Source organism: Calypte anna, chromosome 5A (assembly GCF_003957555.1).
Source record: "Calypte anna isolate BGI_N300 chromosome 5A, bCalAnn1_v1.p, whole genome shotgun sequence".
Classification (NCBI taxonomy): domain Eukaryota; kingdom Metazoa; phylum Chordata; class Aves; order Apodiformes; family Trochilidae; genus Calypte; species Calypte anna.
Window position 1 is genome coordinate 32788730 of NC_044251.1, and position 105978 is coordinate 32894707.

Genomic DNA, 105978 nt, shown 5'->3' on the forward strand with positions numbered 1-105978 from the left:
CTTTCCATCTTCCCTGCATGTTACAGCCTCCATGTTTTTCTGCTGCTCCAGGTTTCTCTTGTGATCACCTTGTCATTTTCTCCTCCTTTTTAACCCATCCTTTTCCCTGACAGTACCATTTTCCTCCTTGCAGGTCTGTGCAAGCTGCCGTCGTAACCATAAATAAGAGGAAGGCTCTGGTCGAGCAATAACAACTCCCAGTACCCTGAGGAGCACCAGGGGAAGGAGGGTGATATGTGAACTCTCTCCTCCACAACTGGTGATCTCTCAAGGTCTCTTGCATCCCCATTAACTACAACAGACCCTCCAGAATGATCCGTGCTCCAGCAATGGGCCCCATTGATGTTTCTCCACTCTTGACCATTTATCCACTTGACCTAATGCAGCTAGGGAACCTCTTTTTCCTGCTGTCTGCCATTGCATTACAGGGTCTACAGCTCTTTTATGCAGCTCTAGGAAGCACAGGGTTCATCCCAGCTTTTGGTGTGGGACTGGGACGGTAGCTGTAGTGTCAGTACCAGGGCCCGTGTGGCACAGACACTAAAGGTGGAAGAACTGAGTTACAGCTACTTCTCCCTGCACTCTGTCATCCCTTTGCACTGTGCAGTGCACTTCCTCAAGGGCTGTTATCTCCTATTATACATTTTTAATTGATTAATTTTTCATCCTTATCCTAAGGTCGCACGTTCGTGGCAGTAACTGTCAGCACCCCGTGTTCATTTCATGTAAAGCTATATTTAGACATTTCCCGGATGACATATCCCTAATGTCCAATATCCTTTTACAGCTCATGTTAAGTCAGACTTCAGACCTTTAGACTGGGGTTTGGTTGGTCCTTGTCTGGACCATAAACCATGCTGCTGAGGAAAAGCCTGTCAGTCCCACCAGTGTGGCTGCAGTTACAGAGCTACATGAGGTTTCCTGGGTTTATTTTCCCACTTTTTTTTGTCATTGCATTTAGCCTGCCCTTCTCCCTTTACTCCCTGACCTTAGTGTGCTCCTGTATGTGGCCTTTACCAAAACAGCAGCGCTTCCCCTTTCTTTTCCCTTACAACATTCCTCCCCTCCCTGAGTATTTTTAAGCCAAATGATATTCTAGAAATTGGGTGACAGGAACAAAATCATCTGAGGTCAGCTTGGGAAGGTCCAAAACATGTTCTCTTCTTCCTGACCACTGTTTTTTATAAATCCCGTAAGAATCTTAAAAAGCCTGAAGAACTTTATTTTCTGTATTAAGTTCTGCTGAGATTGGCTAATGGGGGAAAGAAGATTGGGGAAGGAATCAGCATTGCCCAGCTGATCTCATAAGCCTTAATAAACTGGGATAAAAGCCAATGGGAAAAGGAATAAGGAGTGTTAAAAATAACACCCTCACTTGATATTTTGCATATCCAATGCTTTTATACTTTCTCTCTTCTTCGATACATCAAGGAGGATACACAGGGTAGAGATGCTTTGTCTGAAGCCTGGGACTTCATTTACCAAGTTGAAGTTGAGTTAGCACCTCCAAGCCTCTGGGACTGTGTCTTGCATCAGAAACAACACAGCTTGTTATCATCCCTGACCTCTGCTCCTGTCAGTTGCTGTGCCAGGTGATTCTAGGTGACATGTGGAAGAAAACAGGATCTCCTCCAGAATATGTGAAAAGGTAGGTTTGACATAAGATCAAATCAATAAGAGGAAGATGGATGAGCACTCATTACCTGTATTTATGGATGAGACTGTTTTAAGAGAAGGGAAAGTTTACCTTAGGACATTTGTTCCCCTCTGTTTAGTGGTACAGCAGCTTGTCAGTCAGCTCTTTGGCTGCCACAGTTGAGAATGTGTGTTTCAAGGTGAACTGTTGCTTATTTCAGTTTGCCTTAAAATGTTGCTTGGCAAACGGAGGTAGCTCAGGAGATGATTGATGAGCAATGAGCCAAGCACGCAGCAGGGACAGGCTGGACAGCTGGGATGACTTCAGCCACAGTCCAGAGCTGATCCTATAATTTAAAGGGCAGGATTGGGTCGAAAGGAAAAGGGATGCTAAGGGAGAAAGGGTGAATAAAGGAGAGAGAGAGAGATGGTTTCAAAGGCTGGGAGACAGGCTGTGATACAGTAGTCACCATAGTGATGATGAGGGAGGGAGGCAGGAGACTGGGCAAAACCCAAGCCAGTCGATAGTAAAAACATTCAAGGTTCAAAAGGCAGCCTGCCTGGTCTGGGGTTCCTGAAGACTGGGCAGGCACCGGCTGCTTTCTCTGTGCCTTACTGCTGCTATTGGTTTTAATTTGCTAAAAGTACATTTAAAGTTATTGTTTGGGCCATCATGTAACAGTGACAGCCCTGTTTAAGCTAATGGGTATATTCTTTCGGTACAAGTGACTCTTGGCTATGCTTGACTAACTCTGTGGTAATATTGATATGGGAAAAAATTCCTTGTGGCCTCCTTCATGTCTTTTACTAGTGCCTTTGAATTGTTAGTGCATTTATTGGCTGTGAAAGGGGGATTGCCCTACTGGTACTGTACTCAGAACACAGCTACACACCAGCCACAGCACGATCTGCAGATCTGTGGAATCTTTGGGACCTTTGGTCCCACAGTGAGGGTAACATCAGAAATGGGATCCCCCAAATCCTCTATGCTGAAATGTGCTGAAAAGAGGAGACATCCTTGAATATATACTATCACTTTAGAAGAGTCTGCAGCAATTTAAGAAATGATTGTCCCTGAATCAGCTGTTTGAGTTTGTCACCTCTCTGCCCGAGGTTACCATTGTCACAGCAGAATGGGTCACCTGAGTGCTCCTCCTTTGCCCCAGTGCAATGTCTGACCAGTTAGTTCTTGCACTGAGCAGATGAGTTATGTCACAAGCAACTCTGCCAGTCCTGCTAAGGGAAAGCAACAATTTTCAGCCCAGGACTTGTAGCTGAAGGACAAGGAGCTAATACCTTATGCTGCCATGTTTACGTTTGCAAGAGGCCATCTGACCAAAGCTTTACATCCATCCCTCTCCATGGCATAGACATCTTACTGCACACCACCAGGCAGTGCCTTTCTCCTTTCAAAATTCAAACTGGTGCTGGATGTCTGAAACTTTGCCTTATTGTGTTATTCTGTTTGTTGTTGTTTGTTTCTGTATCAGCTGCTGGAGATGACACAAGAGGCAGGGGTTAGAGCACTAGACAAAGAGATCCATTCACCTCCTGTCTGTCAGTGGACCATCCAGGCGTAGCTGAAACTATGCTAGAAGAGAAGACCCTGCAGACCTTTTGAAGCTTTTCACTGCTGCATGAAAATAATTAAGAGATTCTTGAGGAAGGAGAAAGAGGGAGAAAAACTCTGTCTCAGATATGATAGCACCCGTCTCTAAGTCTCATCATCCCAGGCACTCCCTAATAATTTAGGTAGTCATGCCTAGTCTTGTTCTGTCCTTGTCCCCTCAAAACTTCATTTCAGACAGCAAGGTTTCTCTGGATTGTAGGAAAAGAGACATACAAACTTAGAGAGAAAAATCAGACTTATTCCAGTTATTACTGGAATACACCAAGGACTTAAAAACCTCACACTGGTATATTGTGTTAATGCTATCGCTTTGAAGGTTTCAGGATATGCTGTATCTGACTCTCTTACTTGCAAGTGTGTCCCTTAATGTTTGATGGTGAAATAATATGTGGGTTTTTTCTTTCTTTAGAAATTAGGAGAATTTTCTATTTTGAAACCTGTTTTGTTTGACCTTCTTCAGCGAGGAAATGCCTGCGACTATGTCATGAGAAGCTTAGAGATTTTGTGGGTTTTGCCTAATTATTTTAAAGGTGTAGGATGGGCTGAGTCTCTGGATTTATTTTACATTCTATAAATACCTTCACTAGCTTACTCCTCCCAGTCCATTTGGATTGTAAAACCAAGTCTAGCCTTGCAGGAAAGAGAGTGTCAAGCCTAAGTTGCCCCCTTCCTTTTATCTCTCAAGCAGACTGGAACATGTGTTAAAGTTCTTGACTCTTGGACCCTGTAGTTACAGACAGCTTTCAGGTTTCTTGGGCCCTACTGTAGCTATTCTAAAAATGAGCATATTCTGTGCAGTGTACTGTGTGATGGACTCCTGAAACCATGAGCCTGAATTACAGGCAAATATCCTGGCACTTACCTCTGGATGTATTTTTATGGTATTTCAACACTTGGTGTTTTATGGCCCTTGCAGTGTTCAGGCACTAATGAGAGATTGTACCATGGGATTCTTCGGTGAGCTGCCTTTGGGGTTTTTCCAAGTTTCACAGTGGTACTCTGATGGGGGGCACAGGCCTAGGGGTGAGAGGAAGAGAAAGGGAAAGGGAGATTTTATAACCAATAGGGAGGAGAAACAGCAATTAATATTATTTAAAAATTGCTGGTCCTTGGTGTGAAAGCACTGACAGTGTAGGAATAGAACAGTACTTGGATGGCAAATCCAGAGATAGAGGTTATAGTGAGGCCATCAGAGAGACTAGAATGAGGATGAGATCCCTGAGCAATGGAAAGTGAAGTTAAAACAATGGGAAAAGTGAACAGCATGAGAGAAAGGAGGGATGTGGAAAAGACTGAGATGCAGACAGGTCCACTTTAGGGGAATGCCCGCTGGGATATGTGGTACCCCCACCAGTGCATGGAAAAGGCATTTGGGCTGCTGAGCTCTTGTGCCCTCAGTAAGTAGCAGTGAAGCTGTGATGGGAGGGGAGGTGCTCTCTCTTCCAGAGGATGTGGCTTTGTAGCACCATGAGCAGATACTCCATTAGGTCAAGTGGCAGAAATCTGTGGAGTAGATCTAAGGAGACTTCTTTCTAAGCATGAGATTATGAATGATTCCACATGATGCATTTAAAAAAAGTCTTCACTTCCCTTTTGCTTACCCTAAACTAGAAATCTCCGTGTCCAAGTGACAATGAGGTTGAAATTCATGTGATTCAGAAATTCAGATGACTCAGAAAAATGACAGAATAAAGGCTGCATTATGATGCAGTCCTTAGTAGGATACTATTCTTTCCAAAGGACTTCATTACATGAGATGCATCCCTTAGTCATTTTGTTTTATCTGCAGTATTCAATGTGTGGTCCCCTACATATTTTATTATGTGTTATTCAGGCTTGTTTTAAAAGCCATCTGCTTCTTCCTAAGTAAGAATGCCATATATTTGCTTTTCTCTGGTATATCCTTCTTTTCTGTCCTTTGAATCCCATCTGGATGATTCTTTAAGGCAGTAAGCAGGATTTTAAAAGAGAGTTTGAGGGATATGTGCTCTTGCTTTGGAGGACTTGAGAGTTACCATGAAAGACTTCTACTCCTCTTACTTTTTGTAGATACAGTAGTTCAAGTCCTAAAAGTTTCTATAGTGCCCATCACTGCTGCTCTTGAGGGCTTCACAAACTGCAACTTATCTTCATATAAGCCTGGCGAGGGTTTAATTTTGCTCAGATTTTTTTTTTTTTTTTAATTAGGTAATTTTTTAAAATTTAATTTTAATTTAGAACTGAATTTCATTACCTGTCTTTCAACTTTGATTACAGGATACATCTGTCCAGGCAAAGATCTTGCCAGCAGCATGCTATTAGCACAATGCATAACACCCCCTGGGCAGAAGACTGCAAGTGTGACTCCTGAATCTTTGCAGGCCACATGCTTTTACCTTCTTATTAAGGGTGTCTGAAGCACAGCACGGTAAACTCTCTTTGCAGTCTTGGATTCTTTATCAGCTGAGTGCATGCATATCCCATTTTCATCTACTTTCTACAGGACCTGGTTTGTGTAGCTCCAAGTAACTCTTTAAGGTTAAAGTGAAATAGAGATCTGGAAGGCAGGAGCCTCTCTTGCTGCATGTTTCACATCTAAACCCCAACGCAGTGATCTTTTACTTGGAGAGGTAGTGGATCCTGTGGAAAATGTGATCATATCATTAAAGGCTTCAGAATTAATATTCATAAGCAGGGCAGAAAGGATATCAGTCAAACTGAATTTGCACACACAGGTTTAAATTTAGTACCTCCTCCATTCCCTCGTCACGTTGTTCTTACTAGATTTTTATATAAATCCTGGAACTAGAAATGGAATGACAAATACACTTAGTAGAACTGATATCGGTTCACTGCAAAATACATTAGTTGTGACCAATAAAGTCAGATTATTTCACTGGACTTAGTCTGGATTTACTCCAGGGTAACTCTGGGTTTACTGTAGTGTAACCCAGAACAGACTGTGGTCCAATGGATATGGGAAAAGTTAAATTTTAAGTAAATAAAACTCATCTATTTCAGGTTTTATTAGCTTCTGTTTCTTTTGTGCCTTTCAGTTTTTATATTTGTCATATACCAGAGCTTGGCTGGATGAAAGCTTTAGTCTTCATTGTGTTACAGTTTTTTTAAAGAGTGTAGATCATGTTTTTAAAGAGCCAAGGATAGACAATACTTGTAATCATATATAGTGAATTTACTCTTGGCTCAATTTAGCTGTTAGCGTGACAAAGAATTTTATCCAAGAGCATAGTGAATCTATATGGTATTGCCAAATTGAATAATTTAAAAATTATGAGTCAGATTTTTAAAATAAAATATTATGACATGGACTTCTAATTATAATGTTTAAGAGCAAACGTATGTTCAACTCATCTTCTGTTGCCTTCTGATTCCTAAGCCTTTACAGTGTGCTCAGGTTATGTTTTAAAGCTTTCCATCTACAACTGTGAGAGTAAGAAAATTACTGCCTTTTTGTTTAAATGAAAGAAAAATGAGAGTTTCTGACATAACCATATCACTCCAAGAGCTGGTACTTTGAGGAAAAAGCCTCAAATATCGCAAACCATATGATAAAATTGTGAGAATGGGCAATTTGTAGCTCTTCAGAGTTGTCCAAGTTTTAGCAATGCCATTCTTACAAATAAAGAACTTCCCGAAGTGTATAAAAGATGCAAACCTATACTTTACTGTCAATACCATAAGAAATAATTTCTCCTTCTCCAGGAAAGTTGCAGATTGCCACCTTCTCTTCAGAACTGATGAAATGGGAGGTCCAGCTAAAGAAAAAAATTTCTGATCTCAGCTGAGTTGACAGTCTGTTACCACAGCATGGATTGGGAGTAACTCCAGGAAAGTTAGAAAATACCACAGCTCTCTCCTTTGGATCTAAGAAGAGAATATTTCCTGATATGTCAGAGAAACTGGAGGAGGGATGGAAATGGATTTTTGGTCTTTTGATTGTGTGTTATGTAGAACAGCCAAGGAGAGGTTTGGGGCCCCCTTCTTCTCTAGAATATGATGGTTTAATTCTGCAGTGACTGCTCAAGGACAAATTAGCATACTTCAGATAAGACTGAGACCAAAGAAGAATTTAGCTTTTTGCAAATGTTAATTCAATATAATGATGACGTTAGGTTTTGTGCATTTTAACTCCCATCTGTCTGCAACAGGGGAGCATTTAATTCAGGACGTGGAAGCAATTTTGCAGTGGCTGGAGCAGACACTAAAGACTGAACTCAGGAAAGTGGTGCAGGATCAGATACGGGCTCTTGTCTCTCTGGGATAGAATTTGGGAAGAATGAAAAAGTGAAGAACCTGGGAACTGCTGTGGTGTGATCTAGTGAATAGTGAAGCACCTTTGTTAAATCTCCATAGGGATCCTGATAATTCAGCTATTCCATTTGAGGCTGGACATGGCAGTCCCTTGTCCTCAAATGCAGTGGTGACATTTGCCTGCTATTATTAAAGTGAGAGGGTTGCACTCAAACATTCTGGGACAGCTTTGGCTACATCTGCTAAAATTACAGGAATGTCTGGGCCTGCCTGCAGTTTGACAACAAGTTCGGTTCTATTATTATGTGTTTTTATGAACAAATACAGGCACATCTCTATTTGCTTTGCAAAGAGCCCTTGTTTCCCACCCTGGCAGCAGAGCACTAGCTGTGTCCTGTAAGCTGAGAAGATGATCCCTGTCCCTTGAAGAGCAGGAGGTGCTTTTTCTCCAGTGGACATGGCTTGTACATGGTGCCCACAAAACTTGTCTGTTATTCCCCTAATACCAAAGTAGCAGCTTCCACAGAAGAATAGTTTCAGACTATATCCAACAGCTGAAGACCCATTGCCCAGCAGGCCTGTTTGGCTTCCTTTTACTGCTCAGGCCTTGGTGTGGGTCTCTACCATAAATCCAGATAATCCTGCATGATCAATAAACTCAAGGTAGTTATCCTACCAGGGTAGGTCTCCTCTAGATGCCATACCTGAAAGATCCACAGATCATTAAGTCTATTGGCAGCTGATTGGCACCAGACTTCCTCAGATGGGGAAGCTTCCTCCTTCCTGATCCCTGCACCAGCAGTTCTGTCATCCCTACATCTCTCAGGTTCATTGACAACCTTACCCTTGATAGCCACTTGCCTTTCTCCTCAGCTTTTCTCCCCAGTCTATGTGCTCTTGTGTCATTACTCCTTCATGCCAGTCACTGGAACTGGGTTCTTTCTAGCACTCCTTAATTACTGTCTCGCTTATATACAACCCCCTCATACTGTAATCATAGAGACAGCAGAGATTATGCAAATGCTGATTAGGGTGTCATGTGGCTTGCAGAGCATTCATAATAACTGGTGTGATGGGAGAAGAAAGGAAGATGGGTTCTTATGAGCTAAACTGAGAGCATTTAGATTTTACTTTTGTAATTTGAAATGCGAACATATTTAATACAGAGAACAGTGAAACTAAGCAATGATTTTTTTTTTTTAAATATAATCAGGCTTCCCTGAAGATATATTTGAATTAGATATCTGCTCTTGGGTCTTACCTATGCAATATGTGGGTTGCTAAGACAGTCAGCTGTTTGCATCCCAAGACAGACACTCTCATCCTGATACTACTTGGAGTATGTTTTGTCACCTTCTTCACATGCACATGGCAGAAACCTCTGTAGCAAGACGAACCTCTTTTAGGGAACAGCGCTTCAAGGTCCAACCAGGTGTTCCAGCAGAGACTCACAAGTAATGCTCTAAGCCTATGGCTCTCAGAGTTGACTAGCCCAGATCGGTGCTGTTGCTCCAAGAGCAACTGACCTCTCTGCGGCCATGCTCAGGACTGAGCTACGCCTGTGTCTCAGGCTTCACCTTTTATTGGCCCCCTGGTCCTGCTCATACGCAGTGGGGGCCCACCCTAATCAGGCACAGGTGGGCTTGACACAAGCTCACGCCCACTACCTGGCAATTAGTGGCATCTGGTTGCCTCATTTCACTACAAATCTCCCCAAACCTCGTGATAAAAAACCATAGGTGAAAGTGAAATTATCCTAAATAACAGCCAGTGAATATTCTGATCTTCTGTCTTCTCCTAACTCTGAACACTCAGGAAGATAAGTAGTTTCCAGCTAAGACATCACTTCAGACAAACACCTGGCTGATTATTTTTTCTCTAGAGTTACTATGTCTTATGCACAGCATATTATCATGAGGAAAAATGAAAGGTACCTGGGAAGCACTAAATCTCAATCACCATTTACTGTTCAAGGTGAAAGAATTGCTAAGAATAATGAAAAAAAGTGTTGTTTAACAAGAGGCAGACCAAAAAGGAGCTACAAGCTTAATGGTAAAAGCCAGAGAGGCAGAAGGATACGATACTGTCATGTAGGTGTGCATATCCCTTAAATCCAACATTTGTGGCTCAAAGAGAGGGCTGGATATATGCTAAGACAAAGGCTGACAGGAAATTGTTAATACCATGATGGGAGGCCCAAAAGTCCGTAGGAAGCAGATCTGTAATGGAACACCCCTTAGTAGCACAACAGTATTTCTGTCATACACACAGGGCTAGATCCATGCAATTTAACAAAGGGAATCAGGGACAGTTTCATCAGCTATAGCTCCCAAGGGAGCAGTGTTGACAAGAGAAGTGTTGTTTTCTTCTAGAACAACTATTCTTTGGATGATGATTGCTCCTGACTGGATTATTTCCAGGAATCTGCTGGCATTACTGCAGAGCAAACACAAGCAGTTCCATCTCATGGTCATCTCTTCGGTAATGAAGCCGGGTAGACCTGCCTGGGTCATGCTGTGTGTGAAGTCAGGACAGAGTATTTCAGGGTTTGGAAACAGATCTTTTGCAGACAGTTTCTACTTACAAGAAAAGAACACCCAGAGACTCAAATGCTCTGAAATCTCCCTTTAGGACTTGCTAGAGCGGTGTCAATAAAAGTGAGAAAAATAGCCTCTCAGCTGGTGCAACTGGAAACAAATCTGTTCTGATGCTCTGATGGCACTGGAGGTAAAGCACACAGCTGAGCTGGAAGCCAGGAAAGTGCTGAGACACAAGGACCACCTCCCAGTCACCTCAAATGCTGAAATTGTTCCTGAGCCTGATTTGCACAGGTTGGTTTATGTTCCCATGACTACCTGCAGAAAAGGTGAAAGTAAAAATAGTTACCTAATTCTGAAGAAACAGCTATTATTGATTACTTTGAAGTTCCAGTAACAATATCTGAAATTATGACCAATTCTCAGCACTGAAAGTATACTCATTTGGTCCTTCTGCCAATATTAGGTGAGGTTTTTTCCTCTTGTAGGATTAGATGCTGAGATTCTTGATGGAGCAAAGATCCTAAGGATTTTTCAGAGATAGATGCAGCATTGAGAAAATGAGGGCATCTGGATAAATCAATACAGATGTAATATTCATGTCAGCCTTTTACTTTGCCAGGTATTCAACAGAAGACTTGTGGTGGTTAGTTACAATCTAGTATAATGATTGATGTTTTATGTGTAGGGAAAAATTCTGGACCAAATTCTTGTTCCTGTTAAAGCTGCTTCATGCTCCTCAAAAGGCACAAAGCAGCCTTTAAGATGTTGTATCAGTTATGTTCAGATTCAGCTGCCACAGGGAACTCTCCATATGGTGGTGAGTTGGTCTTGCTGAGCCTGCACTCTTCCCATGTCAGCTCTAGATTTTGGAGCCATACTGAGAGACAGACATACAGATGAAGTATTGCTGTGCTCTGGTAATCCCCTGCAGTGGAACCGTATCTTCTGGTTTTCCAGGCCAGTTTACAGTTCACATGAACCTCTTTACAGGCCTCTTTAGAAATCCACTGATACACACTCAAAAACTTTGACTCTGAAGTCAGTGTGGCACAGGTACAATGGCAGGGGATGGAAGGGGAGCCTGGGGACCTCAATATATTTTAATAGTTTCAACAAGAGAGTAAGAAGGCCCTAAAATTACTAAGATGCATTTATGATACACTAATATTTCTTGCCAGTTGCGAAGCAGGTCTATAAGCTGGTTTGAGAATAACAATTCGATTGAAAGAAAGGAAAAAATGTTGCAAAGCATATTCCTAAGGGCATATATAACTAACTTCTGGAAGACAGGGAATAGTTCACCTAAAATGTCATTTAGACAGACATCACTTTCTAGGAATTTCAAGTAGAAAATCACCACTTGGGCAGGGGATTTTTTTCTTTTCTTTAAGCAAGTGGGCTATCATGTCAGACATTATTACTTAGCAGCAGCTGAAATAAACCCTGGGGAATCTTTATCTCATGTAGTGGATGCAATAAATGAATGTGTATTCCCATGACACAGGTCTTCTTGCGCTGTGCTCCAGCAATAAAAATGAATACAGATTTAATGATTTTATTATTATGTTAATAAGCATCTTTAGTCCACAGCATAGGACGAGGAAGCTGTGAATCAAGATGCTGCCTCAATGCCAGAAATGCAGAAACTGGGTCCTACTACATCTTTCTCGGATCCACAATAGGAATCGATTGGTAAGGAAACATAACCACCTTCTGCAGAAAGTGTGGAGAGGGCATGCGCAATGCAACACAAATCACAACACTCAGCATTAGCATTATGTACAGAAGCAGTGCCAAACTGCACCTGTAACAGCATGGCTACTGAGGCTGTACTGAATTACCAACTACAGTCGGTCCACTGAATGACTGTTAATTGCAATAAACCAATTTACACAGGAAACAATGGTTTGCTGCCCTCCCTCCCCCTCTCGCAGGTTTACTTCCACCATTCAAAATAACCTGTTGATCCCACTTATGGGAAGATAGGACTGGAAATGATCCCTCTCTAAAACTATACAATGGCTGCTTTGTTTAGGAGGTCTCACAGAACACCTTTCCTGCAGCCCTCACTCAGTGAGGTTAACAAAACACTTTGCAGTATCAGGGAATAAACTTAAAGAGTTGCAGTAAAAGACCAGATCTCTCAAGCACACCATCACAGAAGGCTAACATCAGTACCTTTGCAACAAGATATTTACTAGGGAGATCTACAAGAAGAGTTGGAGAAAGTGGCAGGGCAGGACAAGGCAAAAGTGTTTTGCCAGGCAGTTTCCTGAAGGAAAAGGTTTCATTTTTACCCAGCTCTGGCAATCAGTTCAATCAGAAGCCTGAGAGCAAGATGCACCACAAACCACCTGTTGATTTAATGTCATCAGGGCCCTTTCTACATCCTGTCCCTGACTGATTTCCAGTGCTTCACAGGCAAATGATAAAAGCCTTTTAATCCAAATGCAGATGGGGTAGAGGACCAGAAGTGCTGAAGCTTGGGAATGGTCAAACTACGATGCCAAAGGTCAGCAGTTCAGTCTCCTTTAAATCCTTCTTGGACAGAATAAAGTGTCACTGATTAAAAATAATTTATCACTTCTTTGAAAAAACTGCTTTAAATCACTGATTTAAAATAATCTACATGTTTGTGCCTAGAGTACTGTTTGCTCACTCTTGAAATGGTTAGAAAACTTTCTAGTCTAAGTGTCCTCATGACCAATTTATAACCATACATTCTCAAGCTAGTATAATTTTGTAACTGAAATTCTTCTTCTTCCTTGATATTTACTGTTTGAATGTATTTACAGTGAATCATTACTCTGTTTTGGCTTTGTTTGGCTAGCTAAGGAAGCCAAGCTTGCTTCTTTGCAGCAGATTCTCTGCTGACCCAGCATTTCTCTTCTGCACCTGTGGTGACCTGAGTCAGTCTTTTCTGATCATAAGTCGCCTGAAATGGACATTAATTTTCAAAATGATGGTCCTTAGCCGTGCTGTGTGAAGCCATATTAATACTTCCCTACCTCTACTAAAAAAAAAACACCACTTTATGGATCATACACTCACATAAGCCTTTTTCCACAGCTATTCCCATCGGCAGCTCAGAATAATTTTCTCATGGAGGAATTCACCTGCATAGTAAGGTGAGACGAGTAGGCCTAAGGCTACAAGCATCATCACCTTTCTCTTATCACTATGGAGTGTTTTAGGCACAGGGTATGGCTTTTAACCCTGAACAAATCTTTGCTTTGGAAATTTCTTTTGCTAGCTTCCTTCAATATTTGTGGGTAAAAATCATCTTTGTGTTCCTCTGTCAACCTCATGAGTTTTCTCCAAGTTTGCTGTTCTGTGATCCCAAACAAAGACCTACACTTCTCTATCTTACAGTTTAAGATAAGCTGTGAGTTCATGATCACTCAGCTCAAGATTAGTTTCAATACTACAGCCTTCTACAAGGTTCTTCCCTTCTACTAACACTAGGCCTAAAAAAATGTACTCTTCCATGGTCTCTCACATGGTTTGCTTGAGAAATTGAGTTTCTACAACAATATAGATCATATAAGCCCTACCATTCCTCAGTGTTTTTTTCTGATCTGTATCCAAGAAATTAACATTTCCCATAATCACAAGAAATTCACTCTTCCCCATAATTTTTGAAGACAACTATCCCTGTCCAAGTTTGTGATGAAACTTCGTCTTAGTGGATTATTTTTTGTAATTTTTCAATCTAATGTAATTTTCCAACATCATGACCTATTATGTTACTTCTTCAAACTAAAATACGGTGTTACTCCATGATCTTTTTCATTTTTTCTGTACTAAAGAGCTACCCCTCCAAAAACTATGTTCTAAACACTACTGCTATGCCGGATTGTGCAGCATGTATCAGCAGCATTGAGGCACAGAATTTCAGTCCCCAGAGAAAACACTGCTTATAATGTTAAATTCCAGACCAGTCAAAGGCAAGACATTGGTGACACATCTCACTGTAATAATTGTATTAGAAATCTTTAAAGTCTTGTAGTCATGATATGGAAAAAGAAAAAAACCACCAAAGCACTTAAAACAATAGATGTTGCATTTGATCAACACTTCATCTCTTTGGCTACAGACGTTTTTAAATGTGGAAAAGCTTTTGGCATCTTTTAGATGGTGTAAAAAATGTTTTCTCTTTTTGAGGAAGACTACATTAATACAGCTGCTAGAGCTACAGGAACTGGAATCCAATTATGGCTTTGTTGTTGTTGTTTTTTGTTTGTTTGTTGGCAGAACAGGAGGATACATATCTAACAGCAAAGAGTGGCAAATAAGGAAATTGCAGGGTTGTGCCTGATAAAAACTTATTTGCAGCCTCATTGCTGGATAAAGCCAGACTGTGTGCACAGTCCTATCGGTCAGTCCAGAACAGCTGAGCAATCTTGAGCAAGTGATGGGAACATTTTAAGACATTGCTTTCGGATTGTCTTTCTGATCTTTGGTTCATGGCATCATTTCAAAAGGTGCAGTAGTCTTGACAGCTAAGCAAGCCTCTTGCTGGGGACAGCAGCAAAAGGCGGGAGAGACAGAGGAGAGGAGAAACGGAAGCACAGAAGCGGGATGAGGGAAAAAACAGCACTCAAGGAAGGAATTAGGCAGTGCGAGCCAAGCTTCATATTTTAGGGTCTTGAGAGGAGAGAGGGCGAGCTTGGTTTTTCAGGGCAAGTTGGTGTGGGCGTTACAGAGATCCGGGGGATGAGGACCGAAGCGGGTCAGCATGGTTTTCGGGACGCGGGGAGATGCTGTAAGCGGCAACTATGACGCAAAGCCTGTCCGTTCAGGATCGCGCATCCAACTGTTCCTCCCTAGTGATCCCTCGATAAACAACGTCCAAAAAGGATGGTGACCTCATCTCACTGAAATTAGCCAAACACCACATTTCTCCGTGTTCAGCTCCGCACATTCCTTTCGGCCCCGGCTCCCTGACCTACCAGCCTCATCGCTGCACCCGAAGCTCCGAACCCCCCCCTGTGAGGCAGCTCCTCCAACCCACCCCTGCCCCCGCTGGCGCCTGCTCCGGCTCAGCCCTAGCCCCGGCGCTGGCTGAGACCCCCGCTCTCCCGGCTCCGGTTGAGCCCCCCCTCCCCCTTGCTCCTGCGCCAAAGCCTCCTCTCCCCCTCCCCTCCCGACACAGCTCGGGGAGGCGGTGGGGATACCGCAAACCGCTGCTCCGCTCACAGCGAAGTCGCAGGTACCGGCCGGGCATCTGCCCTGGTCAGGACACCGCAGTACAAGCGCAGCCCGATACAGGCATTTATTAAGCCTGGCCGCCTGGAGCGACAGGTTGTGTTGGGTGTCAGCATCGCCCGCCTTCCCCCGCTGCCGGGAGGGCCACCTGAGGATGGAGGACGGGTGCCTCTCGCACCTCCGGGACGCCGGGGAAGGGAACCCCTTGCCCGCCGGCCGGAGACTCGGGGTTGCCACCGACGGCCGGCAGCTCTCGGCCTGCAGCCAACCCGGGCTCCTCTGAGGCGCTCGGCCTCTCCGGGGGGCGAGTGGCTCTGGTTCTCTTTTTTTCTGATCTTTTCCAGACTCTTCTCCCCTTTCCCTCCCGCGGTTTCTTTCTCCCTCCCCTTTTCCCCACTGGCATTTTTCTTTTTGTTTGTTTGTTTTAAATAAAGGCTATTGTTCGATGCGACCCTTTAAGTGGGGTTGCTCGCACCTCCCTCGGGGCGGAGAGGGAAAGGCAAGCTGCCCTCCGCCTCGCCGACCCCTCTCGGAGCTCCGTGTCCCGGCGCCATCCCTTCCCCAGCGCTCCCGCCCTTCCCCCAGCGCTCTGACGGTTGGGCCGCCCTCAGGCCGAGCCCCCGCAGCGGCGGGACGAGCCTGGGCACAGCTCCTCCAGCACCATCCCCCCGCCCTAAGCGCTGGAGCGCTGCCTTCTCACAGCCCACCCCGCGGCCCCTGCTCCGCTTGCGGAGGGCCGGCAGGCACCGTGCAGGATGGGCTTTCTCGCCTAAGCGGGGAGCGCGGGGCCCCTTCACCCCGGCTTGAGCCCGCGGCGGGGGAGGTTACGGCAGCATCAGGTGCAGCCCAGGGGCCGGGCCTGCCTCGCCCGCCTGCCCCGGCTCCCGCCTGCGCGCTGAGCGGCTCGGCTGGACCCGCCCCTCGGTGTGTGTGAGGAGGAGCCGTGAGAGCAGCGGGCTTCGCCGGGGATTTCCAGCCTGAGCGGGCGGGAGAGGAAGTGTGGGGCGGGGGGAGACGGCGCAGAGCGGCAGGGACTTTCCGTCGGGCTGGCGGTCGCTTTCGCCGGGCTCCAGCTGCGTCCCGCCGCCCCTCTCCCCTCACACGCTCGCAGGTAGGGCGTCCGCGGGGCTCGGCGCGCCCCGGGGAAGCTGCGCGGTGCGATGCGGCGGCGAAACGGGAGGGGGGAGAGCGCTTCACTGCCGCCGTGGCGGCGGCTCCGGCTTCGGGCTCCGTCACCGGTTGGGCTCGCCTGCCCGCATTGAGGTTCCCGAGGCAGAGGGACAGGGCTGGGCGGGCGGCCAGAGCTGGGGGGTGCTGCCGCCGAGCAGACGGGGGGCAAAGCGGCGGCGTGGAGCTGATACGAGGCATCTGCTACCAGGCAGGGGCCGAGCGCGCTTCACCCGCAGCCTGTTGCCGGGACCTTGGCGGCGGCTGGTGCCCGGGGATAGATCAGCCTTCGGCGGGGGCTGCGTGGACGCACTGCCCGGACGCACTCGCACTCCAGGGCTCTGCAGGTGCCCCCTTTTCACTTATTTCTGCCTCTCCTCTTTCTCACCCCACGCCCAGACCTCCCCTCTCCGCCCCGCCGTGTGTGTGTGTGTGTGTGAGTGTATGTCGGGGAGGGATGGGGAGGCCGGCCGGAGCGGAGCCGGGCGGGCGGCGCGGCGGCGCTTGCGGCGTTTGATGTGTCGTTTGAATGCAGAAGCATCGCTCCGCTGCTGGCTCCCTCCGTATGCAGTGCTGGGGGCGGGACGACAGCCTTTAAAGGGGCACTGCCGGCAGCCAGCTGCCGCGCTGGGTGCCGAGCGCCGGGGCCCCCCGCAACTTTGCACCTCCCGAGGCTGCCCTCTGCGGCGGTTCCGGCTCCTTGGGCTCCGGTGGCCCCTCGGCTCCCCTGCCATGGGGCCGGCGGCGGTGGGCACCGGGGAGAATCCTTCGCCGTTGTTACGGAGCTGCCCCTGGTCGGTGCGGAAGGAGTTATATTTTCATAAAGTCTGTCTGCCTAGAACAGCCCTGCGCTATAAGCCTGTCTGCCTGCCGTGAGCGGAGAGAAAAAGTGTTTTGTTTTCACGCCATTCATTTTACGCGCTGGTTCCAGCTTTCGCGTTTTAGTGCGTTAAACTAATTACCGTCTTGTAGGTTAGAAAAAATAACGAGTGTTTAAAAGTTTATACTGAGTCATTCCTCTGCAGATGAACCTATGACTGACTCATAATCTCAGAACTGCAGCGCCCGGTGAAATAGGAAGGTAAGGCATTTACATCTTGGTTTATATATCTCTTTAAGCGTCTGGGATCTGAATTACCTGAGGAAAAGCAAGATAAACGGTATTAGTGCTAAGAGGTGTAGTGTCATGTTCTGCCTATCTGAGCTTGTGTGTTGCAAGAAAGACTGCACCTCTGCTTCTCTACCATGCGTTAGGACATTTTTTGTCTTTTTCTGTTTCTGTATGAGTACAATGTGGGAAGTACCAACGATACAATTACAAATTTGCAGTTTCCTAGGGTCAGTGACTTTTCTGGCTCGTCAAGATATAACTAAGCCTTGTGTATTGTAATTCATTAATTTTTATTTTTTCCACAGAACCATGTTTTTTCCTTGCCAGCTTTGTCCTGTACAATGCATGGTAGCATTATTATGCATGAATCAGGACTTGCATTTGTAAACCAAAAAGGAGTTTAAGTGTATGACGTGAAGGCGTATTAGTGGTGTTTGCCTTAGGCAAGTGAAATAGTATAATTTGAAATAGCTGGTAAAAATCCTTATTTAAAATAAAGATTGACCTGCACAGAAGCTTGGTTGATAGATCTTCAACTAGGAGATCATAACTTACAGCATATGTTGCTGTTTAAAACGAGCCATTTGGCTAAAAGTGTCTATAAATGTATTAATGTAGACCTAAATGTGATTTATTGTGATTAGGGAGGCGTTTTTTGTTTTAAGAAGAGAAATATTTTACATTTGGACTGAATTGGAGTTTTTTATGGCTGGACTGGGAAACCCCTTGCCATAAAGCTTGATAACGGAAACATTGATGTATCATGAGTTTGGGCACTGCAAGCAGCCAGCACTATGAGGTTATAAAAGTTGCTTTGTTCCAGTGTGAAAATGGTAGGTGTTTTACTGAAATATGGCTTGATAAAAAGCTTCCAATAGTAACTGGACCTAGCATATAGCAAGGTAAAGTGCATTCAGTTGCAAAGCAAATCGATTCTAATCAAAAGAGGGTGCTAGATGACTCAGTCTTTATGCTTTCCTGAAGTCCTTCTGCAATTAAGTTTGATGGTACTAATTTTGAGAAGCCATTCTTATATGGATTCAGAGAATTAGATCATTGTGTAAGCATATTTACTGCTCCTACCTTGGAAAACTGTGTAAGATGGCAGTAGTTAGCATCAGTGACAAAAAATTCTTCAGTCTTGGTCCATGCTAATACAGCTTGCCTTCTAAATGTTTTTAAGATATTGTTATATACTGCTGTATTTTAGATCTCAATGTTGTTCTTGTCCATAATGAAAAGTTTAAGTGAGACATGAGGAAAATGTTCTATTAGTAGGTATGGCAATGCTGAAAATAAGAAAAACCAGATATCTTAATTTTTAACTTCTGTTGCTAAACCACTGGAACATAAATACATTGATAAGTAGATTATCATAGTTCTGCAGATGAAAAGGCAGTTTAAAAATAGCCATGACTTAAATCTACTCCAGTATCCTAAACTGACTTTGTATGAAAAGATATTGCAAGAATAATACATTTGATCTCTGATATCTTAGATGATGCAATAACTGGATTTCAGTAGGGTTTATTATTATTATAGTGTTTCTTCATTGAAGGTGCTGACTCTTATGATGTCTGAAGACTGCTCATTACACCTTGGTTTTAGATGTCTGTGTTCTTGTGCACAGTTCCTTTAAAGAATTGCCAGGGCTTTTTTTTTTTTTTTTTTTTTTTATGCCTGTGGGTGGGTACTTTCTGAATATGATGCTTGTATTTGAAACCTCTTGGCATTTTTGGCTTATGGCTCAGGCCCACCAAAAGCGGTGGGAGAGAGTGAAATTGGAGATTTCGAGATGTGGTATGGGGAAAAGAGGCCAAGGGAGGGCGAGTTGTGTATTTCTGTGCAGCAGAATAAACGTGTGATTGTCACATGGGACATAGTGCTACAGTCATGCTAAGTTTTACCTTTACTTTTTAATCTGTGGTGATGAAGTGGTGACATGAAGCTAGAGCCGCGTAGAGCTGACAAAGATACAACTGGTCCCAGCTTTCCCTTCTTTTGTAAATGAATAGTTTAAAGTCATATATTTTTGTTTTTACAAAGCACAATTACATTTCATTTTTTCTATGGCTTCTTTTAAGGTAGAAGAGAAATTACTAGACAATTGGGAGTAAAAGGGGAGCAACTTATAATGAAAGATCATTAGGTATCTGCAAAGTAGGAAGAGGTACTATCTAGCCTCTTTTTCCAGGGGCAGATAAACCAAAAGGAAATAAAACCAAAAAGCCATTAGACAGTATACAGAAGAAAGATCTGAGAACTTGAAGAGAAAATAAGTCAAAAGATTATTTGGTATTGGGAACTGTTTATATCTGTAAAGACTATGTATGTGTAGTCTTTGAAGATGGGTTTTTTTTTTCATCCTGGAAATCTTTCCTGCTTGAGCACTGACAGCACAATATTGTTGCTGCTGTGAGTTCAGTTCCTTCTGACTATTGGCTTTGTAACTAGGTTAACAGGGCGAGTGCCTCTAAAATTATATACAACAGTAGGTCACTAATCCTCTCCACCCCCCAAAAATGTTAAGCCTTTGATTTCCACACTGTTGTTGTTCCCTGCTGCTTTACTCTACATATGTGTGATTTTCAGTGTCATTCCAAGTTCTCTGGTTTGTCTTGTCAAGAGCAGCATGGGAAACAAAGTCTCAGCGTGTCTGGATGTGGAAGTTCAGAACTGGTCATGTATGGTGGCAGCCATCCCTGGCTCCCTCCTTCTGCTGAAATTGGGGTTTTGTATTCTTTAACATCAAGACTGAATTTTTTTCAAACTGCAGACATCAGAAATGGGCATAGTGAGAATGTTTTAAGTTGGACTTAGTTGTTTCATGGTTTCAATATTATTTTATGCAGTGTCATATAATGAACATTTATGGAATAGATTTCTCTGATGTGAAAAGGAAATATTGTGTAGATTATTCATGATGATAGAAATGCTAATAATTCTGTAGTTTAAATGCTTCAAAGCTAATATTTTATTTCACATACTGCATATGTCACTGATGCTTCAGTCAAGAACATCATCGAAAGAAGTAATGAAACTTCTATTTTATATACTTTACTAATGACTGTATGGAAGTTCATCAGAAAAATTTAACCTGGAGTAATACTGAACTTTTGTCTGATTTTGTGATTTCTGCAATAATATGAAAAACATCTTTTTATAAACAAAGATATGTCCACTCAAGACAAGCTCAGAATGCTACAAGTCATTACAGCTTTCTTGGGCATCTAGCAAAAAGATATTTTGGTTTAGTCTGTCTTGAAAAGTATGTTGTGGATGCTAATATGATAAGAAGTGCTTTCCTGGCTGCCACTTTGTTCCTGCAAGCTTTGACATCTGTTCAAGAAAGAGAAGATGGTCCATTGAAGATACCAGTGTAAAACTAGGAGACCTGAAGGCTATTTTTTTTTGTTTTGTTTTTTCATTCCTCTTGGTGTATGTATGTACTTTAGGTCATCCAGTTAGGGCAAAACCTTCAAAGGGCTGCTTTGCAGTGCTGAGTGATGTGACATCATGCTCAAGTCCCAGGGGCAGAAGGGGGATTCCAGTCCAAGTTTCCTACTTCCCTGGGGAGTATTCTCATCATCAGCCACAGGCTATTTAAGAGTAGTGTCACTTCCTTCTCTTGAAACTCTTCTGCTATGCTAGGAATAATGAAAACTCAGTGTCCCTGAGAAACAGAGCAGGAAGAGGCATGATGTCTCAATCAGGTGGTTAGGACAGTTACCAGGATGGGGAAAAACCTTGAGTCTGCTGATGCTTCTTCCACTCCTGTTCTGTTCATTGTTTTCTGGTGCACTGTAACTTGATGTTGAGATGTTTCCTTGAGCATAGATGATGTGCTGGGGAAGTGTTCTGACACTTGGATGATGCTAGAGTTAGGTGGTAGCTGACTAAGAATTCTGAGAATAACTTTGATGCAGCTAGTGCCATTTGTGAGTCTGGCTCTGTATACAGACTCTTTCCCTGATCTCCCGTAAAATGGTAATTGTGGTGGTTTCCTACACTCTGAGGACATAAAAATGATGAGGTGCTGAGACCCAGCAGGACAGTTTAAATGTCACCTGTTGATAAGTGAAATGAACTGCAAGTGCTGTGTAGAGGCATCCTGCTCTGTCTCTAGTACAATCTTCACCATCAGCACTGTGGGGCAGGAAACAGTGTTTGCTTCATACTCTTCCAGTGTTGCATACAGCTCATGAACAGTGTGCTATGTGAAGCTGAGTGTGCATGATGGAATTTGTCAGTGGTGGCTGTACCTGTACTTGTTCCCAACTTTCTACTCTGGGTGTTTTGAAAAGCAGCAAGTTTTTCTTATTCTGTGGAACCAGCTTACATGGTAAATGTGCCTAAAATAACTTCATAACAGCAAAGCCCAGCTTATAAACCAAATTTTGGCAGTGTGAGTTGATGTAATTTTGTATGCTTACCTATGTACTTGAGAGAGGGAAATAAGTAGAACAGTTACTGGAGTTTTTTTAATGGAAATGGTGTGTACTGTACCTGTTTGACTATGTCTGTCTTTCTGCAGAGAGGAGTCTTCTGAGTATAGGCTTCCTTGAGTGTTGTAGCTTCTATTTATTTAATGGCTTTCAGATATGTCTTTATTTTGTATGAGAAGTGTGCCCTTACAATTTTTGTTCAACTGGTTTTAGTCTCCTTTAAACCACCCCCAATGACTCCTCTTGCTGTGTTTCATGCTCTTCACGTACTAATGGAACGCTCTTGTCCATGCTGTGCTTCTCTTCCATCTTAAGTTGTTTGGCCAGTATACGTGCTCTTAATTTCTCAAGCTGGTTCTTTTGATTCTTAGAAGTGGGTTATTTTGATTTAGGTCAGATCTATCGTAATTTTAATTTGTTAAGGGATGACATTTCAAGGTGGTTTCATCCTTGCATTGGAGCCAAGTGACTGCATTTCCCCCCCTTCACTTCCATTTACATCATTTTTCTCTTGAAATACTTGTTTCTAGGCTTGTACTTAGTTTCTTGCTTCTGGCTAATATTTTTTTTTTTTTTTGCAAATCCACTTTTCTTTGACCTCTCTGTAGCTATCTACTTCTTTGGTTCCCTACTCACCCCACTTTCCTCTCTAGGTGAATTAACAGGCTCTTCTTTTCCAGGTCACTAAAGACAGTCCACAACGTCCCCTACTATTGTCTGAAGTACATGTCTTTAAATTTTCACTTGCTCTCTTCATTCCATCCTTTTCACTGTCCTTTTTTCTATTCAACACAACATCCATTGAGAGAGGAGCATTGTGCTTTTTGCCTGGGAATGTTTTTATTGTAACAACTGTTGTGGTTGAACCTGATTAGGATACCAGTTCTACATTCAGATAGAGCCAAAGGTAAAGTGCTTGTGACTGTAAAATGACACATTCTTAGAATGCTTCCATTTGGCTGACAGTTTGAATAGAAGGAAGTTGGATACCTAAATAAAGGAAGGCTGCTGGGTTGTGTATGCTCATCTCTAGCAGTTTTGGAAGCCTTTAATGCAGTAGTATTTTCATTACTTTCCAAAACTCAGCATTTTAGGGAGGACAGGGAAAAGGATTAGAGCAAACATAATTTGAAGTTAATAATATGTATTATTACTTCAAGTCAGCAATATATTCTCTACTTTCCATGAGGAGCTGAATCATGTTTCTGTCTACTTAACCTGAGCACACTGTATTTCAGATTAGTAAGTATGTCTTGCTACTCACCTGTGGCATTGATATGTAGTGGAAATACCAATGGATCCTGTGCTATAGTCAGCTCATAGATACTGCTTTAGAGTTGCTTATTTGGTAGTTCATTTGTTTGGGGTTTTATTGTAGTTATTGTTTTTTATCTGTCTTGTAGCAAGGTACTTTGACACTTCTTTTGAGCATGTGCTGAAGAATGCTTTTGGCAGTCTTTGGGAAGATTGAACAAGTTTATTATCTTGTGTACTATACTTCATCAACCATCCGTTTTTTCAATACTTGTGCCTATAAATTTCCCTTATTCCTCTTTCATTCTTACAAATTCCTAAAATCTTCACTTTCATTTTGAAAATGCAACTTTCTATATTTTGGCTGGTAAGGCTTTGGAGGAGTTTTGGGGGATTTACTCTCATTTTTGTGTCTTTTTTTTGGTGGTGGCTTTTTTTTTTATTGTTGGGTTAAAAAAAAAAGACTTAGGACAAACAAACAAATATTCACTCACTATGATCTGTATATTTTTGCTGAGGAGATTCTCTCAAAATAGATGAGGAAGAAGCTTGGAATTGTCCTGCTTGTATAAAAATAAAGCTGTTACTACATATAGCTAAAGTATGAGGCTATAATTTCACACAATTTCTTACTAAGCCTCTCTTTTATATGAGCTCCCAATGTATTAGTTGACTGTTCTGGGATGAGATAGGGCAGATAGACTTTGAACTATACATAAAAAGGCTGTTATTCCAGAACAAGAGTGTCCATATGTTGGGTTAATTGGAAAGGTTCATAGTTGAACCCTTGCTTGCGATGTTGTGGTTTATATAAAGAACAAGGAGAACAGAATGCAGTGAGAAAGGAAAAGATATTACTACTTCTGGATCCGTTTCATACATAATTTGTCAGGTTTTTTACATGAGAAAATGATGAGAAATAGTGGAAGCTGGTGTTTATGATGATTTGCTTCTCATCTCTCATAGTATATTTTGTAGCAGAAGTGCAACCTGAAGATGTCTTGGAATGTTTAACTGCATCTTAAGCAGGTTTAAGCAGTGACTTTTGTTGCTATGGTTAAGGTCCAGGTTTGTCAACATTCCTGATGCTTCAGAGGTACTGACATCTCTGTTTTGCTTTCAGAGGGAAAATTTAAATGTGCTTAAGGTAGCTTTAGTTTTAAGCTGGCATTGCTTTATAGTTACCATTAAAACAATAAAACAAAAAAAAAGGAAGTATTTCTAATTAAAATCTTATCTCCTGGTTAAAAAACCCCTCTAATGTTATACTTAATAAATCTGTGTGGGAATGTAATGTCTATGGTGAGAAGAGGAGTGTCTGATAGTTGTCTATGGAAAAATTATTTGGCTTCTCTTGTGGCTAATCAGTTTTTATAGAGTATTAAATAGGCCATGTGTCAAAGTATCTGTTGTTAACACCTCCAAAATAAGATGTTTGTCTTGTTAAAGAAGGAGAAAAATTGCTGAGCTCTCCATTAGATGGTGCTGCTGGGACTGAAATATTTATATACTTAATGGAAGCAGGCTTCTGCCTAAAACTGTTTTCATGGCTGTATTTTAAATTTTTTTATTTTAAAAGGAATTATCTTTATTAAAATATTTTCCAAAGGTGGCGATACTTGCTAAGATAGGTTGGGAGGTTTTTGGGTTTTTTTTTTAATTTCCTTCAGTAAGTAGAGAGGCTGTTTCTATGGAAAGGAGGCATAGAATAAGTAATCATATGCTTTTTGCATGTGTGATTTAGATTTTAGCAGCTGTCTCTGTTGTAGCTCTCATCTGTTTTAAGTGTTGACTGTGTTATGTTCATGCCATACTGTTATGTAGATGAGGACACTGCATTATTACATAAATTCACTGTCAAGAAATACTTGATTCAAGAGTCCAGAAATTATGTAGACTGACCATTGCAGCATGAATTTAGTATTTGAGTTCCTGTCTTCTGGTTGACCCCTCTCCAGTAGCATTTCCTTTCGAAGAGCAGTGTTTTATCTTAATGTTAGCATTCTTTTGCCTGAGACCTGACTGACAAGTGGTTTAAAAACAACAACTTAAGGGAACAAAGATGGTGCCTACACACAGGGGCACTGAGTACCACCTTAGAAGATGTGGGTCATCCCAGGTGGTCTGAACTTGTTGCTCCAGAATTGTGCAGTCTTCCATATGACCAAAACTCTTACCTGCTAGTCCTGCAGTTGACTTTCTAAGCTTGGCCAGGGTAAAAATGCATTATTGCCACTTGCTATTAGTTCTCCAAAATCTAGCAGGTTGAAGTAAGAGGCAGAGGGAGGTTTCTCTTTAATCTTAATAATTTGTTTTTGAATAACTCAAATTGGGAAAGTTATGAGCTATGTAATAACTGGAGAAATGGACAAGATGTTGTGCAAGAGAACTTGGCCAGGGATGTTTTATCAGTTTGTTAATAATAACTTAAAACTTCCTAATAATAGCCCTTAAAGCGGCAATTTGCTGATAGTGGTTTTGTTGTCATCCAACTGTATGACTTTGTATCAAATATGAACTTGGTCTTTCTCAGTTATATGATCAGCTTGCTAAGGGAGGACAAAACCAAAGGTGGAAATGAACCAGACCAAAAGCAATTCATTCTGGGTCACCTTGAATAGAGTGTCTTGGTTCCAGCATTGTGATAGGACAGTTTATAGGCAGGAGAGTGACAGCATTCTGGGATACTTAAAGATTAGCAAAATTTATCTTTTGCTTTTTGCCTCCTACCTTGACTTTAAGCTGGCTAGGAGACCAGCTTTGTGTTTATAAGCTAAGGCTTGGTAATTAACAGGATTTGTCATTTTACTTTGCTGTGCTTAGATTCTTGATTGAAGAATAGCTATTGTTCTCCCGGCCAAAATGACATCAACAGCATATCCCATTGGACTGTTGATCAGAGAGGGCATAGTAATGATGATAAGGGGAGAAGTGACAATGTATTGTGGTATATTAAGGATGTATATGTTGGGTTTTTATTGTGAAGGAGAGGAGGTTTAGGGAGTGGTAAGAACAATATTGTGATAGTCCCATAAAAATGAATGGGATAGTGGAACTTCTGTTTTATAAAAAACTAAATTAACAAATGATCAAGCATGAGATTTGGTGTAAATGACGGATTTTATTTCCACAGGTGTCTTTTGAGAAATGTCTATGGTACATGGACTCCCATGCAAGAATTTATTGATGTATGGGAAAGCTCTTGATAATATGGATGCTTGTCTTGATTTAATGTTGAACAAGAGAGGAAGGAGCTGGGGTTTTTTGTCTTTTAATACCACAAGCATAGCAAATTCCAAGCATGTACAAATACCTTGACTGCAGTTAGTCACCAGGGCTCAAGCGTCAGAGCCTGTGGCCAAGTATTACCTACAGTCAGTAAAACAGGAACAGGAGTGCTTAGTGACTGTTTTAATAATACACATTTTATATGGCACTATTCCCTGCTAGAACTCTCTGAGCCCGTATGATACTCCCCTTAAACTGCTGTTGTCTGTTCTTCTGGCCTCTGTGCATTTTCCTGTAAATGGAAATGTTTTTAAGGAACCTTTAATGTCTTTATACAAGGAACCACCCTGCATATCCAGGTGTTTGTTGCAAGAGGGAAGATTCAGGAGTAAAATGGCTGTGAATTGGTAGAGAAGGGTTCAGCTTCCATTGTTCTAAGCTAATGTAAAGTGTTAATCTGTTTTCAATAGGAAACTATTGGAACTATGTGGAGACTGGCAGATTCCCAAAGTGGTCAGTCCTCTGTATTGTGGAACTAATTAGCTAGTCCAAATCAGCTAACCTGGGAGAAGCAGGATGAGAAGTGGTGTCAGGCTGGTGACTTTTCAGGATTGCTTTAAGTGGTAAAAATGACTTGCTACCAATATGGAATGAGACAGAAGTGCAGAGGGGAAGTAGAACTTGGAATGTTACACATTTCATATCAGTTACACCATTGCCTGCAGTTTGCCCAAATGTACTTGTTTCTGCTGGTTGTCTAAACACAGAAGGCTTCAGGGTTGTCTCCAGTCCATACTCAGACTTATGGATTGTGGACTAGAGATACAAAGTCTAAGTCAATGTGTTGGTTGAGAACTCTTAAGTGTTCTTAGACAGTGATACAGGGGGCTTTATCTACTTACATCCACAGGTAGAGGACAGAAGTCTCCATTACAGAAAAAAAAAAAGTCTTTCATGCTTGTAGTGATACTCTGTCTGCCTTCATCCTTTCTTTTTTCCATTCAGCAGAGGACCAAATCAGGGGTTGGACTATAGAACACAGCTGTCTGTGTCTGTGTAAGGATTTGTTTTTAATCCATCCTTTGCCTCTGGATTTTTTGCTAGTGTTATGGGGTTTTTTTTGTATGTTTTGTTTTTTAATAATAAAAAAAATTGTGCTTTTTGTGTTTTGGATTACTGTACTGAGGTCCTTCCCTGAACTACATGGAGACAACCTTAGACGAGAACTACTGAAGCCTCTAAAGCAGTATTTTCCTATATGGATTGAGGAAATTGTTTTCATGGTGTGACCTTAGCTTATGGCAGTAGCTCCATGGGTTCTGATCTCTTCAGGGCCATCTTTCAAAATAGCAGGTTAAGCTTGCTCCAGCATGATTTCCAGATGTCTAATGCTGTAGTAGAAGCTGTGCTTACCCTTGTGATTCGAAGTGCAGTAATTGCCTCAGGTGGAAGACCTAAGGCAGACCACAAAACCAATGTTATTGTGGCTGTAGTTTTTTGATAAGGCAGTTTTTGAGTGCAGACTGCCAGTTCATGAAGAGTGAGGACTGGTATTCAGCATGCAGATAAAGGTGATGAAGTTTATGTAAGTCCAGCACTGTTAAGACTGACAATAAAATAGATGTCTAGTTGTAGGTGAGGAGAAGTGTTCAGCTCTCCTGGGGAATTAGAAAGCTGTGTTAGTGTCTGCTCTCTGTGTCAGCTGGTGGACACTTTAGGGTTCTCGGGATGTTCCCAGAGATGACTTTGGTCATTCAAACATGGAGATGTTGATTTTTGTCAGGGCAGCATAGCTGTACTGCTGGTCTTCATCCAGTGGTAAAATTTAGGCCTTCAAATGAATGTGCATCACCAGATAACAGAAAGAATCGTGCTTCTTGTTTTCTGTTTTACATATGGTGTGTCTTTTCTTTCTCCATAATTACAAGTTGGTTCTACTGTATGGTAGAAACAGCCCCCTTAACTAGGTTTCAGTTTAAAAAGGAGCAGTACAGTTATTGGAGTCAGCCGGCCTTTTTAATTAATTCTGTTAAACATCAACTGCAATAAAACTTGCATAATCAGAAATGTGGCTTTCACTGGCAAATACATGGGTAAAGTAAATCATCTGTGAGAAGACAGATGAGATGTGTGGCCCTCATGTACAATGAGATGGAAAAAAAATGTGTTGGACTGCACCACCAAAAGTAAAATAAAAAAATCAGGACCACAAAACCAGTGCATTATGGAGCCTTAACACCAGGAGTTGGCAAAAGAAGATGAATTTAACTCTTGGAATTTAGACTTCTAAGCATTTTTTTTTCTTCTTTTATTTGTTCTTACTTTTATCCTCGCATGCTTTGTGACCTGTTAGAAAAGTTGTATTACACTGTCATAGTAACAGAGTTGTATTTTTCGTACCAAAACAAAGGTGGTTTCAGTTTCCAGCTTTCAAAAAGGTGTGCAACTAAGTATCATTAAAATATTTTAAAAAGCAGCAACTAGAAGTTGTAATCCGAGCAGTCTATATTTGTAAATCAGTTGTATTTTTACCAGAATAAAGGGGAATAATATTCAAGCAGTAAAATGTTTTGAATTTACTTTCTTTTCGAGCTGCCCAATTGTAATTATAATCTTTAAACTGTTGATATCATTCCTCTGAAATGAAGGTAAGGTTCTTTTGTTCAAGGTACTTTACTTTGTGTAAACTGGACTTTATAATATAGCTGCATCGCAGAATATTTTCTGCAATGAAATATTTGATTAAAGAGGAGAGGAACACCTCTTAGTTCATTACTGACTGTAGGGATTCTTGTCTCTTGTTAGCTTTTGTTTCACAGGGAAGTGAAAATGGAAGAATTAAGATGGTATCATGTTTTCTTGTAGAACCATTCCAGCTCTTTCACTAGTACTAATTTTTTTTACAATAATCAAGATAGTAGCTTAGACTACTAAAGTTCTCATTATCACAGTTCGGAAGTGGCAATGATGTGCTAGCTTGCCAGTGTGTGTTTAATACCATCTGGTGGTAGTATTGAAGCTACCCCAGTTTTCAGTGGTCATGTTTCCTTCCCTTTGTATCAGAGTATAAATCTTTTTCCTGTGCTGAATCAGTTGAAGCACAGTAGCCAGTAAAATTAGAGCTGTGTTGTGGAATGGAGCATACATCTCGGATAGTTTCTTGTCTTGCTTTTGGTTTCAGGTAACATAACTATCTTTACATCTACAGTTTCTGGAAATTTAAGAGCATTGTGAACTTCTGGCCAATAAAAATTTTCCTATAATATAAAACATTCTTGCAGTTTAGCTTGACTGAAGAAGTAGTGGCAGTGGTGACTTCCTCCATGAACTAAGTAGTCTTTTGCAATGAATCTTGTAGCGAGCTAATAAATCTCAGCACAGCTTTTGGATTTGATGTAGTTTGGTTTGGTTTCATGCAACCCTAACTTACTGTTTCTCCTTTTTGCCTTCAGGCTTGTGAGAATTGTTTCTGTGTATTAATAGGAGATGCTTGAAACCACCTTTACTTGTTTGTTTCCCAGCAGGAAAGCTTGAGTGCTTAGGCTTTAACTGAATCAAGACCAGTTCTCAGCAGTGGGAGGCAATATATTAATCCATTGGAGGTACAGACTGCAGTCTTGAGTATCACTGTGGTTTGTGTAGAGAATTTTTTTCATATAAACAGGTAGGTAGCAACAGTTCTGCTGTTGTATGTATTTTTTGTAATATGTGCATTTAGAAACCTTGTGATAGTTATGTGAGCTGGGGTTTTTTTGTGGGTTTTCCTTTTTTGGTAGATGTAATATTTGTGTCATTGCATGAAACTGTAAAGTACCTTGTTCTCCTTGTGTTTTCACATTTTTAAGTTGATAGTATTATTTTGACAAATCTTCAGTGCTTGGACTGAATGAGGGTGATACCTGGGAAGTCAAATGAGTTTCATTCTTATTTAAGGAAACCCTTTTATACCTTTGCTCTTTCTTTGTTCTGTGTCTTCCACAAAATCAATGGATTATTTATCAAGTTCTGCATTCTTTGCCTGATGGAATTAAGTTGCCTGGTAGTATATGGAGGCTTGTTTATTTATGAATTTTTGGTTTGTTTTATCAGTTCTGTCGTATTTGCAAGGAAGATTAGCAAATTATTATCTCCATTTCATTAAACGTATTTAGGATTTTTATTTGTTTATTTTTCATCTCAAATAGGTTAAAAATATGATTAGAACTCCTAGACAGCATCCAGCTTTCTCAGTCATCCCCAGTCTAATTTGGGAAACTACATTATACCTTAATTGCCAGATGAGAAAACATCCTGAATCTCTTAGAACATTGCATTAAATATGTTTGAGGGTGTGCTTTCCTTCCTTGTTCCACTCTACTTTTTCTGGAGTTTGAAAAGAAACAATGCTTTTACAAAAAAGCTAGTTGTCCTATTTTCCTTTAATTTAAGCTGCAAATTAGGAATGGATAAAAAACCTGCTCCTTTCAACTTCTTGACACGAACATAGGAAATTCCTCTCTTCTTCAGGTAAGCAATTGTAGGGGTAGTGTATTTCTGGAGCAGCAGTCGATGATGTGCTGGGACTACTCTGTGGCCTGCTCCTCAGAGCAAGGGCAGCTTTATAAAGCTGGGAGTTAGAGGCCCTTGCAAAATTTTGGGTGAAAAGTGAGTAAAAGTAATCTTTTTGCTACAGTAACACTAGACAATATAAAGCAGTATGACTAAGAACTTCTTGTAAATAATGAATTACATGAATTAATGATGCTCTTTGTACAAAACAGTTCATGTTCTTGTCACAAACAGTTCTTTTTGTGGGTTTGTTTGCTCCAAGTGCTTTCTAGGTTGTGATCTGGATGTAGGACCTGGAGGGCGCAGGAGGAGGATATAGTCTGCTTGAATGATTGGATACAATCTTGGCCTTTTCTTTCTGCCCTCCCACCAAGAATGCATTGGACCTTTAACAATTTATGAAGCAGATTTGCTATCTTCGTCTGACTTTCTTCTTTGGCCCTATCATCTAACTTAGTGCTAGATGTTTGTTTTTTTCAAAGAAATGCTGCGTGCATCCTTGATAATTTGTGAATCCCAACCAGAAAGCAGCTAGGCTGCGTGTAGCTTTCTCCAAGTCATTATCTGTGTCCTGAAGGTCAAAAAGTGTCACTAAGGTGCAAGTTTCAACTGGAAACTGAAAAATATTTAAAGATTTTATTTTACCAAATATGCTCTCCTCCCAACTTTCTCAAGATGCAATTAAGTTTTTGTGTGCCTTGTTTCTAGTTATTTTTTCACTTTTGGCAGTTCCCAGCTTAAGACTGAAGTCTTAAGGTAATATGTATACAAGTAGGTGAAGAGATTGGAACTTGGTAGGTGTCAGGTAAGATCAGAGAAAGGAAGCATTATATCTGTTTGTCTATGATGTAGAATAGAAGTGTACAGAAGTGCTCTAAGTCATGCAGGGAGTCTCTGATTGCCTTTCTTACATTTTTTCTGTTTCAAAGCCAACAGACCTTTCTCCTTTTCAAATCTATTATCATACTTTTTAAATGTGGTGTATGTGATGTCTGGTTTACAAACCACAGAAGAGATTTGAAACTGAAGATGATCTTTTGTGCTGAATAAATTATTATTAGTAGAGACAAGCTTAAAATGATCTAAAGCTTTGTTTGGGGGGAGCAGAAACTGAGTATGTCTTCTCCATTACAGGAATTTCAGTTTTAACTAAGCCATAGAATCATAGAATTGTAGAATAATTTGGGTTGGAAGGGACCTCTAAAGGTCATCTAGTCCAACTTCTCCGTCAGTAAGCAGGGACATCCGCTACTAGATCAGGTTGCTCAGAGCCTTGCCAGGCCTCATCTTGAATATCTCCTCAACCACCTCCCTGAGCAACCTGTTCCATTTTTCCTCTACGCTCATGTTAGGAAAGTACAAAATTCCTATGTGGATGTTTTAGCGTGTGAAAACTGGGAAAAGTAAGCAAAGGACTTGTGCACAGCTGGGAAAAATTAATCTTTCTCCCATCTGTGGGTGGGGGATTGGGTAGTAGAAATGTTTGTCTGTACCTTTATTGCCCATTATGTTTTTTTCAACCTTGTTGAAATACACTACTGAAAACCACCAGCCTTTTCAATGCTGTGAGCCAAAGCCCCAAAGGGTCCATCCACCTCCAAACTCTACCATTTCCTTTCTGCTTACCCCATGCAGCATGCTCTGTGTGCTTGCCTCTGCCCCATCTCCTGGAGGGCTACAGCAGAAGGTAGAGAGGTGCTGAAGAGAACTTGGAGGTTTCTGAGCTTTCCAGGTCATTGCCAGCAGATATTCAGCACTGCCTGATGCTTCAGTGGGACCAAACCAGAGAAGACTGGGCTGGATCCTCTTCCAAGGAGGACAGGGATCTCAAAGAATAATAGGTTGCTGATGATAGGCATCTGGGCTGCTGTGGGCTAAAAGATCTGGCCTTGAGCCTGGCTCTGCAGGATGCAGAGGGAAGTAGGGGTGGGAAGCAGTGATGAGCCTATTGTTGCAGATGAGGCAACAAGTGGCTGATTGGCACTGAGCACTCATTGTTGCTCCCTTTGCTCCTCATTGTGCTTAAATGCAGCTGTGGGGAATGAAGAAGTGAGTGGGGGATGGAGGGGAAAAAAAAAAGAAACCTAAACCAAGTACACATTTCTTGTGTCCAAAGAGGAAATGCGGTTAAATTAAAAAAACATAAAATTCAATCTGAACAAAACTTTTTTTTTTCATTAAGGATGCTTATACACTTCAACAGGTTGCCCAGGGTGGTTGTAGCATTGCTCTCTGGACTCTCTGGAGCTACTCAAAAGGCTATGGTTTGCCATGTCTCTAGCTGACCCTGCTTGAGCAGGGGACTTGGACTAGATGATCTCCAGATACCCCTTTTAACTTCAACTGTTCTGTGAAAGCTTCTTTAGTATTTGAGCTTATTCTCTAGGTTCTGTTGTGGAACACTTGGGAAGTAATTACAAATGCCCCTGCTGGGTATTTTTCTCACAAATGCTGCTGCTGTGTAATCATGGCTGTTCTCATTGTATGGGGAAAGCATCCAAGTGTTAAAATAGTTAATTGACTAAACCTCCTGAATAAGGCAGCAAAACCAAAATAACCCACCAGCACCACCCATCCCAAGCCCCTGTGAAAACCCCAAACCACCCCAAGCTTTGTCTTTTTTTGTGTGTGTTACTTTTAGACCCCTTGAAATATTAATATGAGAATATTAAGTTGATTTAATGTAACTTATAAATAGTGAAGTAACTACACATATAAGAAAAAAATTTAAAAATGAAAAAAACCCAATTCCCACCATGCCCTCTAGTTTTTCCAAAAAGTAAAATCAAAAAAATGTCCTACGAAAAATGCAGGAAAAGAAATGCAGGTACATAAGAGGAACAAGAGAAAGTATGTTAGATCCCACCAATTGCTGTAGCTTATTCCTTTAAGTTGACATCTAGTAAGACCAGAGGATTCAGCCAAACTGCTGCAGCTGTGTTTCATTCCTGGGCTCTTTTAGTCCTCCTCTGTCCATTCTGGAGAGCCCTCAGAAAGACTGCAGTGCAGTATTGGCAAGGAGGGAATTACTTAAGAGGGAAAATCAAGCTATGGTGGCTCCTCTTGTGGTGTTTTCTTGCTGAGATCTGCATTTTGGAACAGGAGGTAGTGACTGGCTGCATTCAGGTTGTAAAGTCAGGGATCTGACTGCTTGCAAAAAAAGGTTGTGGATAAGGTTTTAAGTGTCTCTGGTGCGTGCATGGTATGCTGGACAGCCATTATGTTTATTGGTTTGTCTTTTCTTTGATACTAAGCACTCACTGTTTCTACCTAATGCTTTATTTTTAATTGTCTTTGCTCAGACAGTGGAGAATAAGGTAAGGTGCTTTTTGCTGCCTGTCATATGAAAGGTAATAGAGGTAATTTCTGCATGTTGTAGCATGTGATGAAAACTGCATTCTACTGAAAGTAAAAGTTTTCATTACTTTTTTTTATTGCTTGAAAAATCATTGAAATTTATTATAATAAATTCCCTGCATTATCTGGTATATTAAAGTTGAATGGTTATTTGTACTTCATATGTATTAAAATATTTTTGGAGACAATTTTCCCTTTGATTATCCAATATAATAAGGAATTGTTTTCTAAAGCAGTGTTCTGGGAATGTTCCTCTTTTTATGTTCACCATGAGAGCTAAATATCCAATCTTTCCAATGCCTTATTTGTGTCTTTGGATGTTTTTTTAATGCCAGAATTTTAAGGGTATAGCACTGTCATAATGCTGCTGTTTAGCTGTGGAGCACACTCGTTTGGTAAGAAAAACTTCTGAGGAACCTCAAGGGGTTGGTTGGTGTGCTGGGAGAGAAGGGAGAGGCTGGAAGTGTGAACTCCCTGTGCTGAAGAATATGAATGGACAATGGCAAAGGCAGTCATAGTTGGTGTCTAAACTCAGGATGGGAACTTGAAAGAGCTTTAGAACTTAAATTTCTTCCTGAGTTACTATATAGAAGTTTAGTACAGAGATTTGTACTTCATCCATGGTATCTGTAAGAATTAAGGGATAATTTTGCAATTTACATGCTGGTTTGGTGGGGAAAATGCTAAAAAGTTGCAGGTCTCCTTTTTGTATGACTTTATTCCTCTAGTTTTCTATAAATATCAGTGCTGGGCTATTTTTCCATCCACTCTGTTTTTAGAATGAGCCAGATTGGGCTTTTCTTGGACAGTGTGTTTCTTTTGTTGGGTCTTAGAACCACTTGTTAGCCTGTCAGTTAGTATGATCTTGATGCAGAGTAGCCTGGCTGCTTTTTTGTTAGTGGCAGTAGCCTTTCCTTTCATTCTCCTGAGGATCAAGGTGAATTGTAGCACATGAACAAGGTAAAAAAAAAATCAGAATGCCCAGAAAAAGGCCCATTCATAGCTATGGAAGTTGGTGGCATTTCCTCTGACTAGTTAAATGTTACAAAGTCATTTACTTTAGACCTGGTAACATCACTGAGAGCCCAGCACATTTCTCTTTGCAATTCTGTGACTGTTTGAAGTCCCATAACCAGTTCTGTGTGACTGCTGAGGCTGATCCATCTTTGCAGCATTCTGTGCAGGATGACAGCTGGGAACACGCTGCCGAGTTGGACCTTTGGTGCTGCTCTGGTTAGTGTCACCTGGGAACATCAGTGCTCTGGCACTATGGAATAGCTGCTCAGATTCGGCAGAATTCCCTGCCACTGTTGGACTCTGGTAGGTGGATGCAAACTTCATTGACGAGAGTTGAGAACTGAAGTTCTTTTAAAAATGTGGCTTTTCGTAAATGGTCAGATGAGGTTACTGCAACCTGGCCAAAAAATGTCTTTGGAGGATAAATATGGAAGGCTGTGTACAGGCATTGTAGTAGCATTTGTTGTGTCTCACCCTTACTGTCACATCTAGGAATGCATGAAAAGATTGATGGAGACTTGTATTAATTAATTATGCTTTCAAACTCTTTTTCTCTGCTCTGATCAAACGAGCTGCCCCAAACCAGGTTGCTTTGTTCCAGTGATCTGTGCAAATTCTGTCATAGTGGTGGCTTGTTTTTCGTGAAGAAGCACTGCAGAACAATTAGTTACTTTCCCAGAATTGGTCTGATGTTTCCTGATGGAAATTAACAGATTTGTTACCAACAAAATGGCACTGCTCTGAAGATTTTGTGTAATGACACATAATGTGTCTGGGTGGAGAAGTTTGTATGTTTGTGAAGGCAGGAAAAATAAGTTGTGGTTTTTACTTTGAGCACATCCTTCTATAATGTTTTGTTAAGAGTACCTTGAGAACAGTAGTGGATAAGAGGAAAACGATGGGTTTTAAAAAGTATTTTGGTATGTTACCTGTAATGTTTCTTATGTTATTTTAAAAATTTGTCATTAAAAATCTGATACTTCCTCAGTTTCACTAGACTTTTACAGAAGCTGAAAAGCTTGATACAGGGTTTTGAATGATGGTAACATAACTTAAACTTTTCTTTCTCTAGGGCAAAGAAAAAAACCCAAGCAGATTATAGCAAAGCTCTCCTTGTTGACAAGAGTAAAGAGAACCTTAACACCTACCAGAGCATTGAGAAAGCCTCTTCTTCCTCCTGAAGCTGCTGATCAAATGAGATTCTGATAAAACAAAGAAAATGTAAGCAATCTAAGAGTTCCAGATCTGGGGAAGGGGAGGGATGTTAGTGTGTGAAAATGAGAAGTATACAGACTTGATCAAGAAAACTGTTGCACGAACTTTGGAAATCAAGAGCTCTTTTGGACTGACAACAGCTAACAGTTCCCCTGTTAATATTCTGTTGTTTATTATTGTTATCGTTGTTCTCTTCAGTTGTCTGTTGAGGAGAATTGTTATGTGAGGAGTATATAATTTGCAGACTGGCACAGAGTTTACCTGGTAGCAGATAGCCAGTGAAGAGGTTAGAAGAGGCGATGAGTAAGGAGAAAGGTTGGGTTGGGAAGAAGACAAGAACTGTCAAAGATTTTTCCAACTTTATGCTATTTTGACAGCAGCTGCGATACTGATGAGCTGTTTAAGTAGAAAAGGGTCTTTTTACCTGTTCTTAAGGAGAATCTGTTCTAAAGATACATATATTTTACAGAATCGTGTTAGTGTTTGAAGACTCACCTTTAACCTTATGCCTGTTCCTTGACTTACGGGTTGGCTGAAACTGTATTTACATGTATGTCAAATTCTTTGGTTGGAATTCCACTACTTTGTTTGTTATTAAGGTTTTAAAATTTTTGTTTTGGCTGCAAACGCTAATGTTTGTCTAGCATGAAAATTGAGTACATTTTGAAGGGGAAGGTTTTATTTGGGATTACATATAGATATACTTCTCTGATAGGTTTCTTTAGCCTTTTGTTTGAGTGCATAGCTGAAATGGACTCTACTCAATCCAAACGTCATCAGCTTTCTAGTTAATGGTTATGGGACAAATTGCTACTGCATTATTAAAGAGTTTGTGATTAATTTTTCCCTCCAACAGCATGGGTATTTGTGTAGGGGACAACATTCTGCCTGAGCAGTCTTTTTTCTGCAGAAGTAGGTGGTTAGGACAACTCATGTGGAATATTTTTCTACTTACCTGCCATCTCAAAGTTTACTGGAAATCTTTTTTGCTTTGTTTTTAATTCAGAATCCAGTCATACACATAATATTTCCTCCTTATATTGCAAATGTAATACAACTTTTTGTGAGGATGAACATTTTTTTTATGACTTTGGTCTGAGTTTCCATGTGCAATGCTTGGTTTCCATTGCACTGCTGCCATGATGGAAGATAGATGCTAGGAATATATAGTGCAAAAACCTGTATTGTTGATTATGTTGTGCTTCAAGGTAAAACTTGAATGTGGTAGCAGGGGGCTTGGTTGAAATTGCTGATCAGAACACAGCAGATGAGAGAAAAAGGGGGTTGTATAAAGGGAAGTATATTACTACAAAAAGCTTGTATTAATAGATATGAGCATTTACTTGCATAATATATTAAACTTAGGCTACTTTTTAAAAAGTTCTCTTGAGATGATTTTTAAAATTGGATGATGGCACAACATTAAAGATTTACAATTTTCATGTGGGATGAGGAAGGAAATTGTGATTGTCCCCATTCAGATGAATTGAATATAATGTGGATTTACCTTAACTGCAGCTGTTTGCATTCTGTCTTCTGTAAGAGCACTGATGAAATCTTTTATTTCAGTGACACACAGAAGCTGCCTGGATTGATAACAAAATGTATCCTTGTTCCAAGATGGGATAACCTTCATTTATACTTACTTGCTGACAGCTATGTTGGTGATAGCTGTGATTAGTAAAACTAGTGCAGTCAACACCTGGGAGAATTAATTACTAGAACTATATAAAGAAAAATATATAGTGTGAGTTTATGTAAATCTAGTTTAATAATTCTTTTTAATAGTTCAAGGCAGAATAGCTGCCTTGAAAAATGGAAGATGTAAAACAAACACACAAACAAAAATAAAAAGAAAAAAACCCACTTTTGATGCTGTATGATTAACCTGCAGAACTCACTGATCTGAGTAACACTAGGTATTTTCTGCTCTAGGCTTCAAAATAATTGATTCTAGGGTTAGCAAAGGTATAGTGGAAACAGGAATGCTTAACAGATGCTTTCGAGCTACTTTTTTGCCTTCTTTATTTTTTCTCCTTCCAAGTTGCTAGTCAGCTATTTCTACTGAAAGTAAATATTCCTAGGCTGACATGACACAATAACAGGATGTCTGTGCTGCAGGTGATGAACCCATCACTAATGTGTTAGAGGTTGTTCTATGGTGGAAAATAACCCAGGAACTGGATTGTACCTGACTTCATGAATGTACATTGCAGCATTTGTCATCTATTTTGAGACATCTTTCTATGCTTTAGGAAGTGCATTTGCATGTGTTCTTAATTTCAAATTGACAAATTTTGGGGATCTTCTAAAGACAGCAGCAAAATGGGAACAGTTAGGGAAAAAAATTGTTCACAGAAGCATTTATGATGTTAAGGTGGTAGTTCTCCTTATACACAGAGAGGAGGGTACCTTGACCTCTCAGGCTGGTTGTCTATCATATTCCATTATACCTAGTGTTTTCAGATCCTGAAATTGCTTCCTATGGATTTTAAAGCACTGGGCTGCAGTTTAGTTACAAATATTATGAAAAAAAATCTCTTCTGAGACTAAGAAGGATGGGTGGGCAGGTGATTCTTTTTAACCAGATTTCTAGGAGGATTTAGGCTGGTGACAAGTAGTCTGGTCTAAAGATAATTCCTAATGATGTGGAATGCCTTAGGCCAGGGATGCTACAAAAGGCAAGCAATATTGGTCTTATTTTACAGTTCAGGGGGAAAGGAAGTGGTAAAGGCTCATGTAGCCAGTCAGTGGAATTGATGGAAAAAATTCTTAATCTCTGCTGTGATATCAGAGGCTTCATTGCCTAGATACAAGCTTTTTTGCAAAAACCAGAGAATCAGCAGTGTCTGTCCTCTGAATAGTCATTAGCTGTGCAACATTCTTTAATCTGTAATTTTAGGGCTGAGCCCCTTGCTCTGACAGTGTCCTCTGCATACTTGCTCCAATTAGAAATTACTCTTTGCATTTTGCATAGCTAGTCTAGGTCTGCATGACTCTTTATAATGCAAGCAGAAAGTCTTTATCAGCATAAATTCTCCAAGTAATCTCTCAATATTCTCATTTAGTTTCTAGTGCAACACCTGGAGGCTTTCAGGTTTGAATTTTTGAAAATAAAAATGCACATTTAATTTTAGATTGCCATTAATACATTAAATCAAATTGCTCAATTCAGTATTTGTTCAGTACAGGTAAACATGATTTCATTAATGTTAACTAGAAGATCCCTCTGGCTTTAAGCATGCAAAAATAATTTTCAATTAAAACTGGCAACTTTGTATTCCAAATCTGAAGATGGAAATGTTTCTAAAGCCTTGTGGATGGTGGGGAAAGCACCAGTCTTTAATGTATTTCATTAGCATACTCTCCTAAGTAGCAGCAGTCCTGTACAATTCCACCAGAAGTTTCTTTGAAAGGTTGCTGTCTCTTGTGTTAAACTTGATTTTGGCTCTATAACAGTGATGAACACATAGTTTTCTGTAGTGATGTGAAAATGAGTCAAAAATTTGTAAAGCACTCATCATTTCCACATTAAGTGTACTGTAGGAAGTCAACATCAAAAAACATTTTGTTAATTTTCAAAATCCAGTGCAAGAGAGAAACAATTGAAGGGACTTGGGGCTTTTTTTCATCCTTAGTATCCCATCTGAAGTGATGTGTGGAGACAGCTTGTTCTCAGGATGTCAACAGTATCTATTGATCTGAAACCTCCAGAATAACAGTTGGTATAAACCTTCAGGCAGCAAATACAAGGCTTAAGGTTGTCAAGGCAAAATAATAAAAAGTTTTTTTTATATAGGAAAGTAATCACAGTCAGAGAGAAACTGGGAAATTGTGTAGAGGTTCCAGGTAAAAATGTTTTAATGAGACTGCAGCTGGAAGGATGAAAACTGTCATACACCAGATAGAATTTGTGTCTTATATAGATTTGCCTTCAACCGCCTATTCCCAAAGCCTATGTTTACTACAAGAGGAAGCAACAAGTTCATTCCTTTCTTACATTGCTGGGAAACATGTTTTGTAAATCTAAATTTTCAGTTGCAAAAAACAGTATAAGCATTGAATTATACAGTATAACCTCTGAAACCACTGAAGTTAAATGTGCAATAATTTCATTAAACAGCGGACAATGTTTTTGTCCTCTGATATGAGGGATGCCCTTTGACAAGATGGTTGCCCTTAAGCCCTTTTTGGTTTTTTGTTCCTGAATAGAAAGCAATGATTTTGCACACACTGAAAACCTCATCTAGAATGCTGAAAGATTCTCACTGTGCATGAATGAGTGTCTTACATGCAGTTTAATGTTAAATAAAATACTATGATGATGTTGCTTGCTGTGTTAGTTTCTAGAGTCTGATAGGTACTTAAGTCAGTGTGAGGAAGTAATTCTTTCTTATCTGTGATATGTATGCAGTGGCAACAGGATAAAATGGAAGAGAAGGAAATGTTTCATGTGGGTTGGTTCCTGTAGGTGTCAGATTTTTTTTTTTCAGCTTTGGATGTAAGCTTAGAAAACTTAGTTTGGGTCAAGTGGAAAGAATTTCTTGTGGAAGTGAGTTACTATGACCTCAGTTATCTGAGATGGCCATTTCTAGTTCCACAGTACATCATATCATCAGGCAGCACCTCGGCTTAGATTTCAAGGCTGGATTCATTGAGAGTCAGCACAAATGCATTCTGCCAGGAAATGGCAATGCAAAAAGAATTTGTCGTGTGCTTTCCAGTCAGCAGAGTAGATAGACTGTGATTTGAAGAATATCTGTTGCTATTCTGCTAGACTTTTGAAATGTCATTATCTTTGAAGCTGAGAATCACTTTGATTAACTGAGTGGAAAAGAACAGCATCAAAAAGAACCAGTCATGGTTAAAAAAACAAAAAAAAAGACAACTCACAATAAATTTAAAAGACAGATTTTTATTTTTTTTTATTCCTGTTCCATGATTTCAAATATGAAAAGACTTTGTCTTAAGTTGATGTAATTTAAAACTGAGTTGTTTCTGATAAATCATGTAGCAGTTTTTTCTTGATGGCACACATTGGGAGGAAAAAGGGATTTTCTTAGGTGGGTAGAAGTTGAGACATCTTTTTCTAGAGACTTTTCCTTTGGCCAAAATGATTTGGCTGTGGCATCTGCCTTAACCCTTACTGATCCTTGTTAGGGTTTGTCACAGGTAATTCAAAGATTGTTTCCCAATCAAAGCAGGTGTAAGTTAAAAACAGTGAATGACTCTTTGGCTGTGCAGAAGAAGTAAAGGAAATACTTGGCTTACTTTGAAAGAAAAGTGGAGGCAATCTAGACTGATGGAAATAGCTTTCCATAAAACCAGAGTATTCAGAATGCAAGTAGAAACTGGTTTTGCTAGTTCTTTCTTCAAAGCATATGCAAAACAGTTTTGTAAAAGGAAACCACCTTTAACTCGAAATACTGTGTTTGTCATGACATTTCCCAGAATATTTGATCCTGAGTATTTTTCTTCAGTGGGAGATTATTTTTTTAAACTTCTGGCTCTGTTTACAAAGGAAAAGCTCTAGTGTTGATGCACTTACTCTACGTGGGACAGACAAATAGATCTCCGTCATGAACTTCTCCTGAACACCAGAAAGATTAAAGTGCACTTCATCCCATGGTCATTGGGTCATCTTTTGATCTTTCCTGTTCTTTAAGTGCTTCTACTAAAAACCTCCTGTAGAAATAGGGATCCCAACTGGGGGTTAATTTCACAGGAAAAATGCAATAACCTTCCTTTATGCTTTCTCTTTCTCTTCAGCATCCATAGATGAGAATCCAAATTGGAATTCAAAATGCAGAACAAAGTACACAGGGCGAGCTTGGACAGCATGTCTCTTATCTGTTGTGTTGTGACCCAGGCTTTCAAAGCTTAAAGGTCCTTTGATTTCTAAAAGAGGTTTTTGATTTCTTGCACTTCAAATGACTTTATACTGTGTTTTGGTAGCCCACTGAGATTTCAAAGTAATTACTGAGAGCTATAGATGGCCAGTGTAAATCAAAATACAAACACTTTGTTATTGCTGCTGCCTCAGGCTAAATCTTAGAGACATTTTGCCAGCCCATATGTCTTGATTCAAAAGAAAGCCGTTAGCTTTCAAAAAAGTAATCATTGAACATAGTGTCACATAAAAATCTTCTTTCTTAAATTAAACTGAACTGCTTTTCTGTTGTGGTTAGGTTTTTTTTGGTTTTCTTTTGAATCCCTTTTGAAGTTTTTCTTCTCATCAGTACAGTGTATATTAGACTGAAAGTTAATGTTATTCAACATTTTATTGAGTAGTTGTTAAAAGTGCAAGTCTTTTGAATATTCCAAAAGAAATTATTACTACATTACTGTTTATAAATATTTCCATTTTCATCTCCTAATAGTGATGTAATGACTTTGTATGAATCTATGCAATTCTTTCTTTCCTGTTCAGAATCCAGAAATCTGTTAAACACGGGAGGAAGTATATATTACAAATATTTCCATGAAAGCATAATCTGTCAGGCTTGATAAATTGAGACCCTCGTGCTAGGATGCTGGTTTGTTCACTTCATGTGAATGTGTAGACTTATTGTTGACAGAAATACAGCCAAAGAAAGTGTTTAAAAGAGAAAAAAAAGTAAACCTCAGCTTACTGTTAATGTTCTTGTGTTCAACTTCGAAGTTGGCCTTGCTCTCAACACAAGGTTGGGCTGGATAACCTTCAGAGATGCCTTCTAACCTCATTATGTCTGTGACTGTACTGCACTAATTAAGTGGCTGTGAAGAGCTCAAGAATGGCAGAAGCTTCTTGTGCAGAGAATATGCTGTCTGCTGACTTTTTTCAAATGCTTCTATCCTACTTACTTGTATCGATGTAGTGATTTTTCCTGTTGACCTTCATCTGTGCTATTCTGTGTATTGATCTCAAGGTTGTCTTCACAGTCGGTTTGCATTAGTTGATGCAAGGAATGTGGATGCCTATGGATCTGTAGTGTGAAGTTTAGAGCGGATAAAGTATGCAATTTCTTTTTACATGAGGGAAAAATAAGTTTTTTCAATATCAATGCTCTTTTTATATTTCTATAGGAATTGATATTTGAATGTTTTGCATAAAGGAATTATCTCATCCTTTCCACTGAGTAAAGTTATGTCTAGTGCTGGTGACCAGCAGCTTCTCCCTATCCTTGCCTATTCCTCTCAGAATTTCTGCTCAAAGCGTATGCTGAAAATACCTCAGCACTGATTGATAGTTCCTAAATATGCAGAAATGAAACAATGAAGAGTGCTTCAAGCATGACAAGTGCGTGGAGGAAAAAAATCTGTAGTTCCCCTGTACAAACAAGGGAGGAAAATGCCAAGACTTCTGACCTCATGCAAGGCAAAATTGATGGATGGTTCTCTGCTTTCAACCTTGCCACTCCTGTTCTACTTCAATCAATGTCTAGACATTTTTTGGGAGAATATTTGCATTTTGTTTATCTGTTGCTTGTCTGTGCTCTGTATGGCCTCAATGGTGGGGCTTTCACCGGAATATAGGCTGAGAGGTGGCTGGTTGTGAGAACTGGTCCCTGCAGCAAGATACCCTCGTGCTTAAGAGCTCTAGAGTCAAGATTCCTGTGGCACTCTCCCTACTTTGCTTTAATTTTTTTTGACATGTATGCATTGAATAAATTGGTAACATGTTGTCACCAATAAACTGCTTTCAGCTTGCATTATTGTTTTAGCCACTCATCAGGGTGTGACAGTGTATGTTGCATATCATAATCACACTCATAAGCAGAAGCACAGCTGAGTTGGAAGACTTGTCTAAAGGATGGTGAGGGAAAGATGTACTTTTATTTTAGCGAGTACATGCTAAGAATTGATTAGAAGCTGTAAAATGCTGAAATATAAGATGAAGGAAAAGTTCAGATTGTTTTAATAATTTAATTTCAAGATAAATATTTCTGTGTGATAACTTGAAGCAGTAATTCTGGTGATGGAAAGCTCAGGAGCTGGGAAGACTGCACATTGGAATGGGCTGCCCAGGGAGGTGGTGGATTCTCTGTCCCTGGAGGTTTTTAAGAAGAGCATGGATGTGGAACTCGGTGACATGGTCTGGTAACCATGGCAGTAGTGGATCAAGGGTTGGACTTGATGATCTCAGAGTTTTTTTCCAACCTGGCTGATTCTATGAACAGCTGGGAATACCACTCCAGGTACCTGATTATTTGGCTCTCTGAGGGTATTCTGTAAAGGTCAGAAGAAAACTCTTTGAAGAAACTGATTAAATCTGGTTCCCTAAAAGATGTTCTACATCCCTTTTTTACCCCTACTCCCCCATCTTCAATTTAAAAAAAAAAAATAAAAATACTTCCAGCCACCCTCTGCTGTTACAGTATTGGAGAAGACTAAAACCTTGAAGCTTGTCTGGTCTTGGCTGGTTTGGATGTAATTCTGTACTGACTGTCCAACTCACAGGCTACCCAGAGGCAATGATGATTGAGGTTGCACTTTTACAGCCTCTTGTTCACCAGGGCACTACATTAAGTTTCTCTTTCTGTTCCCCCACATAGCCACTCATTTTCATGAAACTTCTCAGTCCAGTTGGTTCCCAAGTGTTTCTGAGAGGGTGGAAGGAGAGACAGTACAATCACAAGTCCTGTCTCATTAACAACTAGAGGAAAAAACCAGCCAGTGCTACCAAAGAAATGACCTAGTTAGGATGAGACACTGAAGTTTGTATGGCTTTACATTTTTTAGATAAAAACATACAAACTGTTTATTGAAGAGGAAAGCTTGAATCATTGGATTGGTCAGTCTTCTTAGGTGTTCCTTAGCTCCCTGTCTAACTTGAGGTTTAATCTACAGAGCTTAATTTAGATACTGTGCATGTGGTGTTGTTCTGTTTGCATAACTTGTTCTCCGTGCAAATTGTAATTTTTTGAAAAAGCCTTTCTGTTCTAAGTAGTAACCGAATAAGACTGTATAGAATTACAGAGTGGTGTGGGTTGGAAATGACCTCAAAGATCACCTAATTCCAACCCTCCTGCCACGGGCAGACATCTCTCACCAGACCAGGTTGCTAAAAGCCCCATGCATCCTGACCTTAAATACCTCAAGGCAGGGGACATCCACAACTTCCCTGGGTAGCCAGTTCCTGTGAAGAATTTCTTCTTAATGTCTAACCTAGATCTACCCAGTTATCACTCCATGCCCTTATAAGAAGTTGCTCCCAGCTTTCCTGTAGGCTCCCTTCAGATACTGGAAGGCTGCTGCAGGCTCTCCCCAGAGCCTCCTCTTCTCCAGGCTGAACAGCCACAACTCTCTCAGCCTGTCTTCATGGGAGAGGTGCTCTGACCATCTTCATGGCTGTCCTCTGGACTCACTCCAGCAGCTCCATGCCCTTTTCCTGTTGACTCCAGGACTCAAGACACTGTACTCCAGGTTGGGTCTCATGAGAGCAGAGTAGAGGGGGAGAATCATCTCCCTTGACCTATTGTCCACTCTTGATGCAGCCCAGGATACAGCTGGCAGCTGCAAGTGCATGTTTCCTGCTCGTATCGAGCTTTTCATCAACTCATACCCTTAAATCCTTCTCAGGACTGCTCTCAATCCATTCTGTGCCCAGGCTGTAATTATGCTTGGGACTGCCCCAACACAGGTGCAGGATCTTGCATTTGGCCTTACTGACCTTCCTGAAGTAGGCATGGACCCAACTCTCAAGCCTACCAAGGTACCTCTGGATGGTCTTTGTTCTCTGGAGTGTGTCAGCTGCACCAGCTTGGTGCCATCAGCAACCTTGCTGACTTGGAAACTTGTGTCTTATGTTAACCTCTTCTCTGGTAGTATAACAGAAACATTTATTTCAAATAACTTCTTGACCTTTCAAATTTTAAAACCCTGGCAAAACCTTATTTGATTTGTATTGTCAATAAATTGAAGCTGTCCTCATGGAGAGCTTGCTATGTGCTGAGCCCTGTGCAGCCCATTTGCAGACAATTTTTTGGGGGTGTTTTTGCTTGTGTAAGAGTTAATTTTTTTTGTTTTTTAATACAAGTTTATTTTGAATTTTTATAGACGCTTTAATGTATTTCTGGGTTGCAAATCAGATTTATTCACAAAAAGCAAATAAAAAAAATGAGATACACAGTACAGAACACTTATGTGCATTTCTAGGATGTTTGCACTCCCTGTGGTGAGAGCAAGTGTCCTTGCTTAAGCAAAGAGCAAAGTGCTCTTTGTTTAGAAAGTCCCTTGCTTTCAAATTCTTGTAACATCTTTGTTGTTAAATACACTTTTGCTTCCAGTTTCCTATCCTCTGTACTGGTTTGAATATGAATTAAGTAACAATGAATTTTTGTAACCTTAATTATGGTATATACAGCCTAAAAGATTAACTGAGATCCAGCTTTAGATGCTGGATCACTTATGTTGTGAAATAGGAGTAGTGACAAAAGTGGAGCTCAGGGAGGACTGGAGCAAGCAGTGTCACCCAGCTGGTGACCAGAACCAGCTCGCTGCTGTTACTCTGCAGAAGTGTGAACAGGAGCACATGCCAGCAACAGGAGAGGTGGCAGAAAGAATGGACAGAACTGGCTGTGGTGACTGAGCCTCTTTGTTGAGTGCTTATCTGTCCTGAAAGGTGATTGTCCAAGACTCAGTGGTTTTAAGAGATCTAAAAGTAATATTGTTCTACTGTTACGATTTTTCCCAGGGAAAACTGGAGCTTAAGAAATAGCAAGTGGTGAACTAGGAGTTTAGATTTAGTTTGCTGAACTGAGAACCAGAGTCTTTGACTTGATGGCTGCTTGCTATGCCTTTAGGAACTGAAGGCCCCCACCAGAACTGGCCTATCTGGAATGTTCTGTCCACTTCCTGCATTCTGAGGGATTTATCTTCACTCTTACAGTGTCTTACTGAGGAGGGACCTAAAAATCTCTTCTTGTTGACAGTTTGAAACAGGATTATGGGGACACAATCTGAGTCCTTCTGCTAAAGGTTCCTGAAAAGGAAAAGAAGACATTGCAGATGACCCCCTGTAGTGGTCTGTAAACCATAATAGAAAGCTGCTTGAAAAAGGTGAGCAGCTGAAATGTTTGTGTCATCTCCACTTGTGTTCACCACTGATGCCATACTCGTATGCGTGAGGACGTAGCTCTGTGCAAACAGCAGTTGGATTTGTGTGTGCAGTTTAACAGGCATCATGTCTCCCCACTCTCTTGTTAAATGCAGATCTTTCATTTCAAGAAAAAGGTTTTGGTGTTCTTTTAAGCTTGTTTCTTAATTGCTGTACTTCACGAATGGCTTCTGCTGCAGTAAAAATTTTCTCCGTTCAGAGTATTGTGGAAGAGAATTGGTCACTAAGCTGGCTGCTCTGCTGCTGTGCTGGTTTAGCTCTTCTGGTGTGATCTACTTCATAAAAATATAAAAGCTGAAGCACACCAAACTTACTGTTAAATATTGCATAGTAACTTTTATTTATTGATGTGCTTTCTGGTTGCTTTCTGTGCCAAGATACCTGATACGTCAGTTCCAAAAGTGGAGTCCTGTGGAACCCTGTGCAGTTTATTTTGGTATGAAATCTCCCTTGCCAGCTGACAGTCCACCCCCTGAGTGGTTTCATATCTCTGTGAAACTCTCACCTGCTGCTTGTTCGACATTTGGTACTCCTCAGTTAAATCTTGAATATTCTCCTTCTCATACTCGCCTGTCTCCTGACCAATTATTCATTTTCCATGATGAAATTGTTCTCTGATCGTCTTTAGCTTTTTATTTTGTTTAGAAGTAACTAAATATAGAAGCAGACATTCAGCAGGTTGTGTTCTATGACCTAGAAGTTCAGGTGTGCTCTTTTTGCCAGTTTTCCTTCCAGCATCTCTTTTTAGTGCCTTTTTTCTGAATTTCTTCTGTGGGTCAGAATCAGGCCATGCCTTGTTTTTTCTGGCATTTTAAGGAGAAGCATGTTCTCTGTATTGTTCCTACCAGTCAGTGTGCTTGAAGTTGCTTTTGACTTCAAGGGTTGACAGAATGGTAGAGGTTTTGAATATGATAAAAAAAAAAAAAAGCAGTTGCATTGGGAAAAGATATATTGGTGTATATATATAAACTTAGAAATTGGAGAACGGAAAGTCATTAAAGATTTCTAAACTACAAGTTCTAAATGAAGCTTTTCCAGTCATATAGGAGGAAAAAATCCATAGGTAGCCAAGTTTCACTAGTCTGGATGTTTACAGAGCTTCACTTTTTTATCCTTTCTTGCTCATCTCTGTTTCTTTTACAGCTGCAACAAAGTGTCAGGTCCTAAACTGATGACTGTGCAGCAACAGATGTTCAGCAATGGAAATCATGTATTGGGCAATGTCTAAAGCTAGATTACTTTTTTCAGCTGATTTCTTTTGTCATTGATAGCACTGCTCTTTAACCTCCTTGTCTTCTAGACTGGCATTCTCAGCATCAAATCTTGTTTTTTGTGTGCTGGTTCTAACTTCTTCAATTGCCTCTTCAGAGTCATAATTATCTCATAATGTTTGGTTTTTATGCTTGCTGCTGAACCTTTTAGTTTAGGCTTTTGCTCTTAAAAAAAGATTGAATTTCCTCATTAATGAGAACTGCAAGTTTCTTTAAGTTAGGGATGGATACTGTTACTCCAAGGCATTAGACTCTGCAGGCTTTGAAGAGCAGACAAGAAACAGGCAGACATTGATCCAAAATGTGAACCAGTTCATACTTCTCTTTCAGTTACTGTAGAAACTGGTTTGTTTGGGTTGTGTGTTTAATTTTGGTGGTTTCAAATAAGACCAAATAATTGGATCTATGTCTTGGGTTATGAGGATGGTTTCCTTGGGCCCTCACCTTGTTTGACGAAGGTACAGAGAGGCTTTACTCTGGGGCAGTGGAGTGTGGATAAGGCTTTCAGCACTTCTGCCCTTGCTCAGCTAATGTTAGTAAAGACATAAAATGACATAAAATTACCCTTAATGAGTTGTAGCGATTTGTTCTTTTTGTTTCTAGAAATAACTGTTGGCATCAGAAATGAAAGAAACTTCCTTGTCTGTTTAGTCTCTATGGAAAATTCTGTACCAAAAGTAAAGGTGCAGAAATTATCTAGAGGAAAATGTTTCACTTCAAGTTTTTGTTTTGGGTTTAGCAAAGGAAGATAAGACATACAAAAATTGTCTCCAAGAAAGTTTTTGTATTTGAGATGTGAGGTGTTTCACTCCCTGTGTGGCACTGTGTGGTACATTTACAATTAAGAAATTAACAGGGCCTCATTTCCTCATCCTACTGCTTGAAGCTGAATTGTAACTGCAAGGGTTGAGGCAACTTTAGAGGTGTGGAATAGGTTTATATTTCAAGTGCCAATTAACATAGTGCCCTTCTCTTGTAAATAGCCAGGCATTTCTCTTATGTAAATAGGTTTTTCATCCTCCTTTCTCCTTTCATGTGCTGAGGTTTTTTTGAGACCAGTTGCATTTGACTACAAGATAAGCAAGAAACTTACTGAAAACAGACTTAATCTGGGATATTCTTCCTCTGTTGATTCTGATAATGTTTTGCATGCTGACCTAGAAAAGTCACAGTCCAAAGTAATAAGTACTGTAATTCAGCCTTCATCTGCAAAATTTTCTCAGCTGCTTGTCAGTTGTGCTATGTCCTGGTGAGTTAATCAAGTGGCCCTGTTATGTAGGCCCTGATCTTCTGTCAACTGTGAGTTCTATCACGTCTGTTTCATATGTGGACGTATGATGAAAATGTTGGAAAGTGTGCAGTAAGTAAAAACCTGTTGTTATGTCTAAAGCAGACTTAGAGAAGGGTGACTTACATTTTGTTACTTCATGGAATAGACAGGAGAAGTTGGTAGTGGAGCTGCATAGATTCCAGATCACTTGTATACTGATGGTTGGCTGCTTTTTACTGTGGTATGGGGGCACCACTTGCTATGTTGTGTGTTATACGGTACCAGTGTACCTTCACCACACCCCTCACTGCTTCCTCTAATGGCTTAACTTCAGTATTAAGGACATTTTTCAGAGAGTGAGATGGAAGAATACAAACTCCCTTCTTCTTTGTTCAGAGAATATTGCCCATAATTAACTAGTACTTTGCTTTCGGGAATAGGTTTTAATTCTTTGCCTTCCTAGAGCCTTTAAAAAATATAGACTATTTTACATATTTGCTATGCGTAATATACATAGGTAGATATGAATGCAATATGTTCAAATGATGTGTGGACACACACGTGTTACAAGCACATTCTGTTGTTATGTAGGCTTTCAAAGATGCTGTATTTGTTTTATTTAAGTGGAAAAAGAGGTCTTCCTTTCTCAGGAGGTGTCTTATATTTGCTTCACAGAAACTATCTTAAAGCATGGACACCAGTAAGAAGACAGACCCCCCTTTATCTGTAGAAATGGTACAACAAAGAGCCAATCCTGATCGCAGTCCTTCAGCATCAATTTATGTTCCAGAGCAAGGTGGCTACAAAGAGAAATTTGTAAATGCTGTGGAAGATAAGTACAAATGTGAAAAATGTCGCCTCATCTTATGCAACCCTAAACAGACTGAATGTGGACACAGATTCTGTGAGACCTGCATGAATGCCTTGCTAAGGTATGTTTTTTGCTGTAATAGAATATATTGATACCTTTAAATCTTGTGAACTGCTCAAAAATAGTGTGGATGCCACTGTAGTTTTAGGAGTGCATTAAGCCAATGCCCTATCTCCTTCTGCCTGTTGCTTGCTTGCTTGTTTCTTATCCATATGCTGGTGCAAACATTTGTGTTCTGTTCTGGGTCAGGATGAGGCAATTAGACTTTACATCAGTATTTTGGAATAGTTGTTACAGTGTTTTAATCCCAGGTAGTGATATGTTAGTCAAGAAATTCATTGCTTATGGAGCCTGGATGGAGTAGCTATTTTTTGTGACTGCTAACATGGCTTACATTTGGGTGTAAAATACACTCAGTGAATCATGGCTGTGAGCCTACAGAGGCTCCTTAGAGTGGTAATACCTAACCTTGCTGTGCCTTACAATTGAGTATTGGGACCCTTGGATAAATGTAGCTGCTTTTGCATCTTCTCTTCCCCATAACCCTTCTAATTGTATGTCCTCAGGCTTTATGTTTGTCGATTCCAGTAGGATAAAAAAGGCTGGCTTCTCTTTCACAGAGATGTTTGGGCCAGGGTGCAAAGTGTGTGAATGAATGTTACAGATGTAAAGTGAATGCTGAGAGATGCAATCTTTCACCATTCTAGGTAAAAATTAGAAGTACAATAATTCAAAGAGTATGTAGCATACTCATATTGAAGCATCAATACACATGTATGTCTTTGCTTCTCAGCTTTGATTCGTTGCTACTGTCTGTGTTCAGTAGTCCAGTTTCAAAATTTGGTCTCATGATTGGACACCATTCTGCAGTCCTGGGGTAAATAAGCAGTCAGTACTTTAATTTACTGCTGGGAAAGCAGGGGTGCAGAAGAGGGTGAGCTCATTGGATGTTGTGCACTGACTTTGGATGTGACCTTGGAAGGCTCCAGTGATCTCCTGTTTACTGTTTGCAATCATCCTGACTCCAGGTAGTTCACTTAGAAGTACTGTAATCTCAGGTAGATATAAATCAATACTACATGCAGCATGGCAAAAAGATTGGAGAATATTATATTGCTCTGCTTCATGATGAAGAATAACCTCTGTATTGGACAAACACAGCAATCCATAGCTCACTATTGCATTCCTGTAGGTTTTGTGCTACAGCATGCCAAATGGAAAGTAACAACAAAAAACAGCACCAACTTTTCCTTCAATACACATTTTTAGTGAGGTATAGTTTGTAATTAAGAAATGCAGTTATTTCTGAATCTATGCATTTGGAAGACTCTCACATGGTTAATAATAGTTAGGAAAAAACCCAAACACCTCCTATGCTTGGGTGTGAGCAGATCTTTAACAATCTAAACAGTGACAATCCTGGAATTGCTGGAATCTGGGTAGTTTTCCTTCCCTGCTGTGGGACATGCTTGCATGCCTATTCCAGTGCAGTTAAAATATGAGTAATTAATTTTACCTTCTTGACTTTCCAACTGGTGTGTTCTTGAACAGGACACATGAGTACCACCATCTACCACCTTGCTCTTCTGTTTGAGTTATTTTACCATACTTCAGTGCTCATTGCAAACAAATCCCTTATTAAAATTAAATGCACATCTCCTTTTCTTGAGAAATAAAAACTGTGCTGTAAAACTGGAAGTAAAGTTTACATGGTTTCTGTGTTTGACACAAAAATGTTGCAGTGTTGTTGTGCTTCTGCTGTATACACACACTGATGACATGTTGGCAGGTTCTCCAGGGCTATTTGAGGACATCAGAATTGGGAGTAAGTGTAGATAATGCAGTAAAGATGTCTGCTCACTATGCAGTAGTAGTTTAAAAGAGCAAGTGGGATGCTTGAGTGACTTCAGTAAAAGCAAGGAGATCATGACATTGTATTAAATTCTATATGCCCTTGGTTTCTTTTTTTTTTCCTAAGAAAGGAAAAATGTTTAAGAAAAATATTACAGATACTGAAGCTGCAAGGTAGTTAAGATACTCATAAATATGGGGCAGAGAAATCAATTCAAGGATTATAAGCCAGTGGGATGATTCTAATAACCGTATTGATTGTATGTATAACATAATCAAACTTATTCATCTTTTTACATTGATTTGCATGGCTGCTTGCACTGCAGCTTAGTTTGCCTGCCAATGAGGTGCTTTTTACAAGAATTTACCTAGTTTTACCTAGCATTTTCCATCCAGGGGTTTTGGTGCTTTACAAGGGAGATCAGTATGGCTGTCCTCATTTTAAATGGGGAAAAGGAGCTAAAAAGGAACAAAGGGATTTACACTACAACACCTAGCAGATCAGAGTTGGAAACACCTGTAGGACCACAGGCTTCTTAAAACAACAGTTGTCAACAGTTTGGTTTCTGTCCACACACTGCTCTGCTCCTCAGCCTACCTCTTGTCTAAGAGATCACAGGTTGGGTTATTAGTTTACCAAAACAGCTACAGGGTAGTTGTTCAGATAAAGAAGGCAGGAAGGTTCTGTAACAGTTGCTAAAAGTAGAACAGACTCGAAGGAGATGGACATAAACACTTATTACCCTAGAAGGATGTATAATAGATGTCAAAGTAAAGTTTAATTAGTTGGTATTTGAAAAAGGTAATTGAGGAGATGGTATTTTTCCTGTTTGCATAGACAGATTGAGAAGTGATGAAAATTGTGGATCAGGTGCAAGCTGTAAAATAAGGAATGAATTTTTGCTGCCTTGATGAAAGCCATTGCACAGTGAGCTGGAGACATTGTGGAGATCTTATTTACTTGACAATGCCAGATACTCTCCGCTGAAAACTCAATTTTACATTATTTTAAAGTAATATTTATCTTATTACAATGAACTGTATTCACTTTTAATGATTTTTAAAATATATTGTATAGTCATTGTATATGTATATAATATACTGTATAATCATATTGTATAACTAAATGGCTCAAATGGAAATTTTTGTACTACAGAAATACAGATGAGTTTAAATAGTTTTCTGTTTTCTCTCCAGTTCTTCTAGTCCAAAATGTACAGCGTGTCAAGAAAGCATAGTAAAAGATAAGGTATTGTTAAAACTGTTTCTTATTCAAGAGTATTGAATTCTGTGGTGTGCATAAGATGTGTTATTGCTGTATGGGAATAATTTCATAAGCCTAATAAGCTACCTGCAGAAGGTGATTTTGTTATAAAACTTAAGACATGCATATTATATAGGAAGACAGCCCATTTTTACCACTTAACACATGCTAGGAAAAGCCACGTCATCTTCATTCTTAATGACCCAGCCAGGTGTCACATCTTATTTTCATAGCTGGGTGCTACTGCAACAAATTGCAGTTACCTTCCCATCAACTGGGAGGATGACAAGAAGTATTGTATCTTCAGTAGATACAGAGGTGTGGCAGATGCAGGCAAACTTTGCTTCTGATTTGGCTGCAGAACAGTGTCTACTGCTTCCCTAATTTGTTTTTTCTGTCTTGTTCTATGAACCGAGCTAGAAGCAGAACAGTGTGGAGTTCCAGCAACTTCCATAGACTCAGCATATCTTTATGTGGATAAGCTGTCTCACTGATAACCCTCTTTGATGTTTTTTCACAATAAAACTTTATGTTGCCTTTGAAAGGTTGAGGGTAGAAAAAATGTTACGTGGTTTACGCATGTGTTATGTTAGATTTTTTTTAATGTGCTTAGAAAATTCTTTGTGGCAATAGTCTTCATTGCCTAAATAAATACTTCTAATAGTTAAGCTTTTCAGGAAAAGGTTAGTGGGTACATTAATCTCTCCTTGTCTCAACACAAAGTAGTTCTCTGACCAATCCTCAGTAGTTTTGACATGGGTGTGCTCTTCAGGAGCTCACACCAATAATCATGTCTGCTTTATTTTTCTTTGTTCTTTTGACTCTGGCTTGATAGCTCCCCATATACATAAATATGTACATTTGTTATGAAATCTCAAAGATCCCTGAAATCAGAGGAGGACATGAAGGGCAGTGTGTATTAAATACATGTAAGTGTAACAGGTGCAAGCCAGTAATTTTCATGAAACTGGAAACCACTCTCTTCCCATAAAATTGCTGATGGCTTTTAAACAGTCCTGGCCAAACTGTTCCAAGAATTGCCTTCTTATGTTAATTTCAGTCAGCAAAACTGCATGGAGTAGCACTGTGAATTACTTTGGAAAAAATACTGCAGTACTGGAAATGGATTATTCAGATGAAATTTGTTGATTCAATAAACTTCACATTATGTATCTGAAAAGTCAACAGAAATCAGTGACCTGTGTCAGATGAGACTGGATGAGAATGTAGCATTTCCTTCTTCAGTGGTGCTGGAGATAGATCTCATAGTCACTGAGCAGATCTGGGCATAGTTCTGGGTTGATGCTGTTAAATGTTGGCATGCAGAGTAATTACAGAGTAAAAGTGTAATAGAGAGTTCTGGTTTATGCAAGCCTATTAATGGCAAGCAAATAGAAAAAAAAAAAAAAAATTAAAACCAGTCCTTTTTTGTGCCTTTATCTGTATTTATAGTGAAAGTGAAAGAGTAGTAGAGCATCTGTCCAAAATACTCTTTCACTGGGATGTTTCATAGTAGAGGAATCTCTGATATGCACATTCAAGAAAAAATGGTTAGGATTTTATTTCTGACATATAAAGCTAAAATTAAGTGATACTGCTGTAGTCAGATAGCTACTTTATTTGAACTTGTATATTCTTGAGTGGTTTTAAATTTCTAAAATTAGGTGATTTTTGATTTTTCAGGTATTTAAAGATAATTGTTGCAGGAGAGAACTACTCGCCCTTCAGATATACTGCAGAAATGAAAACAAGGGCTGTAAAGAACAGCTGTCTTTGGGTCAGTTACTGGTAAGTAACTTAATATAGTCATAAGCTTCCTTAGGAATTAAGGAATGGGAAGAAATCAAGCAAATTAAAACCCCAGTCCATTTCTTGACTTTCTTATGCTAGTGGTTAGTCTGATGTATAGAGGTCAGAATAGAGTGAAACTGTTCTGAAACTCAGCTTTTCAATAAGCTATAAGGAATCGTAATAAAAAATTGTGACTGTGTGACACCAAAACTTAGAAATGTAAATGCATGAAGGGGAACAAGGAGTGAGGACTGAAATTGGGAGAAATCTTAATGTGTACTTTACAAATGTGAAAAATTCAAATTCCCTTTTGGTGTGTGTATAGGTTTTTTTTTAACCATTCTTAATCTTCTATAAGTGGTGGTTTATGCATGGAGTTAAACCTTTGGCTTCTTCAGACTTAGAGGAAGAAATTTATAGCTTTTTTCATGAAAGCATAAAATAGCAGTAATCTAGTAATCTAACAATCAGAAGGGATGGCTACACAGCAGTCTGCAGTGAGGTGTGTGGGTACTCAAACTTGCTTTGAATGAGCAACCTCAGTACTTTAACTAGAGCACAATGTATGTTTATTTTAAATACACCTTGAAAAAGAATGCTTACTTTCTGTTTAAATAGCCTGTGTGGATTTTGAACTGTGCTTAGAAGTTTAACAGTAGTTTTTGTACATCTAAAACACAATTAAATTTGCTGTCTGAGTAAATGGAGTGTAAAGTTAGAATGATATTCCTGAGTAAATTTGTTAGGACTTGCTCTTGCAAATAATAGTGCAAAAATAGCTTTGCTTATTTTGATTCTGAAGTTATTTAATGTGGCATATCTCAAAGGACAGAAGACATGCAAAACTTAGTTGGCTTGACTATTTTCTCTTCTTTTAATCTTTCAGATGCATTTGAAAACTGATTGTCAGTTTGAAGAACTTTCATGTCCTCGTGCTGATTGCAAAGAAAAAATACTGAGAAAAGATTTGCCAGACCATATAGAAAAGACTTGTAAATACCGGGAGACAACCTGTAAATACTGTAAAAGCCAAGTCCCAATGATAATGTTGCAGGTGCAGTATTTTCTTGTGTGTAGAACAGTATCCTGAATATTAATGTGGAATAATATTTCCTCGTGGGCTTCTTTTTTTTTTGATGTTCAGATACTGCATTTTAAAAAATCCTACCCATTGCATAATACGTATACTAATTTTTACTATGCCTTTTGGGTTTTTTGCTTAAACTGATACAATAAATGCAAATACCATGATAACAATTAAATGTTGTGCAGGAAAATCAAAAGCGTAGCAATTGACTTGCATATAATCCTCCTCAGGTACTGCTTGAGCTGTTAGGAGAGGAGAGGAGGAGACGGTGTCAAAGCAAATTGTGTCTTTGCAGAACCATCAAACTGACAGGTTTAGGCAGAGGTATTGCTGTTCTTGGCATACAAGGAGCTTTTCTTGTAAGCCACATGCTGTGAGTTACCAGTACAGAGTAGAAGTTCAGAAAGTCATACTTTACACATGGAACTGTAGATTGACTCTGTGTGTGTTATTTCGCATTGAACTGTTTTATGCTGAATCTTTCTTGCTGTTATTCTAACATTTTAAAAAAATGTTTACATAATTTCCATAGTTTGGTAGTCTCAGATTTCAGACCTTTTTAGTCTAGTAAGAGTGATGAGAATTTCATTTTCATTTGTGTTCTTGTGTATTGTGTTGTCTGCTAAGTGAAGTCTCATGATGATAAGCATTCTTTGGTAAGAGATGTTGTTACAAAAAGGCACAGGTAGAACCTCACCAAGTTGTGATTTAGATTGGGCTTTCTCTCCTTTGAGTGTATACTTGCGAGGGCTGATATCTCAATTACCTAGTGCATTACCTAGTATAAGGTGGCTGAGATGTGAAAATACACAGGAAAAAATAAGTTTACACTGTCCTTATTCTAGCACATTCTGACAGAGATGAAACTGTGTTTAGATTATGCACGCTGTTCTTCCAGATTTGCCTTCAGGCTGGGAATTCAAATCAGTGAATATTAAATATGTCTTGTTGTACAAACTGGATTTCCATATCTAAGCCACAAGCTTAGAAACTGCAGACAGTTTCTTTTTATAGGAGCAATGTAGTTACATTTTGGGGAGTTTGAAGTCATCCTTACATTTTGAGGAACATAGAACTCTGTTTTAAAGCTTTGTCTTTTACCAGATCTTGATGAATTTAACGGTAATGAAATCTTTGAACTAGCAGTAGCTTGCAAGATATTTTGAGGCTGAGACAGGTTTTAGTCTACTAGATTTTAATTCAAGTGAAACCTATTGTAGGGATATATGTTGAAGCAAGAATGGTATATGACTGAGGAACAGAAAAGAGTGTCAATAAAGTCCTTGTTGCCCAGAATCAAGTTGTTGAATTCTGAGTTTCTTAAATGGGAATAGAATTGGCTTATCCAGAGAGCCAAAAAAGTTTAAAATGTAGTTGAGATGCCAGTATTTTGATTGTATTAAAGTCAGTACTACTATTCACCTGCCTTTAAAAGTGCTAAACAAATCTGCATTTGTAAGTCAGAAGATTCCCAAGCATTGTTAAGTGTTCCCATGTTATCTTTGGCTTATATGTTGTTTCGGTACATAGCAAAAGAATATTTTTACTTCCATACTGCTCTAAGTGTTCAGAAAACTCCACAATTAGAAGATTAGGAATTGGCTGCTATTTTTTATTTGTTTCCTAGGTTTTTTAGAAGTTCAGTGATTATAATAATGGAGGTGCTTTTAATTGTTGTGTCCTGATTAAATGTTACCTTGTGAGACTGTATGTTTGAATGAAAGGTTCCTTTTGACTTCTCACTTGAGTTTTGTCACCCAGAGCTCAAGTCTCTCTCTAGCTTCTGTATCCTAAAATTTTCTCCAATGTAATTATGACTGAAGCAGGCTGAAAATGGAGCTAGAGGGAGCATACCAAGAAAAAAGGTATGCAAATGGAAACAAAAATAGTTTTAGTGGAGTAGGTATGGTTCATGTCTTCATAGAATCCCATGACCAGTGGAGTAGGAAATCCCTGTGATTGAAGGCAGTCTTTTTACAATGTTAGTACACTTTTTTTTTTTTTTTTTTTTTTAAGATTGCACTTGTTTTGCTTGCACTTTAACTAGCTGAGTTAACTTCTTAGTTTCTTTGTGCCTTCCATCCTGTGACTCCTGGCAAATAAAGATGGTGCATTGTTAAAACAGGAAATAGAAGCTTGAAATGCTTCTGAATTACTACATTTTTTGGCAGATAGTCCCCAAAACTGCTTGGAAGAGTTTCTGCTATGAAGTTAGTATTTGGTGGTAGTAGTCTGATACATATGTGGAAGGACAGCATTACTTAAGGCTCTTCACTACCACCTGTACCCAAAGAGACTGTCCCAGCCAGACTCTACCAAGTCAATCTGGACTCAGTAGCCTGAAAGACTTCTGAGCTGACTGGGTCAGCCACTAAGGCAGGAGACATTGTCACCTTCCTCCCTTGCTGCTGCTCAGGAACCAGACATGTTCCCAGCATGGCACTGGCTTCTCTGGGGAGCCCTATTCATGTCCTGCCTTCCTCTCATCAGTACCAGGTGTGCCCTGCATGTGGTGTTACCCATGTTACATGCTGCATTTGGATATTGGGTTTGTGTGCTGGACTGTGTGAATTTAGTTGGTCAGTAAGAAGAAGATTCTGCTACTGGAATGGCATTAGTCTGGTATGTCCTGAAGTCATTGGAAAGGCTCCCCTTGGTTTCAGCCGGTGGGCCCTGGAATGAGGAGCAAGAAGGAGAACTGGAGAGGGGTTTGAAGAGTTGCATATTGCCTGAACTGAAAAGGTCACAGCCTTTGACAGGTAGTTTGATTAGGTTAGAGGAGAAAGTGAGTTAAAATTAGAGAACCAGTATTAGAAAGGAGCAAGAATTTTCTAGTTTTGTAGTTGATAAACCATTGAAGAATTTTCTAGGGCAGTAGAGTCCCAGAGGTGTGCAGTATTGTGTGAGATCCCACTTCAACCTGATTACAGGTATGTTAAGAATAAGGGGAGATCCAGGTCCAGGTCTTGAGTTGCAGCAGAAATGGTCCTGTGAGCCATCACCTTTCAGAAGAGAACCATCTTCTCCCAGAGGTTACTCAGGGGTTAGCATGGGTCCTGCTTCGAAGTCCATGTCTTGGTGGGGAGGGACTGAAGCTCACTCTTCATCCCCATGTTTTGGCAGGCTGTCCCATCTCTCTGGTTAAGGATCAGCTTAGGTTTCTTTGCTTTCATTCACTGTGACTGCCGCTTCCTAAATGTGCTAAATTTAAGTGAACTAATGAGATAGCTGGTGCAAGGTAGGTTTACAGTTCCAAATATTTGCAGTTTTATGGCAGTGTTCTTAACCAAGGCCTTTCACATCTTAGGGTTTGAGTTTCCTTCAGGTCTTGATTTATTTTAAAAAAAAAAAGTTATTGCTGGGCAAAAAGGACATGTTGTTTGTTCTTCCTTTTCTAACAGGCATATGCCTTTAGACCTTTGTTTCCTTTGCTTTTTTTATATACCAAAACCTAGAAAAAATTGTTTTGAGTTGAATGGGACATGTCACTTGACACAATACATCATCTTTTTCTCAGGTTTTTAATTTTGTTGAGAAAAACTGAGGAAAAACGTAAATTTTATAATCTTGGGCCTGATTTTCTTCCCTCCCTACAGAGATATGGTTTGACAGCTCTACTGAAGTGTATGTCATCATCTAGGTTCAGATGAAAATGCCTGCTTAGAAATATGATAAAATTTCAACATCTTGTTTAACTTTGGGTGTATAACAGCGAATGTGGTATCAGATGTTTGGGAATCAAAATGGAAAAGAATTGGAAGGAGAATATCCATACAGAGTAAAAAGTGATTTTCTGAGAGTGGCCAGTGGTCATTTCTGGAGAGCTTCCCCATGCACTGGATACCCTTACTGAAAAGGACATCTCCAGTGGTTCTACTCTCTCTTAAAAGATGTCCAATTTTGCGAGTAATTCTTAGAAAAGAAAACTTGACTTTTATTGTTCTTTCATTGCTCTAAGTAAAAGGTGTAAAGTGGGAAGGAAATAGATTTACTCTGTATGGGAAAACACAAGAAAACCCATATTTTTGTTTCAGGGTATTAATACATCTTCTGAAACCATAAACTGGTGTTTGAACAATTGCAGTTCTGTATCTGAGCACAGTGGAGATGAACACTGAAAAATATCTTATGTGGGTTTCTTAAATGTTGTAGGATGTTTTTCTTTGCTGATAAGTCCTCTGTAATTTCAGAGTTAAGATTTGATTTGTGGTTTGTTTGCTTTTTCCTCTGTAGAAACATGAAGATACAGACTGCCCGTGTGTCATGGTTTCATGTCCTCATAAATGTAGTGTTAAAACACTCATGAGGAGCGAGGTAAGAAGTCATGTCCTGTGCTGTGTTGAAAAATTAAAAAAATTTTTAGTAAGATCTCGCAAGAATTTTGCCAGAAGCCATTTCCTTATTAGAATGTGAGATCTAAAGAAAAGCTTTTTCTACCACACAGTTAAGTGTGATAACACGCAAATATTTTTCATTATTTCTTGAAAAACTATTTTAAAGTAAATAATTTCTTAGTTTTGTGTCATTATATACTTGGCATGCCCAAGATTAGTGCATGTCTTTCCTGCTTCGGTTTTACTATCTCTCCCTTCCCATATTTGAAGTGTTTGTTGAGCACAGCAGAGCAGCATCTTGGGGTAGTTAGCTTATATTAATACAAAAAGAATAAAATACAGTGCACATTGACAAGAGTTAGTAAAGACTAGAAAAATCATAAATGTGTAGACTCATTCAATGGAAGAACTTGGTTTATTGTTAAATACGATAAATTTCAGAAAAAATAATAACTGACTTAAAGAATTAGTGTAAGATACGGGGCAATATTGGTACATTACAATGGCCAGATGCAACAGTGCCTAAAAATTTCTCTTAATGTATAGAAACTTGCAGTAATAGGTAGGCCAGATTTAAAAAAAAAACAGAAATCTGTTCAAACAAGAAAGGTTTATGTTCTTGTACGCTAGAAGATATAAGTAGCATCGGTTAAAGTCGATGTGTGTTATTTTTTCTAAAACTAGAACTACCTCACCAAGGGTGGGGAAGATCTTGTTTAAGTCTTCAGTGCTCTGTAAGCCTTGCTTAAGGAAAGTGAAGTTTCTGATCTGAGGATAAGCTTTTCTCTTTTCACTGGTACTTCCTGAGCTGAAGTCACAGGATTTTTCAGTTGCACATCTAAATTATTAATCATGTCATAGTGCACAGGGCACATAATGCACCTGCCAAACATAGGGGCAGATTTTTACCCCAGGATAATTAAATATAAAATGTATGATAGATACTGTACCTTTTAAGAGAAATTGAGCTCCTAAGAAAAAAGAGCTGGCTTAGTGTATGTATTTTATAAGTGCTTATTAAGAGTTCTGGGTCTGGAGCGTTTAGGCATATTCTTAAATCTTGGCCTCAGCAGTTACTTTGAGAGGAAGTCTGTCTGAGTTCTAATAACAGCTGACCCTTTGAAACCTGGGTCATTAGTCTTAAAGTCAGAATTGGGTTCTGAAGCCAGTGGTAGAAACAGAACTTTATAGTCATCTTGCCCTGCATCATCTGTTGCTGTATGTTTAATTTCTTCTGATACTGTGATAATGTATATATTTCTTAGCTGCATGGTTAGGGTCAATGACTAATGCAGAAAATGGGAAAATGCCTGCCTAACAGTTTGAGAAAATTCTGTAGTGTACAACAAGTTAATATTTTATTGTAGGATGAAAGGAAATTTTTCATATTTAATCCGTAACTCTTTGGCAGACTTCTAGTTTTGAGAAGTTGGAAGTTTGGCATTCCTGTAAAGCCTGTTATACCATGTGTCTCTTTCTTACTTGGTCCCACTTTTTTCTGAACCATGTATCTTTTGAAACTATACTGTGAATTTCTGCAGACAGTGTTTAGAACACAGTAGGTGTATAACAGAGATGAGTGACTGCTTGCATCTCAGGATCAGATTTTAAAGACAGTCCTGCCTGCTGCAGAGTGCCACGGTCAAAGCAGAATGGGTTCACCACCTCTTTCCATGGAGGTGGATGAGCTGAGTCATGTGAAGGTTATGGTGCGGGAATTTCAAATGAGATTTTGAAATCCAGAAGTGTGCCAGCTGAGGAGCTAGACTAGCTCCTGTCTGCTTTGTGGGAATTTTTTTGAGAGAGTGTTTCTTGAACTATCCAAAAGTGGTGCTTTGCTCCAACTTTTAGGCAGTTTGCATCTAGCTCCTGCCCTCTGTGCTGCAATAGCTGCCATCTGTAGATATGTAAATGCCTCTGTGAATTGGTTTATTTTCAAATGAAAAGTGGTCTCTGCTGATAATAACTCAAGATATTGGACTATATCTCAATCTGAAAAATGCAGGCATTTTACTAATCAGTTTTAATCCTGTGTACTGCATTTTTTAAAAGTTGCTTAACTGTACCTATTCTAAAACTCGTGTGTTTCATGCAGTAATTGTTTAGTCTTTTTTGTGTAATTTAATTGTTAAATTTAGGCACAAAAATTTTGCATGTTATGTTTTGAGAAACTGGTTCCCTGTGAACTTAGGATTAGAAAAAATGTGCTACAGTGAAACTGATCTTAAGACTTGCTCAGAACACCAATAAAAACGATTTGTTGCAAAAAGATAAGCTATTTCCTAAAGTAAAATGAAATCAGATCAATAATTGTAGAGTGTGTTCTTTTTATTTGGTTGGGTTTTTTTTTAATTGGATTGTCTACTGAAATAGTCTTTAGTAAAAGTTTCACTGTACATTAAATGTATCACACTGTATACTGTATTGGCATGTGTGTGTGGTTTACATATGTGTATATATAGTATTTGCACTTTAGGTCAGACTGGAGAAAATATACACACGTTTATTGTATGTTCTGCAAACAGCACACAATACAAACCTGATAACCTGTGCCCTTTTATGTTTTGAGCATTATCATGCAAACATCTTTTGCCAAAACTCACATTTTTTTCCTATTGCAGTTGAATGCACATTTGTCAGAATGTATTAATGCCCCAAGTACCTGTAGTTTTAAGCGTTATGGCTGCACTTTTCAGGTCAGTATATACCAATTGTACTTCCCAATTGATGAAAGTCTGCAAATAGAACCTAACTCTTTGACGTGAAAGTTCTGGACTTCTCTAGTCATGGTTAAGAAAAGTCATCCAGTTGCACCAAGTGATTATGCAGCAGATGTTTGGTTTTGCAGTTTAAAAGTAAACAATACAAAAAGGCCACACATTCCTGTAGTGGTTTCAGAGCTCATTTGTTAGGTACATCTTGTTGAAACAGGAAGGTGATAACATGTGAAAAACTTTTTATCTTAGAGGAAGGTCACTTTTGTTCTTCAGGAAAATAGACTAGTAACTGGAGTTGTTACTCTGAAAGTATTTATTTTCTTGAGATAAGTATGTTTATATTTTCTCTCATTTGTGTCTTAGTATTTTTATTCAGGTTAAACATAGGTTAGCACTCTTAAGACATATTTTTGTGTGCATTCATATGTTTGTGTGCACATAGGTGTACAAATCAAAACATAGCACAAAATTTAATTTTTAGAAAATGTTTTAGATTATAATCCTGGCAATCCCTGCAATATTTTTAAAATTTTGTCACAGCTAAACCTAAGAGTTTAGTTTCAGTAGTAGCATTCCAGTCCATTCCCATATTCAGCATCCCTTGTATATCTCTGGGAATTCGGATGCTTATATAATAAAGAGATTAGTCACGAACTGTCAGAATCTCCTGACAGGAAAAATGGAGTTTATCAGATGGAATGATGGATTTGTTAGGCCATGATAACTTAAAGAGACAACAGTAAGCAGCAACACTCCTGAATAAGCTACTTGATGCAGGTATTTCTGGGTTCTCAAGTAATGAGCATCATTTTTAAGTGTTAACAGTAATGCTCGTAGTGGTAGAACTGATCAGCGCTGTAACCTTGCCCACTGTTATGTCGTATGTATTGCCATTCATTTTATGTATGTATATGTGTGCATATATGTACATATATCCACATATATATTTTTAGTATTTTATATAGAGTACATACTTTGAGGATCATGGAAACCCTTTCAGTTGCTCTGCAGCATTACCTACCATCAAAGCTAATATATACCCTGCATTGCAAAACACTTACTGAGGTAGCTGTAATACAACTCAACACAGATAAAGAAAGTAGTGTGGTCTGCATCTTATGTACTCTGTATATGATCTATGTGTGTTCTGTAAACTTCTTATATAGTGGTTATTTGTAACAGCATTTATAGGTTGTGCAGAGGCACTGTACCTGAATATCACAGAGCAATCATGGTAACATCTTAGATGTCATCTTAGATGACAAACTAGGCATTGTAATATCTCTCAAAGTAGTTTAGAAAGCTGGCAGTTTCCAGTGATAATAAATTTATCTTAAATATTTGTCTTTAATACTCAACTGAGGGAAAACTTAGTGCTTATGAATCTGTTCATGGAATACAACAGAAATTTTAAATTACAGTTTGGGGAATTGGACATTTTAGGTTTTGTATGACTCAAGAGCTTTATTGTGCTTTATTTAGTGTAAAGCTACACAGAAGACTCTAAACTACAATTTATTTTGTAAATCTCGTTCATCTCGATTGTCTTTGATGTATCAAGTACACTGGGTGGAGATATATGGCAGTTGTATAAAACACTTGCTATATTAAATGTATTCATGACTTTTGTAAATTCCCAAGTAGATTTCCCTTTTCTCTACGGTTCTGCAACATGCATCTGTGAACCAAAATATGTAGTGGTGGTTCGATGTCTTGATATACTCTTTCTTTGTAGGTTTAAAAGAAGTGGAATTGGCTAAAATGTATAAATTCTTTGTTGTCACAGGGAACAAACCAACAAATTAAAGCACATGAAGCCAGCTCAGCAGTGCAGCATGTTAACTTATTGAAAGAGTGGAGCAATGCTCTAGAAAATAAGGTATATCTTCTACTCACTTCTAATTTTAATTGATTTCTTTAAATCATATAAAAGTACTGGAAGAAACACTTTTTCTGTTTAACAGCTGTTCAGCAGTACAGCTAAAGCACTAGGTAGGCTCCAAAAGGAGTCAAGCCATTTAGCTTATCTGGTACCTTTGTTATAATAAAATGCTGTGAGAAACTTGGCTTCACAACTCCATATACAATTTTCCTCATTGGTAGCTTAATTAAAACAGTTTCTTCACACAGATAGGTAGTCCAGTATTAATTATTCTCTTTGAGCTTCCTTCTTACGAAAGGGATGGTTCAAAAAGCTATGGCAGCAGTATGAGCTGTATTTTTATTACTTCAGTATTTTTGCAGAGATAACATTATTAGAAATACCCTGCAATACACTGGTTATTTATTTTATTTTTGTTCTTGGTCTCTGAAACTAATGACCTTCAAAGGTTAATTAAATTAAACACATTGTAGCTTATGGACACGATAATTTCTCCTTTACTGCTAGACCAGAATGAAGTTGATGGTTGCAGTGCTTCCTTGGGGCTCCTGCTTTTAGAATATTTGGGAAATGCTGGAAATCATAGCAGTATCATCTGCAATTTTGTGAATTGTATGAATGATTTAACCATCAGTTGTCCAGATAAAATTTAAGGCTTTGGTTTAGAAATGCAAACTTCTGAACAAATAACTTTATTTTAAAAAAAAATAATTTGAAAAAATTTCTGTTTCACATAGCTATTGAAATAATCCTGGGGTTTTTTGGGGGGAGTGTGTGAGGAAATTGCTGAATCACAAAACTGTTCTACAAGTGCAGGCAGTAGAGTCAGGAGCCTCTTCAGGTTTTTCTAGAATGGGTTTAATAAACCAACAATTCCAATGTAAGCTGAGTGTGCAGTTAAGGTCTGCATGGCTTGTGACTTCTGTCATCTCATTGCAGACTGTTAGCTCCATTTTAGCAAATGCTGCCTAGAAATCACATTTCCTTCTTGCATTTCTCATACATGGGTTTTTAGCAAAGTCCTGCAGCTGCAGGAAGCATAGTTTTAAAGCAGAAGTTAATGGGAACAGCAAAATAGTAATTTTTGTCCTCAACACAATTGTCCATGAATTGCTTTTTTTTTTTTTTCTTTAACTTGAAGCCCCACTAAGGAAACCATTGAGCCTGAGAGCAAGCTAGTGTAGGTTGGTTTTTTTCAGGTAGAATTTTTACTACATATCTGAGTCTTAGTTTGATGATCAATAACAATACTTAAATTTGCTTTTGTACTTGAATCTCTTTATTAATGTAGGAGCTGTATTTTAACAGATTTATGTCCTTTGTTCTTTTTTAATAACTCTGATTAAACTATACAATTTATTTAACATGATAGGAAAAAAAAACGTTCCCTGTGACTTACAGAACAGATCATGTTCTGCCTTTTGTCAGTGTCCTGAAAGGTGCTTTGTCATTTAAAAAATGCCCAACAAATTCTGTGTATGTTTCTAATAGAGCTAAGAGAATATACACTTCACTACTTATATATATTTTTGGTTTAACTTTCATTTAGGACATAACTGCTTATCATTGTTTGTCCATCTTTTCTTTCTCTTTCTGTCTCTCTCTCTTCTTTTCACTTCCTGCTTTGTTAACTTCTTCATAATAGAGTTGAATCACTGGAAATTCCAAGACTCTGCCAAGTTACCAGAATAGCTAACCATGTATCATATGTTAGTGACTTTATTCTAGAGAAGGGTAACAAAGTAATTTGCAACTTCATTGTTGCTCTCTTTTTTTGAGAAAAAATAATGGATGCACTGAAGAGCAACAGTGCAAAGTTAACTTAGCCAGTGAATATCACAAAAACCTTGGCAGTGCTGATGTCAGTGGAAGTCTTGTTGGTTTCTCTAGGGTCAAGATTTCATCTGGGGTACACCCTCTGATATGTTTGAAGGGGAAAGGAAAAGTTGCCTTCTTCCAGTCACCACGTTTTTTAACAGTGCTTTGTGGAGTATGCAAATGGAAAGTCTCCAGACCTGCAAAGCTTGTGCTAAGTTATGAGTTTGGTATTTGAATGATGCTGTTGGGAAAGGGTAGTAAGAGAATCAAAACTCTGTGGGGTGTATTAAAATCTGGTGTTCACTCTGTGAGAGGAGAGACTTGCCAGACTGAAACTCCCACAGTTTTATGATGTTGGAAACAATGACTTGAACATAATTTTGTGGCTTTGTCACATTCTTTAAAAAATCTGATATAGACTAATTCTTCTTTTTTAATATGTTTCTTAAATGTGGGACCTGCCTGTTTTAACCCAGTTCTTTGTGGTGTGTGTTCCATTCCTTTTTAGTAAGGGGTAATAAGCAATAGCATAACTTGAAAAAGTGCTGAATAACAGCATGCTTGACAAGGAAGGAAAAGAACCTGATTGCTGTTTGTGAAAAGGTGCTGTGTTTCCTTTACTCTGTGTTTTAACTCAAGTTCCAAAGACTTCTGGCAGATGCAGTTAGGAGACTCTAGTCTTAAGGATTTCTTATTCACAAGTTACCACCAAACTACATTTACTGACTTAGCAATGGCAGTTCTGTGGGATTAAGGGCTGCAGGACATAATTCTCTTTTTCTTCTGTTCTGTAAAACTGCGTGGAAAATCTCAGTGCAAGACAGGCCCACGTTTTTAACTTGTACAAAAATGGAAATGTAATGCTAGTGACACAGAGTGTAACTACCTTATGATTGGGAGGCCTGGGGAGGAAACAGTGAGAGAAGGGTAATGTAAAAATCCCAATTAACTGAAGAGCTCTGATTCATTAAGGAAAAGTAAGATGCAGATCTGAAATATATGGGAGGCAGAGGTACTATTTAAAATTAAAAGTCTTTCTTTAAAATTTTCTCAAGTACCTAGGTGTGGATTTGTTCAGCCTTGAGATTTTTTCTCTCTCTGCACTGGCAAAATCAGCTTTATCTTCTGTCTGTTGAGCCTGTTCTGCCAGTTTTTCCATATATAAATGCAGAACGTATATAAATGCAGAATGTATGTGTGTGTATGCATATATGCATGCTATGCTATATTGGAAAGTATATAAAACACCTATATTATGCTATCACTATCTTTTTGGGCCCCTGTCTAATGAACTTGTTGAATGCCTGTGAACTCTGGCAATCCTTTGTCTGATTTAGACTAATATAGAGATTGAAATAATTTACTTTTTTAAAGACAATAGCTTCCTGAGTCTAGGAATGCAGTGAAAAGTGATTCAACTATGATTAGAGGGGATGTAAGGTGGTGGAATTTTATACTAGTGCCCACATCAGAGTTGTAAAAATGGCTTTACCTCAAGCTAACATCTATATTGGGAGTGGTGGTGTAGGGGTTTTTTTGGGGGAACATAAAACATCCGAGTAATTTGTCTTGATGTAGAATGTTTATTAAGATTTTCCTGAGTCAAAAATAGTGCTACTCTCTGCATGGAGATCTATCTGTCAGGACATGTCTAAATGTCATCTCATGTCAAGTGTTTGTTTTCTATGTTTTTGCCACTGAACAGCCATGCCTGGTGAAAGATTAAAAAAAAAAAGAAAAAAAGAAATGTGACCCATCACCACAAAGCACTTCCTTCCCCAAACAACATTAATGATTAGAGCACAAAATAGTGTAACAGAGAATACTTCCTTTAATCCCCAAGAGATAATAATGATATTCTTCTAGCAAGGCTCATATTTTAAAAATTGGAATGAGTCACTAATGAATGAATGAATAGAATGTCAATACAGAGAGAGAATATAATCTGCAGTCTGGAGCTCTTTTAGTCTTTTCTACTAGTAGACATTGTTGGATTTTCTTTCAAATGCATGGATCCTGTCTGTATTCACTCATTTCAGGAGTCTTTATCACCATCACATTATGTGAAGCCAAGCCAATCCCATACAGATGATACTTTTCCTTAAATTTGCTACAGGTCAGTGTAGATTGGAGTAGGTGGGGAAATTACTGTTTCCCTTTCCTGACTAGCTTTTCTCTGGTATCCCTTCTGTGCAGGGCTCAAGTTCTTAACACTGATATAGAACTAAATATGTTGTTTCTTCCAAACTCCAAGCAACTCCAACCAAGTTTCTTCCAACTCCAAGTCAGTAGAAAACAAGCCATTAAGTAACAAAGTGAATAAATAAGAGGTTATGCTTGAAACAAGTTCTTTTGCTATTTTGTGTATCCCATCTGCACTTTCATTAGCCAAAGTTGTACAATACCTCACTGTGGAAGTGCAGAATTAGCTATCAGAAAGTTGGGGCCTACTTATTTATTTTCAAGACAAGGAGAGAGATTTTACTAGGGTCTCATTCCTTTCGTATGTGTAAGACAGTTTTAAAATAACAAAGTTAGAGGTATTTTTTAATAAACTTTGGCAGGAGTAATTGTAGAATTTTTTCCAGGTTGCCTTGCTCCAGAATGAAAGTTTGGAAAAGAACAAGAGTATACAAACTTTACATAATCAGATTTGTAGCTTTGAAATAGAAATTGAAAGACAGAAGGAAATGCTGCGGAATAATGAATCTAAAATACTTCATTTACAGGTAAGAAATTTAGACTCTCCCCATTAAAGCAGAAATGGTAGTAGCCTCTGTTCTATGCCTTTACACCTGTGAAGTGAGGTGTTCTAATTAATAAGGGGGGGGAGAGAGTTTACATTATCATAAAGCTATTCTGGTTTTGTTTGTTGTTGGTTTTTTTGTTTGGTTTTTTTTTCTTCTGGTCAGTAGATGTTCTGCTGTGTTTGGAGTAAGATGCTTCACTAAAACTGCAGTTGCCTAGCCTATGTTAAGACAAACTCCCTTTTTAAAAAGGGGAAAGACTGAAAATAAAAATAAAAATTTTATCTGAAGAATAATCATCATTATTTTTTCTTTTCTGCAAAAAATAACAGCTTGAGGAACTACTGTCAAATTGAGGAGAAGATTAGCACCTTAAAGCTGTCATATGCATAATATAAATTTATACTTGCTGATTTTTAAAAAATACTAATCATGAATGAGAGTGGTCTGGTGTGGAATTAATCCAAACATAGTACAATTAATTTGAATAGACCTTTAAAAATCCATGTTTCTGTTGTCCTTCTTCTGAGGAAAATGCATGTAATTATTGTTTTGCAAGTAAGTCTGAGTTTCTTACTCTGTGGGCTGGATCACCTGGCCACAAGCTAGAGTCAAACTAGAAATCCTCTGGATGCACTAGCATGGTACTTAGCACAAGCTGGAATTCATTGCCTTGGATTCAGAACTGACTTGGAATGTGGATGCTGGGAATTTGTTTGTGTGAATCTAATTACAATTAGGGAAACCTCGGGAGATACTCAGCAGGCTACTTTATAGGTATAATTTACACATTATTTTAGTATGTCTGCTGCTAGGATATCAGATACTGGCTTTAACATCCATCTTAAGGGAATGTAAATAAAAATACCCTTTTCACGTACTGTTCACTTCCAATACTGAATTGTAAATGTTGATACTCAGCAAGGATGTAAGTATCCAAACTAGAGTATGGCTAAAATGCCAAGGGTAGTACATTCAAAAGCTCAGGGTATTGAACCCTTCCTTCAGGGGTGGTTTGTAAAGAAACCTTTAGTTTGGCAACAGGAACACTTCTACTTAAAGCTCTTAGATCTTTCCATGTTCTGCCCACACAGTAACCAGTTTAGCCTGCCTTAGTCACTGTTACTTGGTCTGATGATAGGGTGTATGGCTGCATGCTTACAGTGTTGCATTCTGGCACTGGGAATCTAACCCCTGTATGTATTGATATTGCTGATTCAGTGTACCAGGAGGTAAGTTAATTTTTTAGCCTGGGGTTTTACACATGCTATCTATATAACCAGTGATGAGTGAGGAAACAAAAAAAAAAAAAACAAAAAAAAAAGCGCTGAGTTTTTCATGGTTGTCTTGATGACAGATTGTCATATCTTTGTTTTCCTCAAGCTGTAAGAGTGTCAGCAAAATCAGCTTTCAAATGGTTTATGTTTAGGAAAAAGAACCCAAAACAAATATGGTTGATAGAGTCCCACAGGTGGTTTTTTGGTTAGTAAGTACTGGAGAGGAGGATGTGTTTTGTTCTTCCCCTTCTATCCCCCCATTTGCTGCTTCTTGGCAGCAATTTTAGTTTAGCTATTTTAAGGCAAACTGTATTTTACAGCTTTTTCAACCTGATTATTTGAACCCACTGGGACTTCCTGGTTCAAGTCAGGTTGTTAAGGGCATTCTGGAAACACACCTCAGTTTGTTTTTCCCTGGTTTGCTTTCCTTTTGTTGCCTAGGAGGAGTCAAAGGAACCTGTTGTGGGCCATGCTTTTTCTGGGTTGTGTTGAGCAACCATGGCTATACAAGAGCCACAGATATTTCCAGTGTAGAACTAGCTAATTCAGGTCTGAACAAGTGTTATTTCCTTAGTCTGCCAAGTCCTGTGTGTGATAGTAATTTCTGTTGCAGTTTCAGTTTTGTTTGTCACGTATCCTTCTTTGGCTTGGGAACAGCTCTTTCACCAAGCACAATTGGCATCATCTGCACTGTGAGCATTTAACCCAATTTAACAGCATTTAACAGTTTTTAACACAACTCATGGAAATACATCAAACAAAGGTGTCTGGACATTGGCAGGAGCCTCAGCCTGGAGATGTTTTGATTCAGAGTAATGTTCTGTATGCTGGTCTGTGGGGAAAGTGTTTTTACTGAGAGAGTATGATATTTTTTGACTGCTGTCTAGTGGAAAGGAACTTTGACATCCAGTATCCATTCTTTCTTATGATTATATGGAAGCATATTAGTAAGCCAAGTCTTAAGCCGAGTGTGGATATTTATCCTTACAGGCAAAAGAAACAATGAACCAATGAATATAAAAATATTTGGTTATACTTGCCTTCAGAGGAGGAGGATGTGTGGTTTGTTTTCAGTCAAGTAGTCCCTTTGGTTCCTTTTCTAGTGCCTTCTTTAGCTTTTCAGTTTTTCTTTATTGGTTATAATGGAGAGGGCCATTAGGAGCAGCTGAAAGACGGAAGTCTGCAAATACAGCTTTTTTTCAGTTCCTTGTGACATTTTCTAAATTCTTTCAGTAATAGTAGTGCTAAAATTCTGGAAATAGCTTATTAGAAATACCAAACAAAACCTAGATTAAAATCAGCATCAGTAAGAGCCCTCAGTGGTTTGCCAGGCATATAACTCTGGATTAATGATCTGGAGAATTCAGTTGCTAGAATAAAGAGTGCATTCAGAAAATTGATACCTACTTGAAAATTTATGAGTACAGTGTGAGACATCTGTGTGCTTTCTAATGGAATAATTAGGGAGAGTGAAATTCTCCACTGCTTCATTAAATTCAGATATAGTGCATCAGTACCTCCCAGCATGAAGGAGGTCGATTCCCTATAGGGTAAAAAGATAGAGGTCCCATTGCTTTTTAAAAGCAGAATGCAGGTCTATTTCTGATTCTTCTGTACCTCTTGAATTCTTCTGAAGAGATACAGATACAGAGGAGAGAAGATACTACATGCTTACAAGTGTATAGTTGAAATAGCAAAAAACCCAGAATTGGTTGTGCTTCTGCAAAGCAGATTGATGGAGAGAAGTTGGTCCCTAATAACAACTTTTAGTAAACTTCTCCCAAATGAACCTTGTTATTCTTCTATATCTTTACAGCTTTTCCAATTAGTTTAAAAATGTATTTATTAATTTTGCTGGTGCTAAGAGGTCCCAGTCAGAAATTAGAGCATCTCTGTGTAAGGCACTGTGCAAACCCAAATTCATGTTATTGTTCTTGCATTGGAGAGTTCCATCTTTTGTGCAAGCAGAGATCAGACTTGGGCACACCATCAGTTCACTTTTCCATGTTAGCTGTGAAGTAATGGCTAGATCTTGTCACTCTGCTCTTAACAATATTAATGCAGGCCATTTTGTGGTGTGGTTCCTTTTATATGTATAGCTAACAGCCTTTTTTTTTTCTTCTTTCTTTTTTTTTCTTTTTTTCTGATTACCATCAGTCCAAGTGAGAGGGTGTGACTGCATTGGTAGCTTATGATTAGTACATCCAGGCAAGTTGTTTAATCTATTTAATGGGACCATGCCCTGCATTTATGATTCAGTCAGTACACAGCTTTCCTTCACAAAGTCGTAAGCTGCAAGTGAGATAATGAGCTTGTTTAAAACCACCAATACAGAAATAAATAGTTAATCCTGAAATATGTTACATTACTTAGTGGTTTTGAGACACAACAAAATAAAACCTCCTAGATCTTGCTTTAGCTATCTGGCTGATCAAATTGACAGCCTTCAGTGAATCGTTGTACACTCTCAGTATAACTGAAAACACATGATTAAAACCAAATGCCTAAAAGAGGAAATGCAGGTTCGTGAGGCAGAAGGGTTTTTCCCCATCAATGGGAAACACTGAATCCACATGGCTAACCAGAAGGCAAATGCAAAATGACTCTATTTTCTTGTTTTGTACTCAACTAGAGTTGTTCTTTAAGAAGTGAAAAATTTTTATACGTATTGTTGGCACTATATGACTATAAAGTATAAAGTTAGATTTGGAATTTAACTGTAGGTGGTAGCAAAAGTAGTTTCTTTTCTCAAATATTTGTGTTACTTTATGAAATTCACAACTGATTATGGGGTTCTGGCTAAAATTCCTGCTAGTCCAAATTAGCTGTGATAACGTAAAGTGCTGTGTATTACTTGCATCAGATTTGAGGTAGACTGGGACATATGCTCTCCTTTATATTTGTGATATATTGAAGTGCTTCCAATGTCCCTCTTTTGGGATAATATCAGCTTTTCTATGCATTTTTTTAACATTATATTTCATGCCATTTCAAAATCAGCTGGGGTTTTTGTCTTTGTTTTCTTAAAATGATTCAACCAGCAAGCATCTCTGGGACATGTGGCTTTTTTCATTTACCAATTAAGGGGGGGAATTTTAAAAGTGGTTAAGGGGTCAGTATTGATAGTTCTGCTCACAGGGCTTCCACTATGACCACGGGCATTTAACACCGTAGGCTTTGGTAACACTGATGTGAGCTCGGAGCTTGCTAATACTGCTGTATCTGCTCATGCACGTACTCCTGCTCTGTCCGTGCAAGGGTACTGTTGTTTTTCTGGAGTGTGGTAAGTTGTTTTGCTGTTACCCAACGATAAATGCATGTGAGCAACTGCTTGATTCACACCATGGTAAGTTGTTATTGTGCCCATCCTTTGTTGCTTATGTACTCTGACATGAAACCCAGCAAATATGAACCCTAAGATCAATGTAGAGACATCCAGAATATTGTTCTTGCATTGAAAGGTTTTTCAAAATAAAGACCAGACCACACTAACTATTCTCTTTAAAAAAGAAATTTTATTGGTAAGTCTGCTGGTGCTCTAATGTTAATATCTATGCAGCACTAAAGGATTTTGTAAGTGTTTTATAAATACTTGGGCTATTCATCTAAATTTTCAAGGTTTGTGTCGTTAAAACATTTGATGTAAGTGGAAATAGTTTGTACAGAAAATGTCTTTTTTATATATATATAATCCTTGTTTAATTTGCACAAATTAATGTATTTTTGTTATTTTAACTCATAACTTATTGTTTTATAAAGCGGGTGATAGACAGTCAAGCAGAGAAACTGAAAGAACTGGACAAAGAAATCCGTCCCTTCCGACAGAACTGGGAGGAGGCTGACAGCATGAAGAGCAGTGTAGAATCCCTCCAGAACAGGGTGACTGAGCTGGAAAGTGTTGATAAAACAGCAGGGCAAGGAGCTCGAAATACAAGTAAGCATAAGCACAATGGACTGAAGTAGTTGGCGGCGCTGTCAGGAGAAAAATTATGTCCTATGAATGGCACTCCCACTGTGATTTTTATGTGGCAGCATCAGCAATGTTCATTCTTCTGATTTTTTAATAGGAAACTGCATAATCCGTTTGTTGATGGTGCTTTCACACTGTTTCTTAGGCTTGATTATTGTCTTTTATTTTGTGTTCTTGACCTTTGTCTTGATTACAATGTTAGTTTGTTTTAAATAGTTTCTCAACAGATCTTTGACAGCTAATAGCTTTCAGCCACTTCTTTAAAGACAGTTTAGGTGTATTGACAAGTGTTCTTTTATTACTCTTCTCCTCCATGAATGGCTCAGCAGTATGGTTATCAACCTGAAACCACCTGTTCTGGTATCTCTGGTATCTCTTACAGAGATATATTTGATCTGAAGAAAACTGTTGAGACCTGCTTCTGAAAAAGATTTCTGTTGGGCTTGCTGAATAAAGTGAAAAGTAACGTATAGCAAGGCAGTGTAGATCACATGTAGGTGTTTGAATGGTTGGGACAAAGAACTTAGTGTTTAAAATAGATCTTTATAAAACAAGCCTGCCTTCTGAATTCATCTGCTTCTCAGTACTGTGTGTTGGCCAGTTCCTGTGAGGGAAAAGGGACATAAAAAGCAGTCCTCCCTCCAACTAAATTAGTGACTGTATAATGCAGAGCTAAGCTTAAATTTTCAGTTGTTTTATGATGAGCTTTTAGAGAAGATCATAGAATCATAGAATCGACTGGGTTGGAAGGGACCTCAGAGATCATCAAGTCCAACCATTGATCCACTACCGTTGCAGTTACCAGCCCATGGCACTGAGTGCCACATCCAGTCTCTTTTTAAATATCTCCAGGGATGGAGAATCCACTACTTCCATGGGCAGCCCATTCCAATGCCTGATCACCCTCTCGGTAAAGAAATTCTTTCTAATATCCAACCTAAACCTCCCCTGGCACAACTTAAGACCGTGTCCTCTTGTCTTGCTGAGAGTTGCCTGGGAAAAGAGCCCAGCCCCCCCCCGGCTCCAACCTCCTTTCAGGGAGTTGTAGAGAGTGATGAGGTCTCCCCTGAGCCTCCTCTTTTCCAGGCTGAACAGCCCCAGTTCCCTCAGCCTCTCTTCATAGGATATGTGCTTAAGTCCCTTCACCAGCTTAGTTGCCCTTCTTTGGACCTGCTCCAGGACCTCAATATCCTTCCTAAACTGAGGGGCCCAGAACTGGACACAGTAAAAAACAATAACAATATTTTAACTATATATATATATATATATATGTATGTATATATATATGTTATATATATATAACAATATAACAATATATAACAATATTTTGAGTCATCAGCAATGTTTCTGAATTGCAGAGGGATTATGTAGGATGTGTGACTGCTTCCAAGGTCTTCATGGGTAATAGCAATCTAGAGATAATGCTACCAGACCTCCTCTCAGAAAAATGGAAAACTCTGACCAACCAATTCTTAATGATCCCCATTAGAATGGAATATTTGACTTTTACTGCATGTGTGATTGACACATATGTTTGTAAAAATCCCACCTAATGTGGATACCAGCTGGCAAACTGTTTCTGCGGAAATTCCTTCATTGGTGACTGCAGACAGCTTGATTCTTGGGAGGAAAATGTTTTCATATACAATAGCAGCATTGGTGAATGATTTTTTAGAGTCTTTAGAAAAAAAAACAACTTTCCCACTCTCATCCTTTCCTTTTCCTGATAGGCCTGCTAGAGACACAGCTGAGCAGACATGATCAGATGCTGAGTGTTCATGATATTCGGCTGGCTGACATGGACCTCCGCTTCCAAGTGTTAGAAACCGCGAGTTACAATGGAGTCTTAATTTGGAAAATTCGAGATTATAAACGTCGGAAGCAAGAGGCAGTCATGGGGAAGACTCTGTCCTTGTACAGCCAACCCTTTTATACTGGATACTTTGGCTACAAGATGTGTGCCAGAGTTTACCTTAACGGAGATGGCATGGGAAAGGGGACGCACTTGTCGCTGTTTTTTGTCATCATGCGTGGGGAATACGATGCGTTGCTTCCTTGGCCATTCAAACAGAAAGTGACTCTCATGCTCATGGACCAGGGACCGTCTCGGCGCCACTTAGGAGATGCTTTCAAGCCAGATCCAAACAGCAGCAGTTTCAAGAAGCCAACTGGAGAAATGAACATTGCCTCTGGCTGCCCCGTCTTTGTGGCTCAAACTGTTCTGGAGAATGGAACGTATATTAAAGATGATACTATTTTTATTAAAGTCATAGTGGATACATCGGATCTACCAGACCCCTGACATACAATGGGGGAGGCGGATTAAACAGAAGACAACTCCTTTTGGGGTTTTTATATCAGTTTGTCTTCAATCAGAGGTCCTAAAGCTCACAGAACCACCTTGTGGAACAGATGGAAGAGTTTGAAGGCATAACTGCATAGGGTCCAATTGCGAAAGTAGCAACACATTAAGAAATCATACCATGGTATATTTTTTAATAGAACTAGCAACACTTAAGCTCTGAGGAATCACTTATCCCTCATGAGGATAATGATTTTGTTCAGAGAAGATTTTTTTTTTTTAACTTATTAATGATCTAGTCAATTGGAGGTGAAAAGACATACCGTATGTGCTGAATAAATTACTGACTTTTATTTCTTTAAGCTAGAATACAAAACAAAACAAAAAAAAACTTCACACGTGGGCTAGCTGGAACTTGTCAGCATGTTAAAAGAAGAAATGATGAAGTAATGTTGCAATTATAATATTATTTGAAAAACTGAGGTGCAATCTTGTCTGAAATATAGTATATTGTCTTTTTAAGGCCTCACCTGGTCTCTGTTTTAATAATTACTTTGTCAGAAGATCTTGGAAAAGTATCCATGTCTTCTCAAAAGTATCTGAATCAAAATCATATTTTTATTTAAAGTTATATTGTTACAGAAAACATTTTATTTTCAAACTGTTGATAGACTGATATTTCTTGGAAGAAAAATAGAAGATATCAAACACTGGTTATCACTTGTGATAGGAAAAAAAAACTATTCAATTCTGTTATTTCTCTTTAGAAATGTAAACCTACAATATATGTCGTAGTTAATGACACTATTTCAAAATTAAGGAAAAATCACTCATGGATGCTGTGCATCATTATCAGACTTATAATTGTTTTCACCCTAAAATAGGGCATTTGTTGAACTTTGGAGTTCTAAACGGAATCCTGTACATTTTTTAAAGTTCTGCCCCATGCTTTCCAATCAAGCTATATATGTTGCACATTAAGCTGTCAGCAGTATATAGTATTTTCAGTATTGGGGAGGAGGATTAGTGCTGAAAAAAGCCTGTATGTTTGTTCTGTACTAGCAGCCATTGCTTCTTAAGGACAAATCAGCAATGTCTTAATACAGTGATGGTGGCTTGCATGCATACATGTGCCTTAGATGTGCTGTGCTGCTTATAAACCATAGCTTTTTATTCAGATTAATTCTGATATCTGAAATGGTAGTTTAATTGGACTTCAGGCATAATGTTTAGCCTTGTCTTCAGAGCCTGTAGGTACCCTGCCATGTACAAGATAGAAGCCAAAGCCCATTCTTTTGGCTTCTGGAGCTTCTATGGCTTGACCACGGTGGAATCCATCTCATTCAGGTACTGAAACGTTATGCTCAGTGCTCCTATGGAGCTTGGACTAGACAGTCTCCATGGCCACTGGGAAGGCAGGTGACATTTTTCCTCTAATGCCTGTGGTTGTAAGGTGGCATCCCTTGAAACGGACCCATTTGAGAACTTTCTGGGGCTGTGAATGTCTATGCTTGTGACAGCTTTTCATAGCAGACAAGCATCCTAATGGGGAATGCATGGGCTTGCTTCTTACAACAGCCTGAACTGTAGTGGAAAGCATTTGCTAGCCCTGAAACGTGCTGATTGCAGCCTGCTGTGTTCATCTGCTTCTATTTAATAGCCTGTGACAAGCAAGTCTAGAGACAGCCTGACTGTGGTGCTTTTTAAAATCCAAGAACTGCTTCAGCACGGTGGACTCACACCGCTGTGTTTTTAACCTTTGCGGGCTTGAAAGAAAAGGTTGCATCTCAGCCTTTAATGTCAGGTTGTATCAGTTTTCTGCTTTTTTGAGGCATAGTCACAATTTTCATCTAAGCTGCAGTTGAATTCACGCCTTTGTATTTCAGCTTGTCTTTGCCGTTGTCTTTTTTGGCTGTGCCTTCACACACAGTGCCTGCGAGAAATATTTATGAATATAACAATGCATGCTAAGTGGTCTTCATGGGTTTTCCAGGCACCTGCTCGAATACTGCCTGCTGCTGACTCTGGCAACTGTCAGCAGCAACTTGTCTTCCTTTTCTTGCCTTCCATTGTCCAGGTACTGTACTCCCTTTATGGTACATAGCTGTCAACAGGTGCAAGCTCAAACATGGAGGCACGTGCTAGCAGTTAATTTCTAGCACGGAAGGAGGACGTTCTGCACAAGAGAAATATCTATAGATATACCCACATCTATATCTCTAGATATCACTGTACGGCACTTGCAGTTTTATGCAGGCTGCACAAGCAAACCCATCACTTACGCTTGGGAGCGAAGGTTCGCTCGACTTGTGTCATTTTAATAATTGTGAATGTAGGCAGCTGAGCTTTTGTGTTTGTGCATCACAGAATTTTACTGAAAACAGGATTCCCAAGTGGAAATGTCCAAAGGACTCTCCTCCCATTGCTAATGTATGTCTTGTAAACTTAAACGAAACCGTTTGGCCATCTCAAAACAGTTTCTATCCTGTTTCAATCTGGGACTTGGAGGAGATTTTTAGTGTAAGCAGGGCCCAGCATATTCTGCAGATTTGTGACTACAGTTTCCAACTCCTGTGACAGAATTGCGCTTCTAAATCCAGGCTCTTAAAAAGAGGAGGAAAAAAGTGTTTCCAGCCTTTGTGATTGAAAGAGGACTTTGAAATGTGCGAAAAGTGTTAACTAATAGGGAAGTCTTCCTGAGTCTGCACACAGCCTAAAATAGTAGCTTTAAGAGATCTGAATATCTCCTCTTAGTGGGATATTGACTCAGAAACTTCGTAGGGAAGTTTGAATATGAACACTCCTAACTATACTAATGCCGATCACTGTAGCAGAAACATCTCTCACTGTTGTATTTCACAGATCTCTATGCTGCTTTCCACATCTCCCAAGTGCCAAAAGCACCAGCTGCCAGAATCTTCAGCTTCACTTGGGCAGCTTTTATAATGCAGTAATGTGCTATCTGTATTGAAATATTTTTGCATATGTGCTTTTTATCACAGTTAATAAAATGGAGGCCTACTGCACTTACTTTTTAAAACTACATGAAGCTGCCAGAGAATTTCCAGTTTGCCAGCCCTGCGTACTGTGAAATCCAGGATCCTGCTACACAAACGTAAACACCGCCTGCTGTGGAATACCTGAAGCCTTGACTGTAACCTCCTTTCTCCGCAGAACTCGCAGCCATCTCTGTAGAGTTCTTACTGTGTACATAGAAACCGTTTTCCTCTGCTCTCCGGCAAGGAGTATGTAGCATTTTGTGAAAAAAAAGGCCACTGTATATTCTCTAAATTGAAAAGAAAAGATACCTGGTGCTTGACTCAACATTTAAGTAATTTAAAATTTTTTCTCTCATCAGTGAAATGCCCTTTATCCTTTTTTTTTCTATATGTTCCTGACACAGATATCTAAAGTTTTCTAGAGGTTGTCTGTTTGAAGTGGTGCATGGGGCAACAGCCTGACCCCATGTATGCTGTGAATCCCAGCTAACTCCTGTGCTGTGCCACTACTGCAAGGGACTCCCAGAGTGTTTGCATTACTTTGAACAGAGTTTCTTCAACAGAACCTTTTTTTCCTTTGCTTAGTAATTCTTAGCAGCTCACAACTGAAGTCTTTTGCTGGTATTTTCTTAACGATGACGTTCCAAGTTAGGTACAAGCCTCTTCAGTTTCCAGCTCTCTTTAGGGAGATTCTGGAGTGCAACATTCTGGCTGTTGCCCTTTCTGTACACCCTTCAGCACAGGGCAAGTGCATCTGTTACCCAGAAAGTCTTGAATTCTAAGCAGGATGAAACTATTTGGGTGTCTGCAGACCAACCTGTGATTGTGATGTGTGACCATGTCTGCGTTCTGTCTCTGAGCTAATTAAAGGGGTCTTGTTTCAGTTATTCTCCACATGGTACACCTTCAACTGCTGACTTACAATATGCAATGTTGATTTCAGCCTTGTACTGTAAATGTTGTTCCTCACAAAGAGAATGTGCAATAGGAAAAGAGGATGATGGGTGACATAATTTTTATGGGGAAAAAAAAATGTTGTGGGTAACATGCTCACTTTCTTATAAATATGAAATATAGTTTTTCCTTTTCCTGTGGGTTTTCCTACTTGGAAAAGGAAAGTTGGTGACATATGCCCATTTCTGTGCCTGGTGAATTTCTCAAATACAAAGGTGATAGAGATTTGTGCTGTTAATGTAAGTGTTAAACCCATGAATGTTAGATTGTGATGATTGTATTGCTCACATTTCTCAGCTTGCCGAGATCATGGCTTGTTGAGATGGAATTTAAAAGCTGCCACCTATTTGTATCTGTATTCCATCACGTGGGATAGGCATTTCACCAACCATGCAGGGTTTCTGTTCTTATTTTGTTTAATTTTTAAAACACTGGTGCTGCTTGGTGGAAGACAGAGAATTGAGTAGGGAGTGACAAAAGAAGTTGCCTGCACTGCAGAAGAGTGAAAAATGTGACTGCAGTATTGATGCCTTGATATGACTTAACTATGCAAATATACAAATAGGTGAGGGGAAGAATTCTTGGGTTGCATACTTAATCTCATAGTTTTTGTTGTGTAAATTACTCATACATGTGTAGGTACATACATATATACACAGACATGCATGCACGTATATATGCAAAATCCTTTTTTTATGCAGAAGTGATGAAACAAAACCCTTTCCTCCAAGTTATACTTGATCAATTGGTGCAAATATAACTTGCTGCTGCTAAGGGAGGATCTTGGCTAAAGACAAACTTTGGATTCACATCTTCCATGTCTGAAGACCTGAATATAGCATAACAGTTTGTTTAGCCTTTCTGAAGACCGTGGAATGTCATCTAGGACATGTGTTCTTCCTCATACTCCTCTAATTTGGAGATTTCTGTATTTTAAACAAACACAGTGACGGGCAACTTGCTAATTGCAAATTCTTTCCTTTAATTTTGGAACAAAATGTTAAAAAAAAACCCAACTGGACCTCTTTCTGAAGTTCCTATCTTGTTCAGTCAATACCTCTATATTCTGGTTCATGTAGAATTCATAGCTACTGCAATAAAACCAATTGGTTTGGGAATTTAGTCTGTCTGAGAGTAGTTTTTGTGCTATGTACAGCGTAGGAAGCACTTTGCATCTGCAAACATGTTCTTATGGCAAGTGTTATTTGTCTTTTCTGGAAAAAAGGAAGTCAAGGATGAGCTGTGACTTGCCCAGAGGCATAAAAGGAACCTCCTGGAGCCAGAACTAAATGAGAGGTTCCAGTTCCCTGGAGTTACCTTCAGATCATTAGGTTTTACTCTTTTAATACATTTGTCCCTTAAGTGAACTGGAAAACAAGTTGACATACCTTAGAGACCCACATCAGGACAGTAAGGGCTAGAATTAAACATAAAAGCTGTCATGATTTGGGGTTGTATGTGTATGGTAGCCCAGACATTGCTCACTGCTTGGCAGTGCTTTGCACAGCCTGCAGAGTGGAAGGCCAGTGCAGTGTGAATTATAGCAGCAAATGTGTGTCCTGCTCTATTGTTCAGAATCACCCAGCAAAATAAGTCTCATTTAGTGCTCCTCTTAACTGAGGAGGGAGAATACCATTTTAAAATGAAGTGGGTTCATCTCTGTTCTCTCAGCCTGTAGCATGACTGACCATTTATTTCTTGTGGGGCTTTCTCCATTTTTCTTTAAATCAAAATATGGAGGGCTTAGTTGTTCTTTCAAATCTCTTAATCCAGGCCTTTGCTGAGAAGCACCAGATAGGAAGGCTGTGGAAAACTTTGGGCTGCTGATTCAGGGACATCCTCTTAAGATTTAGAACAGTAGAGATGTACTACTATAAGGGATCTGACTATTCCTATTTATCTTCTAATTTATGGTCAAGACTGCAGCTTCTGTCTTCCATTTCATGATCTTAGTGTAGATACTAGGCTGTGTCTGTTCAGTTTTTTTTCCTTCCAAGTTAGGATTAGTTCCTTAGGGTTCAAATAGGTTCTAGATTTCACAGAGAAGCACCTGAACCAAAATCCTGGATCCAAACACCCCAGACCTGATGTGGAATTCAAATCTGGATCCCAACTCTGTGGCTTACTAACCTACCCATTTAGGGAAGGATTTGTTGTCTCTATGTGGTGTTTGTGTTTTTGGTCCTTTGGAACTAAGCTTTTAATTTGGTTGCCAGTTCTGCAAGGACTTTTTAACTTCTTAGCAATGCCGGTGTTCACACGCTCCATTGCTGGCAGTGTGATGCGTAGTGATAAAATTTGACTCTGTCTAAGGGTTACTGAGATAAACCAGCATTATCATTTGTAAAGGTCGTTGTCTTGCATAGTGTTCTGAGCTCTGGATTTGAATATAGCTCACAGCTGAAAGGACACATCTTCCAACTATGACCTGCATCACTGGCAGAGAGTTGTATAATCTGTACTTGTGGAATGGGAAGGTACAAGCTTCCATCGTTGCCAATACATCATGTGATCCACCTACTTTGATTTTCTTATAACTGTTGTTTGGATTTGGGTTTTTTTTTTTTTTTTTTTTGTGGCTTGTTTTTTGGTTGATTTTTTTGTTGGTTTTTTGTGTTTGTTTTATTTTTTATATATATTAAAAAATACAACAGGGGAAGTTCAGGATTTTTTCTACAAGGTATAAAACTCCAATGATTTAGTGGTGACTAGAGAGCTGTGGAAAAACTCCCATTAGGAGATGATGGGCTAAACATAGGTCCATTTCTCTTAGACAAGTAGGATAACCTTTAAGACACATGGAACAACATACCAATTGGGAAAACTAAAGCTGACATTTGTTTCCAAGAAATTCTGTAAGAAATATTTATGGAAAAGACATCAGTGATTGAGAATAATGTACAAATTAATGTGTTTGAAACTTGTGTATCCATTTCTTTAAACTCATACTCTTCAGTGAACGGTACACTTGTGTTCAGTTTTATGATGAAAACAAAGACCAAAGAAGGCCAGCCTCATTTGATTGTGTATATTCTGCCTGTCTTAATTATCAATAGCTGTAAGGATACAGTGCAAGTGATCTGGTAACCAGTGGTTCTCGTCCTTTTCTTTTAAGGGGAAAAACAACTTTAAAATGTATAATTTATTGCTCAGCAATAACCATGTTGTTAAAATAATAATAAAGAAAAAGGAATTAGCAACATGTCTTAATTTCCTAATAGCATTATTATATGTTGTATTTCAGTTTATTGTATATTGTGTTTTTGTATTTATTTGTGTTTGGAGGTCTTGCTATGTCTTTTTGTGTTTAAATGCTAATAAACAAGGACAGTGTGTAAGAGTGTAGAATGCCAAACTCTGAAATGCTAAACTGTGTTATTAAAGGAAAAATAAATCTAAGTAGGAAATAATATTTTTTAAAAAAACTGGTGTGTTGAATTTGAATGACTGCTGTTGACTTGCAAATGGCCAAGGTGCATCCTGTCTCCTCCCTAAACCACTGTACTTTGGCTGATCAGAGCTTTATGCTTACACTCCTGGTAGATCTCTGTTGTGGCATTTCCCTTTCTCTTCACAAGAAGCTTGCCCTAACTTTTATCAGAGTTCTATTTTCTATGCGATAACTCTGCTGGAATAAACTAAGCAATGGTCTTCACCCTAACATTAGTATCAAGAGTCCTTGTGCAAATGGAGCAAAAATAATTAAGAGAGCTTTTCATGCATTTGTGGTACAGTGCATTCCCAAAGAGGTGCAGGGAAAGAGAGAGAGAGTGTGGCTTGATTGGCTGAAGATCAAGATTATTTTTTTTTCCCTTCTCCGTTGTCATTAGTGACTCTCTGTTTCTGAACTCAGAAATACATTTCAGGTGTGTTTTTGAAACCATGGAGCACGGTGCAGTCTGGAAAAACAGCATGCTCTTTTGAAATGGTTGAAGCAATAATATTTCCACCATGTTTCAGAATTAGCCTGGGGATGAAAACCCTGATCCCCAGTGGTGGTATATGAAACGTCACTTCTGCCCAGCACTATGCTGATCTGTCTCTCCTGTTCCTTGTTCTACTCCTTTCTTACAGAAATTCCCTTTTCCCCTCTTTTACATCACTGCAGGGACAACACTGGGTTTAGCAATGCAGGATGTCCTGCCTGTGCTCAGAGGCAGGACTGCAGTGTCTTGGCAAAAGCTGCTGCTGGCACCCAAGTGTGAGGATGACCTGGAGAGACAAAACTTGTTTCTTGCAGCAGGTAGTGTAAAAGTGCTGGGTGGCTGTGGGCCTTTTCCTGACAGATTGGAGACGTTGCCAGAGAAAAGGCAGGAAGGGGAATGGTGAGAGAGGAGGGTGGATAAGAGCTGCTGTCCTCGCCGTGCATGGGATGTGCTGGTACAGATGTTCCCTTCTCCCACAGAGAGCAGTCGCTGGTTAGTGACTCTCTGGATGCTGTGGCATCCCTTGCCCTGCTCATCACACTTTCTGCTCCTACTCCCACAGCTGGCACTTGAGGCTGTGACACCCAAAGCTCTCTACATCTTGTTGTGGAGCATGAAAAGATTGTGGGTGTCCTTGTTTTAGCGAAGTGGGTTACATTCAAGCAGAGCCCTCTTAAAGAAAGAACAGCCTTTGCTTTCCCCAGAGACTCCCTTCCTTACAATTTTTTTTTCTTGATGCTGTTCAGATGTGACACCCAAGCTATTACAGTGCAGCAGGGTAGGTGGAGAGGAAACAAATTGCTTAAAATGTGAAGGCAAACACTGATTCTCTCTTCACCTCCCTGCTCCTCCTCTTCTAGCAATGAATTGTAATTGAAATGATACATGATGCTGTTCCTGGTGAGAATAAGTCTTTATAGAAGGTTTCTTCTTCATGACAGATCACAGAAGGCAGGTTGCAGCTTTGCAGTGTGCTTTTCCCTGGGAGGCAGTATGTTATTCCAGGTGATGGGAGCAGAGTGCCAGCTCTGGGAGGGCCGAGCAGCAAGGAGAGCAGAGTGAGAGCTCTCCTGTTCTACTGAGGGTGCTGTGCAGACACCTACATGGCTGGAGTTTGGGCCTGATGCAGGGGCCACCTCTTACAAGAACTACAGGAGGATTTTTACTCTTTGTTTGTTTTTTGTTTGTTTGTTTTTTTAATTTTTCAGCATTTATTGCAGTGGGCTTGCTTGCTGTCTGGTAAGAAGCATTTTCAAATCTTCTGACATATTGGTCTTACAGATGGGCCTATCTTCTGCTCTCTGGGATAGCTTGCTTTGGTGTGACAATGTCTTGGACTTGTTTGAGGAAGAGGCAAGTATTTGGCAGTCAAAACAAGTGGTGAAAGAGGTGGTTTCCCCCGTCCTTCCCCAAAGCCAGTTTTCCGTGAGTCAGTTGTGTGGTTCCTTTCTTCATGCCTGTGTTAAGCCCTCGAGGCTGTCACTGCCAAGTAATGTGTCTGGCTTGTCCTTGGTTTTTGGCCAGAAGATGACCCAAGTGTCTTCCCCTGCCCCTCTTGGTGAACATGGCACCCAGGCAGAACAAGCCCACCCAGCTTTTTGCTCTTTCAGGGTGATCTCTGGCAAGTGGCGAATTTTGGACCCCAATGTGTCCCATAGGCTCCTGAGAACAGGGAATGACCTGAGCCAGGAGCTGAATTCCCACCAGCCAGGCTGGCAAACACAGAAGAGACCTTGGGGCCTGACTTCCACCCCACAGGCAGAGATTGGGTTAAGTAGTGTTAGGGCACAGCTTGGCACAGTGTTGCTGACTGCAGCTGCTGGAAACGTCTGTTTTGGCTGCATCACTGTGCAGATAAGAGGCAGGAGCTGTTTGCAGACATTGATGTGGATGCTTTGTGCCAGCACAGAAGCCCCCACAGAGGGGATTGTTTGGATCAGACCTGGCTGGTGGCAGTGGCATCTGTCTCAGCACACCCTGTGCCATCAGCCAGCAGGAAGATGGGGGCAGCACCAGCCCGTGCCCAGGCACTGCCCCATTACAGCTGTCCTGGGGGGGGGGGCAGTGGAGGCTGGCAAGTGGCTCTCATGTCTTCGGAGGATAAAAATAAATCTTACCCAAGTGCAGGGGCTGGATGAAGTGGGGTGGTTTGACTGCCTGGCAGGTGGTAGGCCCAGGACTTGAGAAGAAGACCTGGCTGCTCAGATCCCCACATCCACACAGGTGTAGCTTTGTAGCTGCTTCTTGTGGCCATCCTCAGCAGGGAGCCCTTGTTCTCCTGCCTTGGGCCACAAGAAAAGAAGTGACTTGGAACATGACCTCCAGATAGCTCTGAGATGGATAATATTTCCAGCCGGTGACTTCTGCCTTGCTATTCCTAGGGGAAGGTGATTGTGTGGCTGCTGGAAGCCTGTTAGCACTAGCCAAGTTCCTCTGGGAGGGCTGCAGGAAGTGTATTGAGTGTTGGGGATGATCTCCCCCCTGCAGGCCCACTGCTCACAGCCATTGCTGCTTCATGCTCAGCACTGAGCTCCCTTTCTGGCTGCATCCTGCTGCTGCTCTGGGCTTGCACTGCGGAGTCCCTTATGTTGCAGGCTACAACTGGTTTAAGTGGTGAGAAGAGATGCAGGAAATTCAGAGAGGTGCTGATGTCCCATCCCTAAGGGTAGCTTTGCAGAATGGCTGAGAGGAATGGTGTTTCTGACTTTGTTACCAGTTTATAACTGGTCAAGTTATAAACTTGTTATAAACCAAGTAGGAAGGTCAAACACTGGCTGGGGGCTGTTTTCCTACTCTGTGGCAGTGATGTCCTCACCCTCTGCAGGGGCATCACTGGCACCAGGGCAGCAGGTGGGGAGTAGAAGGCTAGGACTGGTGTGAAGGACTAAAACATGCTGATGTCCAAGTTAGAGCAGCCAATTTCATTTCTGGAGACTGTTTTTTGCTTCCTCTTGTCTTTGTTTCTCTCTCTCCCTGTAACTGCCTGGTCCAAACCTCCTCCATTCCATCTTCCATTGTGCCTGCTGGCTCCTGGGGCACAGCAGCATCTTGGGGTGGTAGCAGCAGCAAAAGCTGGGTTAGAAAGGAGTGTGTGCTGGCCCTGGGGAAGAGATCTGCAGCAAGGTGCAGGTTATTCTATTTATTCCTCACTCCCAGCAGGAACCCTCCTGTAAGCGGCTGTCACCAGCTACACAGGTTTTTGCTGGGATTTCTGTACTTGCCCTGCCTTGTCCTATGCTATAGCTAAAGAGGCAGAAGCAGGGACTGTCCCCCTATGGGCAGGATTTCACAGGTCAAATTGGTAAACACAGGGCAGATTGGGTATTTTTGACCTCTGCCCGCTTGTTGGACAAATCCTGGCTCACCTAAGTAACAGTTTGGTGGTTTGGTTGGAGTGGAGATGCCAAGCAGCTGAAACAAGCAGTGCCCAAAAGCAGTCGCTGCAGAGTACAAAAGGTAAAAATAAGGGTGTGGAGCACTCCCAGAAGCAACCAGGTTACAGGGGCTATGGCATTGCTCTCTGTACAGGGTCCTGTGAGCAATTTCTGCCCTCCTGTGTGCCCTGGCCATGCTGTGGGATGCTGAGGCCACAGACAAGTTTGCAGCCTGTGTGTCCTGTGCGCACTGCAGTCATTTCTTCAAGCTGTTACTGCTGAGTGTCCCTGATTTATATTTTTATTTCCTTTTGTTAAAATACAGGACATTTCACTGCAGCGAGCATTCACCCCATGAGTCCCTCAGGAGAGATTTGTGAGTGGTAATGAGAGTGTGGGAGCCTTTCACCTCGAGGACATCTCTCAGCATCCAGTTCCCTACCCAGAAAGTGCTGACTGCATTTTGGCTGATGCCCAGGCTGGGAGCTGCTATTTGGGAGCTTTTCCCTTGGCACTGGTGAGGACAGAGCTCTGAGCAGGGCCACATCCATCTTCCTACACAGGCCATGGTGCATCACCTGGGGCTGTGCTGGGCTATGCTGGGGGAAGGACCTCCACTGCGCTTCTGACTCCTATTCTTGCAGCAGAGGTGGGAATTAGCACCAATTGGGTAATAGTTTTGGTAGACAGAAGATTTAAAAAAAGTGATAGGTTGCTGGTCCCTGCTACCTCTGGTTCAAGGCTCTGAAGTGGTGGGAGCATGAAAGGTGGGATGGGGGTGTCCTATTCCCCTCCCACACTCCCAAATCCTCACTGGTCTCAGGTTAGAGCTGCTTGTTGTTTATAACCCCCTCCACTAACATTCCTTCTAAGCGCTTCTGTGGTCTCCTCCTGTCAACTCCTGCATCCCCAGAGCCAATGCCTGCACCAGCTTCAGCTGAAGGGTCCTTGCTGGAGGGGTGTTGAGCCTAACACACCCGTGCACAGACATGGGCCTGGACCTGCAGGCAGCATTGCTCCAAGCCTAGAGGACAGGGATGGTGGGGTCCTTCCTCCTCCACAGCCACGTGTGCTGGTGCCATTGCCATCTGCCCCTGCCACCCCAGCAGCCTCAGCACAAGCAGCACGAGGCCCTGCCAGTGCCGAGGCACATGCTGGCTAATGAGCAAATCAGCTGCTGGCCAAAGTACAATTACAAGGTATCCTTGGGAGCTGCTCTCTTCCAAGCGAGCTAATTGAAAATTCATTGAGACCATTACTGGTAATTACAAGGTACCCGGCGTTCTGAGTGGTGTGGGACGTGCAGCCAGGGTGTTGGTGCTCACCACCCTCTAACAGGACCTGGGAGGGATGGCGAGGTCCTCAGAGTAGAGCTGGGGGACCACCAAGGTCTCCTCCCAGTCTCCTTCCAAAGCAGCTCTCACAGGCTACCCACGGACACGAGGAAGAGGGAAGCCTTGGAAAGGAGCTGGGAGCAAACCAGCTCCTGGGACTGAACAAGGCTCTGGTTCATGCTGGGGGGGACCTGCCCCCTGCACTGGTTTTACTGCTTCTCCTTTAGCCTCCTCCAGGCTGAGCCCATCACGTGCCCCGGGTCCAAGGTCCGGCCCGGTGGGGGTTGTGGAGGTGAGGGCTGACATCCTACTGCAAAATGAAGCACATGTTCGTCCTCCTCACTGTCCTGCAGCTCCTCGGTGAGTATGCCCAGGGGTCTGAGCGCTGTGGTGAGCAGGGGTGCCTGCCGGACAATTTCATCCTTTCAGGTCTGCTTTTGGCAACTCTGTTCCGGAGCAGAGCTGCAGGCTCTCTCACTTAAGGTCTATCTGTAAGGCAAGTGAGGAAAGGCATTTCCAAGCCGACAGAGAGAAAGCAGAGGGCTGAGGCTGGGATCACTGCACTATGCCTGCTGCAGCTCCGCGGCTCGGGCTTTCCTGTTCTTGCTGGAAGGCAGCAGCTCTGCACTGCAGGACACGCTCTCTGTTGAATATGGATGCTGTTGTGATGTTCAAGGACTGCGCTTCCCTGGAGACAAGGCTGATTGAACAGCACGCTGAAATTCCCAGGGCTGTGGAGGGTGCAGGAATGCATCAGCACGGCTGGATTGGGGAAAAGCCTTTCCAAGCAAGAGGATTTAACCTCTGTGGCCCCACAGCCCCACTGTGGAGGAGCTGCTGCCGCTGGGTGGGCACACGGAGCCATCCCTCCGGGGTGGTGGGGAATGAGTTCCTCTGGCCACAGCCCCTTTGCATCTGCCGGGACCTGAGGGCTGCGTGCAATGGGGCGGGCGGAACCTTTCTGTTGGAGCTTTCGCCCCTCTGTCCCCAGCCTTCCGAGGACTGGAGGGATGCAAAGTCAACCACAGCAGAGTCAGAAGAACTTGCCCTTGCCATCTCCCGTTCTTAGGCTGTTACAGTCTTTATCCCCAGTGGGTTTTAAAAAGGCTGTGGGGCGTGGGGTGTTTGCTCTGCCTGAGGGCTGAAAGCAGTGGCTGCAGCCCAGGGCTGGGGGAGCCCCTCTGCACCTTGCAGTAGGGCCCCAGCCTCTATTCCTACATTAGGGCTTGCATTCTGGTTTGAAACACATGGTTTCATCATAGCCCAGACGTGGCTACCTATGGCAGACTGTCTCAGTAGAACCCCTGGCAGAATCAGTGTGAACTACTCACAGAGGTGATCTTGTGCTGAGAAAGCCTCTGCAGAGCCTGTTTAACACTACCAACCACATCCCTCCCCATCACTGGGACTAATGGGGCCCAAGCTTTCTACAGTGCATCTTCCCCCATCATCTGGTGTCCCTCATACACCCCTGTAGTGAAATGAGGGAACCAGGTGTCACTAATTACCAGGTAGTGGGCATGAGCTTGTGTTAAGCCCACCTGTGCCTGATTAAGGCGGGCCCTAATTGCGCATGAGCAGGATTAGGGGGCCAATAAAAGGTGAGGCTTGAAGCACAGGCTCAGCTCATTCCTGAGCAAGCCAGCAGAGAGGTCAGCTGATTCGGGAGCAATAGCACTGAGCTAGGCTAGTCAGCCCTGAGGGCTATAGACTCAGAGCACTATTCATGAGTTTCTGCTGGAACACCTGGTTGGACCTTGCAGCAGCGTGGCCTAAGAGAGGTTCGTCTTGCAACACACCCCCTTCCTCGCTGGGCCAGGGGGTCACTGCACCCCCTCCTACCCTCCTCTCCACCCCATCTCCAATGCCCAAACCCCACTCCACTGCCTGATCCCTTCCATCACTGGCTTTATATGTATTTTGGAGGGTTTATAGGGTTTTCTTCTAAAAATGAGATGACCCATATTTAGGAGCAGTTGTGGTTTTTTGTTTGGTTTTTTGGGTTTTTTCCCTCTCTTTTCTGTCTCATAACTCACTTTCCCAAAGTCATTTAATTCAGGCTGCTGAGGATTCATCTTCAGCTGAACATGCACCTCCCAGCCAAGCCTGGGCAGTACCAGGCCAGGAGGTGTGCAGCTCAGCTGTGCTCATGCAGACAGAGCAGCTCAGAGGTGAAACCAATCTCTCCTCCATCTCAGCTCCTCCAGCCAAGCCCTGGGGCTTGTTACTGCAGAGACCTTTGGGCAGGACCACCACTATCCTGGCAAGCCCCATGGGGAAGACCTCTATTTCCTGACCTGCCAGTTCCTCAGGCTGCAGGACACTGTTGAATCCTTCCCCTCCAGCCACAAACTCATGAAACTACCCCATATTTTCTGCTGTGCATCACCTAATAAATGCCCTTTCTCCTCTCTCCTTGTGGTCCTGCCAGCTCTGTGTGCCCACTCCGCACCAACAGGAGGCACAAAGGTTGAGGTGTCTCTGCACATTGGATTAGCCTGAGCAGAAACAAAAACCACTGCAATGAATGTTTCAGTACCAGGTGTACGTGTTTCTTTCCCATTGCCTGCAGGAATTTCCTGCCTTCTCTCTGCTTGCCAAGTATTTGTCCCTTACTCCTAATCCTACCTGGGTGAGTAAAACCCTCACCCAGCCAAAAAAATCTCCTGTGCACAGGAGGTTGTGACTGCTCAACTGGGACCACGCAGGGGCTGCTCTTGGGTTAGAAATCCCTAAATCTAACCCCAAAAGGCCAAGCCATTCCATAGGACACCCTGGAGAGGGCTCCCAGTGCTTCCCATGGACTGGTCTCCAATGATTTCCCTGTTTCTCCCAGCTGCTGCCGCCGCCGTGTACAAGCAGTGGATCCCCAACACCAATTTTGAAACCATCTCCAACTGGGATAAAGGCAGAGTCCCCTGTGCCAGAGACATGGTTCATTTTGAGAAGAACAAGGTATTGGACGTTTATTTCAGTTTTATTTTACTTTTTGCAAGATGCCATCGGGTATTGGAAAAGCTCTTTAACTGCTGGGATAATTTTATTTTTCTTTTCTTACAGGACATCTCAGTCTTCGTCAGGTCTCCCCACATGCTGACAGACATGGTAAGGCAGTGTGTGGTGGCCCTGGGAGGGAGGGCAAGGGCAGGGCTGGGGATGATCCTGCCAGCCAGCTGGTATGTCCCCCCGTCTCCCTCTCCAGGGACTTATACACTTTGCTCTGTGGTCCAGCCTGACCGAGGATGCCTCAGCTGGGATGGGGGACAAGGGCCAAAGGAGCCTGGGTCTGTTTGTACCATGGACCAAAAAAGCCTATTTCTAGTACTTTTTTTTTTTTTTTTTTTCCCATTAGAGGAGATGAGGGGGAGCAGCACTTTCATTTGGAAGAAATTAATTTGTCCACCCCAAAGGAAGGAGAAAACCCTCTACCAGGGGATGAGACCTTGGCAGTAGTTTGCTGAGGAGTGCCAACCCACAGCATTGCCAATTCAGAGCAGGCTCTAGCCCCAGGCAGAGGCTAAGTGAAGCTGACATCAAAATATCTTGAAATGAAAACAAACCATTCTGGGAAATCCCAAAATGTTGCTTGAGAAATTTTCTTTCAAGTGCCATTGGGTTTTTTTATTTTTCTGCAGCATTAACCTGGCTGTGGCAGGAGAGGCATGACACCCTACTGAAATGCATGTGCTGACTGAGATAAGACTAGGGGGGAGCTTCCCTCCAAGGGGCTTCTGAGCATCCTGTTGTCCCCTCAAAAGAGAAGCCATGCCTGGAGCAGGCTGACAGGTGGCCATGAGAGCACAGGGTCTCAATCCCCATGATTTGGAGGATCCAGTTTAACAGGGAAGAATGAAAGAGAAAAGGAAACCCAACTGCCCCAACATGCCCGTGTAGTCAGAGTTGACCCCTACACCAGCATGGGGATAGCACAAAGTGGGCTGGATCCCATCTGCCAAACCTCCCACCCTGGACAGGATGAACTTGTGGCTGAGTTTTCTCTCTCAGTTTCAGGGCAGTTTTGCCTTTTTATTGGCCATTAAATCCGAACAAGACCTTAAAATTTATGTGGTGTAATTTGTTCAGGCTGTCTACACCTCTAATAGTTTTGATGCTTTAATAATGCCATGTGGCACATTTAATCCCTCTATAAATATTTGGAGGAGTTTCTTTATATGGCATTTTAAATATGAATTTTGAAGGAAAGAATGTACTGGGGAAATACTTACAAATATAATGTAATAAATGATGTGGAATTTACTCAGAGAAGAAAAGAGCAAAATACCACTCCAGTAGATTTTACTTACAGATGAATGTATAACATTTTTGAAGTCCTTTCATTAGAGGCCTGTGAAGTGCATAATTGCAAAGCAGTTTTATTCATTACAGCGTGAGCCTTTCACAACCAAGCTGAAGAGCTGAGCTGGAAGAAGTCCTGCTGCCAGCTGAAAGAGAGGGAGGTACAGCACAACCTTTGCACAACTAATGACATCCATGGCTGTGCTGCTGTGCCTGGCTGCTCAGGTGGACATTTTCCATTGCAGCTGAGTGATGTGGTCAGGGTGCTCTAGGGGCCCTCAAATCATCCTCATCAAAGAATTCATCTGTCCTTGCAGGAGCCCCCCAGGACCCTCTGCTGCCCTGGGATTTCTCTGGGATCCCACTGCTGCACAGATTCTAGGGTTGCAGTGAATATTAATAGTCCCAGCACTGTGCAGGAGGGTGGGGAAGTAGGGAATGACTAAATCATTGTGGACACACCAGTGGTGAGAGCACAGCACTGTTGCCCTCCAGCCAGGGGCTCTCCCCACTGCTGTGCTGAATTGCTCTGCCCCTGAGCAACCAAGCTGTTATCAGGCTATAAGCTGAAGCACAGCTCATGCCTTCCTTCTGAGTGTCACAACAATCTGCAATGAACTGTCTCAGCAAGTTTCCTAGCATGCTGGTTAATATTTCTTTTCAATGTCAGCTCAGCCGTCTCCCTCCCAGGATCTGCCGGGCTCTGTTGTCACCAGGTGATAAGGAGACTGCCAAGATTAGGGATGAAAAAGAAATAAAACGCAGCACCTGAGCCAGTCTGCCACTTGTGGGGATGGCATGAGATTGGGCAACTGGCTGGTTAGAAAATGAATTGGTTGTGAGGCTTTATGCAGAGGCTGGGCTGCACCTGTTCAGCTGCTGGCTGTGCTGCTCTGGAGCATTAATCACTTAAATCAGCAGGAATACATTAAGTTTTAGAGTCACCATGGAGATGCTATACAGCCTCTGGCCAAAAAGAGAAAAAAAAAAAGAAAAAAAAAAAAAGAAAAAGTGTTGCTTGCTTGCTATAGTAGTGCAGGAGGAAATTCATGGCCAGGAGTGAAGGGGCTGGGCTCTCACTGATTTCATGAGGATGCTGTCTGCTGTGGCAGGTGCAGAGGGGGGAGATGCTCTGTGCTGGTGCATTGCTGGTGAAGGGGCAGCATGAGACCTCCCATCCCAAGTCCACAGATGAATGGAGCAAGTAGTGGGGTGCCAGTCAGCACCCCTTAGGCATTTATATTAAAGGAAACACTCCTGCATGGTGAGCCCTTGGGCTCCCATCCCAAGCACTCCCATGTGGACACCAGCAGAGTGCTGGGAGCTGCTTACTCAGGAGGAGGTTGGGGCTGTTGGAGCATGCAGCCCATCTCCCAACTCAGAGGAAACCAGGAAACCCATTTATCACCCAGCTCAGTGGTTATTTGGTCTGAAGTTTCAAGTAGGTCCCTAATTCAGCCATACGCTAAATCCATCTTAAGCTTAAGTGACTCTGCAGCACAGCCTTTGTGATTAGGCTGGATTTTCTATGGTATTTAGCTGCCTAAAGATGCAGATCACTATTTAGCCAGCTTTCAATGTCACCTGGGAGTAAATCCACAAAAAATGATGGAGATGCCTGATGTGGTTGCTCCAGGGCAAAGGGGGCTTTGGCATTGCTTACGTCCCTACTGGGGGAGAAGGGGGGCTCTTAGGGTTTGGGGCCCTCTGGCTATGGCTGTGCTCCTAGAGGGAGCCAGGACAGAGCACAGCTGTGGCTGCCAGCCCAGTCTTTGCCCCGATAACACCAGCCTGGGTGCAGTTTGTGCTGGAGCCAGCCAGGATGGCAGCATGGGCCAGGAGGGGATGATGCTCCTTGCTATTTTGGGTTGGCAGGAATCAGGTTTTAGCCACGTGGGCCGAGCAGCCTCGCTCGACCCTCATGATGCCAGAGTCAGGGCACTGCCCGGGTTATTCAGCGGCACCGATGTCACCTCCCCAGCTCTGCCCCAACACCGAGCCCTGACACCATGGTGGCAGCTGCCTGTACCTCCTGCCTTGCCTGCACCTCCCCTGCCCCACCAGGAGGGGAGGCAAAGGCTGGGGAGAGGTCAGGAGTATGAGGGACACTGGGATCTAACCAGGGAGTCCTCACCCAGCCTTATATTTTTAGCTGCCTAATTGTGAGAGCAGAATGTACTCGACTGTGCTGCAGGATGCTCCTGCTCGGTTCCTGGCAGAGACTGATCTCAAAATGCCAATTGCTCTCCAGGGGCACTGGCTCTGATGAATTGCCACAGTTTGTGTTCGTCCCAGGCACCAGCACTCCCTCCCCCCTGCTTCAGAATCACAGAATTATCCGGGTTGGAACGGACCTCTGAGATCATCAAGTCCAACCCTTAATCCACTACCATCGTGATTCCCAGACCATGGCACTGAGTGCCACATCAGTCTCTTTTTAAAAACCTCCAGGGACAGAGAATCCACCACCTCCCTGGGCAGCCCATTCCAATGCCTCATCACCCTCTCTGTAAAGAAATTCTTCGTAATATCTAACCTAAACCTCCCCTGGCAGAGCTTAAGTCCATGCCCTCTTGTCTTACTGGTAGCTACTTGGGAGAAGTGCCCAACCCCATCCTGGCTCCAACCTCCTTTCAGGGAGTTGTAGAGAGTGATGAGGTCTCCCCTGAGCCTCCTCTTCTCCAGCCTGAACACCCCCAGCTCCCTCAGCCCTTCCTCACAGGACTTGTGCTGGATCCATTCACAGCCTCCTTGCTCTTCTCTGGACCTGCTCCAGCACCTCAATCTCCTTCCTGAACTGAGGGGCCCAGAACTGGACACAGTACTCGAGCTGTGGCCTCACCAGGGCTGAGCACAGGGGAAGAATCCCTTCCCTGGACCTGTTGGCCACACTGTTCCTGATACAGGCCAGGATGCCATTGGCCTTCTTGGCCACCTGGGCACACTGCTGGCTTCCAGGTCCCTTTCTGCCTGGCTGCTCTCCAGCCACTCTGTGCCCAAACATCAGGGTAGCAGGGCACCCAGAAATGGCATTATTTTTCCTTCTTTTGAGATGAAGGCAAAAAAAATTCACAGGAGTGTGTGTGTGTGTATGTGTGTGTGCCAGCTCATAATTATAAGCTGCAGGCTTTTTGTTTGCCATGGGAAAGGGGTGCAGTAAAACAGCCTTTTACAGTCACCTCCTCGAGTTTATTTGCTCCTTACAGGATAGTTTCCAGGAGGAGGGGTAATTAAAGGCTATGATGAGCAGAGCAGCTTGCCAGCATCCCGGGCTGGAGCGGATGCTGGGGCAGGTTTGGCTGGGCTGATGCTCTCTGGACTGGCTGCTGTCCCTCCCTGCTGGGGACAGCTCTCCCCTGCCCACACCTCCACCCCTTTCCAGCTCTCTCTGACCTTGTCTGTGGAGGGAAGTTCAGGAAAATGAGCTGAATTGGCCTGAAGTAGATTTGCCAAATGGTTTTAAGCCTCTGTGTGCCTTCTGCATCTGTAACTCAAGTCTCTTGGGCTGGTTTACCTTAACATGCTCCTTAAGCCCCTGTCTCCTTCAGATGCCTGATTTCTGCACTCTTCTGGGACCTGTTTGGTTCCACATCTGGAGGCATGCTGTGGAGCTACAGTCAAATCGATGACCTTTTTGTGTCTGTTGGGTTTTTTTATCCCCCTGTGGCTTCTATTGGAGTCTGCAGGGTGGTTTGGCAAGGGGTGTGCTGGCCAGTAGCTGTGAGGGATGCCAGGAGCTGTGCCTCCTTAGTGAGGCCAGGTGACCAAGTGATGTCTAGGAACCTGTTATGTTGGGCCTCCCCTGTGCCAGGGGACAAGGCCATTTTGGGCAGGTGATGTGGGGACCCCATGCCCTGAAACACAACGTAAACTGAGGAGCAGACAGGGCAGGGGAATCAACTCCTGTATGAATGGGAACATGGCCATGCTGCTGCCAGAGCACCCTGCACACAGGAGGAGTGGGTGAGGATGCAGGCAGAGCAGAGCAGAGTAGACAAGGGCTTCAGAAGCTCACAGGGGAAGATGCTGAAATGATGATGTCTCCTTTTCCTGTGCTTCTGCCTGCTACGGGGGCAAAAGCAGAAGGGTGAGTTATTGCTAGGAGCAATACCTGCCCAAGATGGGTCCTGCAGAGAGGAGCATTAGATCCTGTGCCCTGCTTCACACTGCACCAGCCTTCCTGAATGTGGGTTTCCTGGGGCTAAAAACTGCTTTTCTTGCCTTGTTTCCTTGGGAGGCTAAAGCCACACTCCTCATGTGCCTGGGCTGGGAGCAATTTGGGCAACAAGGTCTTAGTCCCAGCATCAAGTGACCCCTCCTCAGCTCACCCAAGGGTCTCAGGGTGTCTGCAGGCCTTGATGACCCCTCTCCAGAGGATCTGGAAAAGCCAGGGTGGGACTGGGGGCCATGGCAGGAGCAGGCTGGATCTGGCAGGAAACTGGGGGTGTGTGTTGGTGTGGGGGAAGGATGCTGGCTTGAGCATGCAGGTGGGAGCTTCACCCAGCAGGAAAATGAGTGAGCCAGTCCCCACTGATGAACCTGGGACACACTGCAGCTAAATACTCCAGAGCCACCAAAGGGATTCACCTAGGGATGAATCTGTCCCCGTGCCTCTCTAGGGCTTTCAGCCAGCAGCTGGATCCCACCCAAACAGCCACACACCCAGCTATGCTCAGACCCTCTGGCCCCAAGGGACATTGGAAAAACCCCACTATTCCCACCCCATGGGCAGCAAGGGGCTGGAGCTGCCCTGCCTGCTGCCAGCTGCATGCTGCTACTGCCCCAGCAAAGCAGAACTGGCAGATGATAAATAATTTCCCTTGCACATTAGTGCCTATGGTGGGTTACAGCAGCACTCCATGTTGCAGAAATAACCCCCTTGCATCCTCCCCTAGGATTTTTTTTTCAATGGGATACTGCCAGCACCAGCCCTGAAGCTGTCCTGGGGCTGGGTGCCAGATGAGGGGATGTACCTGGGAGTCCTGTGGATCCCCAAATCCCTACCAACCTGCTTGCTGGTGCACCCACATGTGCAGCACTGCAGAGCCCGGTGTGCCCAGGCAGTCTCAGCAGTGCATGATGAGGATGGTGGCATCATCTCACCCTAGCAACAAATTCAAACATGTTGGTGCTGTGAATTAAAACAAGGCTGGGGAAGGGCTTGCTTCAGTCATGAGCATTGCTCACCTGGGTTCCAACCAGAAACACTGCATTTTTTCCTGCACTGATGATAGTGACACATCAGCCACGCTGCTGCTGTCACTCATCTCAGCACAATGCTCATGAATTGAGCAGAGATGGGGTGTGCCAGAAGCCAGTTCAAAGCCACCCACTTCAAAAGCTGCCTCTCAAGCTTTTGCTGACTTTTTTCTTTGTAGTTTTAGAGATTGGTTTCATTTTCACTTCCACATCAGGGCAGTGGGATTCTTATTAGTGCAGTGCTGGGGTTGCAAATGTGATGACTCTGGGCTGAGAGACATTTGGGGTCTTTCCTCTTTTTTTTCTTTTTTTTTGCTGACTTTGATGAGAAAAATGATTTCACTTGTCATTACACTTGATAATGATGACTGAGGAGATAAGTCATTTTCCAGTATCAGGGGTGGGAGATGAATAATGGGACTCTGAGCTCACTGTATTAATGGCCCTGGAGTATGGGTTGGCAAGAGCAAGGGAAAGCAGATGAAACTGCCAGCTTTTTGGCTCCAGTCCTTTAGTACATGTCATTGCTTGGTTCAAAATGTACTTGGAAAGTAGCCCAGTCTATATGCAATTTCTATACTAAACTCCCAAATGCAGAAAGCCACTGCCCAACCAGAGGCTCCATTTGTTGTCCACTGTAGTGAACTGAGATACTTAACTTATGTTAAGATTAAAAAAAGGCCAAATTATTTACAGGTAGCCATCCACTGGACAATGGAGCCACTTCTGAAAGGCTGTGTGCATCTGGGGGAGGGCTGGTGGTGGATGAGCAGCACATTCATGTTTGTGGGCAAGGAGCAAGGAGCTGCAGGAGCCAGCCTCAGGAATTCCTGATACGAAGCAGAAGTACAGGGCTCTTCTTGCACTTCATGTTAGTGTAGATGAAGTGATGAGGTGACTCCATCCCCTGGCTGATGTTGTGTTGTGTTGTATTTTAACTCCAGAGCTGGTGCTAACAGACTTTGGGCAGTCCCAGAATGTGAAGGGGTCAGCATCTGGGACACTATGTCCCAGTCTTCAGGGCTCTCATTTCTCTGCCAAACTCTCACTCACAATGCACAGCTTCCTCTGGGCTTGGGAAGTCCAACCAGCCTGAGGTTTTGGCCTCTTTGGTGGAGGGATAGGTAAGCTCCATGTCCTGCATGGTCACCACAGGCCATGTAGGAAACTCTGATACACAGCTATAGACAAATGGTAACTACAGAGAAAAGAAATGGCAGGGTTGAGAGCAGGGACTTCCCAACTCTCTGGTCTTGATCCAGCCACGTTTTACAAATGCCAACTTCTGCAGCCTGGGAAAGCAATCAGAGGTCACCCAGTCATGGCCCTGCTGTACTATCCATCCCTGTCACCAGCAGCCACTGTCTGATTTTATTTCCTCCGCCCGAAGATCCCTCCAGCCATGGGCCTGAGTGCCCACAGGGGACTACTGTCAGGAGCTGGTACTTGGTGTTGCTGAAATCACCCACTGCATCCTATCCAAACCCCCCACCCTGAGCAGCTCACCCTGAGCAGCAAACTGGGCCAGAGGCAGCAGTGAGGGTCTCAGCTTGGAGTGCTCAGTGGTTTTGGGAGAAGGGACTTGGCTGGTAGTGCTGCTGGTACCTACTCTGGGTATAGGTGTTCATTGACTGCTCCAAAGTGTCCCACCACCCATTTCTGCATGGGTTCACAGGAAAACAAGCCAGGGCATTTCTGAAGTGATGCAACTTGTGAAAGAAACTGGTGGCACAGACCTTGCCCATCTCAAAGCATGCCAAGTTGTGAGCTTCAGAATGTCACTAGGCACAGCTTTTATATCTGCAGATAAAGGGCATGTTGCCATTCATATCCTGACAGCCCTTTCAGCCTCTTTCAGTGTTTCAGTATTGGAAAGCTTTGCTTTACTCAAGAGTAATAGAAATTCAGAAAAACATGTGATGTGGTGTCCAGTTAGGCATGACACATGCTATGGTCTCACAGGGCATAGTCTGTAGGCAAATGCTTCTTTCCTGGCCAGTGGGGAGACTCCATACCCTTGGGGCAGATGTTGCCCAGACCTCAACTATACACCTCATTGTATCCTCTTGTCCAGCCCAACATCTGACTTTGCTGGGTCTGAAACAAATGGTGCACAGGAGCAGTGCAGGCTTCTTCTCAGTAGCAGCCACCCTCTGCTCTCTGCCTTGGCTTCATAGTTCCTGAACCAAGAAAGGAACCTGGGCTATGGCCTTCAAAGCATCTCACCACCAAGGCACTGCTGCTTGCATCTCGGGGATGAGGAGCTTTTAGCTATGTCCATCTCCCCTGCCAAGAATGTCCCTGTGTAGGACAGGGCATCCTCAGGCAAAACTGCCCCAAGGACAGAGAGCTATTGCAGCCACTCACAGCAGTCATTCATAAGTCTTGCTTTCTCTAACCTACATTCATAATTAAAGACCAATTAAGTGGAGGAAATCTTAAAATCCCATCTAACGTGCTTCTGCCTGAGCAAAGGACCCAGTGCATGAGCATAACACATTCCTGGAGAGCTTCCAGCTGCTGTCTTAGAAGAGATGCTAGAAGTCTTGATAGACCAAGTTAGGGGAGAACAGGGACTTGAGCATCACTCAGTCCTTGACACATGAACACACCGAGGGAAAACTGTCTTTCTCTCTGACAATTTCTAAATGTGAATCAAGATGGGCTGGGCTGAATAACCCATGTGCTGTGAATGAGTTGCCTGACTCTGTTCTTTGCCGAGGCCTGGGGTCAATAATGCCAGCTGGTGGCTACAGCTCTTTGCTGAAAGGGCTTCCATAGCCAATGAGCTGACACCTCACCAACCATTGCTGGGGTCCTGGAGCTGGGTACCCATTAAGCAATGGGACCTCTGGGCACTTGCAGAATAAGCTTGTGTTTTTCATGGCATATGAATGTGTAAAAACATTCCTGAGCTGCCTGGGGGAGGGGTTGTTCAAGAGGAGGAAAGAGCTGTCAGAAGACCTTATTTTACTTTTTCCTTGTTCTTGCTTTCCTGAATACTTCATGCTTTTTGTGGCTGCTGGAAGGTAAAGTCAAATTGTATCTCCCTGTTGCAGTGTCCCCATCTATAAAAATGGGAGCTGATGGTTTCCCACTAATGTGGGGCACAGTGAGGGTAACTCCTAATGACTATAAAGTGTCTCGGAGACAGCAAGTGTAACAGGCAGCCTAATAATTAGCATTGTTATTTGATTACAGGCCTGGGTGGCTGGCAGTGGGACTGTGCAGTAATACTCTGAATCTCTTCATCTAGTACCTGCCCCTGAATGGAGAATTTGTGCTGGCATCAGGTGCGGGATTCGCAGCTTTTGATGGCAGCTGGGATCCAGGCTGTGACTCAGGTATTTTGTGCCCAGACCAGTCACCCCATCAGCCCATGATTAGTCACACAAACTCAGCCTGAAGGCTTATACAAAGCTCTTTGCTGTCCCACCTCAGTGCAAAGTGGATCACTCCTCTTGCAATACCTACCTTTTCTCTGATGACCTCCCTTTTTTTTTTTTTTTTTTTTTTTTTTAATTTTTTTTTGCTGTGAGATCACCTGTCTTCTAAAAAAGTAATTATAGCAGGGAATCCTTTGAAGCTGTAGCAGAGAGGCAGCTACTGTGTGTATTTGACCCTGCCTATTAAGAATGCAGCCACATCAAAGCCCTTGTTTCCTTTGCCATGGTATTTCTAAAGAAAACTGGTTAGGAATTACACACGGTGAGCTGAACTGCAGCCGTCACAGTGAGCTGGGTCTGATGCATCCGGGCACAGAGGAGCAAACACTTCCATCCCTCCCCCTGAGCCTCCAGCTCAGGGTTGCTGTGACTGAGAGAGCAGGTTTGTTTCATCAGTGCCTCTTCTCTGAAACCTGTTTGCCAGAGAGATGTATTTGGGAGATTTAAGAGCTACCTAATGCTTTCAGTGGCAAGTAACCTTATAGTTTGGCTGCAGAAAACAAAGAGTCCAACTAGAATGCCTGTGCCCGTGCTCAGATTAGTAAAAAAAAAATAAGATGAAAAAGAGAGAAAAACCCTAAACAGGTCTACCTAGAGGAAGCACTGTAAAGTCAGGCTGTCTGCAGCCACTCTGAAAACCTTCATCCCTATAATTTTTCTTCTTTGGGTCTGTTTGCCCCACACTGGGGATGCTTTGGCAGCTGCACATTGCACTGATCTTTTCCTGCTGACCACGTGCTACTCCCCTGAAATCAAGGTGTTTCTGGGGCAACTCTCACACACAGGTTTTTTTTAAAAGCATGATTTTAAAATTAATGCAAATAAGACTGTTGATAAACACCTGCATGCTTGCTGAGTTGGTAAAGATTCAGCTGCTGGGGAAGGGTGGGAAGGAAGTAGGGCACTGAGTGATGGTACCAACCATGACCAGCAGGGAGGCAGTTAATGGTTAAATGGGGCACTGGTTTTGGGGTTGCAGAGCCAGTCACATTTCTGCAGGCCTGCCAAGATGCTTGCAGACTGAGACATGAATTATTATACATGTTTTTATCCCAGGTAGCTGCTGTTCAGCATTTGTGCAACTCTTTTTGCCCTTAGCCATATAGGTGAGCTTTAAAGAAGGGGGTTTAAGAACATCCCTGTGGGATCTGAGGTCAAATGCCTGCAGACAGCAGCAGGGTCCAGGCTGAGCTGCTGAGACCCCATCCTGGAGGGCTGGAAGGGTTTGCCAAGCTCCTGAAGTTCCTACATTGGCTGTCAAGGAGGGTGATGCCAGGGCCTTCCCTTTGCTCCCTGCCCGTAGGGTGAGCTCCCCTTTTGCAATCCAAGCAGTTCCTGGATTTATCAACCCAGATGCATCTGTTCGGGCTGTGAATTTGGGTCTGGTTCATGCTCAACCTTTTGTGCTGCTTTTCCAGGTGCAACGCTGAGGTTCACTGATGCCGAGAACCACACGTGGTTCAACCCCATGCTGTGGCAGGTTGTCCCCCCTGGCAGAGAGCTTGAGGCAAATGGGCACCTCTTCTCTGTGGATGAGGAACGTGTCCCGTGTCACTATGATGATGTTATCTTCCAGCCCCAAACCTCCTTCCGGGTAAACATCGACTCATCACAGCAAGTGATTCATCTCCGCAGCATCTCTCTCATGGGCCAGGTAACGTGGGGTTGATGAGAAACCAGCTCAACACCATGGCCCCAGAGTGGGTCAGGAGAGGAAGAACCAGCCAAGGGTGGAGGAAGGGGATTGTGGGGGCAGATGGGGCACTCCCATGGTTCTGCAGCTTCATGGGCTGCTGCTGCTGCTGTGAGTGGTCTTGATGATCTTTTTTCCCTCAGCTGGTTTGTTATCACCTCCCTCCCTGCAGTGGGGGAGCAGAAACCTTCTCACTATTCAAATTTAAAAAAAAATGCCCAATGTGCATGGGTCAGACGGCCAGAAAATGGCATCTTCTCTGGTGCCCAGGGACTGCCCCCTTCTGAAGCACGTGTCGGCAGCTGCACCACTCAGGGACCCTTTGGGGACATCTCCCTCCCTCCCCTGACCTTAACACGGCCCAAGGCCTGGCAGTTGTTTCCTAGCTTTGCTTTTTAATTGATTGGAGGGATAATTATAGAAACCCTGGCAGCCTGCTCTGCTTCAGGCTGGGAATCAAGTGCAGGGTGAGCTCCGTCCCTTGCCGGTCGGAGGAGTGAAAGATTACAGACACTGCAGCAGTAAACACAGGCTCCTTCCAGGAGTGAGAGATCCAGCAGAGGTTTCAGGTGTTATTTATTATTCCTACTGCTGTGCTGCC

At 41.5% G+C, this 105978-nt stretch overlaps 2 protein-coding genes across 2 annotated transcripts in view; both read left to right on the plus strand.

Annotated features, from left to right (window-relative positions):
* The first annotated feature begins 16310 nt into the window (after positions 1–16310).
* On the plus strand, positions 16311–78512 carry TRAF3 (TNF receptor associated factor 3). Its single transcript, XM_030452039.1, has 13 exons — positions 16311–16375; positions 16643–16778; positions 17457–17512; positions 50921–51177; positions 54165–54216; positions 55915–56019; positions 56909–57076; positions 61343–61423; positions 64065–64139; positions 65947–66039; positions 70449–70589; positions 75644–75818; positions 77585–78512. The coding sequence occupies exons 4-13, from the start codon at positions 50936–50938 to the stop codon at positions 78154–78156; spliced, it is 1704 nt and encodes a 567-aa protein (XP_030307899.1). The 5' UTR covers positions 16311–16375; positions 16643–16778; positions 17457–17512; positions 50921–50935; the 3' UTR covers positions 78157–78512.
* A 12490-nt stretch (positions 78513–91002) lies between these two features.
* AMN (amnion associated transmembrane protein) overlaps positions 91003–105978 on the plus strand; it is a 22197-nt gene continuing 7221 nt past the window's right edge. The window contains exons 1-5 of the mRNA XM_030452401.1: positions 91003–91103; positions 93580–93698; positions 93804–93848; positions 103495–103582; positions 105103–105338. Of these exons, the coding sequence (XP_030308261.1) occupies positions 91061–91103; positions 93580–93698; positions 93804–93848; positions 103495–103582; positions 105103–105338 (531 nt within the window). The 5' untranslated portion in view covers positions 91003–91060. The remainder of the gene's footprint in view (positions 91104–93579; positions 93699–93803; positions 93849–103494; positions 103583–105102; positions 105339–105978) is intronic.

Coding starts and splice junctions, on each gene's coding strand:
- TRAF3 (XM_030452039.1), top strand. CDS start 50,936: ATGGACACCAGTAAGAAGACAGACCCCCCTTTATCTGTAGAAATGGTA. Junction 57,077..61,342: donor TCCCAATGATAATGTTGCAG/GTGCAGTATTTT, acceptor TTTCCTCTGTAG/AAACATGAAGATACAGACTG. Junction 61,424..64,064: donor AAACACTCATGAGGAGCGAG/GTAAGAAGTCAT, acceptor TTCCTATTGCAG/TTGAATGCACATTTGTCAGA.